Consider the following 137,988-nt stretch of genomic DNA (forward strand, 5'->3'; position numbering starts at 1 on the left):
AGGGTGATCAGTTATCCCTGTTTATCCAGCCCAGCCTGGAGGTCCTGAAAAAGCCCTCCTGAGTCTCCCTAGGACATGAGATGTGTCAGTACTTATATCAAACCAAGGCTTTGGGAACCACCTGCAGGCAGTGCTATGGCAGGACAAATGGGGACACAGGGCTCAGCCCCAGCCTCCCCTGGGATGGGTAGCTTGGTGCTGGCTCCATCCTGGACCAGAGAACCAGGAAGGCTTAAAAAACCCCCACACCTTGCCTTTCTGTGTTTCCCTGGGATCTAAAAGGTGTGAGGTGGGGATTGCATGCTCTCCCGGGGTCTTCTCTGGTGTCTAATAAAAGGCTGAGATGTCCTTGTAGCCTGTCTCAGCAGGGTGGTCACTCGGGCTCTGTCTGTCTCACTGACTGTTCTAGTGGCACATACACGTGCACAGATTGAAACACAGGCTTCTGGCAGCCTCCACCTTTTGAGATATGTGGGTTGAAATTAGCTGACCGATTAAGAAGTTACAGGGGTGGGCTGACACACCAATATGGTGTTCTGTTGCCTTTCTTTAGAAAACTGGGTTAATAACAGTAATAAACTCGGCAGCTTTGTGGCTCTGGTGATGTATCAGCATGCTGTCATGCTCTGATGGTAAAACACTTCAGTTCAAGTGAGCAGAAGGTGATGGGCCTGTGGAGAGACATATGTTCCTGCTCTATTATTTTTATTGTTCTTAATAGCAGTGTTTTTAAAAGCCCTCCATTTCCTGATCACACCTTTAAGCGACAAAAGCCTGTCTCCATGGAGTGAGAAGGCAGGAGGAGAAGACCCAGAGGAGGCGGCGCAGGAACAGCCTCTCAGGCAGTGGCTGTTCCAGCTCCGGGACTGTGGGCAGAGCAGGATGTGCTGTGGGGATTGCAGTGCTCCTGAGAAACCACTTGCTTTGTGTTTCCCCCTCCCTGGCTGCTCTCAGAGGAGGGAGCTCTGCCACTCTTGATCATCCCGGTGCTGTACAAGCTGCCCAGAAGAGGACTCAGCTCTCAGCAGGTTCAGCGATGGCCCATCTGGGCTGATTCACAGAAGCACCTGGGCTGGTTTCTTTGCTGTCCTCCCCAGAACTATCATTGACACCTCTCTCTTGAAGCACCAAGATCTTGGGAGCCAGCTTCAGCTCAACTGGCATCACGGACTAGGAGGGGGAAAGGGTGCATTTAATCCCTGCTGCCCCCAGCTCCTCATCAAAGCTGGAATGGAGGGTGCAGCCCCCCAGCAGTCTGATGGAGTGGGATGCCTATAAAATTGTATCATTTGCTGAGAGTTGACAAATTCCTCCCTGTCAGGGGTGACCAAATAATTCAGCTGAGCCAGGGGCTGGGGTCCCTCACTGTAGTGTCACACCAACTCTGACTGAGACTCAGAAACTGGCCCAGGGGATGTCACCTAGGTAAGGTAGAAACCTGCCCTGTGCTTAGAAATTCTCAGGAACTGCTAAATCAGAGATATTTGAAGAGATCAGAAGGAATCTGTAATGTCAGTGCTGAGACTTTTGGCATGGCAACGTCCACTTCTAAGAAATAAAAAAAAAAAATGTCACCCTGAAGAGGCAGTGGAGAGTGCACCTGGCCCTGGGCTGGTGATGAATTACAAATTACTGGTGTTTTGTAACAGGACGGCTTCTTGCTCTTCTCTCCACCTGCAGGAAGAGACATCTCTCCTACAGATCAAAACAAAACAGATTGAAATACAGTTCAGATGAAGGAGCCTGCCCACCCAGGGTACCCCATAAATTGCTCTGCCATCTCCTCAGGAGAGCAGAGGGATACACATGTATTTGCTCTCCCTTTCCAAAGAAAATGTGACACAGGGAGGTTTGGAGGCAGGGAGACAGAGTTCATAAGAGACCTGCCTGTGTGGGTGGAAGTGCTGACAACCAGGAAACCTCCAGTCTAATATAGAAAATGCAACCTGATGGATCCATTTAATGGCAAGGAAATCTGGGCTTTCGATGCTTGACAATCAAAAGTGTATGTGTGGATGGATGGAGACTGCTGAGTCCTGATCCAGCAGCTCCTGTGTGCCTGTGAGAGCTGGATCCACTGGGGGCGTTTAAAGCTAAGCTGTGCTTAGGTGATGGTTTGAGCAGGACTGTTATATGTGGTGGCAATGGGCCAGCCTCCCCCATCAGTCTTCGCTCTCCCCAATAAATTCAGAGTACTTCCTTTCAGATGCATTAGTACAGTGGGCCCTGCCCATCCCAAATCCATCCTTGGTTGCAGCACAGTCCCAGGGCAGCACTGTGCCTGGGTCAAGCTGCCTGAACCCAAAATGCAGCATCATCTATGTGACCTCTCCAACCTTCATGGCTGACAGCCAGGGTGTTTGACTCTCTTTTTCTTGCTGGTCAATGCAAAAATGACCGTCCTTTGCTCTGCAAAATGCTTGGAGCACCAGCAGGAAAAAAGAAACCAGTTTTGTCTGAATGGAGAGAGGAGGAAAGGGAGAAATGAAAGGACACGTCCCTGGCAGTCTGTGAGCTGGGTTGGTTTCAGTGATCAAAGGTGACATTAGAACAGTGCTGGGAGAGGAGCTGCTTTAAATAAGTGGGTTTCATCTTAATTGCATCTCTCTAAAGCCAGTGTAGCTGTTGTGCAATGAAACCTTTCTGAGCCAGAGCCTGATTGAGAGGAAAGGGCAAAGGAGGAAAGAGAGTGGGGAGAGCGTAGCTGTGTCCCCAGTCTTCAGTGAGGAAGGCTGGAGGAGGCTGAAACTTGCCAAAATGCAGTGGTGGATGTGCCTCTGGCACTCTGCTGTGCTGGGGTCTTGGTTTTGAGATCTCCTTGGGGAGAGCTGTCAGGGAGCTTCCCAAAGGGAAGAGCAATAACTTCTCCAGGGAGTTCCCAGAGACTGCAGGCAGCCCAGGGGGATTTCTGTCCCATGTCACAGCTGTGAGAAAGGAGGAGTTAGATCAGAGGTGACTCTTCTGTCTGCCCAGGGCCTGACTCTTGGAGCTGCCACATCCAGAGAGACTCGGAAAGGAGTTTGAGCCACCTCTGGCTCCAGCACTGAAGGTCCCTGCTACCTCTACCTGAGGGGTCAGCTCTCAGGGTCCAAAATTCCTGAGGCGCAGAGGCACAGCACTGTGGTGATCAATCCATGATCTGAAAGAGGCTCATATCTGCTGGGATGAGATTTGCTTGCCAGATCTCAGCAGTGCCCTGGGTAGCCCCTCTCCATCTGTGAGCAAAACCAGGTGGGTACAGCAACAGAGCTGAAGATCTTTGAAAGCCCCAGAGGTTGTATGGCAGAGGTGGCCATACACCATGGGGCTGGTGTATGATCAGCTGAAGCCAGGCAACACTAATGAGCAGTTGATTAGTATAATCACAGCTTCACCTGTTCATCAGGAACAGAGCATTTTCTAATCAGCTACAGGAGAGGCCCGGAGAGGGGTCCGAGATCGAGGAATTTGACAAATAACTCAGCAGGCAGGAAGTGGACACTGGTCTTTGCAGGTGTTGGACACAGTGAGAGTAGCTCTATTTCTTTTTTTGGTGTGTTTGTTTGTCTGGTTTTGTTTAGGCACCTTTTAAGTTTGGTAGCAGCCTGGGAGCGTTTGGTCAGAGGGTGCTTCCGCTTCTCTGTAACACATTGGTTGGACAGTCACATCCTGTAAGGAAAGGTTGAGAAAATTTGGATTGTTCACACAGAAGAGAACAGAAGGCTTCCCAGTGACCCAATTGCAGCCTTCCAGTACCAGAAGGGAGCCTGCAAGAAAGATGGAGGGCGACTGTTTACAAGAGCCCGTAGTGACTGAACAAGGGGGAATGGGTTTAAACTGAAAGAGGGCAGGTTTACATTACATATTAGGAAGAAGTTCTTAACTGTGAGGGGGGTGAGTCACTAGAACAGGTTGCCCAGAGAAGTCATGGATGTCCCATTCCTGGAAGTGTTCAGGGCTGGTCTGGCTGGGGCTCTAAGTAACCTGGCCCATGGCAGGAGGGTTTGAACTACATGATCTTCAGGGTCCCTTTCAACCCAAACCATTCTATGATTCTATGATTTTTGCTAAAGGTGTGTCTGTAATCATAAATGGGAAATGGTTTGCCTGCTGCAGGAATGCAGCTGTCCCGGGGAGCAGCACCACCACATTTCACATCACTGAGAAGTGCTCAAGAATTGCCTTAAGATTCAAGCCACAGCACAGACTGTGCAGTCTCTCTGTGCCTCGGTTTCCTCAATGGGTTTCATTGTTCCTAGAAGCTGCCCAGGAAGTGGCCCCTCAGTTGAAACCACCAGACCTCCCATCCCTTGTACCTGCTGCCCTGGGGATCCCTAAACTGTGGGACCCCTAAACTGTGCTCTGGCTCTTTCGTGCCAAAGCTCAGCTGGGAGGGGAAGGCTGAGCCTTCTTCCCTAAGAGAAACTTCTGATGCCTTCACACACTCAGACAGAGGTATCTGCTTTGCCCTCTGTTTTTCACTGCCTTTGGCTTTCAAGCCTACTTCTCCCTGCTGCTCCTCAGCCCCCTGTGTGCCTCCTCCAGCCCAGCCCTCTGAGGACGGGGACGGTTGCATAAGCCATACGCTGTCCTCCAGCCCGCTCCCGCATCGGCATTCATGCTGCACAGCCCCTATTATTGGGCTTGCAAATGACACTAATTTCCCTTCCCAAGCCCTCCCCATAATTTAGCAGCAATGTCCTGTACTCAGATATTATTAGCTGTGTCTTACGTGAACAGTTGCCCTCTTTCTGTTGGTGGGGGGAGATAATGAATCTGACGGGGACAGCAGACCCGGACCCAGCGCCTTCGTCTTTATTTTTTAATTGACCTGGATGGCTGGGTTGGAATGGTGTTACACAGGCTCTGCTCCAGCCAGCCTCATTCCTCAGCTGTCACCATCAGCTCAGAGGGGATCCCCGGACCTCTGCACTACAGGAGCAGGATGTCTCAGGAAGCGACCAACAAAGGCAGTGGACACAGGGCTTTCTAACCTGCAGGTAGCTGTGATCTATTTCAAGCCCCATCCCTCCTTGAGAAGCTCAAAGCCACCCAGCTCTTTTGTTATACCCTATTCCTTTAAGGTTTTATTGTGCTGGGCTGAATACAAGGTGACCTTGAACCTTAGACACACCACACATACACCTGAGTGTGTTCTGTCAAGAGTGAAGAGAAGAATGAATTGAAAGGATAAGCTCCAGATACACTGACCTGCCCCAACCCATGGCCGTCCATGCTGTGAGCAGCTCAGCCCACGCTGTGCTGCCTTCCTGACCTTTCCTGCCCGTGCCTTCTCTTCCAGCCAGCACACCCTTTCCAGTCCAATGCAGGTGGCTATGAGGGGAGTTTCTGATGGCTCCAGAATCAAGTAATAGGACATCGTTTGGCCTCCAGTTCCTCCTCCACCGTAGATCAGATATATGTGAACAGACAAATGCAGTCAGTGTCCCCACTTTCCAAGGGACGCTTAGCCCTTGTCCCAGCAGGCAGTGAGAGGTTTCTACATCAGCAGAGCAGTCACTAGGATACTTCTCTAGTCCCCATCATGGAAAATAACCTCCAGCCAGCAGGCAGGAGGAGACAGGATTGTCTTCAGTAGGCACAGGACACCCACGTGAGGGGTCTATATACCAGGCTGCTGTTATACTCTTCCATCTGCTCCTGAACATACTTGGAGACCACAGAATCATATCCTGAGCTGGAAGGGACCCACAAGGATCATTGAAGTCCAGCTCCTGGCCCTGCAGTGGTTTTGCACTTCACGTCATCACTGTTTTTTGAAGGTCTCCTGCATTAGTTCACTGGCCATGGGCAGACTCTGCTGCTGGGTGTGGACAAGGGCAAGACTCAACCCCGGGGGACCCAGGGACGGAACAGCCCAGGAACAGATCAGAGAAGGAGAGCAGCCAGGAATAAGAGGGAAGCGGTGAGGTGCTGGACAGGATTTCTTGGTTAAGAATTGGAGAATGCTTCTTGGAACTCTGCGTTGTTTCCCTGGACACTGGAAAGAGCACATTTTCCTTCCTCCCACGTAGTCACCAGCAGTCTCATCCTGGTGGTAGACGAGGAATTGATGCTCCAGCTTTGCTAATTTTCTGCGCATACTTGTACTCAGCAGTGCCACGAGTTTGTGAAAAGGATTTGCATCTGGCTAAGTAAACATATTAGAGATTCAGTCTATAGAAGAAGACTTACAAGATCATCTTCTGTTGACCCCTCTCCTCCTGATTAGCAGCCTTCCCTTGAGCAGATGCTCTGCTCCACAGCAGGGATCACAGATGCTGGCTTTTTCTCAGCTCAGTTTCTGAAAAAATTGTAATATTCCTGCTGATAATTAAAGATAAAATCCAGGGCTTTGCTACAGGCCATCTCTGCTGGTGACTCAGGAACTTAATCTGAAGCTTAGCAAAGGTTTTACTAATTTAAAACCAGGAAGGGCTATTGGTCTGGGCCCAGTAACAGAGGGAGGGAGAAAGCCCAGACAGACTGAGTCAGATCAGCTTGTGCTGTCATTTCTTCTAGCTTTGATTAAGCTCTCCTGGGAAGATACCCAGCTGGGCCCCGCTCTTTCTCCATGTCACCTGAGGTTGCTCCACCAGCTGGCTTCAAACCTTCAGTGGTGGCAGAGATCTCTTTGAAATATCCTGTGTTTGCCTGAAAATATAAAAAATAAAAGGAAGAAGAGGAAGAAAGCAGGGAGAAGAAAAACTCAGTGGGCTTTTGGAAATATGTGATGGATGTGCCCCCTGCCAGCTGTGTGCTGGATCAGCTGTACAAATCCTGGGGGCTTTGAGAAGATCCACCCACCTGCTCTTGAAAGGATTTAGGCTGGGAGGAGAGAACAGAGTGGGTGGGGAGGATGGTGCCAAGCACCGGTGTCACCAGAGCTCTCACGGGATCTGCCCAGTCCTTGGGGTCGCTCCTGACACTCTGCTGACAGGAGGCGGCTGAGGCATTTTGGTTACGGGGGGGGGAGACCAGGACTGCAGGGAGGAGACTGGTGCCAGGAGCCGCCGTTGGGAGTTTCCCTGCAGTATCACAACAGTTGATCTCTAATGTCTGGGTGGAAGGATGTGGTGGTGATGACAGCTTCTCTTTCCTGGCCAAGGTGCTGCTGTGGGGGGTGAATTAGCACTGGTTTCAATGGCTCTTGGCATATTAAGAAACCTCCAAAATAAACAAGTGAGTGAGCGGAGGAGGTGAGCTCCTGCTGGTGCTTATCACCACTCCCATCAGAGACACTCTAATTGTGTGGTCTTTGTCGGAGATAATGAGGTGATCTTTATCGCTGCTGAAATCAGCTGGGGCTATCCCCCGTGGACTAGAAAAATTTGGCAATCCGTGCTGCCTCCCTCCCGACTCTCCTGCTGGCCAGCAAAAGCAATTTATGCATCGAGTGCGCAGTGTCCGGAGGAGCATCCCTGCTCCCGATATCTCCCTCCTGCTGCCAACGGCTGTGCCTCTCCCTTGGCAGCAGGGTTTTATTTTTGCCTGTTAACTTGTATTTTCCCACCAGCGTGGCGATTACTGATGCCTCTTACCTCCTCGGGGGAAAAGGTGGAAACGCCTTCTCTGAAAGTTTGGAGAAGGGGTATCAGTCACACTGCCACTGTTTGTGCACAGGGTGGAGCAGCGTCATTCCAAAGGGCAGGAGATGTCGTAGGTGTCAATTGGAAGTCCCTAGTTTTTATAATTTCATGACAATGTAGCCCTGACAGAACTTGGAAAAACAGAAAGCAAATCACCCTGACTCTTAACTCTTTCCACCAGGGGTCATGAGGAAAGGAATGTCACTCCAGGCTGGGGCACAGTTCTGCCTGCCCAGAGGGCCCTGCCTGGAGACCTCTGGAGCAGGAGGTGGATGCAGGCTTCCCTTCCTTCTCCTCAGCAGTAAGGTGCTTCCCCTTTGAGAAAGGCTGCTGAGAGAATGAATCCCAAGGAGCAGGGCTGTGAAGAGTCAGCAAAGGGACTAGAGGATGCAGAAAAATGAATCCTGGTGCCTCAAGCAACTGGATTTATGCACTGAGGACATTCCAGGGAAGGGTGGTTAGGTCATCTCTCAGGATGTCTTCCCCCTCTTTCTTTCTTCAGTGGACTGATACAAAGATCCTTCCCCTGTTTTCCTAATGACCAGTGATTAAAAACAATAATCTGATGACATGAATTTTCTCAACAGCTATAAATAGGTTTTAATGTAGCTTCAGCCATTTACAGCAGTCTAGCCTTTTTTATCTGGAGTGGGGAAAAAAAAGAAAAAGACTTAAAAAAAAGAACCAAGGTTGCAAATACCGCTTTTTCTCTTTCTTTCAGTTGGCCACTGGCACCTTTCCCTGCTGAAAGACTCACAGCTGTATAGAGACCTTGCAGGCTGTCTTCTGATCCTCTGGTCTTAACATCTAAGCAAATACATGGAGAGTGAAAAGGAGAGGCAAACAGCATCAGACCATAGGGGTGATGTGTGTGGAAAGGGACCATTGTGCTGATTCCCAAGCCCTGACATTCCATGAGCCTGCCAGGATTTCCTGCAGTCTGGCAGCAGATCACGCCCAGGAATACTGCTAATGAAACAGCTTGGAGAAGTGAGAAAGGCTGGGAGCTGCTGCACCTTCACTGGGGGCTGTCTGGGCTTCTGGAGATTTCAGAAACTCTGGGGAGAAGGTCCTGAAATGTGAGGAGGGAATTTCTGGTGAGGATTGTCCATGAGCTTGGAACTAAATCTCAGTCCCGCTCCACGAGCAGGGACTGAGCAGTTTGCACACGTTTGCAAAGCACTCTTATGACCTCTCCTGTTGCTGCAAGGAGTTATTAGGAAAGGACAAAAGATGAGAGCAGCCTCTGAGCCACTGTATGGCTTCACCCTGAAGATGAATCTTGAAGGCTGTGTTTCATCCCCACACCCAAAGTCCTTAACTCCAAAGGCATGGCAGGACTGGGAGAGGCAGCAAGGATGGCCACCAGTGTTTGAGGTGTCTGTACAAAGGACGAGGGGGACAGGACTGTTTGGAGCATCTTTGCTGACCTTGGCTGACCCTGTGACCACTGGAGTCAGCAGATGTGCAGAGCCCACGGTGTTGTCACTGGACACAAGCAGAAGAAGATTGTCATCGCTGAAGAGAGCAGAAATGGCCACCAGGCAAACAAAACTGGCAGGTGAGATGTGATCATAGATCCTGTTACAGAGAACAAAAATTCCAGCTTGCGGGGAGAATAGCTCTGACTGTGGCAGCCTTTGTGAGCATGTGCTTCTCTGTCAGCAGATAATGCTTTAATACGTGTGGCCTTCAACACTGGATCTTTTTCCAGATGCTCCTAATATGAAATTAAATGTGCCTTGATTGAGCATAACAATGAGAAAATGGAAAATTCATAGCACAGGGCTGATGATAGGACAGCTCTCTCTTGCTCTGTATCTTATGTGACTTATTTCCCCAAGCTTGCCAGGCACTGAGCAACCTCCAGAGAAGCAGTGGACGGTCTCTGCACAAGTCGGACAAGAGCTCTCAATGCCAGGCACACGGGTGCCACATGCACAGCCTTTGAGGTATCTCTGAGTTTGTTCCACTTGGGAGATGGTGCCTGCTCCCTGAGTCTGCAGCCAGAGCGTTTCAGGCAATGGAGGCCAATTACCTTACACGTCGAGCAATTTGGGAGCGATTTCACGCTTCCTGGGCGAACCAAAGCCGTGCCCGGAGAACCCGTCCTTTTGGAGCACGGATGCTAAACATCAAACAGGACTTGAAGTTTCCAGCTTTTAATTTCCCATTTAGCCAAGGCAATTAAAAGCATCACCATGTAAAGTGGCTGATTTTCTCCTGCATTTTTATTTGCCTGTGTCCTTAAAGAGAGTGGCTCAGAAGCAATCACATCCATCCCGCAGCAGTGTCCTACTGCAGCAGGAACAAGCCCAGCTGCTTGCCACTGTCAAGGGCATCTGAATGTCTCCTCCACAGTAACACAGCCCTGAAAAACTGGGCTCCAAGAGGACCCCCTAATCCAGCTGGAGACCCACTGTGCAGGCATGTCTCCATATGAAATGGCTGATCTGCTGTTGGCATAGCCAGCAAGGCAGCAAGGGAAGGAGGATGAAAATTAATTATGAGGACAGGGCCACTGTCCTGGGGTGGGAAGGTCCTGAGAAGATGGATCCAATCTCTTCTTGGAGATGCCAAGAGAAATGAAGAGGGCAATGGATGCGAGTTGTGGCCAGTGAAATTCCAAATAGATGTTCAGAAAGAAATTTACCCTTGGGATGGTCAGACATTGGCACAGGGGCCCAGGGAGGTGGGGAATCCCAGCCCTTAGGGATATTAAAGACTTGACTGGATGAAGCTTTCCCTAGCCAGTACCAGAAAGGTGATGGGTGCTGGCTGGCTGCCTTTGAGCTCTGCTGCCTGGACTGTGGGCAACACTGCCTGCTCTCTTGTCTGGAGGGGGAGCAGGTTGTGCCGCAGCACCAGGGAAGGTTACAGGGACAAATGCCTCAAAACAGTGGTGTGCTCCTGCCTCAGGGCAGGAGTGCCTGAGGGCATCAACTTCTCTCTAAAAAAAAGAGAACAGCACAGATGACTGTAAAACTGGTGAGAGGCATCTGAATGGGATGGTGAAGGTCCTCCTGAAAGCACAGTAGGAATAACCCAGCCCTACAGCTGTGGGAAGTTTGCTGTCAGTGGAGGTCATCCCCGTGGCTGGCCGTTCCTGGGTCACTGACAATTCCTCAAAGCACATCCAGGTTTTTCCTCTCAGTGCTGGCTCTTGGAGGACTTTGAAGTGCATTTCTTTCCATTCAATTATCTCTGGGAGCCTTAAAGTGTAGCAGCAGAGGTGGCTGTATCATTCCATTTGTTTCCCCGGCAGCTGACAGATTTTTAACCAAGTAATTAAAGGTTGTTTTTGCTTGTACCTGAAATCAACCACTGAGGCAGAGATAAGGTAATACCATCGCAGCAGGTGCTCCACTATTATTTCTGGCTATGAATTAATCACAGCCACTACAGCCCTGTGAATAAGTGCATTGATCATTTACTACCACAATAAGAATTTCAACCAGTTATGTTCTCTTCTTCTCTAGAAATACTTTGGAAACTGCAGACTTAATGAGCATGAGTCCAGCCCATTAAAAAAAAAAAAATCCAGCCCTTTATTTTGTGGCTGCTGAAAAGCCTGTCGCTGTTAAGTGCCCATGTCTGGGGTCTGCTGAGGGAGACTGAACTCTCCAATTCACAGGAGGATCCAAGCTGCTCCCTCTGAGAGACTGGGAAAGATTAAAAGCAGCTGAAAGCAAACCATGCTGTCTTAATGAATGGCATTTGGATGTTGTCATGCCGTGGCTGCTGGCACTGTCTTCCCTGAGAGCTGCAGCACAAGCCTCATGAGAACCAGTGCCTGGGGTAAAGTCTTGAGGAGCCACGGGGTGAGCTGAGGATCCCACCTTACCTTTCTGCTTTGGGTTTTAGAGCCCCACAGTGATGGGACGAAGTCTCAAACTGGGAAATGTCGTTGGATGGCCCCAAAAGGCTCGGAGGAAAAAAAAAAATTGTCACTCCTGCTTTCCAGAGAAGCGGCACCGGTGGCGCTGAGCAAACAGCCCGATGTGCATCCCAACAGGCACAACTCCAGCGTGTGCTCAGGACCTCATGAGCACTTGGGATGGGTGGCACAGCTGTGAGCGTGAGTGGCAATGGGGACAGTCTGGCTGGACCAGAATGCTCTCCAGATGGCTGCTGTCACACGCTTGGATCCCCACATGGCTTCCAAGGAATAAGAGTGATTAAACTCAACCTGTGGAAAAACCCCATTTCACAGTGTGTTTTGCTCACCCTTAAGTAGGTAATTGAGGAAAAAGTTAATGATGTTAAGGGATGTTTTTGGGCACGTTTTTCCCTCTTGGAGGAAGAATGATCTACTCAAAAGAAAGATACAGATTCAGAGAACCAAAGGAAAGTTCTGTGCAGACTCTCTAGCCCTTACCGGAATGATCAAATTCCAGTTTTTAAGGCTCTGGGCTTTATTACGGACTTGGTAAAACACAACTAATGGTCTGTGGTCTGTGTATTTGCACTGCAAACTCTTCCACGTCAAGACTACTTCCCAGCTTATCCTGCTGGGAATTGGTGGTCTAATTTTCAGATGGAAACTCGGCACATGCTGTTTTGTAACAAACAGTAAAGTAAATTCCAATATGTCCCTAATGACTTGAATAGGCAGGATTAATCACCCAGGTTTCCCACCCAAACAAACAGAGGAAACAGCTGTCAAAACTGTCATACCTTTCAAGAGCTGAAAAAACTTTCCAAGCATGGGATGGTTTGGAAACCTCAATGTTGACTTTTGTTGCACTACCAAACTACTTAACCCTCAGAATGGGTCAAGTAATATGTTTCTTTTAGATACTCTGATATCTTTTATTTTCTTTTTAGCTGGTTAAACTTTATTTGAACTTTTGTTTGATAAATTAAATTAATTAAATTGAAAAGATTAATAATTTTTAAAAATGCTGCTGTCTGAATTTTTTTTTTTTTTAGCCATATGGAAAAAAAAATGTGGACTGAATCAAAGTGGGTTTCTTTTTTGGTTTTTTTTTTGTGGTTAGGTGTTTGGTTTGGTTTGATTTGGTTTGATTTTTTCATTTGGTTTGGTTTGGTTTGTTGTGGGGGTTTCTGTGAGTTTTATTGTTGTTTCTGTTGTTGTTTTGTTTTGATGTTTCAGAATAAATAGCCACCTTTATCAGGCTTTGGCAAACATTTGGCAGTGTGATCTACTTTTCCCACCTGCATATGGACCCTCATTGCAACAGCTCATAGAGTTAAGGAGAATGAGGATGTCACCTACTCACTAGTAAACATTCATTATTGATAGGGAATTATTTCCTAGACTTAACCAAACTTTAACTGTATACTGAATAAGCTGTCTTATTTGCCAGACAGCACAACACAGGAAATTCCTACACATTCAAGTGGTAAATATTTAAGTACTGTTTTCACCAGTAAATAGCCCCTGGGCCAAAAAGGGCTTGCTTGGTTTATTTGTTAAAAGTTTTTCTTTCTTGAAAAAAAGAAAGAATAAAAGAATAAAGAAAAAAAGGAGAAAAATCAGCAATACTAAAGAGGTAGCTGCCCAGAAATCCCAGGAGGATCCAGGCTTAGAAACCTTCTCTTATCACCAAACAGGAGGGATTCAGATGAGAAACACAGAAATTAGTGCTTAGAAGTTCTTATACTTGAGCTTAGTGTCCATTCTCCAGAGATGCCCAGAGATGTTTGAGTTAGAAATAGGTCAAATTAAAATTAAAAGGTAATAAGTTTCCTGGTCAATCCAAGATAAGTCGTATTTTCTCTCATTCTGTTTGTATATACAAAATGGTGGGAGAGAAGCCTCAACAATCTTGCATAGCACAAAGAAATGGCAATTAGTAAGTATATTGTGCTCCTCCCACCAAAAAAAATAAGGGGTACCAGTGAGAGGATCAGAGGATTTGAAACAAGCAAGAAGCTATACTTTTCCCCGCATTGTGTTATTAAATGATGAATATTGTTCCACCAGGGAAAGTGTAATAGATCCAAAAGTAGCCTGAAAATTTCATGGGAGAAGTATCAGGGCCTGTTAATAGTTGTGTATCAACCTCCACTTCAGGAGTCCATCAGCCACAAATTGTTTGAAACAAGGAAGAAATTGCAAGGAAGACTCACTCCAGACAGTTTTTTTTATTTCAAAGAAACCCCTGCTGGAGTTCCCTATCAGTGCCAAACACAGTTGCAGGATGAGATGGACTTCTGGTAAATCCTTTTTGTTTTATGCTCCTCACTGACAATGCTTTAATTCCTACCCATGCCAGCTTTTCCTTCCACTAGTCTGGAATTTCTCACCAGCATGTGGCCAGTCCATTGCCAAGAAGAACACCAAACAGTCTCAGACCACCAGGCCTTTGGAAGCCCAGGCCCCCAGGATTCAGTTTTGAGTTAGAAATCATGAACACTGAACTGAATTCTTCCTGGTGACTGAACAAGGTTTAGCCCAGAGCCTGCGCTCAAACATTTTTCTGTCCCCACAAGACCAAGGAACTTGGATTTTCTTATTATTAGGAGACAAAGAAGTGCCAGGACACTTTATACATATACCCATGTACCACTGGGTCCTAAATGCCACCTTGGAACCAACCCGGCTCCTCTCTGGCTTAAGCACATTATCCAGCTCCCACTTGAAGGCACCCTGACATACCAAGGCTGGTCTCCTTGAGTTTGCTCTTCCCCTTTATCTCCCCTCTGCTAAAGATACACTCCCTGTGTCTTATTTGCGTTTGTCTGCCTTCATCTCTCAGCCACTGGCTCTTGTTCTGGCTTTCTCTGATAGATTAAAAAGCTCTTTAGAAACTGGTGTTTTCTTCTGCTGACGGCACTTATGCACTGTAATCAAATCACCTCTTGACCCCCTTTCTGATAAGCTAAATAGACTCTTTCAAGGTCTTGTTGAAATTTTTTCTGTTGCTCTCAGATTATTTGCAAGCTCTCTCCTGCAGCACTCAGCCTGTATGCTGCACTCTCTGGGATGAGGAGAGGGCAAATGGGTGTTTTAAAGAAATGGGAAAAGTTGTGGCATAGCTGAGGCTTTGATTTAGGGTCTGGCTTTGCTGCAAGGGCATCTACCTGTCCACAGCCTACCTGGTACCTGTGGTGTGCTCCCCTTTTATCTACACGTGCCAAAACTCACCCTTCATGAAATCAATCATTCTTTGCCCTCCTATTTAGGGCACAACTGGACTCAGCACACAGCCCTGATTTCCAGGAAGGAATCTTTCTCTTCAGGCAATACACCTGGAGCACTTAACACCCACCAAAGAGAAGTGACCTGCTGAAGTGTCTCCTGTGGACTTGGGGCAGAGCTGTGCCCCAACCACCCGGTGCTTGCTGCTCCTTTCTTCGGCTGTCCCCTCCCAGAGCACATCTTCCTCCTCTCACCTCCTCCACTGCTTCACCCCCTTCATGGGCCTGCAGCCCTTCTTGGGACACAACATCCTCGCCCTGCATATGTCCCCTGCAGAGGTGTCTCCCTCCCTCAGAGCCCTTCCTTTGCCGCAGGATGACCAAGCATCTTCTCTGCGGTGTTGTAAGAACTGCAGGATGTGGAAGATCCTCCTTTTCACAGCCAGATGTTGTCAGCCTTTAGTGTCCAGCTCCATTTTTATTAAAGATCCTCCACTGCTCCCACAGCCTCTGTGTTTTTTTGTCGATGAAGCAAGGAGCCCCAGATTTGAAGCCCTTCCTGAGCGTGTCAGACTTGGAATGACTCCACCAGCTTCTCCCACCGCTCAGAGGCATTCAAAAGGTATTTAATTAAACCCACATCAGAGAGCTGTTAGCAAGCTTTCTCCAATTAGCAAGGTGGAGAGGACTACATGTCATGGGGGGAAATGAGCAGACATGAAATGGTTTCGTTGCCTATGCCTTCCTCAGTGTCAGATTAATTGGCACTTTGCTTCCAATTTAAGGCAGAGCTCTGGGCACAGACAGGTCACAGCCTTGCAGTGCAATCCCATTCCATTTTCTAGTTTCCTCTCTCTCTCAATATGATTGAAAATTTCCTTAGACTCTTGAATCACACTGGGCTCTGTCTGCCAGAGAAAAAGAAGAAGGAAAATTAATGGCACTCAGATTGATCCTACATGTAGGTTTTTTTCAGGATCTCTGTTCTCCTCTTCCTTACCCATCCTGTGTGCATGTGCATTGGCTCTTCGTGTTGTTTTAACACATCCCTCAAAGAAACAACTGGTTGAAATCAACCTCAAATGGACTTGCAGCTGCCCAAGCCCTCTCTGTATGGAACAAGTTGAATTAGTCAAATGGTGATCCAGTCTGAAAATCTTCCTTCATGGATGTCACTTTGAGCTTGCAGGGATCAATCAGCTGCAAGGAGAGCTGCCTCTTCAAAAGCATTAACAGGAGACTTGCCCAGCAGAGGTGCTCCCTCTGTGTCCCCCAAAGAGCTGCTGGCTCTCAGGGTGTGTGTGTGTCATACTTACTTAAGTCCTTCACATGCCCTGTCACAGCCTGGTGCTGTGTCCCAGTTGGGACTGGCACAACACTTCTGTCACTGGGGGAACTTCCTAATTGATAGTGGTTGGTCACTTCTGCAAGGGTTGCAGCTATGGCACCAGATGTGGGCTTTTTTCATGCCTGAACATCTCCAGGTAGTTAATGCCCCACTGACAATTCGCAATTCATGACATTGCATGACATGACATGACATTACACTCCACGGCCTTGCATCCCACTTAGGATCCAGCTAGTGGTCCCAGTGCAGAGTGCCAGGATAACTGGTGGTCAGCACAAACTCAGAGCAAGGTGTGGAACTTGAGGCTCAGGGGCTGGAGGGTACCACCTGCCAGGACTGGTTAAATAATCCAAGTGCTGCTCCTTGTGTCAGTGTGTGTGACATGTTGGCACAGCACTGCCAAAGCATGTGCTCCCTTTGGAAGGGGAGGGAACCAGACTCTCACTCCAGACAAATTTAACAGCTCTATTCTTTGACTTGCAAACTCAAATCTAGGCTGTGTTTGCATCCTTGAAAGTCTTTCTAAGGGTGTCCTAAGGGTGTTGACAATCAGCTCCATTTTTCCTCCCACAGTTACAACTCCAGCAACACAACAAATTCTCTTCTATCATATCAGGGTACCAGGTTTTGTTTATTATTTGGAAATTGCAAACCAGCCCTACCTCAACCTGCGAGCCCACGAGGGGGACATGCTGCTATGACAACAACATGAGGCTGAATCATCCAGACAGACAAGACACATAATTGTGTGATCACCTGTTCCCGCTTGTTCAAAGGAAATTTTATTAGTGCTGCTGGAAGTATATTAGCGAACAAAGCATAAAGCATCCACACATCAGTCGGGGCTCAGCTAATCAGTGCAAGCACTGCCTGAGCCTGGTGCCTCACTGTTTGGCCACTCAGCATTTCACATGCTGCAGAACAGGATTTACAGAAACTTGTGTCTACATGTGAAAGATGAGGAAAAAAAAATCAGTTTCTGCTAATATGAAACATTTACGTCTTTTGAGAACACCGAGTTTTGACTGTAGGATATTTGTGGTCAGTGGAGGGACAAGCTGGATCTAGGATGATGGTTAGAGAGTGGACATGTCTGATGGAAAACATGACTTTTTTTAATGTTAACAAACCCCAAACCAACAATAATTAAAAATGGTAGGTGGGAGAAGAGAGCCAGTTTATTGTATTACAGACAAACAGGAATATGCAGGGTTGTAATTCACTCAGTCATACGTGTAAAGTTATATGTGCTTATGCTGTGCAGGTCCATCAACTTGCATTCATTTCCAGCTGCTGAGAGTGCAGTTCCACTTGTTTTCTCACTCCCTTGTTCCTCCTAACATTAGGGTGCCAAAATTACAACTCTAATCATAGGACTGCTTTGTATGTCCTTTTTTAGCCATATAACCCCTGGGCAGCATAAAAATGGCTTAATGGCAGTTCCAGAATATTCCTAAATGCAGGTGTCTGGCATCCTTTTTTATGTTCTGTCCTTTCCAAATATGTTGGTAGTTTTGCTTCCTAAAGTATGTCATACCTTAATCTTGTCCACCCAGAAGACTCCAGCAGGTATAAAGGGCTGCTCAAGTGGAAAAAACCCCATTGTATTTATTAATCACAGTCTTTTTGAAAAGGTGGTCAAAGCATTCAAAAGGAATTTTTTTTTTTCAGGCGTTTTGTCAAGATTTCAACACTCAGTGACAAAAAAAGCAGTTTCAATAGGGTATTTACAGCATTTGAAGATTTTCTAGCAGGAGCATCAGTGGCATTTTTACATGACTTGGGGAATTTTCTGCCAGTGCTCCATTCTGATACTGCCCAAATAAATATCAGTCGAGTTCCCCCAGAAGCTGACAGGTGGCATTGTTGGCAGCAGCAATAAGAGCTGAGATGTGGATGTTTCCTCTGTAGATATTGCACATGCATGAGTGTCTCACTGAGAACATTTCCATCTGCTCCATGGTGAGCAGAAGATGCGGGTATTCCACAAGAGCCATGCTGAGACCACTCAATCAACCAATAATAAAACCAGCCCTGGAGTAATCTGAAAACAAGAGGCTCAGATGCATAGACATGAAACACTGCTGAATGAGCCTGTGCTACAAACCAGGGCTATTCCCTTCAGTGACAGAGCACGTTGTGAAAAGCAGCATCTCTCCCCACTTTCCTCTGTTTGTGGTACCAAGGTTTAGCCAGGTGGAAGGAGAGACTGTTTAAAAGTCAGCTCCAAAAGACAGTGGGGAAGGAAAAAAATCCTGAGAGGGAGCATAGTGAAGCATGACAACAGATTTGCAGACAAAAGCAAGACTTCTGTGATGAACAGAGAGTGAAATGCATTGAAAAGTGTCTGGAGGCCAATGTCCAGAGGGTGGTGATCAGCGGCATGAGGTCTAGTTGGAGTCCAGCAGGTAAGAGTGTACCCCGGGGGTCAATATTGGGCCCAATCTTGTTCAACATCTTTATTAGTGACCTGGATGATGGGGCAAGAGTGTGCCCTCAGCAAGTTTGCTGATGATACAAACCTGGGAGGAGTGGCTATACACCAGAAGGTCATGCTGCCATCCAGAGGGACGTTGACGTGCTGGAGAAATGGGCTGACAGGAACTCTGTGATGTTCAGAAAGTGAAAAGCCCTGCACCTGAGGAATTACCCCACATACCACCACTGTGGTGACTGAGCACAGGAACAGGTTGACCCAAAAGGTTTCAGAGTCTCCACCTGTGGAGATATTCAAAAGCTGACTGGACATGGTCCTGGGCAACCAGCTCCAGGTGGCTCTGCTTGAGCCACTCAGGTCAGATGACCTTCAGAGGTCCCTGTCAGCCTCAAACACTCTGTGATTCTGTGGAGGGTTTAAAGGGCAGGTTGAACAAATATATCTTCAGCCTCCTGTGCAGGTTCCTCCAGTCCCACCTGGATCCTGGCTGGGGCTGAGAGAACTGTCTTCACAGCAGGTCTACACCAGTGTCTCAGACTGCCACTGCACCAGATCTGGCAGCTGTGTTTGCTGAATGACACTGTGCTCGTGCTAAAAGATTTCTGCTTAAGTATGGGGGAAATCTTGATTGCTTTGTTAATATTTAAACTTCAAGCAATGTGAAAAAAAAGAATACTGCACTCTTTCTGGTTTCTGGTTCCCTTTGCAACTCCATCTCCAGTCAGAACATTGTAATGTTGCTGCACAGCTACAGAAGAGCAGGGGCACCGGTGGGCATGGCTGTCACTTCTTTGCATGTTCTTAATGCTACAGCTTCTAGTTAGAGAGACAAATTCTAAAGCAGAAATCTCAAAAAAGACATCAAAAAACAATCCTATGACCTTGCACTGCTTAGAAATCTGGGGATGCCTTTTGATGGGGTCCTCTTGACAAAGGTGAGGCAACCTTGTGCACTAGCCTTTAAACTCAATTTTCTTCCACAGCTTGGCAGATGGATTTCTTGATTTGGAAAGGGCTGACTGAGCTGTAGAGAAGGGATGTGCCTCAGATCTCTTCCTTGAACCCTTCCCCTGGTAAACAGTGCAGGTGATGGACACCGTGTGAAGTGTGTGTAAGGGCTGTCATTCTGCTACATGATGTTATCAGTCATCTCCTCTCCCCATCAGCCTGACTTTGGAAAGATGGGATCCTTTCTACCTGTCTCAGTGAACAGAGCCAAGGGAACACACACACATGCACCAGAGAACAGAAATAATATAACCTGGCAGAAAACAGACACACTGTCACACCTCAAGGGGAAAACTGATACAGCCTCTTGCTTCTGTTTCAAAATCCATTTCAAGCTGGTTCCATGAAAGAAATGGTATAAAGGGCATTAGCTCTGGCAACAGATGCTGACATTCCTGGGATGATGGATGGGAGATGAGTACAATTACCTGGATGCCTAAAGCTGGTACACAGCCTTTTTAGGTTCAGCAGGCTCTGGCTGTCCTTCCCCATCAGCAGGATGATCAAAACAAACTCTGCAGAGCCTCTTATGGGGTTGGGCCTGCCTCTGCTCCAGCTCTCTTGGAGAAGAGAACAAGGAGCAGAAGTGGCAGCTACTCAGAAAGACCATCTGTAATGTTGTATCAAAGGTGATCTGTTGCACAGTGATGCAGGGGAACCTCTCATGCATCAGCAGCACAGCAAGTTGCTGTCCTGCCCTCTGCTCCCCAGGCTGCTGGTATGCTGTCCCATACAGGGTGCTGTGGAGGGACACAGCTGGTAGCACTCTCTGCAGCAGCAGCCTGAGCTCCCTAGGTCAAAGCTGACACCTCCCAAATCCTGCACCCCATGTCAGCCTCAACCTGGGTGTCAATAACATCAGCCACAAATGCCTCACTGGGTGAGCTGAGAAAAGGTCCTTGTCAGTAAAAACACAGGGCTGTGTTTACACTGTTGTAAGAAATGATGTCAGAGTTGTGCCCGCATTAATCAAGCATTGAATCTGATTCCTTCTTCGTGATGTCCTGGACATGTCCTCCTGCTCATCCCCAAGGCTTGATCACACCAGCACTCCCAAAGGGATTTCCAGCATAGGCAGTCTGTTGGCAGCAATCCCACTGTTCCCTATACCTGCCATCCCATCTCTCCCAAACTCACCATCCCCTTCCCTTCTGCACCTGATGAGAGAAGTAAAGCAGAAAACACAGGACCAATTCCTACACTCACCCTCTTGTGCCCTCACCTTCTTTCCTTTGGAGGCCCACCTGGAGCTGGCATGGACAGTGGGACCATCGTGAGCTCGCAGGGAAAGAGATGCTGAGATCCTGGCGCCATCCACTCACCCACCCAGTGCTCAGTGGGATCACAGAATGGGGACACCTGCTCAAGGGTCACGTGATGCTCACAGAGTTGGATGTGCAGCAGGGAGAACACGATAAAACAGCTGAAGCCCCTGGAATTCACTTCTGTGAAAGGAGGAGACATGCAGAGACACAGCAAGCAAGGGGTGATGGTTGCTTCATTCCTCCCTGATTGGAAAGGGCCTTCCACTGGCTTCTTCTCTCTGATTTTTTTGGAGGTCAAATGCAGTTGGCAATGCCAGAAAGTGGTGATTCAGAAGTTGACCCCAACTGCTGGGTGTGGCTTTTTCTCAGGCCAACAAAAGCTCAGAGATCTATAGCCAGTCTAGGAGAGATGGGGATGAAGGCACCTCATGTTATTTGGTGAAATTAATGAAGTCTAGTCTTTTTTTTTCCTCTTGAAAATTGAAATGCTTTGGGAAAACTGTATCCTCTGTCTCATGGCTACAGGCAGCTCTCCTGAATAAGCTTTTGTCAGGCCTCAGAGATGTGAGTCACAGCGACTTTAATCTCTGGGCGGGAGCGTTCTCCATGGCTTTCATGCTTTGGAATAAATCTTCAGAGATGTTCCCAAATTAAGCACGATTCCTTTCTAATCTCCTTGCACTTCTTCCTCCCCCCATTTTATCAGCCGGGCTCAAACACATTTCGCATGGCCTACTTCGAAGCAAACTGATTAATGCGATCGCTTCAGGTTTTAGGAGGGATCAGTGCTTACAGCACGGGAAAGGGCTCCTACTGTTGCCAGCAGTCCCAGCTCCACAGCAGCTTGGGAGGCTTACAGTGATCTGCCTGTGAGCAGAGCTGACAGCAGAGGGTGGCATCAGGGATCACACACTCACACGGGCACCTTGCGAACTCAGCAGGAGCCTGCTCAGTGTCCAGGTGATTCTCTGAGCCCTCGAGCATCAGAAGAAGCATCATGGCTCTATAACGTGGCTGGTGCCTCCCAGGCTTGGGGGAGAAAGGGGAGAAAGAGGGAGAAGCTGGTGCTCTGCAGAAGGGACGTGCTGTGCTGCCCAGTGGCACCCCTTCCCTTCCTGCCCCTTGGCAGCAGCCGGGTGCCACAACCTCTGCCTGCTCCCTCAGCCAGAGGCAGCTGAGAAGGGGATCGCAGCTCACGCTGCTCAGCTGGCACACATCTGGTGCAGAAGAGAGGGTTTGGATCTGCATCTCTGCATCCCAGGCCTGGGATTCAGGCCTGGCTGTGGGGTGTGAAAAGCCTGAGTCGGGAAGCAGTTGTCTGAGTGTCACACTGCTGCGGGACGGGGATAGAGAGGGATGGTTTGAAAGGGGGTGGTGAAATGCTGCGGGAAAAACACTAGCTCTGGATCCATGTGTGTGTATTGATGTTGCCTGCAGAGAGAAAGCTGCTCCTCGTGGCTTTTGCGAATCAATTTTCCTGATAAAAGATGCAATCTCTCACTGCCAACCTCACCTGCAATTCAGCTCATGCAGGTCTTGTGTTGTCTGACAGAGGGGCTCCTCACGCACCGTGTCCTTGGATAGCCCCTAAGAGCTATGTGGACAAAACCTGCACAATGATTAGCTGTGTTTTGCAGACAAGAAGCTAGAGATGGAAGAGTTATGCAGAAGGAGATCTTCTGCATCTGCAGTTTTGAAGCAACAGGATCCTGAATCCAGGGTACCTTTTCCCTTGGCTGGGAGACTCAAAAGCGTTAAGTGCCCTTTGATTTGTCACTTGGCCTCACAGGACTGGAGTGGGACAGGCTATGGCTTCTGAAGGTGAATGAAATAATAACTAAAATGCTGAACTAAAAAAATCAGTGTATTTTGGATGTGTAACAGCAAAATGGAACATTGCCTATGGAAAGGGGAAGCTCATGGAGCTCCATAGAGCTCATGGAACACAGTTAATGTTGATGGTGGAGGGGGTAGGAGAAGTAAAAATAAACAAACATAAAAAGCTTTGACAGATGTAGGCCTCCTGAAGCTGCTTGTTTCCTACCTCACCTGCAGAGTCTCTGCCTTCACCTCCTTGAGCAAGGTGATAAGGGGCCCTAGAGCTCCTGCCTTTGCAGTCTGATCCCTGTGTCTACAGTCTTGTGGGGTTTTTTTCCTTGATTGACAAGAGTGGAGGACCCTCATGCTTTAGTGAGTGTATAATGGCTGCCTTAATGTCATTTATTAAACCTTTGGAATAGCTGTGCTTTCTAATTACTTCTTCCGACCTGCCTGAAGAGCACCTTTTGCTTTCAGATTAACTTCTTGCTGTCTCTTTGAACTTGTGCCTCTGTACTCCAAGCACCCTGGGTTTTGTGAGATCAAGGCAGGCTTGGTTAAGGTAAATGGGAAATAGTGATCAAGGTGGTTTTTTTTTCCTTTCCTGCACACAGACGTGCCAGGTTTGCTGATGAGACTCTGTGTGGCACAATCAGCTGCTTTAGAGTCCTTGTGCCTTCAAAAGAGACCCTCCAAGAAGAACAAGTTAGTAGGTTGCCTTTGAAGGGGAAAAGCCTTTTTCTTAATGTTCAGAGAGGCATCAGTAGTGTCCAGCATGAGCCTCCATGCACACTGCACATATATTCTGGGCATGGGCATGGGCTTCTTTGATCTGGTAAGCAGGGAGATTTTGGGTTTATGTTTTAAGTACTTCCTGTGTGAATGAGGTTTTGCAACTCAACGTGCAAAATGTACAGACAGTCAAATATTCTGGATAGAAATGGCAAAGTCCAGACCCAGACCGAAATTCTCCACTATATAGTGGGATAGTGGTTTGACTGAGTTTAAATCAGGAACAATCCCATTCTTCTTACCAAATACAGATTCGGCAGAGCTTCTAAAATGCTAATTCACTGTAGTTTAGCTGTGGCATGGAGGAAAGCCCTAAGGTTTTCCTGAATACAGACAGGACTTTTAGGCATGAATGATAATCTGGAATTTGTGGCATCCTTATTTTCCAGAGCAATGGGGCAGGAGTTGTCCTTGGGCTTCATGCAGCACTGAGCACACCAGGCAAGCTGACAAACCAGCATCCTCTCTTCTAAGGTTTGTATCCTGCCCATCTATTTCAGGCAGAACATTAAGTTGCTTGTGGTCTCCTGAGTGACAATGGCTTTCTTACGGAAAACTAGAAATTAAGTCAGGAGGGAGGTCTAGGGGTCACCTCCACACAAAGCATAAACCCAGCTGAAGGGTGTATTGCTTGCTCTTGAAAAGTGCAAAGGTAGAATGCCAGCCCTGTCCAGATAAGGTTTTCCCTAATTTCTAACCCATACCCTCTTGAGCTGCAACTGAAGCCTACCACTTCCTTTCCTACTTGCTGTCATCACAGAGAAGACTCCCTACTTCACAAGAACTTCTTGTAAATTTGCAAATTGTTTTTGTATTTCCCTTTTCTGAGACTAAAAGGAGCCTTTTCAGTCTCCTCCTGCCCTTCTTATTTTTCAAGGGCTCTGATACTGCTGGTCATTCTTCTCACCTCCTGACACACAGAGACCGGGTACCCAAAACCTGGCACGGTGTTGCAGCTGTGTTGAGAGAAAGGATGCCGTGTTGCATCTTGTGGCTTATGCCTGATGAAACACTCCAGGATGCAGCAGAAGCACTCTTTAACAGCTGCACACGTGGTGCTCCAGCAGCTCAGGACTAAAGAAGCCCTGAGCACAACCCCCTTCCATGCTGGAAATCACCTCTCTATTGCTGCTTGCACAAAAGCATTGCTCAGGGGAAACTGCAAAACCCTGCTGTAAAGCAGGACAACTTACCTGGGAGACAGATGGGCTGAACCAAGCACAGCCCGTTTCCCATGAAGTTATTCCTGGGGGCCGAGTTCTGCTTGGATTCCACGGTGTTCAGTAAATGAGATGCTCCATGCTCTGGAGTGGCTGTTGATGAGAGGCATTTTGCACTAGCAGAGTTTCTCTCTCCTCTCCTCAGTTGCCTGTTTTCTCCAGACCTGTCAGAACTACATGTCTGTTCTCCCTGTGAAAAATTTGGTGCAAGCAGCCAAAGGATTTAAAAGTTATTAGGGGGAAAAAAAAGAAAAAGAGAGAGAGAGCAGCAGCATAATTCTGCTTCCTTCAAAAATAAAGCTTAAAAAAGATGAAAGGTATTTGCCTTGACTCTCTAACTCAGCAGCCAGCTGGAGAGACTTTGGGAAAGCAATTCCAGAAGCCCGGAGCTCTTAGCGTCAATAAAACCTGCTGCTGGGACAGCCAACCCATTTCACTGCAATCCGCTTTCCTCCACTTCCTGGCAGTTTCAGGTTTTTTATAGTGGCATTTTTTGGAGCTGAAAGTCCCTCAGTAGCTTGATCCGCTTCCTGTGCAAGATAGCAAATGGTTGCTCATGAATGGCAAGCCAATTCCTTGCCTGGGTCCAGGCTGAGGCACTGAGCTTCTTCCTTTTTGATTTATTGCTGCAGAGGCTTATAAACAGTCTCACACAGGTGGAGAAAACAAACAAGGGTGACAAACAAGGTACCACAAGCCCTGGAAGCTGTGGTAGCCAGCTTGAAGGCTGGCTTGTGGTGGGGCTCAGTGTCTACAGCATGGCTGGTTTGGATGAGGCTGGCTGGGAGAGCACCCACACTCAATTACTCCCAGCCCTACTGAAGGATGTGGATAAAGCCTGAAGGCTTCAAAAAGCTCTGGCTCACACATCTTTCTTTTTAAGGCTACTTCCCCTGTGACTGTAGATGCCTCTGCATATCCCAGCCCTCTTGGGATTTCTTCCATGGCAGTCCCAGGGCACTGAGGGACACTAGGACATCTTTTCATCAGGGCACTGAACTGGAAGGCTGAAAACTTGAATCAGTGTGACCGTGATGAAAGTGCTGGAGTGTCCATCCTCGGTGACCTTCAAAGCTCAACCAGAAAAAGCCAAGAGCAAACTGATTCAATCTTTGAAGTTGGTCCTTGGAAGTTGGAACAGGTGATTGGACCAGAAACCTCCAGGGGCCCCTCCTCACCTAAATGAGTCTGTGATTGCAGGTGTGGTTTGGGCTAAGACTTATCTATCTGGTCCTCAGGTCTCCACCTCTGGAAGAAGGAAAAGTCACCTTCCTGATTCTGCATTATCCATCCAGCTGAAATCATAAAGCAGAAAGTCAAAAATAAAATACCCAATCCCTTTTTTCGAGGCTGGGAAGATTGTTGTGCTTGTCAGACATTTCATTTTTTATGACATTCTCACTGAATTTTTTTCCTGAAAATGTTATTGCTTTTTAGCTTGACTGAAAAGCCTGCTTTCAGAGAGGAGAAGTTCTCAATAGCCATCTTGATAACGCTTTCTGTTGTTGTTTTTTAGAAAAACCCAAACGATTAAAAGCACTCATTACAAATGCTGTAAGTCCCTCACAGTCTGCCTGTTTTGAACTCAGCAAAAAGAAAACAACAGATAGTTCTTTATTTTTCACAAGATAGTTTTTCCCCTTTATTTTTTTTTTTTTTTAAGTCTTTCCATTCAGGCTGTAAGCTTTTCAGGGCAAAAAATTGCCTCTTTAACAATGTCATTTTCCAGCTCCCACTTCACCAAGATTTTCAATTTGGATGGGAGCTCTAAGTCAGATAATCATTCAAGACCACAATGTCTCTTGTTCAAAGCAGTGCTGACCATTTGAGGTCACAACTCCAAACTAAGACTTTTATTAAAGCCCTAAGTTTGAAGGTGTCTTTTTTTTTCCTCCAGGAGCTGTGTTCACTGGTGCTCTGTTTTGCAAGCTATTATATAAAAAAGTAATTGGTTTTTTTCAGGGAGATGCTGTAAATTCTTTGCTTTTCAGGAATTGCAACTATCAGAAATTATCTTAGTGCCTAAGAGATCTGTCATGTCTGTCCCTTCCCTTAACACTTATAAACATGTATCATGTTGATGAATTTAGATGGTCATTTAAAGGCAAATTGCTTGTCCTACTTTTTGCTTCTTATTGATTGTCATGTAATTAACTGATTCATTTTGTTAATATTATCCAGAGTGTCTGTAACCCACTTAATCAGCAGAGCCTGATCAGAAGACTTAGGTTTAATTAGGCTGCTCTAATTGCCCCAATGAAATGATGTTTTCTCTGTCCTGAGCCATTACTTATAGAAGCCAGATTTTTTATATATATATTGAGATTTAATCAGGAGCAGAGAGAATAATATTTTGCCTCCTGCCAGAGGAAGGACTTCTCTAAACAAAGACAAAGGGGTGAGGGAGAGCAGTCACACATGGTTAGAGGTAACACATCCCTTATTAGCTGAGCAATATGATGGTCTGCCCACCCAGCAGAGCCAGGTTCATTTAAGGTTGTATGGTCCATGCTGTGAGTTCCCAGGATGGCCCTACAGCTTGCTGGAGCCATACAGGGCAAGTTGGTGCCATCGTGGGAAGGTCCTGGCCCAAACTGTTCCCCAAAGGGAGCCAGTACTTGGTCTCTGCAGGGCACAGGCAGCAGGGAGGGAAGTCAATACTCCTGCCCTGGAGAAAAACACTTTTGCAGGGAAGTCCTTCTTGGTCATTCAAGCTGATAAGCAAATATTTTTAAATGTGGTGGAGGGTCCTTGGTAGATTAACTGCTTAGAAAGTAAGTGGGGTGTGTGTGTATGTATTACATATTCATATATATTCATTCAGCTTTCGCACGCAGGCTGACTGTGGTGGGTGTTTCTGTAGATCATGAAAGTGATGTAATGGCGATAGCTCTTATGGGAAGGTGGTTGCAATCCTATTTATTTCAGTCCTGGTCCTGCAACTTGATTTGCATTAAAGGAGTATTTGTACCCATGGGCAGCACCACTGAACGCAGCCCCGAAAGATCCTGGTGGTGGTGCTGGGTGAGTGGTGAGGACCCAGCTGGATCACAGTCCATAGGGCTGAGATCTGCCCTTGGATTTGTTCTGCAGCTCTCTGAGTGCTCTGTGTCTGAGCTTGGCAAGGAAAATTGCAACTGATTGTAAATGTCTTGCAAAAAATGGACCTTCAGCAGGGCTAAAATAATTTGCAAAACCAAGCTGAATTTGGGAAGGCATTTCAGCCTCCCTTCCTCGCCTTAAGAAATGAGGGAGTGTTTTTTTTAAGTGCCAGTATATCTCGACTCTGACATTTCCTAAATCCAGGCTTTTTCATGTTTGCAGGTTGTGTTGTTGGCTTGCATGTGCTTATAAAGGTACACGAGATACGACTGGCTAATTAGCTTATAAACAAAATAGAACATTTTGCTTTGCGTCAAATGAAATCTTTTGGGTTGCTGAGTCAGACTTATGCATGTTTAAAAACATTTTGGCAAAAAAATTAAATTAGATGCAAAGGTGGTGCAGGGGAAAATACCCTGTGGGGGACAGCCTTCCTCTGGAATGAAGGGCTGGCTCCTGAAAGCAGTCAGCAGTCCCAAGGAGTGGGAAATGCCTGAAGCACTCAAGCTGCTTTTGCAGGTTTTTCTCAGAATGGGGGGAAATTGCTTTGTAGGTGAGTGATGCTAAACTCAGGTTGGTGGATGAGCCTCCATTTACAGGTGCTCTTCAGTCAGCACCATGAGCCTGTGGAGGAATCAGCTGATTAATATAAAATTAGTGACAGAGACTGTGATTAGTGCTGGATGCAGCAACAACGTAGAAGGAGAAACCCAGGGCTTTGCCTCTGGAGGACGTTGCTGCATTACCTGCAGGCCACCCCTCTTCTTGCATCCTCCTTCTGCCCCTTTGCCACAGGTTTCTTCTCCACCTCATGGCTTTCAGGCCATGGCCTGTGGCTCAGCACAGTGTGGAGGTCTCTGCCCTCGAGGGCAGCTTGATTTCCAGCACAGGGACGAGGAGGTATTTGGAGAAGGATGCACCAAACCCATGAGGAAGAGAGTGAGTGTGCAGCATTTCTGGGGCTCAGAGCTCACTGGAGCAGTGGCTGTGCAGATTTTTTTTCCCCTGCTTCTTCTGCCTTTGCTACTTTAAGGAAATAGGATTTTGTGGGTCTTTTTTTTTTTTTTTTTTTGTAAATAAACAAGATTAGCAAAGATTTATTTTTCTCTCTTCTAACAGTAATAAGGATTAGGTACCACTGGAGCCAAAGGGACAGCAGTCATAAACGAATCAAAAGAAAACTGTGAAATCTGGTATGTAATGCATGGTGGCGGAGGGCTCCATGGCCAACACGGGCAGTGGTTACCCAGCTGTGCCACTCTGCTGTGGGACACGAGAGCTGCTGTGCATGTCCAGGTGTGCTCACCTGGGGTTCAGGCTACAGGGGGCCCAGGGTGCACCAGAGAGTCCTGCAGGGATGGCTGGGTGGGATGTGGGTCACCCCCTCAGCCGCAGCCCTTCGCCTCCAGGCACAGCTCTAAGTGCTCGAGCGCTGTAGCAGCTCAGCAGCCAGACGGCCGGGGGTGGGATGTGTCTCAGCCGCCTGACTCGCATCACTCGGGGCTCATGACTCAGTTTTCTTTTGGGTGATAATCATGCAAACATGCCAAAAGCAGCAGCAGCAGCACTGGGATCCTCGCTGCTGAACTTCTGCCTCCTTCCAGCGCGGGGCCTGGCCGCGGGTGGAATGGCATCTGACCTCCAGAAAGGAAAAAGATTTTTCTCCCTGGAGTTAATATTTTTAAAGCACTTAATGTTTCCTCTCTCAGTAAGTGGCTTTGTTGGAAGGGCAGATGAGCTGTCTCTGGTGGTGATGAAACGGGATCACAACTCCAGCCGACAGTAACTTGTTATGATCATACTCAGTTTCCCTCTCGTGGTTTGCAAAGGAATTAACTGGAAGGATATTTAATTACTTTCTCAGCTGAATATGGTCAAACTACGCTGGTGCACCGGGATCTTCATCCTGCAGTCCTGGTCTCTTCAGAGCTTCACCAGAGAAGATGCAGGTGGCACTGCCAGAGTTTGTTAAAGCTGTAGCTCTGCCCTTCTGATCATAATTACAGATGTTCACCTCCTCTTTTCACTGCATAATGGCTGAAGCTGTTAGACAAGGTCTGAGGTGTCCTTCCATTAGGAGATATTTTCTTGCATTATCTCTCCCTCATGCTGTTTTCTGCCTGATGTGAAGGTCAGAAGTTCTCTTGCCTAGGACCTGTCCTTATTCCTGCCTGTGAAGAGCAGGGTAAGAGGCCCCAGTTCCTCCAACATGTTTCTTCAGAGTTTTCATGGGGAACTGGAGAGGGTCTGTGCTCCACAGAAAAGGAAGGAGCCTCAAAAAGAAAAAAAGAAAGGAGGTGAGGAGGGTGTAAAAGAAGGGAGAACCCACAGCTCAGGGAGGTCAGTGAAGAGCTGCTGTGGTCCCACTGAGATGTGGTGGTGGTGGTTGTCACTGAGGGAGTGCCATGAGCTCAGACCATGGTAGTGACTGGAAGACAGGCTCTGTTTGATAATTTTAAAATATTTTTTGACTGTTTTTATTCAGCTAATCCTGTAGAGTCCCTGAGGAAGATGTTTCGCATCCTCCCCTCTCCTTTCTTGTACTGTAGGGACTCAATATCCTACAGAGACAGCAAGGGAAATGACAGGATTATTCCCCATAGTGATTATCCTGCGATCTCTCAGGGCTGTATAAATGGGAGCTGATTACAGTAGAAAAGGAGTAAATTGTGTAATTAGAGAGAGGGGAGAGGGAGGACTTAACCTCTGCCTGATGGTGCTAGTTTGGAGAGAAGAGTGGAAAAGAGAACACTGAGCAGCATCTGTGCTGGGACCCACAGCACTGTAAAGGGCTGACCTGGTCCCTGGCTGCTCCTGAAGCTTTGGGCAACCCCTGTGGTCTTCCCTTCTGGAAAAAGAACAAAATATTTCTTTCTGCTCTAACTCTTAGCAAATTTCTTTGGGAAGAAAGGCGGTGTCCCTCATGCATGTCCACCTTACCCCAGGCTTGTGGTTTGGTTGAGTCTTGAGTGGGCTGGCTGCACTCAGACATTGGCATCACCCCAGATTTCCCTCTGGGACTTGAGAGGAAAAGCTGTTGCAGGACAGAGTCCTCAGCAACACCTCAGCTGAGTCCTCAGCAACACCTGTGTTGGGTGTAAGATGACTAAGATCTTTCCTGCTGCTCTACACAGAGCAGGAATTTTTCGTCCCCTTCCCCTCATTATTGACCCAGCCTGGCCTGGGCCAGGAAATGTGTCTGTTCCCATCGCAGGGACAGAAAGCACAGAGCAGAACTGCTCTCAAAGCCATGGTGAGGGAGGCTATTAATGTGAATATTATTCATGACAGGAAAAATAGCCAATTACTTTCCTATAGAACCACTCTCTGCCCAGTGAGCCAGTAATTGCAGCATCTAACATTCATCACGGAGCTCTGAAAGCACTTCAGGAATAAAATGCTGGCAAATGGTTGGACTTGAAAAAGATGGGGGAAAAAAGTAAAGTTAAGGTACTAGATATTCAGGGGGTGTAAAAATGGCTGCAGGGGATCTATGCCCACTTACACCTCAAGTCCTACGAAGACAAGGATTTGGCTTTGTCTTATATACACCCTATTTTATGTTTTAAAGGTGTATAACTGTATTAATGTAGATGTTTAATAAACTGAATAGTAAAACAGGATGTAACTGAGGTGGGGATACTGCCAAAGGGGTTTTCTTGATATTTAAGAAGGTCAGCTGTGCAACTGCAGGTGACCAAAGTAAGTTTTTGCATTTAATTTATTCCCCAGGTTTACCAGTGAAACAACCAACAAAAGGGAAATCCATCATTCCCTTTCTCCTTTGGAGAAAGGAAGGAAAAACAAAGTCCTTTCAAGAGCTGGAGGGCTTTGCATATGTTTGCTCTGCTGCACTGAAGGCCACCTTTCACTCCCTGCCTGTCTCCAGGTGCTCCACAGACAGTGCCTGGAGATCTGCCAGATTTCCCAGGATCTGTTAACACTGTCAGCTGCTGAGGCCTCCAGCAATCCATAGGCTCCAGAGGATGTGCCCAAAGGCCTTTGAGCAGCACATCTTAGCATCACAGGGTGCGTGGGAATCTCATCTTGAGGATGCCTTCCCTGCCTGACAACAGAAGGGTTAACTGCATGTGTCAGAGGACATGGCTTATTTCATGGAGTTGTTTGGGGTTTTCCCTGTGTAGCCAGAAGGGTAATCTAGCTGTGTGTTTTCAAAATGCTGTGGGTTTGCACCCTGTAAAATGCCTGTCCTTTAAATTGCTTGGTGAGCGCCAGTCCTCATTTATCATGTCAGCTGAGATCCATGGAACAGCAACAGCCTTGATCTTTCCTGAGGACTAGCCTGCCCTTCTCTTTGATGCAAAACAAATCTACGCTGAAATAGCTGCTGCCCTGAGCTTGCTTTTCACCCTGAACCCCCACAAATACCCTTTAGGGTTTACCAAAGGGATTTTCTTTTTGTTCCATGAGTGCAGAAAACGATGCTGGCCCGTCATCAGAGATTTTGCATCAGCCATAATGTCAGAGACAATATATAATGTCAAACCTGTCAGAACAGGTAAGCTTGCAAAATAACCTAAGATTGTGCCAAACTGAGATACAACTGTGAAGGGGCGGCACCTCCCTCTCCTCTTTCCTCAGTGCCAAGGGTCACCTGCCTGTTCCTGTCACAACACCCAGCGCTATAATTCCTGCTGCCAGGAATCACTGCAGCCATGGGGGTCTGCTGGGGGTCTGCCTTCAGATCCAGTGTCCAGCTTGCTTCATTTTACAGCCCAAGTCCGTCTTCACACCTTTGTGTGGAGATGGCAACTAACTCCCTGACAGCACCTGAACCACCATGCCTTCCTCCTTTCCCTTTTCCTCCTCCCTTTCCTTTCCTCCTTCCCCCTTTTCCTTCCCCCCTTTTCCTTCCCCCTTCCTTTTCCCCTTTTCTTTCCTCCTTTCCCCCTTTTCCTTTTCCCCCTTTCCTTTTCCCTTTTCCTTTCCTTTTCCCCTTCTCTTCCTTTTCCCTTTTCCTTTCCTTTTCCCCTTCTCTTCCTTTTCCCTTTTCCTTTCCTTTCCCCCCTTTTTTTTCCCCCTTTCACTTTCCCCCATCCCTTCCCCGTCTCCCTGCGCAGAGCGCCGAGCGGGTCGATGCGGATCGGCGCTCGCTTAGCCACGCCTGTTGCCGTGGGGCGGGGCCGGCCCGGCGGTTTTCCCGCCACCGGCGCGGCGCGCGCGGGCCGGGACCGGGGCCAGGATCGGGATCGGGATCCGTGAGGCGATGGTGGGTAAAAGGGGGGTGGTGGTGGGTATGTGTGTGGGGGCACTGGGCCTGGGGGGGCCGCGCCGGAGTCCCCCGGCCCTTCGCTCTGTGTGAACGTGTGTGTTGTGCCTCTGTCCCAGAGGAGGAGCCTGGCCCCCAGCCAGCTGGCCAAGAGGAAGGCGGGCGATGAAGAGGAGGAAGAGGAGGAGGACTGGCACCCCCCGGCGGTGAGCGAGGGGCCCCGGCGGGGTTCGGGGCGTGCGGGGGGTGTGTGTGTTTCCCCTGCCCCCCGCAGCCGTGGGCAGGGGGATGCGGGGCGGCGGCGGCGGCGCATCCGAGTCCCGCCCCGGTGGCGGATCCTCCCCCTCCTCCTGGGCATCAGCTCCCGCGTTTATGCTGTTTTCACCGCCTGCGCTAAAAGCTTGTGTCTGGGCATCACCCCCCCCGACGTTTATGCTGTTTTCACCACCTGCGCTAAAAGTTTGTGTCTGGGCACGCGGCTGACAGAAGAGTTTCGTTGCGTACCGAGGATGCTCGTGGTTGTGGAAAAACTGGTCCCCGGGAGAGCTTCCCGGTGCTTTGTGAAGGGCCGGGTGACTGGGTAACTGGGAATAGGTCAGTGTTTAAGACAAAACAGAAGGTTAGGTCTTTTGTAACAGGGCACAGGAGCATCAATTTCACCGGTTATCTGTAAGACACAGTTAAGACCTCGTTTAGCCACTCACAATGACACTAGTCCCAGCTCTAATCCTAATTTACAATTATGTTCTATGTCAGATGGGTCAGAGAGTCTCACCTAGTGTTTTCTGTGTCAAATCTATTTTTCTATGTTTTCTATGGTTGAAACCATGCTTCAGGGTGAAGAGGCTGAAGAAGCTGACTTAACTGTGTTGAGTCCGGAAACAGATCAATGACTTGTTTATTTTCATGCCTTTCTAAGTGTTTGAAATGTAGGTTTCAGTGTGAGGCCTTTCACCTGCACAACAACGGGTGCCATGGGGGCCTCTGGGGAGATGTGCATGTAGTTTGTTTTCTGCTACTGACCCTTCCTTTTCTTAATTCTGCTTTTTTGGGGGGGACAGGACTAATCTTAGTGTGGACAAGCCTGCCCTTTTACAGGTTAGCAGGTGGTTCTTGTTTTCTTAGCTAGGAGAATATTTTAAGCTTCAGGTAGAGCTTAAACTTTAGGGCACAGTGACCTTGGTGGTGCTGCTGGCTCCGTTATTGGGCAGTGGGGGTGAGTGGTGGTTGTGTCTGCTCAGAGCTGCTCAGCTGCCTGGCTGATGGTCTGTGTGGTTTGGTGCTCACTGAGTGTGACAGCGATGCATCTTTCTGGTCTCGCCAGATGCCCCTGAGTTGTTTTGTTGCGGTTCCGTTTTCCAGGCTCGGAAGAGGCAGAAGGCCGGCGGTGAGACGGAGAGCGGGGAATGTTACAGGTCACCTTTCCGAAAACCCTTGGCTGCTCTGACCAACAGACCCCACTGCCTGGACAGCGCTCAGCATGTGAGTGGGTGTTGCTGCTGGCACACCATAGCGTGTGCTCATCCATCGGGGAAGTCCAAGTGCTTCCACGGCCCCATTTAATCAGAGGTGTTATGGAAGCGACACAGACACACACACAGAGTCTTTAGGAGAGGTCTTTTGCCAGCTCCAGCCATTTAATATTGAAGGAGATGTGGTGGGGGAGCTTCCTGTAGTGGAAATCCTGAATGAGAGAGTTTTGTGGGGCCCAGCTGAAGGACAGTGCCCAGGGATATGGGTCACTCTCCCCCCAGGTGGGTCAAGTGCTGGCTGCTTGCCTGGTTCTCCCCAAGCTTCCACTGCTGGAGACCAGATGCTGGACTGGCTGGGTGCTTGCTGATCCAGCATGGATGTTCCTGCAATGGTAACCCAGATCCTTTACAGGAAATGAGTTGCTTGACTGAATTACCAAGGCAGGGGGAAGCTATAGCTTTTAAAGAAATGAATAAAGCTGGTGGATTTAGGAAGATGGGAGTTCAATTTCATGCATTAGAAAACCCAAAGGAAAATCATTTTGAAAAGTGGAGTTGGTGGAGGGAATAGTGCTGATTTGTGACTTTCATCCTTTTGGATTTTCTTGAAAATAGTTGGAGTTGAAGCTTGAATAGATTAAATAGAGGAACTCTGAGCACTTGGCAAAATTGAGTTTTTGAAAAATGTCCTGGACTTGCCTTCTTGAGCAATCTCTGATTTCAGGCTTCTTAAATGTGTTTTCTTTCTGAATTCCTAGGAGGCTTTTATCCGCAGCATTTTGTCCAAACCCTTCAAAGTCCCCATTCCAAATTATAAAGGTAAGATGAGGAGGTTTAAGGATTGTCTGTGTTGGCTGACTCGGGTAAAACAGATGATGCTTAGGCCTGTCAAATACATCTGTGGGGATTATTATTATTTTTTTGCACTGATGCATGTGTTCCAGAAATCCTGACTTAATTTTGAAAGAAAAATACTGGCATATTAGCAAAGTCTTCATATTTCTTACTAGTATTTAGTTTGGATAATCCTGCATTTCAGAATTGGATTTTGTAGTCTTACTGCTATGCATTTGATGTAGTGCCAGGAGATTTTACACTGTATCACGAATACAAAAGCAAGATGAATTCCAAGCCACGAAGGTTTACCATTTAAATAATGATACCAACAGACAGAAGGCTGAGGTGAAAGAGATTGTATGTGCCAGTTTTATTTCTGCTTGGCTTGGTGTGTTGAGCCTCAAGGTGATCTTCAAAACAAGATAGTTTTGAAGTTCAAAGCCTCAGCTGGTTTGAATCAGTGAAACACAAGATCTCAGAAACAAACGGGCCTGTTCGTGTCCCCTGTTTCCCCTTCACCCTCCAGCTGAAAAACTCGAATGCAGATCAACCAGTTTCACTCAAACTTTAGTTATAAAAATACACCTGTAAGCAGACACTGAATATGGAATGACAAGCCCCAGAAGAGTTTGGCAGAGTTAGCTTTGTGGAAAAGCGGATTTGTCAGGAGGCAGAAACAAAGCTATAACTGAGAGCTGCTTTCTCTGGCTGTTATCTTCCTCTCTTTATTGAGAAGTGTGGCTGTTCAGCCTGCTCTTTTCTTGGTGTGTGTGTGTGTACTGCTGCCTCAGTTTGTGATACACTCCTGTTTTGCAAGGAATCTTAGCAAGCAGTAGAGAAATAGACCCTGATTGAATCTTTTCCAAGCAAAATCAATCCTGGGAGCACAGTTGCCCGAGTTTTGGTGGGAAAAGGGATTTCTTTTTGTTCTTATGCTCTTTTTGTATTCATCTCCGTTCCAAAACTGTGACATCAAAATACAGTACTAGGAAAAGGGACTCAAGCTTGGTTTCTGTTATTCAAAGAAATTGAATTGGTCATCAGAGAGAAAATAATATTAGAATATTATTCTACTCTAGCAAGTAAGTAGTGGCAGTATGATGCTAACTATGATACTGTAGAACTTCATCACTGCTAAAGGTCAATTCCTGACCTTGCATCAGAGATGCATCTCTGGCTAAATCTGGGTTAGGTGATCCCAAAAGAGGATTTGATCCAGTATATACTGTATGTGGGAGTGTATTTATTGAGCTGCTGAGGTGCACATTCTGGAGCCCTACTTGGCTTTCAAAAAGCCAGAACAACCATCTTCGGGCAGCAGTGCCACTGCTCCATCTTTGCCTCTGTTCCTTGGTTCTGTTCTTCCCTGCCGCAGAGCTTCCCGCTGTGCGCCGGCAGAGCGCTGCCAAACAATGGCCCTGCTTAGTTTGCTGTCTGCACCAGCTGTGCGTGCACCTCCACTCCAGCACCCAATTAATTCACTGTTCCTAAACGTAATCCAACTCTCCTGCAAGGCTCAGCTCTCTTCCAGGAAGATGTTGTTCTTTGAGTTGTGCCTTTGTTTTCGCTTTCAGGGCCCCTGGGCTTGCGCGCGCTGGGGGTCAAACGGGCGGGAGTGAGGAGTCCTCTCCACGACCCCTTTGAGGAAGGAGCTCTGGTTCTGTACGAGCCCCCGGTGCTGAGTGCCCACGACCAGCTGAAAATAGACAAGTGAGTCATCACCTGGCAGAAATGCTGCAGCTCTGACCTCCTCCTAGGTGCAGGTTTATGTGCTTTTCTCCCAAACGTGCTTGAGCTGGGGGCTGAACATCAAGGGGAAGTTTGTTTCCAAGTGTTCTGCCTCTGAATTGGTTCAGGTATGGTAACAATCAAAGAAAGAATGTACCCATGCAGGATTGTTTGTGTTCTTCCATAGGCTGTTTCATCTCCCACACATCAAAAATTTAAATCTGTTGCAGGGAATGAGCCTGCACGCATGGAGAAGCTGTTTAGAAAATCCTATGGCTTAGCTGTCAGTCAGGAAACATCAGCATCTAAGGACAAGCAGAGGGAGATGACTGACAGTCAATGTTAGGCTGCCTAATGGTTTTAATTTTGAAGTAGTTTCTTTTAAGCTAGCTGTTATAACTTAAAAGGGCTGTCAGCTAGATCTTCATGGGCAGAGGAGGGGGTTTCTCTCTCTGGTAATGCAATTACAATATTGTTATCGAAACAAGAAAAACAATAATGGCTTTTTAACTGTGTCTCTGAACCATATTCTGCCCTTGTTTTAACCACAGCCCACCTACATGGTTTCACTGATGGTTTAGACTGTGGATCAGGCCTCTGTGACTTCATTCTCAGAACTGAATTAATTCATTTTTCACTTTCTTGTTGGCAGTTACTTCCCCTGTACCAGAGGGAAGTCCTGAGGATAACAGTGAGATTTAACAAAACCTAAACATATGCTGTGCTGGGTTCATTAATCACAGTCTTCTTCCTCGACTGCCTCCTGCAGGGACAAAGCACCTGTCCATGTTGTGGTGGATCCTGTCCTCAGCCGTGTTCTACGACCCCATCAGAGAGAAGTAAGTTTTCCATCAGGACCTGAGGGTGTGGTGGAAGGGCTTGGTGCACTTCAAAAAGCTGCAGTTCCTCTGCTGGAATTGTTACAGGTCTGCATAGACCTCACAGACTGACAGTCTGTGACAGTCTAAGGGACTCTGGTCTGTTGCAGATGTGAGCTGAACATTGGTTTCAACCATCCTCTTAGATACCTGAATGCTGCCAATATCCTTTGTCCCTTTTTTAAGCAAAGAGTGGGGGTTGAAAGTCCTGCCTTTACTTACCTTGATGTCTGGAGATGGAAATCTGCTGATTGGATATAGTTGCAATAAACTCTGTTGCAGCCCAGTCTTGAGTCAGGCAGGGCAGACTGTCCACCACTGTTTTACTGGTCAGCAGAATTGATTGGATCTGCACTTCGTGGAGCCAGGAAACACTGAAGTTCCTCTTTCTGCTACCATGCTTCCCAACAAAGTGTGGAGTAGGTTCCTACTTCAGTATGCTTTATTTGGAGGCTGCCCTTTACAGGTGTGAGCTGTCTCTGACCTACACATGACAGTGGACAGTGCCAAAAAACATGTTGTAAATATGTGCAACATCACAATATGGCAGCAGTGGGTACAAACCTCCAAATACCTACTGCAGGTATCTGGACAGTTAGAAGTTCATCCCAGATGCAGTATATTATCATTTGAGCCTGGAGGCAGCACAGATGGAAGCTGTGATTGCTGATCTTGCAGGCTAAGCAGGTCAAGCTGGATATGTCCCTGCCTGGCAGATCTTCACATGGCTTTGGGGGTGCTGTAGGCTGCTCATAGCTTGCACTTTTATCTCTGAGCTGGTCCTGAACCTGTGACCCGGTGTAGTGCTCGTCCCTGGCTACATAGCTGGAGGCACTCTGGTTTTGTGTGAGCTACTTCCTGCTGGTGCTTTTGTCAAGTACTCAAAGTTATGTTGATGTCTCTGCTGTTTTTTGGCAGGTAAATATTTTTGATACAACACTTTCTGTTCTAGTCTGACGAGTAAGTCTCTGTCTGCTAAGATTCCTGTGCTGTTTTATGCAGGTGATTCTCCTAGAGAGTTGTACAGCTCTGCTCCAGCTTTGTTGTGACTTTTGCCCAGGTGCTGGATCCACAGCCAAATGCAGGCTTGTGGATAGTAATATAAGTCATAATTGTTCAACTGGCTTAAATACATTCCATTAGCCTGTTGCTAAAGGCCTAAGAAAGAAAGAAAAGGACTTGAGCATGCAAGTGAAGGTGCTCCATCTTCCAGTCCTAAATAGTGGAGTACAGAGGGGTGAATCTGTGCAGGTGTGTTTAGGTTGTATTCCTCGCTCCCTGCTCTGTTGACACAATGCAGGGAGCTTGTACTTTCCCAGCACAATGCCCTGGTTTTCTCTGACTCTCTTATCATCACATGGTAGAGGAATATTTTGCAGAATGTTTCTCCTTTTTTTTTTTTTCACCCCCTTTTATCTGTCTCAGTGATGTGTCAGAGCCTAATGCAGGGCTGAGCTCTTCTCCCACCATGTGACGTGGGTTATAACCTCAGCCCTGTGCCTTCTCTAAAGCTAAATCTGCTTTGGACCTTGAGCCCCCAGGTGAGTCATTGTGCTTCTAGGCAGAAGTGATGAAGGCTACTGAGAGTATTCTGGGAATTAATCGGGCAGCAGAAACAATTCTGCTCACTCTATAATTCTGTGCTTTTAAAATTACCTAATTGGGTGTCGTTAAGATGATTAACCTCTTTGAAGTGATCAATGCATGTTAATTTATGGCCTGGGCCTGCCTAATGCAGTCAAGGGTAGAAATTTCTGGGAATTCATGTCAGGAAGCTGGTTATAACTACAATTAAAATGTAGTATGATTTCCTGCGTGTTATGAGGTACACGTTGGGACCAGCAATGTTGTTCCAAACCAGATGTGGCTGCATTTCAGTTGTGTCTCGGGTGATTTCCCTCTGTCTCATTAGAACACTGCATGTCCCCAGGGATGTGTGTGTGCTGGTTGTTGCAGTATCACTCCTGTGCATTGTGGTAATGAAGTTGTCATTCTGCTGCTGGTGTCCCCCATCCTGCTCTGAGAGAACAATTTTTTGGCAGGGAGTGAAGTTCCTGTGGGACTGTGTGACGAGCCGGCGGATCCCGGGGAGTCATGGCTGTATCATGGCAGATGAAATGGGGCTGGGCAAAACTCTGCAGTGCATCACACTCATGTGGACGCTCCTCCGGCAGAGCCCGGACTGCAAACCTGAAATCGAGAAAGCCGTGGTGGTGTCTCCCTCCAGCCTGGTGAGAAACTGGTACAACGAGGTGGAGAAATGGCTGGGAGGAAGGATCCAGCCACTGGCCATTGATGGAGGCTCCAAAGAAGAGATCGACCGTAAGCTAGGTACAGAAATGTTTGCAAACTGTGCATTTTGGCTGGTTTAGGTCAAAATCTTGCACTGGGAGAAGCCCACGGCAGCTGATGTGAACATCTCTGAGCTGCCACTAGAGCTCTGGAGACTGATTAAAGTCTTTCCACTAACATGTTTAGATCAGACCCTTACATGTTTAGTAACAGTCGATCTTTTGGAATAATCCAGATCCAGTTGTGTGAAGTTAGGGCAGTCCCAGTGCTTCTTACTTTGCTCCAGCCACAAGGCAGGAAAGGAGGTGGGAGGGTAATGGAAATGGGGACAGCGTGGGGAAAGGAGCATGGATATACATGTGTGGAAGGGATGCTGCAGAGCAGTTGAAACAGGCAGGTTTTCCTAGCTTTTTAAGGCAGAAGTTTTGACTATTTGACTCATTTTCTATTAGTTTTCGTCATCCTTCTTTTTTTTCCTTCGCCCCCTTTCCATCTGCAGTTGGCTTTATGAACCAGCGTGGCCTGCGAGTGCCTTCACCCATCCTGATCATCTCCTATGAAACCTTCCGACTCCACGCCGAGGTGTTGCAGAGGGGCAGTGTTGGGCTGGTCATATGTGATGAGGTACTGGGGCATCTTTAAGGAGAATCCATTCCTGGCATTTCCTCAAGATCTGGGTGAAACCTGATCTGCTTTCTTAAAAGGGAAGTGTACGGTGGGAAACAAGGCTCAGCTGTGGACAACACCCATTCTGGTGTTTGAGAGGCTCTGAGTAACCAGATCAACCAGACTCTGTGAGCCTGAACAAGAGAGGGTGTCTTTGTGAGCCAAGATATGAGGAAAATCCAGCTGGTGGTAACTGTGGCTGCTTTGTAGGTCCTGGGCAGGATGGGGGCACCTGCTAAGGCCCTCTCAGTGTGAAATGCATAGCAGAAAGGAGGTCCACTGCCTGCCTGACTGTGTTGTTATCACAGAGATCCTGGCCCTGGCTCATTGATCTGGCTTTCATTTGGTTTTGTCTGTACTCAAGTGGGAAATACTTTCTGTTTGGCCTGGCCTCATGTTCTGCCCAGTAATTTTTAACTTGGCTCTATTTGGAGCAAGGAGTTGGACTGGAGACCCCTAAGGTCTCTCCCAGCCTAAATAATTCTGGGATTCGTCTCGTGTGTGTAGTGTTGGCTGCTGTCAGCCATCTTATCTGGCCATCTTATTCTGTGCCTGTGGGGGAGTTTGAAGAGCACTCCCGTGGCAGGACCCTCTTTCCCCTCTCTGTCGTCTCATGCTTGGGGTAGAGGTACGAGAGCTGGGTAAGGAGTCACCTCATGCTGTTTGTTCAAGAGGAAACAGAGCTGGCATGACTCCCAGCTCACCAACTGCTGGATCAAGCTTTGCCAAGCCTGTGTTGTCAAGCTTTGCTTTCACTTGGCTGAAATCGAGTTGTTTTTTCGTTTATAGTTCCCTATTTATAGGTAGTGAGAGCCAGAGATGCTTTGAAGGACAAAATAAAACAAACGTCCTCTGCCTCCTTGAAATGATCCATCTGGGGCCTCGGTGGCTGTTGAGGTGTCCACAACTGCCTCATAGAGGGGATTTGTTAAATAGTGGTGCCACCCAGTGGTGTGGCTTTGTATTTGCTAGAACAGTGCTGAGAGGAGCTTATAAAGAACAAACGTCCTCATGAGTGTACTTCCCATACACCTTTTATCTGCTCAGTCCGTGACTGCCTGTACTTCTCAGTGCCCCTGGGATGGGGCCAGCAGATAGGGAGGCTGGGAATGCATGTCCTTGGCCTTGTGTCTTCTGTATGCTTTCAATAAATACTCATCTCTGATGTGGTTTGGCACTTGGAAAGAGCATCTTATCACTTGTGCTTTGTCCTGCATACCACTCAGATGCTAATAAAGTTGCTTTTATCAGGCATGAGAAATGGGGCCTGTATTCAGATTACACTGTGAGAGATGCAGAACCTCTTTTTATTAGTGTGCAAAGGTCTGGCAGTCCTGGATATATAGGTGGACTGAATTGCTTGTGATCTTGATTTTTGGGTGAAGCAGTTTTGCTGGTCCAGAGTTCAGTGCCTGGTATAGGTAGCTGAAAACATCCCAGTCCCTGAACAGGAAACAGTTCTTATACCATGTGGTGCTTGTTATTTTCATGGTAGGCCTTCTTGCCTGTGTGTGACTCATATATTCCTGGTCTGGGAAGCTTGTAATATCATGTTTCCTCACATAATGGCTTCAGGTTTTCCACCAGATTCTTGCCTTTGAAAAAAGTCTGTTGCAACACTTACTCCACTACCGGGAATAGGAAAAATGGTGAGATGCCTTGTGGGAGATAGAGCATATCAGTGTTCATGAGGCTCTCCAAGCTGCTTCCCAACAGGGCCACTGGATTTATCGGCTTAATTCCTTTTTTTCTGTTTTTTAAAGGGCCACAGACTGAAGAACTCTGAAAACCAAACTTACCAAGCTCTCAACAGCTTAAACACACCTCGACGAGTCCTGATCTCGGGCACCCCCATTCAGAACGACCTGCTTGAGTATTTCAGCCTGGTGCACTTCGTCAATTCGGGCATCCTTGGTAAGAGGTGAATGTGTGAGACATGGGAGGGAGGGGGAGTTGCTGGCCAGCAACAACTGAGACATTAGTGGGAGGAAAGACCATGGGAGGGAGCTTGGAACTAGATGATCTCCAAGGTCCCTTCCAACCCAAACCATTCTGTGATTCAATGAGACTTATGCTCAGTTTGTATCCAGAAAGTGTAGATCAAGGTCCTCTGTTCTAGAGGCTGTATATCATCAGAGCTCTGTTTCAAGAAGGTTGTAATTTAAAGTACACCAGTGGAAGGGAAATCAATTAAGGTGAAATGAATATATGAACACTACGTGGCTGATCTTGAGTAGCTATAATGGTGAGCTAAAATGTCCACATAGGCCAGGAGATTCTCTGACAGTAAGACCTTGGAGATACCACAGGAATTGATGGGCAGGAAGGTCCAGCCTGTAATGGTACTTGCCACAACACTCCCAGGTTATAGTAAATTCAGAAACCTAAGCCAGGAATGATGTCTTTGTAGGGCAGAGGCTCCATGGTGAGGACGGTTTGATGTGACATTCTGTCTGTGTTGAGAATAGAGGCAGCCTGGGAGACAGCTTTTCCCTGCTCTCATCCCCATCAGGGGGATGAAGTGATTGGTGCAAGGTGGAATGATGTATCTTATGGGAGAGTTAGGCAACAAAGCCCAAATTTCTGGCAGTCTGCCATCCCATTTTCAGATACTCTCAGAGAAAGCTAAGGGTGATGTCTAGCATTTGGAATTAAGACTGCTCTTGTTTTTTAAGGCAAGAAAGGCCTATGAATATGGAGCTAACTTCATCTGAGATAGAAAAGAGTCTGGAGGAGAGATACTGATTAGTGTGAGTTTTCAGGGTCAAACACCTTCTACAACTGCTGGTAGCAGACTGAAATCTTCTGTCTCTGGCTTCTGTGCTCTGCTTATGTCTGCAAGCTCTGTTTTCATTTCAAAAGCAAAGTTGTTTTTGCATCCTCTCCTGTATCACTGGGAGCAGGTCTGCTCCTTTTCAGTGTGGAACAGCTTGTCTTTGTTGAGAGGTCATTTTCATTCTGCCAAGGATTTAAAATAAACAAATGTGTAAATCATTTATTTGTTGCTATAACTCCTCACACATGATTGTCTCAGGTTGTTGAGCATCCAGTCCAAGAGGCTTCTCATTAATTCTAGTGCATGCACAACTTGGATTAAACACAGTTCATTGAATTATTAGTCTTACAAGTAATATTTGGGCTGTATCTTTTTCTGTTCAGCTATTCTGCCCCCAGGAGTTCTCAAGGAAAGGATGGAATGGGATGGTAGATGTTCTACATCTGCTTTTTCCATGTGCTTCAATTTTGGGTAGTTATTACAGGGAGCTGATGTGATTTCACCCACCTCCCCCTTGACCTGTACTCTGGGCAAGATTAGTCTCCCTGTACTTCCAGTTCGTTCTTCCTGAGATGAGTTTCATAGTGGAACTGCTGCAACAAAGCTGCATGCATGCAGTAGTCATTTTTCCCACTTTCAGCCTGTGACCAGTAATAAGCAACTGATTACAGATAATTTTGGAGTAGGCACACATAATGCCTGTGCTGTTTGTTTGCAAGGACAAAATCTGGGAGTAAAAGTACAGCTGGAATGTGAACAAAAACAGTATGTGCCTGATGGTTTAAATGAAATTGTGTGACCTTTGGCTGTGCATTGTTGTTGGAGTACAAAATGATTTTCTGTTGTACTCATTTGCCTGCCTTGTTTGAATCTTTTTTCCTGGCTAGAAAAAAAACAAGTCACATGGATGGGATGAGGGTTTGCTTTATCTGCTGGACTCCGTGCTTGAGGTGTGATAACTGGTGCTGTGGGATACTGATCAAAGGTTATTTGGTAGTAGTTCTCACCTTCTCACTTCTTATTTTGTACAGGTACTGCACAGGAATTTAAAAGACATTTTGAAATGCCCATCTTGAAAGGCAGAGATGCGGATGCAAGTGAAGCTGAGAGACACAAGGGAGAAGAGAGGCTTAAAGAGCTGATCAGTATTGTGAACAGGTGAACTTCATCCCTCTTCTCTTTGCAGAGCTTTTGCATAAGCCCTTTGCATAAGCCCTGCTATCTTTCCAAATTACATTTGTAACTGCAATGAACTCTCTTGCCATTTACGTCTATTCAGCAAGTGATTGTGCAAGTATTTATTGCATAAGAGATCTATATAGCAGGTAGCTTTAGTCTGGAAAACAGTACTGACATGGTACAGTCAGCTGCAGTCACCCCCAAGCAGTACCCTGAGGTACTGAATCGTTATTTGACTCTTATGTTTTTGTTTTCTCCTGGGATCTGAATAATCAGCCAGTATCCTTTTATTTGTGTTAAGATAACTGCAAGTGTAGGCTGGGTCAGACTTGAGATCCATCCAGCCCAGATGTTGAGTAGCAGGTGGAGTATAAGGAATGTCACTCAGTTGTGCTGTTGATTGCCCAAAACCCAAAAGAGTCCAGCTCACACTTTCATAGTTGTGTTGGCTCTCTTGGGCTAAGAGAACAGACTACTGTTGTTAGAGATGGGACTTCTGTTCCCCAAGAAGCACCTCTGTGATGTAAAATGCTGTCTTACTTACCTTTGGTTGATTTTTTTATATTTGTTTAAACCTGTTTTCATGAATACAACCAGTTTATTCACATCTGCTGGCAGCTGCTTGGCTTTAAGAGCTCTTTATAGAAAAGGCTCTTGAATTCTCAACATTGCTGGTGTCTTCATTTTTTAAAATTTTTTGTTTGTTTCTTTTGTTTTGTTTTTAAACTAATCTTTTGCAACCATCACAAATACAATAGTGCATAGTCATGATAAATTGAATTTCACACTAAGTGCAGTCTCTCTCTGTAGAGACAGTCCTGACCTTGACTCAGATCAGCTACAGAAGTGTAAGAAAAAGGAAAGGTTGGGAGAAGAAGAGCTTTTATTCCTTAGGTGCATTAATTTCTTTTTATAGTTGATGGAAAAGGGGTGTAAAAGTGTGTTCAGGAATGCTTGTGGCTGGCTCTGTTGAGGTCTGTGTCCTTTCCTTTATTGTGCAACAGTCATAGTACACAAATAGGGAAGATGGAGCACACAAGTAGTAACAGATGAATCTAATAGATTTGGTAGGAATTGCAAATGGGATAGTGATGCAAAGACATGTGGAATCACAGGTGTAAGGCTGGAAGGGCCTCAGAGAAGGCATCTAATCCATTTTGCTGTCCTAAGGTAGAAGATGTTAGGCCTAAACCATCTCTTACTTAACCCCCACCCAGCACTGAAGACCTTGCAATTCCCTAGGACACCTTTTCCAGGGCATCACTGTCTTTGCAGTTAGAAAATGCTCTTAATGTTTAACATAAATCTCCCTTACTGCAGTTTAAGCCTATTATTTTTCATCCTACTGCTTATGGGTTTGGAGATCAGATTATTCCTTTATTTACCAGCCTTTGACAGATTTTGGGGCTGTCATACATCCCTGCTTTCTTCTATAGGTTTTGTAACACATTTTTGATGTTTCCTGGCAGAACTGGGTTTCTGCACCTCTTATTCTGGTTGCTTAGTTCTGCACTTTTTCTAATTCATCCCTTCTTTTCTTAAGTGTGCTAGAACTGCTCCATGGGGCATTTCCATTGCCCCAAAGGATTTTGCCCTTTGCTGAAACCTTGGGCCAGGCAATGAGCCCATCTTGGCTGAAGATGGCTTCTAAGTTACTAAGTGGGGAGCTGCCTGCTTGTAATTTGGGTTATGCCCACGGTGTGTGATGGTTAATTCCTGTCCTCGTTTGCTGTCCATCCTACTGGTCTTGGTAGCTCAAACTGTGAGTGCTGTTGGTATTTTGAGGAAGAGCAGAGCTTCTCTTGTAAGTGACTGAGCTCTGTTAGGTGGAGTCAAGCCTGAGCCCTCCAAATTTCATGAACCACATTTGTAAGTCTGTCAAAGACAGTGGGTTATCCTGAGCTCTGTAATATGGCTTCGTGTGGATGGTGGGTGTCTGACCTTTGCCATGTGTTAGACTGTCACAGACTTTTGGAGATAAGATGTTAAAGGGACTGTGTTTTGACCACATGAGGAAAACTAGTGATAAAACAGGGGTTCGATATCATCCAAGCATCTGATCTTAATTTCTCTCCCTGCAGATGTTTAATTCGAAGAACTTCAGACATCCTGTCCAAATACCTGCCAGTGAAGATTGAGCAGGTGGTCTGCTGCAGGTACCAAAAAAGCATGTACTGTGCCTGGGAAATGGGATGAGCAACAGGAAAGACTAAAATGTTGCAAAGACCCCTTCAGTTCTTGTGGCTGCTTCCCTCTAGGAATGAAGTTGTAGCCATTGGCAATATGTTGCTTTTCCTCCTGAAGCCGGGATGGACAACCCACAACTGGTGGTTCTGGTGTTCTGGTGGTGTGCAGCAGAGCCCTGGGCCCTGCAGAGCATCTGCAGGCTTCTCTTCCAGCTCTGGGCTGGGATAGCAATGTATCCCAGCTTAAAAAATCCCTGCTTAAAAAATTAAGCTGAAAGGAACACACTGTGCAGGTGGAGCAGGATGGGCTTTGGTTTGGGTGCAGGCTGAGACTGCAGAGCTCTTGTTCTGTTTCAGACTGACACCTCTGCAGGCTGAGCTGTACAAGAACTTCCTGAAGCAAGCCAAGCCAGTGGAGGAGCTGAAGGAGGGCAAAATCAGTGTGTCATCTCTCTCTTCCATCACTTCCTTGAAGAAGCTCTGTAATCGTGAGTTGTTCCAGTCATGTAGTGGCTTTGGGTTTTGCACTGTTGGTGGGGTTTTTTTGGGTCTCCCTCGTGCCCTCCACAGTTTCTGAACTCTGTTTATTCTCCAGACCCTGCTCTTATCCATGATAAGTGTGTGGAAGAGGAAGAAGGATTTATGGGAGCCCTGGACTTGTTCCCTGCTGGCTACAGCACCAAATCTGTGGAGCCCCAGCTTTCAGGTACTGTGGAACTCAACAGTACAGATGTGCTGACTAGCACAGGCAGCCATGAGACTGTATTTAGCACCTTATCAAGTGCCCTTCCAAGGTCTGGAATTTGGGAGCTTCTGCTCTAGCTTTTTCTTTCTTTCATTTTTATCCAGGAAAGATGCTGGTTCTGGATTACATCCTTGCTGTCACCAAAAGCACCAGTAGTGACAAGGTGGTTTTAGTGTCTAACTACACTCAGACACTGGATCTATTTGAAAAGCTCTGCAGGAGCAGAAGGTTTGTCTTTGGGCTTTGCTTCTTTAATCCTGTGAGACTGTACTTGCAGCCTACACTGTAAAAGAACTGTCTATTTCTATACTTTCTATCAGCAGGAACTCATGATCTCTTTTACCTCAAGTGTTCCTGAATTGGAACTACTGTGGCTTGAGCTTCGTCTGCTGGGGTCACTCAGCAGAAAATCTCTGGCCCTCTGCAAAAGTTCCTAAAGCCCATTACGAGGCTGGTTTTGACAGATTTTTCTCTTATAAGTAGGATGCTCTAAAGATGGCAGCAGTCTGATTGTAGTAAATGCTGTTCTAGGTATTTATATGTCCGGCTGGACGGCACCATGTCCATTAAAAAGAGAGCAAAGATTGTGGAGCGATTCAACAGCCCCTCGGTGAGTGGAACCTGCCAGACGCGAGCAGGTCTCCTGCCGGTTCTGAGGGCCGCGAGTAAAAGTGTGGCTGCCTCTGTGGTCTAATCCAAGCCTGCCTTTTTCCAGAGCCCCGAGTTCATCTTCATGTTAAGCAGCAAAGCAGGTGGCTGTGGTTTGAACCTGATTGGGGCCAACAGGCTGGTGATGTTCGACCCCGACTGGAATCCGGCCAACGATGAGCAGGCCATGGCTCGCGTGTGGCGGGACGGCCAGAAGAAGATGTGCTACATCTACCGACTGCTTTCGGTGAGTCAGACTCCTCTCACCTCCCCAGCATGGAGCTCTGGGTGCCAGCCCAGGCTGCAGCTGCTGTGATTTGGGCCAGGAGGGAAAGAACTCTTTTTGTGTTGGTGACCAGAATTGATCGGAACTTAATTACTTCCTACCCTTAGATGTGTTGCCATGGAAAACCATGAAGGCTCTAGCTTGGAGGGTCATTACTGCAGCCCCTGGTTTCTAACAGTGTCTGGCTTCTGGGAAATAGAAACAACTGTGGCTTTGCAGATAAGAGATGCTCCTTTGAAGTCGTTTAGGCATCTGACTTCTTTAATTTCGTGGGATGTCTGATGCCAATGTTGCTGTTTTTCAGGCTGCAGCCTGTTTTAGTTGGGTATACGTGTGCTTAAGAAACAGCAGGTACATTCCTGGAATTACAGCAGCATTTGGGATGGGGCTGCCACTTAGCAGGTGGGGTAGCTGCTCTGTAGTGGAAAACCATGAAGGAAACTAGTATTTTCAGGCTACTGTAACACTTTATCCAGCAATGCCAGTAGTGATTACTGCTCAGAAGTGTCCCTTCTCTCCCCTTGTTCACATTCACCTCCCATTAGTTCAGACTGTGGTTTCTTCTTTTTTATTTTTTATGTAGTGTGTATTTTGAGGTTGTTTTGGGGGTTTTGGAGTTTTTCTTGAGTGTAAGCTTGGGTTCCTTGACCAATAATTATTTTTACTTTAACAAAACAGACATTCTTTGCCCATCTCTTCCTAATGGAGTTACACTGCTTCTCTGACCTGGCTGCACTTGGAAGCACTGCTTGTAGAATTAGGAAACCAGTCTGCAAATCATGACTAATCACCCCCCTCCTTGGTATTTTGTTTGTTTGCAAAACAGACATTTCGCTCTTAGATTTTTGCCTTCAGAATGTAGCACACTGGGCTTTCTGCACATCTGTTTTACAAGCAGTCATCTCCCTCCAGACAGGGTGTGATTGATCTGTGTGTGGGTGAGCCAGCAAATATTTCTGATGCTTGTGTCACCCAGGGCTAGCCCTTGTTGCTGTGTTTTGGCAAGGTTGTCCTTGGAATTTTTTGTCAGGGAGCAGCTGTAGCTGCTCAGCTCTTTCCCCTTCTTTCCTGTCAGCACAACCTGTGGCACAGTGTCTGAACTTTAGCTACGAGTGGCAGCTCCACCTCTTCCTCATCCATATATCCACTGGATCCACTCCTGTAGCCACAGTGAAAGACAAGCAGAGTGGGGTTGGATCAGGAACCAAATAGACGTGGTTGGAGTGCAGCATAGTAAAACTTACCTGTCATCTGTACTGGCTTGGCAAGGCCCTGAGGGTTCCTGACAGCTTAGTGCTGTTTGATCTGTGACACTTCCCCAGTGTAGGGCTCCTGTAACACTGGTGTCCCAGTTGTGCTTCATCTCTGACTCTCTCCCATGTAGACAGGGACCATAGAGGAGAAGATATTCCAGCGCCAGACCCACAAGAAGGCCCTCAGCAGCTGTGTGGTGGATGAAGAGCAGGATGTAGAAAGGCACTTCTCCCTTGGGGAGCTGAAGGAGCTCTTCACACTGAATGAGACCACCACCAGTGACACCCATGACAAGTGAGTAGTCTGAATGATGAGTGGCTGGGATAGCAAAAGAACCACTCCACAGTTTGGTCTTGTGATTCAGGGATTCCTCAGGCTGCAGGGGGAAACTCAGAGAGGGGGCCCCAAGCATCTCTGCTTCTGAAGCTGTTAAGTATCTGGGGATGAGCACTTCCTTGCTGTCCCCCCTTTTTGTTGCTGCCTGTGGTTGGAAACTGTAAAATACTGCAGTTAGTGAAAAGAGAGATATGGATCAGAGCTGCTCAGATTGGTGGAGCCCAACCTGGTCCTTTATTGTTGCTCTCTTCCTGTTGGTCTGTGATTTCCAAATGCTGAACTGCTTCCCACTGCTAGGGCTTCTCTATCTGCTAAGAATTCATGAAGCCAACCCAAGTGCTCTTCTGGGGACTAAAACAATCCTCCATTGTCTGCCCTTCTCCCCCACTCCTGATACCTGTGATATTGTAGCCACCAGAAAGAGAACAGGGAGTGCAGGAAAAATGCTTCACTGTGAAGGTTAAGATTCTTAGTTCAGCCAAGAAGTGAAGAGGATTAGCTTTAAGCTGACTCAAAGCTTAGCTCAGTGTCGGTATCCAGTCTGCATGGCAACAGCCCTTGCTGGCAGGGCTGCTGCTGCTCTTTTGTCTCCTTATGTGACAGCTCAGTAGGGTATCTCCAAAAGAGCCCAAGCACAACCTGGTGGCTGTAGTGGGAGCCAGGATGGAGCATTTTGGAGCATGGTGTGCTCTTTTGAATTCAGGAATCCTGATGCAATACTAAGAAGGAGTTAGCAGCAGTCACTCCAGAGCTGTTCTAAGCAATGTCCCACACCTTTCAGGGGAAACTCCACCTCAACTTCCTTTGGGTCCTGCTGGACTATTCCCACGTGGTTAAACGTGGAGAGGGAGTGCCATTAGAAACAGAACCTCTGGGTTTCCAGAATGTGTGAGTTACTCTGTATTTGTCACGTGCACCAGAAGGTAATGGTGTGTTCAAATGAAAGACAGTAGTAATTCAGAAACTGGAAATCCAGTTGTTGGTGTTACAGGTGGAGGGGAGTTAATCCAAATGTTCCGGGGCTGCATTTTTAAACAACCCACACACTGAAGCAGCAGAGGAGCCTTGCACTGATCTTGCACCGACTGTGTTCCAGGATCAAGTGCCGTCGCTGTGTGAACGGGCACCAGGTACGGCCCCCTCCCGAAGGCTCCGACTGCACCTCGGACCTGTCCCAGTGGCACCACTGTGCGGATAAGCGCGGGCTGCAGGACTCCGTGCTGAGGGCTGCCTGGGACGCCGCCGTCACCTTCACTTTCCATCATCACTCCCATGAGGAGCAGCGAGGGATTCCCTGACCAGGTTACTGTCCCCTGTGGGGGCAAGTTTAATCCCTTTCAAGGAAGGGGGCAGTGGGTAGCTGTGCCTGCTGGACTGTTGTGTGGCTGTGGAATAGCAGAACAGCGTGGCTTCCGAGCGGCTGGAAGGGTCCTTGGCAGTGTTCAGTCTACTGCAACAGCAAGGAGTCCGTGGCTTTTTCTCTGCTGTTGTATTGTGTGCCTGAAAAACATCCCCTTGGGAACTGGGAATAACAGGACCTTGCATGCTTGATCTGACTTAGCACTGGTTCTCCTGCTGTTGGTGTCTGTGCCTTCGACTCAGCCAGGTTTAAGTTAGGCCTGGAGTTTCAGAGTGCTTGATGTGCAGTCATGTGTTTGTTGTTTTTTTTTTCCTTGACAGCTATGGCTTAAAGCTGCTGATCAAAACTTGCAGGATCCATTTCTGCTGTCAAATGTGAACCTGGCTTATTACTTGGGAACAACAGGGAAAAAAATTTTAGCTTGTATGTTGAACATCTGACTGGAAGGATCATGCACGCAGTAAAAAATCAGGCTCTATTATGGTAACTAATTTCTAAAACCACTTGCTTTGTTATGGGCAGGATCCCCTGATCTAGCAGAGTGTTTTAATTGAGATCACCTTACCAGCCAGAAATAAAATTCACACTTTAGTATATTATGGGTCTTAAATATATTTTTATTGTAAAAATGTTACAAAAGACCAAACTATTTAAAACCTCTGTAAAATGACTGCAGACATTGGAAAGGGGCAACAGGATTGCAAATAAACAGCAAGCTACTTGGTACATAAAGCATTTTTTTGGTATAAAGTAAAATTTTCCAAATGGAAAGGGCTGGGGGCTTTGTTTAAGATTATTTTCTACTCCCTTTAAGGGGAGGAAGGAGTTCTTATTTCACAGAATGGTTGAAGTTGGAAGGGACCTCAGGTGATACTGTGCAATAGCCCTCCTCAAAAGCAGGGTCACCTAGAGCTGGCTGCCAAGGACCACAACCAGATGGCTTTTTAGTCTCTCCCACAACAGAGATGGTTATGGATGAGACATTGGCTGAAACAACATGAAATTTGTCACAACACCCAGTGAAATAAATAACTGCTTGCTCAGAAATCTGGAGGAAGTCACAGAAGCCCCTTTGATATATGTCCCACTTAAAGTACTCAAAGGAAAATGGTAGAGTTTAGATCACCTGGAAATACAGCTGTTGACCCACATGAGGTCACTTCACTGTCATACCCCTGCAAATGAAAAGTGACAAGAACAACTCTGTACTGCTTGAAGCAGGGGAAGAAACCCCCACCTGTGCTGTGAAATCAATTGTCCTGGCCTGGGACCAATCTGCTTAGTTCAAGCTGATGGGTTTTCTCTGCTCCTGTGTCCATCACATGACACTGATGTAGTCAGCAAAGGCCTGGGAGGAGTCCCACGAGTCGTTGACCACACTGCACACAGCTTTGAGACGCCGAAGAGCTTCTTGAGCTGTTTCTGCGTCCTGGTCCAGCCAATTTTGGAAGAGGCGGAGGTGTGTGAACTGAATCTGTCCCCCTCTCTGCTGGATGTGGCCTTCCAGCTTCTTTGTGAACTCCAGGAGCCCATCAGGTTTGATGCAATTTGAGCTTTCCAGGGAAAGAAAGATAAAAAATGTCATTAAGAGTCTATAATTTGAGCAGTTTAAATTACTGTTCCCTCTAGTAACTGCCAGTGCAGGTACGTGGGGATGTTTCAAGGCTAAGTGCACCTCGAGCAGTACAAAGTGTGAAAAACAAAACTGAAGCACAGTAATATGAAGGGCTGGACACATCTTAAAACTAAGGTGATAACCACTGACAAGTTAAACTCATTATCCTCCTTACCACTCACTTAAGGAGATCTAGATGTGGCCTTAGAATGCTGCTGGACCCAAGCTGCTGGCTAAGCAGTGCCAGGAGCACTTCAGTCTCACAGTAGCTGTCAACTGCCTGGACCAAGGGGTTTACCCCAACCTACAAGTCCCAGCAGCAGCCTCAGCAGTAAGTGATCATTTATGTCTTCCTTCTGAGAAAATCTGAAGAGCACATGTCAGGTCCTGGTGTTTCTAGGAGATTCAAAGGTCACTTCCCTTGCACAGATGCGTAAATAAATATCAAGTTGCATGCTGGGCTTGAATCTGTCAGAGGTACAGTAACAATCAGGATTCAAGGCTGCTGAAGGAGTAGCCATGGTTAAATAAATTGTCAAGCCTGTGTGTCTGCAACCTGAGCTATCAGGATGTAAGGAAAGGGTGGGGGCAGAATCACGCAATGCAGTTGTTAATATTGCAGAAATGCCACCCCCCACATACTTCATGAAGGTTACTGCCTATCCTTATGGCCACTCAGGCTCAAGAAGAGAGCAGCACTTCAGATGAAAGACCAAAGATGAGGAAAGGAATGTAGAGGCCTCCACAGGATCTGACAGGCAATGACAACATTCCCTCCACAGGGGCAGTGGAAACAGAGCTGTTCATACTGATGGCTAAGAATAAACATAGAGATGTTACTTCTTACCTACAGCTTGGGGAGGGCCTGCAGCAGCCTCCCAAGGGAGCAGCAAACCAAAGCTGCTTTTAAGATGGAGCTTGACTCATAAAGGGAACAGTGAGATGCCTCAGAGATGCTGGAGGTTCCTGAGGCTGTATGTGCCCATTGCAGTACTCAGCTTTTCCTGGGCATACATTCCCTCAAGGAAGGAACAAAACCATGCTCAGGTTCTTGTGATGCCAGAGCCCAGTTCAGCTCTGTCCCTCCCCAGACAAGAAATTCAGTGTTTATTGCAGCAGAATACCTGACATCCAGCTGGCAAAGAGAAGAGGAGGAATCTTCAGAGAAAATGTCTGCAAGGGCAACCAGCCTGTGATTCCCTAAAAGGGGAGAAATGTCACTTAGATGCAAACTGGGAACTGTCTTGAAATTTTAAATGGCCACAGGGCTGGGATAACAGTGCAGAAAGGAGGCTGTAATGATGTGAACACAGCACAAAGGGCCCATCTCTGCACTCTCAGTTTGTCCCCCTAAGTGGCCTAAAGTGAATTCATCCCCCTGAGCACAGTGTTCAAGGCAATGAAGACATCTGCTCATAGGGCAGTTGTTTCACTAGAAAAATTCTGGTTTTGTTTGAGAAGTCCATATGCAGCTTTGTTTTAGAAATTAAGTGTATTCAGGTTATGCCAAGCTTTTCTGTTTTATTTCATTAAAAGAACAGAAAAGAATATTCTGGATTCACCTGAAATTAATTTCTCAAACATTTCTACTTGGCTTCTGATCCAAAAAGCCTACCATTTCTCAAAATTCAGTTCCACTTAGTCACAAACTTTACTTGTTCCCATCCCTCCAGTGGCTGCCAACAGCTGTTAAGACACAAAATGCCCAGACTTGGGCAAAATCTGCGCCTTTGAATGAGAGGCAGAACATGTGCTGCTGGATCTGTTCCTGTTCAAGAGCCTGAGGAAGATCAGTGTTCAGTCAAATCTGGAGACCTGCTGATATTTGCTTTTGCTGCAGAGAAAAGCAACTGTAATGCCCGCAGGGCACTGGGGCCCTTGGTACGTTGCTGATCACAACTGAAATTTTGCCTTTAAAAAATGAACCCAGTGCTCCTTTGTGAGCTAAATGCACTCTGTTCATGGATGTGATAATTTCAGCACTGCAGTGTCCCCAGCTGTCAGTGACTCCAGCCCTGAAGTTACCTCCAAGAGAGCTGGTCTAAGGCCCCACAGCAGTGTTCACAGTACGCACCGAGGCGATTCCCGGGCAGTTTGAGGCTCTTCAGGGATGAATTTCTTTTCACTGTATTGATTATTTCTGACAGAAACTCAGCAGTGGAGCTTTCAAACAGCCGGCAGAAGGAAAATGTGATTTCTGTGGAAGAAATGGATTGACAGTACATGTGAGTACTTCCTGTGCCTCATTACTCCATGATTACATTCTGCAGACAGCTCCAGTCCCTAATCCATATGGAATAACAAAGCTACTCCATCTGTGGATTGCATATAACAGCACTTCTGCTCTGTCAGGAAGACAGCTGAGATCACACCCAGGGAAGTGGCTTTGCCAGCTGACCCAGTTAAAGGCTGATGTGCTCTGCGGGTTAAAAATCTTTGTTTTATTGCTGAGACTACAGACTCTTCTCTGCACCATACATCAGCCTTGCAGCTGCTCTTCTCTGCCCTGCTGGCACAAAGAACCAGGCACGTTCCCACTCTGCCAGCAGCTACAGATCTGCTCCAGGGACTGCTGACATTTGGCTAAACCTTACATGTCCAAAGATCGCCTCTTAAATGTCAGCCGGCTGAAAGCAGCCACTGGCAGCATCTTTCCAAGCAACAGCACCCAGGAGTTTGCTGTACCTTGCAGGACGGGATCCTGAAGCAAAAGCAGAACTTCTTTCTGGTGCTCAGCCAGGTTCACATCATGAAAGCTCAGTTTCTTCAAATTTGGGGTACACTCTAAAAGCAAAACAAATTCTCAGGTAAAGAACTGTACACCCTTGACCCAGCTACCAGCTAACACCCAGAAACTGAGCTGGACTGTAGGTAATTTGTGCTGGATTGTGGGTGATTAAAAAGGAACCATGTCTGACACCCATTTCCTTTTCTCAGGAGACTTCAAGGATGTCCAGACTGAAGAAAGCTACACTGTGTGTGCCCCAGTGACACTGCCCAAGGGGTACCTTTGAGTGCCTCCAAAAGGAGCCCGAGCTCCTGAGAGCAGGGCAGCGTGGCACTGTCAAGGGACAACTGCTGGAGGGACTTCGATGCCTTGAGCACTGGCAGCAGGAACATGGTGTGCAGAGGTTCCCTGGGGAATCGGATCTCCAGCTGCTCCAGGCAGCTTTCTAAGGGAAGAAAAACAAGCAACAATGACACCACTATCATTTAGGTTGGTAGAAATTGCCTATGCAACGTGCCCTGCCCCACAGAGCTCCCTGGCAACTCAGACCTATGGTAATGTCAGTCACTTACGGCCTATTCCAGGACTCCTGCCACACCAAAGGGCTGCTAATTTCTACAGGGCTCTGGCAGTGAAATAAAGCTTGAGAAAAGGTCACTCTTTAGGCACAAACCAGTCAGTGTCTCTCTGGAGCACAGCTCTTTGCTGAGCCCACTGCAGACTCGCTCACACTTTGCTCACTGCTTTTCTGGCCATTCAAGGGCCAATAAGGGTGACGGGGACCTGTGAGCTGAGCACATGCTGCTACAGCTCCCAGGCTGTAACCCAGAGGCTTGGCCACTGCTTTGCTACCTTCTGTGGTACTGAGATGATCAAGGGATGCCTTCCCTCTGCTTAAGGATCTGTCTAAGGCTTAGAACCTCACAGTCGATGGCATGGACAAAAGGGAAGCTCCCAATTAATTTACAGATCTGGGCAGTCACAGCCAGCAGGTTATGACTGGCCCTGTACGAAGCTGATGTTGCAGCAGGCTGGCATACAGCTTTCTCCAAGACTCAGGCTCCACAGAGCACCTCACAGATCGGAAGTGACAAACTGCAACATCTAAATCAGAAAGGCTGTAATTGCCTAATAACACACCACCATAATAGTGTGAAGCGTGTGCCAAGCTTTTACAGCCGGATCTGCCTGCCAAGTCCTGGTCATCACTCAGGAGGATGATTCCTACCTGGAATTTCTACCTCACTGCAACTTGGATTTCCCTCTGGCCTGTTCCCCTCCGGCTGGTTTTTGAGGTCGAAGCTGACCGAGAGCGTGTGGAGCTGTGGGAAGGCGCTCAGGATGCAGCGAACGAGCTCCATGCAAGGCATGTGGGAGAAGACGTCGCTCACGCGCAGCACACGGAGGCGGCAGCCCGGGTGGCGGGAGAGGGCCCGGAGCCCAGAGAGGATGCAGCAGATGTTGGCATCCAGGCCTGGAACAGCATTGGTACAGAGAGGTGTTAGCTGTGTCCGTACAGACACCGAGGCACACGCAGCTGGAGCTGCACCAACAGCCGCGCAACCCGAGTCAAAGGCTAAACTCACTGACTGCTGCATCCGTGTGTTCTAAAGCTACACTGTGCACGTGGGGGATGGAGATCCAGCTCTTCCCTTCACCCTCTCTGAAGGGCGTTTAAGCACAAAGCTGAGGGGGTTCTAGAGCAGAAGGGCCCCATCCTCTCCCTCAAACAATTCCTCACACTGATTAAACATCTCTCCTGGCACCCAGGATGAGGCACCAATACTCTTACAATGCCCCTCCCAGTAAACACAAAACCAGTGTAACACCCGAGCAGTAAGTCAGACCATTAGGGCAGGGCTGGAAGGAACGCCCTGTTCACAGCACTGACCATTGTAAGACAGAACCAAGTTTTCTAAAGACACCCAGGAGCTCAGCAGGTTACTCAGAGTCCGACATGTCTCCCCAGTCAAAGGAATGGAGAACAATTCCAGAGTGGACACGCTTCGGAAGCGGTGAGCAGCTTTCAGAGAAAAGATCCCAGCAGGTCCTCCTCTTTTCTTACAGCCAGCACGGCCAGTGCATGGAGATCCAGGGGAGGAACTAGTCCAGTTCTCTGCATTTTCGTCCTCTGTGGTGCTGGTTTTGTCAAGTAGCCCTGAATTACCCTCTCTAGCAACAGTAAAAACAAAATCATACAGATCTTCTGGGTCAGCATAGGGTCCCCTGCTCCGTCTGAGGCAGCGACGTTTCCTCCCCGCTGCGGGTTTCAGCTGTCTGCGTGTCTTTCGAAGAACAGGGTGACAGGACAGCTGCCCTGAGCCACAGCGAGGGGAAGATCCCCCCTGAATGCTGGTGTGGTCACAGGGCCCCTCGCTGCTGGCCTCCTCACACGGTTGGTTTCGCAGGGGAGGACTTCTTGGGACAGAGAGGACAGAGTTCAGGTGAGCACCAGCCTCCACTGGGGCCCCGGGGAATCCCTTCTGGTTCTCACCACTGCTCCCCTCCCTCTCAGCGTCACAGCCCCTCTCTGCTCGCTCCTGCACCAACTCCTGGCTTGGGGCTCTGTCCTCTCTGCAAAGGCCACACTGATAAGCGAGGGCATTTCCTGAGCGCCAAAACCCAGCGCTCATGCTCAAAATGAGAACAAGAAGAACCGTGTCAGGAACAGGCCAGGAATACATGGACACCTGGCTGACAGAGCCATGGTGAATCAGCCGGTGGAGGAGAAAAACCAGCGAACGCCTGATGGACTGGTCGGAGGAGAGGAGGTGCTGGAACTTCAGGATGCGCAGGGAGCCAGCCAGGTTTTCCAGCACTTTGTGGTTGTGCTCAGCAGCGAGCTCCACGGCACCCTGCAGCATGTTGCAGAGGGTGAGCTGGGACACGTGCGGGGAGCTGTGGAGAAGTGGTGAAAAGTGATGGTCGTTGAGGCGCCAGTCAGAGGAAACGTCCAAGACACCGTGGAGAACATTGGAGAAGAACGTTTCAAGGAACTTCTTCCTCCAACAGGTGATATTCTGCAATTGAACACGGCATAGGAACAAAAAGTTCAGCGTTTTTCTCGTTCTTTTTAAGATAAATTATTGCTGTCTGCTAACCTGGTAAATGCAGTGTCCAAAAACCCCTCCTGCTACCTCCACTGAGACCACCTTTCTACTTCTCAACATCCTTCCTCAGTGTATTCTTTGAAAACCCGAGTTTACTCCCATGGCTCTCTTCATTCTGCTTCTGGCCCAGTTTAAACATATTCAGTGGTTTGAAGCTGAGCCATGATTTTTGCCTATTGAAAACCACGTCATCGGCAATTTTCTTCCTGAGCATCTATTTACAGGCTGTCATTAAGTTGCCTGGTAATGATTCTTTTACGATGATGACTCAATGAAGCTGCTTCAGTTTTCCTACATAAAACCATTCTGCAAACTCACTGTCTTCTGTAAGTATTTTTCTCATGCCTTCTAAGACATCAGCACAGTTTTTACCAGCATAGGTGTAAGCACGACATAAGATACTGGTTTTATCCTTTGTTTCCCTGAGAATCTCTGAAGACAGAATTTATTCTTTTGGCAAACTTGCTGTTGGGAGATGACGGGTGTGGCTGCACACTTCAGTTCCTTTTATGAACCCTGCTTCCCAAAATGTTTGTGCTACCAGGGTCACACTTTGGTCTGGAGCTCTATGAACGCTTATAAACACGTGCCAGCAATCGCTTACAAGTGGCCAGAAACAAAACCTCATGGAAAACGGCACCTGTGTTGTGCCTCTTCTCCCACCTTAGCATTTCCTCACCTCTGAGTTGGGCGGCCTGGTCTTCATCACATCATCCCACAGCTGGCGCCAGATGGGCTGTGTCGAGAGGCCTGGGGGGGAAAAACCATCAACGGGGTGCTTTCACCCCTCTCCCCATCCCAGTGCTCTGCCCTGGAGCTCACCGGGGTGCCGGGAGCACAGACCCAGATCCTGCGGCACAAGGACAGGCAGGGGGAAAACTGCCGCCTTTGACGGGGCACGAGTTAAAAATGTCAGGTTTTGTTCGTCCTCAAAAGGAGCGAAGTTACAGCAGGGCCCGCAGCGGTGCGGGAACCCTGCCGGGGTGTGGGACAGAGCACGAGGGTTTGGATGCAAGGGATTGTCCCAGCCCCGGTGGCAGGGACGGTGCTCTGGGGGTATTCCTCCTGCATAGAGGGTTCACCCCCCTGGGTCGGGGCTCCCCTCTCCAGCGGAGGGTCCCTCTAGTGTGGGACTCGTCCCTCCAGGTTTGGGGGCATCCCCGCAGCCTCCCACCCCATCACTTTGGGGGCCCCATCCCTCCCGCCCCGGGGGTCCCGCCCGCGGTCGCCGCCGTCCCGGGCGGTGTCACCTGCTCTCCGCGCGGCGCCCTCGGCCCGCTCGAGGCGGAAGATGGTGAGGAGCGGCAGGAGCCCCCGCAGGAGGTGCCCGGGCAGCGCTGCGGAGAGGGAGAGGGCGGCAGGGTGCGGGCAGGCCCGGGCCCCGCGCCCCGCCGCCCCGCGCCGCCCGCGCCTTACCCCAGACGTCCCGCTCCAGGGCGCCCATGCTGCGGCTCACGGCGGCCGCGCTCAGCGCGAACAGGCTGCGCGGCCCCTCCGCCGCCATCGCCGCCTCGGGCACCGCCCGCCCACCCCGCGCCGCCATCTTGGGAGGCGGCGGCAGCGGGCGGCCATGTTGGGGAGGTCGCGCCGGGCGGCGGGGCCGGACGGGCGGGCGGCGGCCGGGCCGAGCCGGCTCCAAGGCAGCGGGCCCCGGGGAGAAAGGATAAAGCGGGTAGTGAGTGCAGCAATGGCCGTGCTGGCGCTGTCAGGGGCGCGGCAGCCGGCGGCGGCCATGCTGGGAAGGGCCGCGCCGCGGGGGGAAGCCTCGCCCTGGCGAGTCGGCGCTTCCGCTGCCGGCGCGGGCAGGGGCAGTTCCGGCGGGTGACCCTGCGGAGTCCTTCTGTGCGGCGGCAGCGCGATGGGACGCGGCGGGGAGCCCGAGGTGAGCGGGGGATCCTCCTCCCATCCGCTCGGGGGACGGCGCACACGGGGCGTTTGGGCGGCCGTAACGCTGTGCTCTCTTTTCTTTCCCCAGGAGGAAGAGGAGGAGCTGGTGGTAAGACGGGTGGCCGCGCCGGTGACTCCCGGGCTCGGGGGGCTCGGGCCGGGCTGTGCTGAAGGCCCAGCACCCGGTGGGGAGGGGGGTTGAGCCCGAGCCGCGACGTGGCTCCCTCCTGAAGCCGTGGGGCCCGGGGGGAAGCGGCGTGTGGGGGTGTCCGGGTGCTCAGCGCGGCCCCGTGTGCGCAGGATCCCTTAACCACGGTGCGGGAGCACTGCGAGCAGACGGAGAAATGCGTGAAGGCGCGGGAGCGGCTGGAGCTGTGTGACGCGAGGGTGTCCTCCCGGTCCGAGACGGAGGAGCAGTGCACGGAGGAGCTCTTCGACTTCCTGCACGCCAGGGACCACTGTGTGAGTGCGGCGTCCCTGCTGGGGCTGGGGGCGGAGCTGCCTTCAGCCGCGCTGCTGGCAGTGCTGGCAGGTCGAGTGTGACATGTGATAGCTCTTCAGTCAGAGGGAGCTCTGAAAAACTGTGTTTTCTTATTAAATGCTTGGTTCCTTCCTGTTACATCAGATCCAGCTGGGATTCAGTTAAATAAGTCACACCCGTAGTTTGTGGCCTGCAGATGGCACTTGGCTCTTTCAGTCTTGTATTTGACATTTTAAAGTTTAGCCTTTTTAACCTGAGCTGAAGCTTTGCATCTCGTTAGTTTTCTTGAGTGACTTGTTGCAGAACCACGAGAGGAACTGGGGGGAGGCTGCAGGGCTGTGTGCATTGGTGGTCCAGAAAACCAAGAGGCAGGTGGTAACACTCTGCTGGTTTCCATCCCTAAACCACAAATTACTGAGGTCTCTCTCCCTCTCTCTTTTCCAGGTTGCTCACAAACTTTTTAGTAAACTGAAGTGAAGGTGGGCGTGAACGTCCACCTGCTTCCACAGCCGGTGTCAGCAGTTCCTGGATCACAGTTCTGCTTCCTGCCGTCCATCCTCCATGCTGAGCTTCAACAAAACGGCTTCCTGGCAGCGTGTCACTGCCTCTGTGCTCCTGGAAGATGTGAAGCTGTGCAAAAAAAACGTGTTGATGTTCTGTAATTTTCCATATTAAAATGTTCAGAGTTCCCATGGAAGTGCTTTCTGTTTATTTCCAGGTTCTTGTGCTTCTGATTTGCATTGGGTTAAGGTGAAATCGGTGTCAGAGCCCAGTTTAGCAGAGAGAGTCATCCTCGCTTGTGGGAATGTCCTTTTTTTTCAGCCATGATATGCAGCAGCTGCAGCCCAGTCCCACGGGGAAGAATTTATCTGTTGGAGCCACGAAGATTATTTTCAAGACCCTTTTCTAGGAGAGAAAACTTCCTTCCTCACCCCTGGGAGAAGGCTGTCACCTGTCCCTCACTGTCTCCTGCTGCTGCCAGTGGCTGGAAGAGCCTCCTGGCTGCAGCCAGCTTTACCTCCTTGCCCAGGAAACCAACAATGTGGCTGTGGAGGTGTATGGTGTTGGTTCACCTTCTCAAACCCTGACCGGGTCACCTGGGGGACATAAAGCCTTTCTCTGTGAGTCACCAGCCCCTTCTGGGCACCTGGGACTGTCCTGTCTGTGCTCTTCCTCTTCCTTTTGTGAGCAGGATGTTCAGTAGCAGAAAAACTAGCACATGTCACAGGGCTGAGAAAAATTCTCAGCTGTTCTTCCAAGAGGAATTAAACCTGCCACCTTTTTAACTTGGCTGTTCTCTACCCATGAAGTGGTCCATAGTCTTTTTGCTGGGGGATTTCAATCTTAATCCCTAGAGGACTGAAACAGATTTTTATTGGGGTAAGAGTAATGTTACTTTCAGGAGTTTTTGTTGTGCGAGGTCCAGCTGCACGGCGCGCGTTTCTCCTGCCGCAAAGCCCGTTTGTTGCTGGATCCTTCCCAGCCCCAACCCAGCCGAGTAATCACGGAACCACAGAACGGTTGGGTTGGAAGGCACTTCAAAGGTCATTTAGGTACAGCCCGCTGCCACCAGACCCGGATTCCCAGCGCCCCATCCCTCCTGGCCGGGAGCACTTCCCGGGTCCCGCCCCGGAAGGCGCTGTCGGGGAGCGATGGCGGCGCTGCTTGGGGGGGCGGCGGCCGCGCTGGTGCGGCGGGGACCGGGAGCGGGGAGGGGGGGGGGGGGGGGGGGGGGGGGGGGGTGTCCCTTCGCACCCGCACCCCCACCGCGCTGCTTCGCACCCGCGTCTCTCCCCGCTCACCCTTTTGCACCCCGTTCCCCCCTCTGACCTCCCCACTTCGCCCCTCTCGCTGCACCCTCGTTCCGCTGCTCAGTGCGCGGCCGTTCTCTCCCCGCGAGCCCACCCCGTGCACCCAGCCCCTTTCGGCCATCCATGGAATCGTGGAATCGTTCGGCCATTCATGGAATCGTGGAATATGCCGAGTTGGAAGGGACCCATCAGGGTCGTCCAGTCCAACTCCCGGCCCGGTGCAGGACTCCCCAAGAATCACACCATGTTCCTGAGCGCATTGTCCAAACGCCTCTTGAACTCAGACAGGCTTGGCCACTTCCCTGGGGAGCCTGTGCCAGTGTTCAGTCACCCTCTGGGTGAAAAACCTCCTCCTGATATCTAACCTAAAATTCTCCCAAATCAGCTTCATGCTTTTTCCTCGAGTCCTGTCACATTCGTGCTCCGGGGCACCACCAGCCTGTGGATATAGGGGTTCACCTGTCCCTGCCACCTTCAGGGGCAGTGGAAAGGCCTCGTCGACTTCTGGCAGCACAGAATCCAGCGCTGGATTCTCCCGGAAAAACATAGAGGCTGGATGGAGGTACTGGGATGTTGAACTATTTTGTCTTTTAATGTCTTTGGTATTTTTTTTCCCCCAAGGCTACCACGGCCCCCCGCATCCCACCCACACGGCTGGCCCTGCACCACTTCGACACGAGCTACAGCCTGCACCTGGGGGAGCTGTGGCCCTCTGTCCGTGCTGGCCTGCTCTGTGAGCAGAAGTACGGTGCCCTCCTCAACAACTTCTCTGCTGTCGACCACGTCACCCAAGAGCTGGAGCTGCTGAATGCTACCGATTTCGTTTCTGAAGCCCTCCAAAAGGCACAGCAATCACAGCGGGGTGTGGCTGCGAGGGAAGCAGTGAGAGGCTCCCAGGAGGGCTGTGTTCAGGGCAGGACTGTGATACAGGCAGAGACAATGACACAGGCAGAGACATCGCCACCGTTTCGTGCCTCCATCAGCCCCAAAATCAAGTGTTACACCTTCCCCAGGGGTGACATCACACGCTTTTGCCCTGCACGGTGAGACATCCCTGGACAGACCACCCACTCTTGTTGCCAGCCTTGAGGGCTGCTGCTTCCCTACATCCCAGTCCTCACTTCCAACTGCTCTTTTCTTTTCTTTTCCCCTTGCACATTTTCTTGTGTTATACAAACTGGTGATTTCCAGGCCAGACATTTTGGGGCTCCTTGGTTATTATCTCATGGATGCAGCATCTCTCCTGCCCGTCCTTGCACTCGATGTGCAGCAGGATGACCTTGTCCTTGACCTTTGTGCGGCTCCGGGTGGCAAGACTCTGGCTCTGCTGCAGACTGGGCTTTGTATGAGTGGAGGTGGGTGTTCCCTTGTTCCCCATCCTTAAACAGGGCTGGAAGAGTGTGCTGTGCTCATTAATGTCTGACTGTTAATCATTTCTGAGTATAAGAGTTGAGAATCAGGTGTGGTTTTGCAATTCCCAGTGTTCCTGTTGTGTCCCTGCAGGGCATCTGGCAGCCAACGATGTCTCCATTTCTCGGACAAAGAGGCTGCACCAGATCCTTCATAAGTATGTTCCCAGAGAAGTCAGGGAAACTGTGAGTGTCACGTCCTACGACGGAAGGGACTGGCAGGATGTGGAAGGTGGCACTTTCCATAAGGTAGGTTATTGGGAACTGGTGAAGATAAACCCTCTTTTTGAGGAAGGCAGCAGCTTATCCTACAGTATAACTGTGTAGTTTTCCACAATCTTAAATGCAGAGAAAGAGAGAGGACTAAGACACATAGGGAATAATATTTCCTCCTGCTATCCCTTCCTTCAGGATACGGTGCATATGTGCATTCAGAGTTGTACTTTTATTTGCCTGTGTAATACCGTGTTCTTGTCCATCAGCTGGAAGGGGTTAAGTGTGAAGATTAAATAATTCTGTTTTCTCAGCCATGTCCAGCCTCAGGGGCTGGGTTTGATGCTCTGGGAGGTGTTGCTGTAGGAGCACTGGCCGTGTGTGCTTCTGTGATGTGTTCCAGGCAGACACCCAGAGGAGGAACATTAAACGAGGACATGCGCAAGTGTGAGATGTTTTCCGCCATCTCTGGGACTGTTTGCACATTCCCAAAATGCCAGAGCAGCCAGATGATTACAGTTCACTGTGGTGCACAGCCGTGCTCAGGCACCGGGAGCTGCTTGTGCGTGGTGAGGGTGGAGGAGGTGGGCACGGGGCAGCTGCACAAGGGGACTCACTGAGCTCGACCTGGGCATGGGACTGACAGGGATCTCTGCTGCTGCAGGTGCTGGTGGATGTGCCCTGCACGACGGACAGGCACTCTGCCATGGAGGAGGACAACAACATCTTCCACAAGAGGCGAACCAAGGAGCGTCAGATGCTGCCCATGCTGCAGCTGCAGCTGCTGATGTGAGTGAGCTCGATGCTGTGTGCTCATGCTGTTTGTGTTACAGTCGTAGCTCTCCGTGGCCAGCACTGAAACCTCTTTTTACTTTGTCTGTCCCCAACTGGGAAATGTGGAAACCACGTGTAGTTTTCTGGAAGAGCAATAGTTGGAATGCATCAAAGCATAATATAAGCGTAAGAAGGTGCAAATATTCTTGGTCACATCACAGGTCCTGCCTGTCCCCAGCAGTAGCTGTAGGAGCTAGGGAGAAGGGTCTAAGCAACATGATAGGTATTGTGTTGTCCTTTTGGGTGATGGTCTCCCAGATCCCACTGATCAGCCCTGGAGGATCCCTGAGTGCCCACATCTCCCAGCACATGGGGTGCTTCATCACCCCATTTTGCTGGGAAGTCTGGATGGACTCACCGTGCTGTGATAATAAGGAAACGGATTAGAGAGTCCCATAGCAGTGCTTGTACTGCAAGAGTCTCCTCCCCTCTACATGCTCGTATCCCATTCCCTTGGACATGACTGCAGGGTTATACCTTCCAGCTGCTCTCCAGTAGCATCTCTCCCGTGTTAAATTCATTATCAATCTAAGCATCCATTTGACTCATTGCCCTGGCCTAAAACAGTCCTCATGTTGCAGTGACACGGACTGCTGAGTCTGTGGAGTTCAAGATTTGTCTGTCACTTCCTATGAGTCACCTTTTGGCTTCCCAGTTTTGGTGGGTAGTAGTGCCTGTGCCCCACACTCCTCTTCTTCCTGTGACAATGCAATGTGTGTGTTCATCTTGCCTGCAGGGCTGGGATCCTCGCTGCCAAACCAGGAGGAGATGTGGTGTACTCCACGTGCTCCCTCTCCCCGCTGCAGAACGAGTGTGTGGTCGAGAGAGCGGTAGAAATTGCAGAAACCCAGTTTAACATCAGTGTCCACGTTGAGGACTTGAGCCACTTTAGGACGCTCTTCCAGGACACGTTTTCCTTCTTCTCAGGTTGCCGGCTGGGGGAGCTTGTTCTGCCTCACCTCACAGCCAACTTTGGACCTATGTATTTCTGCAAATTACGTCGGATGTAGAAGGGGCAACAGACTATGTCTGTTTGCTGTCAGGAAATACCCCAAATTTCCAGAGAAACTACAACTGCTTTGTATTTATTTTTCCTTTTAAAATGTCCCAAAGGAAGTCCGCTTTTTTACTGCAGTCATAGAAAATAAATGAGAAAGACCTGCTGTGAAGTCTCCTGAATATTTTATCTGTTTGAGACTGAGGTGTTTAATCTAGGAAAGAGAGGTCTTATCAGAGGGAGCGATTTATCCGTGTGGGGCAGGATAAATGGCCCTGTGTGGGTGCTGCTTTCTCCCTCCTGTCTGACTGCTTTGATCCTACATGAGCAGGTTTGGGTTAACAAACACCATCTGGGGATCTCAGTCTTTGTCCCAGATCTCACCATCTGCATAAATGAGTTGCATCTGTCTCTGCTTATCTCCTGCCTTCAGAAAGAGCAGCCTGAGGTCCTGATATCAGAGGTTCCTAAGAATGCCCCTCCTGTGAGGCTGAAAATATGTTTGTGATGCTGGAGATTTGGTGCTGTGGAAAGGCCAGTGACTGCTGCTATCCCTCACAGACAGGAAGGCTGCGGGAAAGTGTGAATGCTCCCATGCAAGATGCCATTTAATGTTCGAGGGGCAGGTGTTTGTATGATTCTGAATAGTAACTAGTTATAGAACCATAGCCATCAGTGAATGATTACTGGAGTTTATGATAAGAGTTGCTTAATAGCTACATTTTGATTTCTGTGAGGAAAATACAGTGATGGACAGGGTGGACATGGCTGTATCCCTCACAGGGCAGCCCATATGAAGTTACTCCAGTGTCAACAAGAAAGTATTAGAGATTTTGTAACCCTTTTCTCTCAGCACCACCCTGCTTCTGCAAGGGGCAGCATCGATGGAAATGGGGGTGAAGGGGTGAAAACTCACCCATGTCCATCCTTGCAGGAAGGTGCAGTGCATAGATTTATCATCATTTGAACCCAGCTTAAAGCCAGTCCTCCTCTCTGCATGGCATCCTGGTTCATTACAGAATCTGTGCTTATTGGCAAGGAGAGAGGTCAGGAAATGGTGTTTCCTTCCTCCTTCCCTCTTTGTAGTCTCTGCACTGCCAATGGCAGTCGTGCAGTGCTGTCCCTTTGGCCCTGAGGGGACCATGGGGGCTATGCCCCTCTCTTCTCACGGCTGAGGGTCTCCACCTCCTTCATGAACTGCAGGCACAGCTCCTCCTGCCATGGCAAGGCACACAAGCAGTGAGGGGTTACCCCGGGGGCTCAGACTTCCAGCAAGTTCTGGAAACCTGGTTTAGGCACGTGGCTCATCCCAGAGAGTGGGGAGGTTGTGGTTTAAGCCCTGCTCTTCAAGTGAAACTGTTACTTGAATGTCAGTCATCAGTGTGCTCCACCACTTTCCGTACCTCTTTCAGCTTCCTGTCCCAGGGGTCATCTCAGCATCCTTGGAAAAGCTCCAGCTCTTCCTCATCTGCTTCTGTCACTGTGCTGACAGGTACAACCCCAGCAGGGAAGTTCAAGATGTTGTACAGCATCGTGGAGGAGATGGCAGCTGAGAGCAGCAGAAGAGAGAATCCAGCCAGTCACAGCCTCCTGTCTTGTTTCAAGCTTACACATTCCATGTTCACTGAGGCCCCTGAGAAGTGTGTGTCTGTCTCCACCTGCTCATATAGCTTTATGGTTGTTACTTTTCCTTCCTAATTCCCATAAAATGCTTAGGTGGGTGGTGAAGCTCCCTGGTACCGGTTGTTTCTCTCCAGTCTCAACCACTGTGGTCCCTCCTGGGAAGGTCCCAGACTCACTTACTGAAGAGTTTCCCGGGGTATCCCGTGGTGAAGGCAGGCCCCAGGACAGGGCACAGCACAACGTCCAGATGGAGTTCCTTCCACTGGGTGATGAACTCGGAGCAGTACACCTTGGGGAGGAGAAGGGAGATGACATGGAGCCCATGCCCATGCCTGGGGCATCTCAGCTTTTTCAGGGAGTGCACCAGGCTCTGGCACAACTGAGGAGGCAGCAGCAGTGAGCAGTGCTTGAGGGAAGAGGCAGAGGAATGCATGTTTGCCTCTACAGCATGTGGCCAGGAATTGGAAAGGTCCCTCTTTAGCCATTCCTTCTCCCAGGACAGCCTTTGTTGTGCTGGGACTGTTGAACATGGATGTTTGTGCTTGAACCTTGTGGGCAACCGATAAAGTCCTGTCTGGGCTGACCCAAAAGCCCATCTACCCATTCCTGTCTCTTTTGTGCCTTTCTCTCTGTCCTGTCTCCTCCCCAGCACCTCCTCTCCTGCACAACCCCATTCCAAACCGATGACTTTCCAACCTGGCACTTGCCATAAAGCCTCAACTTGTAGCACGATGCCAGAGAGGAAAGTCTTCAAAATACCTGAATTTGATGGTTATGATTCCACATCTCCTTCACTGACCTGCAAGTGGAAATCATAGCAACATATTTAAGCTTTAAGAGGAGGAGGAATTGCTTAAATAGGCCTCTGGGTTGATAGGCCCTGGTGATTTTAGCAGTTACTTAAAACAATACAGCTTTTACAATCTAAAGTTTCCTTTGGCATCTGGCCAAGCAATTAGCAGCAAATGTCTGGAAGTGCTGGAGAGAAGGTTTCTTTGATGAGTACTCTGGATTTAGTACTTGTTCTCTTCCACAGGCTTCCTGTATGACCTTATCTATCCAAATCCCTCAGTCCTGCCAGGATACCACTAAGGGCAGTGCAGCATTAGGGAGCTGTGTGCCTAAAGGCTGAAGCCATGTCCAGGATAGAAGGACAACCCCTGCAGAGAGCAGGTCAGAGCCTGTTGTAAATCCAGTCCACCCCAACTATGGACACTTAGAGGAGAAGGTATTGCCCCCTTTTCCAATGCCTTTGACAGTAATTCTTTAAGTGACCTAAACCACTCACTTGTGACACCCACCCAGCTGGGGGTAGATCTGCCCCCATGCTGACACCCACTGCAGAAGGGGGCAAAAGCTCCAGGTGTTAGGGAGCAACTAATTTTCTGGTTTGCTGCTTACAGTTTCCATACATTCCCCTTCCCAAATGTCTACTCTTGCCTTTCTCTCCAGCCTTCTTCATCTTGCCCTTCAGAGAGAACACAGCCTCTCTACACCAGTAGATTCAATCACTGCTACAAAGGACAGAGGTGAAAAAACCTTCTGAAGTTGGTCTGCAGCAGAGGGAAAGGAAATGCCCTCAGTTATTTGCTGCAGCAGTTTCTGATCCTGTCTCATCTTCCTCTAAAAATCTTCAGCTGTTTCCTCCTTCAGCCCACAGAAGCTGGAGGGCAGGCGGATGCTCCTTCTCTTCCCTGACACAAATGCAACTCCATAGGTGCACTAGCTCAGGATCAAACCCAGTCTCCTGCTGTCCAAGTGAAGCCATCAGTGGATGTTCAGGGAGGGAATATTCATCCCAGATAAACACAGTGTGAGAGCCTTCTTCAGTTAGCCTTGGTATTTGGGGCTTGCTTTGGGTACGCTTTATCTCCAGGTATGTTACCTGTGAAAATATGAGCTGGTTTATCCAGTACATATTCAAAGCAAGTGGAGGAGAAAGAAAAGGTGTTGAGAAATGAGTGTTGCAGTAGGAATTCAGGGCCACTTCCATGCTGGTTGGATGCCTAGCTACCTTGTTCATCCCCATGTCATGTCCCGGTTGCTCCCAGGGGGCACTGAATGCCGTATCTTCATTAGTGTTAAGTTAGACCAGACATCTTCTTGGCAGCTGGATGGGTTGGGAGGTCCCACTTGCTGGGAATGCTAATGAAAGCTCTTTTGAAGATTCTTCAAAAGCCATCCAGAAGCCAGGTTTTAGGGGCAAAGATATAGGGGTATGGACAGATCTGCAAACTTAGAGTTAAGAAGAGGCAAAAGCTTTCTTACTTCTTAGAGGCAAGAGACATTTCCAGATTTTGAAAGAACTGAATTTTGGATCAATGAAGGTCCAGTGCTTCTTCATCTGTGTTCTGCAAAACCTCTTCCTAGTGAGTAATTCACATCCCCCTGGCTGTAGACTCCCACCTCATCTCCTCCAGCCCGAGGAGAGCTGTGATCTCCCCTTCTCTCAAGGCAGACTTTCCTCTTGTTGGGGGCTGCTGGCACAGCTCCTTCTTATAAAAGCTATGGGGGCATGAGCTGGAAGGAGGAGTTGAAGGACAACGTCAGCAGACACCCCAGTGGGACTCAGACCCTGCAGAAGGATTGGTTACCTGCTCCCTGAACTGCTGGACAGCCTTTGCCATTTTCTTCAGACCTTCATGCCGGGTTTTCTGAGCTTCTTCCATTCTCTTCTGGATCATCTTTTTGCCCAGCCATTTCCAGACCACCACAGCTGCCACTGACCGGCCAAGCAGCGTGAGGGCAGCAGAAGTATCCACCTTCCTCTCTGGCAGGAGCTGCCTCAGCTGCTACTGGATCATGATGTGGCCTTCGGGTCTCCAGGGATGGAGTGAGAAAGAAAAGCAAGGCAGGAGCAGAAGACCTTTCCTGCTTCCCCAGACCCGTCCCTCCTCTCAGCACTGCTGTCTTGGGTCAGCAAATAGTTCAAATAGTTCAGTCTGAAGCTGACCCCTGCAAAGCTGCCATCTGTGGAGCGTGCAAGGGAGAATGATTAACCAGGAAACGGAAAAAAGGCAATATTTGGTAAGTGAATCTTGGGGTGTTAGGTTTATAGGGGCTTTCTGGGCTGTGGGAAGCTCTCCACTGGGAATGGATAAGGGATCAACTGAACAAAAGAAACAAGGAAATAGCCGTTCTCCTGTTTCCTGTGTAGCCTGAGAGGACAATGGGAAAAGGGGAAAAAACAGCTTGAAATTGCAAGACTTCCTTGCACAGGGATGGGGAATGTATGCCGAGGGGATGCACAGCTGTGGGGTACCCTCAGCTCACCAAATCCCTTATGCTGCTCCCATGGTGGCCAGAGGCTGTTGCAGGAGGTCCGTGCTCAGCATTGCCGTGATGTCTGCATGCACTGGGAGAGGCTGTTCCACTCCATGACGCTGGTATTGCTTCAGGAGTGGAAAATTCCACAGGCTTGCAGGCCAGAAGCAAACTATTTCCACCAGACGTTGGAATACTGGTGTCTGACATCTTTCCAGCAGAGATGACTCTCACTACAAGCACCAAGAGCCACACACTTAGCTGAAGGAAACAACCCAGCCAACATCAGCCATGGTCTGTCTGCAGTCTTCTCTGTTGGTTTTGGATGGTGGGTGCTCCCTACAGGTTCTCCCTTTGAAAAAGTATTTGGGCAGCTATGGATTGCGCATTACAAAACTTTGCAAGATTCTAGTGGAGTGTGGAACTGGATATGGAAAGGAAGCTGAAGAGCCCTCTCCCTTCAAGGCTGGGTAGTCCTCTAGTGCTCAATTTTTGATTGTCATGTTTGTTCTTAGCAGTTATAAGAGTTCACTGTTGTTTTCCGTCACAATTTGTGTCAGTAGGGAATGTTTTTAGCTTAGTTCTTAACTAGGGAAATTTATGGACTCTGAACAAAATTGTCTTTGGTGTCCTTGCAGAAACAGTCTGGAGCTGACGGGAGTTAGTGGCGTGGTAACAAATTAAGCCAGCCTTTTATTGTGTCCCTTCCAGTGGCACCTTCCTTGGAGGATGCCTCCTCAGCTATGGCACTGCATGGGGACATGCCTGCAGCCCCTCCAGCTCCTGCTCCACGGTTCTGGCTGCAGCAGGTGCCTCTGGAAGGCACACATGAACAGGGTCAGCACTGTGACAGTACCGAGCCCTCTCCAACCTCCAGGAACCCACGCAAGCACTTCCTGAGACAGAGGTGGGCTCTTTGCCTGTGTGACAGCACCAGAACCTCTATGATGGGCTGAGCAGATGTGGGAGGGGTTTTTTCCCTGTGCTGGGAAGTGTCAGGGCATTGGCCTCCCACTTCCACTTGCACATTGGCACTTATGCTCTGATCCTGCCCTTTAGACACTTAGCAAATGTTTAACAGAGGCAGGGTTAGCTGTGTCCAGACTGACTTGGCATTTCAAAGGGCAGATTTTCAGCAGGCAGAGCTGCATTTCCAGATGGCCGGATGCTGCTGAGGAAACCCCTTTTCCTATCAATGTGTGAGCATCTCTGCATCCTTTGTGAACCAGAGGTAGGGCTCCTCCTGCCACCACGAGGCCACACATCCAAGGGAACCTAAAGCAAGGAAGCAAAGGGATATCCAAAGTTAAATCTCAAGTCCATAGCAGGGGAGATAGACCTACCTGACTTACAGGTCAACACTCACTTGTCCACAGTGTTTTTGTCATTTGAATTGATCCAGGTCCAAGGTCAAACCCATCAGTGGTGTTTAGATGAAAGCCATGCATGACCCTTTTCACAAGAAGAGTCAACTCATAACAGCTGGGTCTGGGATTTCATTGTGGCACCCACGACATCTCCTTCGGTGTGGACTATCCCAGAAAAAAGCAGTCAGACAAAGTCAGACAAACTATTCCTGTGCCCAGGAAAGGCTGCACCATCTTTGCTTGCAAGAGCAAAAACTACATTGACTTACTGTCATCACGCTCCATTAACACTTTCAGGTCTTAAGCAGAATGGGTTTTGACAGAAATTGTTTATAACTAAGCTGTCTTCCCTCTAAATTGGTAATAAATATTTTTAAGTCAGCTTTGACTCCATTTTGATTAAAATGATGAAGAATAAATCCTTACTGCTGCATCTTGTGTTCATGTATTTGTAACCAAACACTCTGGTGCTCTTTTTCAAAATGATTTACAAAATGAGGCATGTTAACTATGCTGCTCTGAAAGAATATTAAAGACATTTCACAAAATACTGAAACCACAGTGATTTGGGCTGGTCCCCTCTGGAGAACTTGTTGCAGTTGGCTCAGAGGGCTGAATAAATGTTTTCTGGGGACTCTCCAGTTTCTGACTCATTTCAGCCTGGAATATCTATTTGGAGCATAAGACTCTCCTCAATTTCAGTCCAACTCCACCAGCACTCACAGAACATAACAGCTGGTAAGAAACTTGCCACTACCAAATCTACACCTTTCCAACAATCAAGAACGTCAGTTGAGAGATGAGGGTTTGTCTCTATCAATGCTCTTCCATGTTGCTCAGCCAGGACCCTGTTGGCTTTCCCTGAATAAACTGCAATAGGATGGGAAGAGAGGCCTCCCATACCAAGCATGACACCTCTGACAGCAGGGGCTGCTCTCTCTCCTAATCATCCCTACATCTTTCCCACTTTTGTGAGTATTGCATTATTTTCCTTGAGCCTTTCCATAGCCAAGTGGGTTGTACGAGTCCAACCTACAACTTCTCCAGCAAGGCAGAGACATGATCAGCAAAGATGCTGTAGAGAGCTGTTAGTTCTTCACCAGAAGTCCAGGAGCATTCCTACTTCTTCCATCATGTTTGGTGTCTTGCTCACATCTGTTCCCACTGAGTGACAGCAGAGACTTCAGCACCCTGATGATGAGGGACTGGAATGTTCCCAGCTGCTCCATGACTGGACACAAACCTGACAGCAGGAAGCTGGGCTTTTCACTGGTCTCCTATGGGCAAGCAGGGCAGCAGGGAAGCTGGGTGATTTGAGTGAAAAGGAGAACAGTGGCAGGAAAAAACAAACAAAATGAGACTGAGACTGTGCTTGGTGAGATGAGGATTTGTACAGCAAACAGCTGTTTCAGACTGAAGGACGTACCAATCCTAATTTTGGGGTATTTTTTTGTGTTTCAAGGATGAGCTTTCCTATGTTCAGGTGTTTCACTTCACCTCCCTTTTAAACATGTCCTTTTAGCTACTTCAACTACCATCTTGAAACTTGTTTGAAGTGAATGTTTGGGATCCTGGAATTGTTTGTGTCCCTAATGTCCTCTGTCACTGCCTGCTACATCACAGAGCTCCGTGTGCTTCAGATACTGTAAGGGGACAACTGACCTGTTGTAACAACTCATGTTCTGCTGGTATCAGTTTTCTAGAGAGTCTTATTTCCTCCTGATGCTGTGACTATATAACATTGTGACACGCTAAATAAAGAAAAAATCCTGCAAAGTAAAGTAAAACCAAATAAAAAAGCTGGATTGCCTGATGATTCAGTCTCTCAACCTTGCTTGGTTATTTATCTAGTCATAGAATGAAATATGGGTTGAGGACGGCAGATCTAAATTTTTATCAAAATCAAGAGGGAGGAGAAAAAATAATCAAAGCAAAGACCACAGCCAGACTGTTGTGCTGGAGATGAAAGAAACTAGTAAAAACAAAGCTCTTTTGGCCAAAGCAGCATTTGTACATAATTCTCTGAGACAGACCAAAGCATGGACTTTGGTCAGTGCCAGGCAGCTGAACAATCACTCTGCAAACACACAGTGCAGGTCTGGGAGGGCTGCACAGCCTGAGCCAACAGCTCATGGTGAGGAGCTGCAGAAGGCTTGGAAACACAATAACACTTTGCTGGTAGGTGTGGGAAGGGGCTGACATTCCTTCTCCAGAGCGGAGGAGGTCTGGAAGAAGAACTGTCCTGAAAACCTGAGGTTTTGCCCTACTACAGGCCTCTCTCTCCTTGTGTTTCAACACCTGAGCTCACCAGACTGCTCTCAGCATCACCCTCCCTACTTTTCCCCCACCTTTATGCAGCAGTGACAACTGATATCATGGACCACCTGACTTAAGCAGGGCCCTGAGTTTTACTCAGGAATGTGCTTTGCTCTCTGTCCAGCTGAGGCACTTACCTGCCCTTTAAATTCCTGAACAGACCCCTAAATCAGGTCCAAACTTGTATCTTGTTTCCCTCACACCTTGTCCATCTTCTTCTGGACATGTCTTCTCCACCTCATTCACTTCAGTGCCAGGAGAGCTTTAGCTGAGCTGAGACCAGGGCTGAGAGCATCCAGGCACTCTGCTTCAGTCATCTGCTGGATCACAGTGAGAAATTCCCTTTGGGTGCTGGGTCCTCGGAGCTAGTGCTCCAGGATCCTGAGATCTAGTGACTGGCTGGAGGCAGGAAAAAGGAGAGTGGGAGGAACAGTAAATCCCCTCTAGAGCCATCCACAAGGAGCGGCTGGAATGCAGAGTGCAAGGATGCATGGGGAAATTCCTTTCAGAAATAGGACTCTTTCAGCCTTGCACAAGTACAGAGGGATAGACAAGCAAAGGACATTATCCTTTCCTTCAAAAACAAGGTCTGTGCATGCTCAGATCTATCCAGGAGTACTACCTGGGCAGGTTACCTGTTTAATGGTGAGGTCCCATCCTCCCTATGAGAGGGTAGCTAAAAAACTTTGCTCCTGGCCTGAGACAGGTCATCCAGCAGGATCTCTGTGGGTGGTGCCCCCAGTAGCAGTCCTGCAGAGTCAGGGCATCTCCTTGGAGCAGGGCTGTGCCATGGATCTTCTCCTGGCTGTGTGGGGATCAGAGGATGGTGAGTCAGGCTGCGTGACTGTGTCACGCTCACTGTGTGACTCAGACCTCCTTGTGGCCATGGGAGGTGGCTGGATGACTGCAGCATCCCTGTGCTGCCCCAGGGAGGCAGGTGAATAACAAGGGCACTGTCACCCCTTGGCTCTGTCCTCCTGTTGGGAAAATACTGCCTCCAGCCCTGGTGCCTGGAGAAATATGGAGGCTTAGAGAAGGAATCATTGCTAATGATCATTGCTCATGATCATGCCTTGCTTCAACACACGCCTTGTTTCAACACACACTTGCTTATTCCAGGCATCTGCTTCATCACTCTCACCTTTCCCTCCAGTGTCTTCATTCACCTTGAGAGCAAAAGATGAGTCAAGAAACAGCACACAGTTGTCACGGTGTTCTTGGAAACACCAAACAGTGTGAGTGGCCTAAGTGTAGACACAGAAATGCTTTCTCAGTTTTCCCTGAAGTGTTTATAGGCAATAAAACCACATCTTTTCCCATTATTTAACTGGAAGAAATGATGAGGAACAGGAGTGAAGACAGACCAGTTACCATTTCTCACAGAATATTAAGCTTTCCACTACTCCCTGAACAATTAAACTGCTGGATGATGTGGAGATCAAGGGAGCAAATGATTTCAGGAAGGGGACCAACAAGTTTGTGGAGGAGAGCTCTCCTGGCAGCTATTTAAACCGATGGGCTGACTGCAAGTCTTTGCCAAAAAGTCTCTTAGCCAACCAATGGCACAGCCAGAGAGGGAATTCTGCACTTACCAGGTTATACTCTCCACAATCATCTGCTCCTTTCCACTGCTGGAAGTAAAATATTGCAATAAACAGCTGTTTGGTCTCACACCATACAACGGATATTTTTTTCTCTATTGTCATGGGGTTCCTTTGTTACAGCATTAACTCTCATTGCTTCCTTTTGCTTTTTTGATTCAGTTTAACAATGAAGGATAACTTAGACAGGGGTGAGATTTTTGCTATTTTTAAACAGCATTTTGTGCCAGTTTATTGAAATGTTAGTTCAGAGCCTTGCTATCTACTTTTGTATCAGATAGAAGGTGGCTGGAGTGAAGGGCAGGCAATGAAAAGTCATCACAGTGAAGGCTGGTTCCCAGAAATCACACATTTCTCTTTGTGTTGTGGGCAAGCATCTCCACCTCCTTCATGAAGCGAAGGCACAGCTCCTCCTGCCACGGCAGAGCCACGCACTGGACAGCCACTGGCAGCCCCACAGCTCCTTCCACAGCCTGCAAAAGTTAAGGGCAGTGCTGAGTCAGAGCACCAGAGCACCCGGGCAGGCACAAGACATTATGGGAAGAGAAGGCAGAGGAAGACAAGCAAGGGGACAGCTGTCAGGCTGACGTACACCAGCCTTGCTGCTGCGCCACACACAGGGTAGTAACACAGAGATTGCCAACTGCATGGCTAAAGCAGCTCCGACTCTCATCAGGAGATGTAGACAAGCCTCGGGGCAATGTCCCAGAGGTGTCAGTGTGCCAGTCATAACCTTCTTCTATGATTTAAGCCTTTTCTCCTCTGACCTCTTTCAGCCTCTTATCCCAAGGGTCTCTGTAGTGCCCTTGGTAATGCTTCAGTTCCTCTTCATCGGCTCTCGTGACCGTGCTGACCGGCACCACCCCAGCAGGGAAGTTCAGCACGTTGTATAAATTGGTGTAGGAGGTCGCAGCTGGAAAAGATCACACAGAGCATGCAAAATGGCAAAATTCAGTGTGCGGGGCCAGCAGTGACTTTCAGATGATAATTTGGGCTGCAGGAATTGTAATCTGGAGTGGCTGGACCTGAAGAGACCCTGAAAACATGCTGCCTCAAAGGGACTTTTTTGATGGAGAGGTTTGAGGGCCACGTGGCTGCTGAGACCAGAGAGAGACGCACACCTTCACCTGTCAGTCATGTGGAGATCAGATCTGCTCTGGGAGGGACAGACATGAGTATTTGATCCGATTCACAGTCTGCATCTATGTCTCCTACTCCCTGGGGAAAAGTCTCAGCTATCTTTTCAAGATATTCCTGATGTCCAGTTATGTTAACGTCGTCTTGGGGATTTTGGATCCCAAAAGGTCATTGCTAGGGAGATGGAGGACCCTGACTTTTTGCTGAAAGCTACAGAAAAATGCCTGTTTTCTGCCAGTCACATGCAATGGGCCTTTCTGCTTTTTGCAAAGTCTTGGGAAATGTGAGACAGCTGCATTCAGAAGAGCCTGGCCCTGTACCAAAGTCTGCCACCCCTCTGACAGCCACTCCTCACTGCCACTCTCTGCTGCAAGAGTAGCTCTTGGGTTTTCTACAGGACAGACAACAGAGGGGAAACTCACTGATGTACAGCTGGGGACAGATGTGTCACTAATGGCTGCCCCATAATAATCCAACACCAGCAGCTCAGATGAGGTGGGGGAATGAGAAGACCCACTGAGGTGACCTCTCCCTTGCTTTCTTCCACAGAGGGAAACTGAGCAATGTACAGGGTTTGGGGAATGTCCAAGAGACCAAAATATCTTGTTCCAGCTCTGCCCACAAACACAGCCAGGGATGCACCCAGAGACACCTCAGTGGAGATTTACCAAAGAGCTTCCCAGCATAGCCGTGGTTAAAGGCTGGCCCCAGGGCAGGACAAAGGATCACATCCAGCCTCAGCTTCCTCCATTTGGCAATGAATTCCGTGCGGTAAACCTGGGAGGAAAGATAGAGGAGATGACAAAAGTGTCTGTTGGACAGCAGTGGCAGGTCAGTGCTGACACATAGGAAAAGGAGGGGAAAAAACCTTCCTGGATACAACTAAAAAAATAAGATAAAATCTGAGCTGTGCTTTGAAAGGGCCTTTGTTCTTCCTCCTTTAGGTTTCCTGTCAGAATACCATGTGCTGCCCAGACCTAGACATTAATGCTAGGTGTGCATTTCTCACTTGATTTCGTCAAGCATTAACCCAATCCTTCCCATGAACAGTTTTGTTTTTGAATTGTATTGAATGGAGATCAACAGCAGTTTGAAGAATTAGGTCTGGCTGACTGAAAATCACATTTTCTAAAAGATTTGGTTATTTCGATAGAAGGTTCTGAAAGACACGAATCCAAAATATTTTCACAAATACTTCTCTCATTCTGCGAGGGGATACAGGTAAGGAAAAGAGGCAGCATGAGACAGCAAGGCAAGCCTCAGGACATCCCCCCACAATGCAGGAGGCACAGCTTCAGGATTGTCCTGCAGATCCAAGAGAGACCTAGGTTTGTAGTCTGGTCTACTACGGCTTTGCTGAACATCAGGCAACAAATTAATCCATCCTCAAAGAGCTGTTCCACTTTGTCTTAGCAAACAGACATGGATGGACCACAGTACAGTTGTTTCTGCAGCCATGATCTGGTTACATACAGACACATGTCCCATGGTCCTGTCCCTGTTGTGCACAACTGTCTCACTCCAAGTTTTCTGTACAAGAGTCTTCCACATCTCTCACAAAAGCCCTGGCCTTGGGGCTATTTTTCAGCCTGAACTCAATTTCCACCTGCAGTCTGAGATTCCTCCTGATGAAAGTTCAACAAATGAGATGGGTTTCCAAGAAATACTGGCAGTGTAGCTACCCTATTTTTTTCTTTTTTTCTGAGAAAAAAGCTGGTCACTAGCCAAAAGTTTTGAATTGGCTCTTGTTTGCACTAGATGAAAACATGTGAATATTTTTTCACTGAACAAAAGCAACGGAAAATATCTTTGAAGCCATCAAACCTTCTAAAGAGTTGGTTTTGTTTTTTTTTTTTGGGAGAGGAGGTGTTCCTTTGTTTTGTTTGTTTGTTTGGTGGGGGTTTTTTTTGGTTTCTTTGGGTTTTTCATGTGTATTTTTATGTGTATTTTTGTGTTGGTTTTGGTTTTTTGTGGTTTTTTGTGGGGGGATGGGAGAGGAATCTGTTTTCACCTTAAAAAAAACCCTAATCCATTTCCTTCCAAACACTCCCACCAGCCCAGTGACCAGGCAGCTTTGTAAGAGCTTTTCCTCTGCCCTCTAATTTGTCAGAGCAGCCTGCTCATCCATCAAGTGACTGGCACTGATAGAGCCTGGGTGGTGCAGGCTGGGGGCATGTTTCTCCTCAGGGAGGATTGTGAGGGTGTCCCAGGAAACAGATCCTGCCCTGAGGGTGGACAGTAAAACAGCTCAGCCTCTTCAGCCTTGCAAAACACCAGCTGAGAGAGGATACAATTGCTCTCTATAAATAGACATAGGAGTGAGGCAGAGGAAAATACCAGAGAGGAGAGGTGCTATTTACACTCAAGGACAGAAATAAAATAAGGATAAACTGGAAGGGAATAAAGAGCACGGGAAATATGAAAGTTTCCAACCATCAGAGCAGGGAGGAGAGGAACCAGTCCATAAAATCAAACGCAAGCATAAAACTCAAATGGTTTAAAAGAGGAACCTGATCAGTTTGTGGGCAGCACTGGACACAGCTGCCCAGGAGAAAGCTTCCTGTCCTAGGTTCCACAGAGTTCACAACCACAATTTTTAACTCCTGCTTTGTCTCTGCTTGATCGTTCAAGCATGGCCTTAGCTCGTGACAACATCACCTAATGTCTGAAATTAGGAATTTGCACCGAGAGACAGAAAGAAGAAAAAAAAAATGAAGTCTCATTTTTAATGACTGTTCTTATGCTATTTTTGCTTAGACAATGCAGGGCAAAGGATGATGATTTGTTTCCAACCCCAAATGCTTTGCTGAGTGTGAAGCAATTGCTTAGAAACTTTAAAGATCTCTCACAACATTTAGTAAGGAAAAAGGGAAATAAGAGTCACGCTACCGCCACTGCTCCGTGCTGATCCCAGAGGTTTTTGGCAGATCTGGAAAAGTGACAGAATTAATCAGCTTTGTGACTGTGGCAACAGAAAAGAATTAGGAAAATGCACAGACAGCCCATTTTTATGAAAACTGCATGACCATTCTGGGAAAAAGCTATGGCATCATCCAGCTGATTCAGCTGGGTTCGCATGTGCTTACAGGTGCATCAAAAGAGCTTATGTTAAAGCATGCCAGACCACCTAGACAGAAATCATGGCAGTCTCCTAAATTCACTTGCTCCCAGTTTGATGTGTCTCCTTCTTTTGGAGGTGCAGGTACCTCACACCACACTGCAAGTGCATGCAGGGACCTCTGCATTAACTTGGCACACAATGCTCTGGGCACCAGAATCCACCTGATGGTGGATTCCCTTATCTTCCTGTGCTGATCTCTGTCACTATAAGGATCCTTAAGCTCTTAAAATAACCTCTGGCTGAACAGCCCTGGATAACACAGTGCTGAGACCAGGTGGTGCAGAGGAAGCACATATTCATCGGGCTCAGCCTGTGCCGCACAGCCCTGGTATCTACCTGCACGTATGGGTGGAGACATCCAAGCACAGCAACTTTCTCTAGACCTACTTCAGTGTTTCTTACCCCACTCCACAGAGAGCGCTGAGGTCTCGAGCAATTCGTGGGTACTTTTGGAGAGAAGAGAAAAACTTGGGGTTAGTCAACAACAACACAGCTGGCTACCATGTGACTGCATTTTGGGAACACTTCTCGTCCTAGCAGAATTGGCTCTGAAGAACTGGTAGGCTTTCCAGTGAAGTGGTTTTACTCCCCTACCTCCCTGCACGTGGAAACCTTCCCACCTTGCTGATTTCCTGTAACACAAATGAGACACGTCCACACACTTACTATGGGTTTCAAAATGAAAGCCAAGATCCTTTTCACCAGAGCAGGAAGCCTGTAAGTATTGAACTGGGATTTCAGGTTGGGATCCACGATGTCTCCTTTGCTGGAAGGGCAGAGAGTAAAAAAGGACAATTTACTGTGCCAGAGCTACAGCAATAGCAGTACTGCTTCCAAGGCAGAGTTTGTCTTGGAAGAGACTCGCTAAAAGACAAAATCTGCCTGTTTCTAAGGAAAACACTGAACAATAGATGCTCACAGCAAATGTTACAGATAAATCAGTACTTCACTGCCTATGCCATCAGTGCTCTAAAAGTTCTGGAGAGCTTTGCAGTGGGGCCTGCTTCACCCTGAAGTGAGCAAGTGGCTGGCTGGGTATCTACCATGTTATCCATGCATGTGAACTGGCTGCTGCCCACACTAAATTCATCCTTCCAGAGACTGCTCCTCTGCTGCTCCTGTATCAGTTTGCACCCACAAGAATATAAACACTCTGGATGCAGCCACTGGCTATAGTATATATTGCCAAGTCTCAGAGCTCACACCAAAACAGGGGTTTTACTCACAAGCAGTCCACCAGGTGAGCAGCACCATCCGAGAAAATCCCTCTGGTGAACAGCTCATCTACCATGTAGTCAATCTTGGGTGGTGCAAAGGGAACAAGCTGCAAGGAAACCATCCCTGTCCAAGAGGCAGCAAAGATGAATGATTCACAGAGCCCTCTGTGAACCTCGCTGCCTCACCAGTGAGATGCCTGGAAAGCGAAGTAGTGGGAAACTTAGACCCTCCTTGCTGCTGTAGGACAGCAAGACCCCATTTTCAAAGGGAGCTGGGTTAGCAGTATCTGCCTGCTGTCCTTTCCAAGGCATAAACACTTACTGTGACCTGGCACAGACTCCACTCCTCCACATGTTAGAGAAAAATTATTAGAGGTTTCAAAACACCAATTTTTTAAAATTAATTTGCATCATTGGAACAGCTCCCATAGAGAAATCCCCACTGGTAGAACTGCAGAATAATTTAGGCTAAAAGAAGTCCCTGGGGGTTTAACTGCTCCACCTCGCTTCCCACTTACCCAACAAGAAATCGGTAAGCTGTGTTTAGTAGGTGAGGGATCATGGAAACTGCTGTGAGTTTGATATTTATAGAAACAGCAAACATGACAGAAAAAAAACAGTGCTTGGGGTGACTTGGAGATATCTTAAAATAATTATCATGTCTGCTAGGCCAGAAATATAAACCAGATCACTTCAGTTTGGGAAATAAACCGTTGCCTTTGCCTTCCTCTATTACAGGTAGGAAAAGTGGAGATGGAAAGTGATTTGTCCAAACTTTGTAAGGAGCAGCAGCGTAACAGCTCCAAGCAACCACAGGCATGGAAACCCACCGTGTGCCCTGCATCCTGGAGGAGCTTTCTTGTCTGCTGGATGGCCCGTTTCATGCTGGGTGAGGGCTGGAAGTAACCATCTCCTTCATAATACCCAATGCGAAGAGGATTTGAACTGGTGTAAACCTGTGAGAGGAGGAGCCACGATTTACACACACCACACACGCAGGACTGGACCACTCCCAGGGCTCAGGGAGGCACCAGCTGAGCTCTCCTGGGCTGGGGGAATGATGGGAACATTAGGGCTGGGGAAAAGCAGCGTTGTCCAGAACACAGGTCTGCATCAGTGGTCCTTGGCATGGTCTTTCTGACACCACCTCCTGCCTGCCAACCCTGCCATGTGGCTGCTTCTTTTGGTCACTCATGCTGGGTGTCCTCTGTCCATATGAACACGTATTTCCCTGGATCCTTTGCTATCTTGGGACATGAAACCAGATAGGAACCTCCTGAGGTCTCACTTTGTTGCTGGGAACATAGAGACATGGGATTACCTCCTCATCGAAGGGGATGGGGGGCACGGTGGGGTCCATCTGGAACATCTCCTCACAGAGCAGCGCCCTCATGCACAGGGCCAGGCTGTCCACGTCCCTCGCCATCGGCCCCAGCATCGCTGTCACTGCAAGGACAAAGGTCCTGTCACTGCAGGCAGGTGGGCTGGTGCTGTCCCATGTTACTGGTAGGGGTCCAGCAGGGAAGAGAAATGAGGAATGAGTGTAGCGTACAAGGAAGTCCAACAGGGATAACCTGTCGGTCCCAAAGCAGGGGCAGCCTACTAAGGCTGACCTTCTGGGCCAGGCTTCTGCAGGCACAAGGAGGGAGGGCTGCAGCTTTCTTGCCAACAGCAATGCTGCCCAGCAGCAGGTGAAGCTGGCAGAGTCTCCTGGCACATCTCCAGTGAAATATCCCAGGCCTTTGGGATGTGCATCTCACACCTCTCCTGCTACAGGTTGCATTGCCTGGACAGGTGTTGATTCCTTTCTGCTCAGATTCAGCAAACACCTGCCACCATCCAGAAGAGAGTAAGTGGTGTAAAAAGGTAGTAACACATGGCAGGTCTAATAGGTCACTGGTTTGACTGGCCGTGAGACACATAGTTGAGCAAGCACCCTTGCTGGCCTTTCAGTTGTAGGAGATGTAAGAAGCAAAGGTTTGACAGTAGTGACATGTCATCAGGATGGACTTACCTGATTGCATTCCTATGAGAGGAGAAACGACACCCTGTTTGCTGGGAACATAATGGGAGAAGCAGATTAGCAGCAGGTCACCACACTGAGCTGCAAACTTCCCATTTGCCCTCAGTCAACATCTAGTAGGGCAAAAGGTCCTGCACTTCCTAGGCTAGAAAAACTTCCATGGTCTGTAAGCTGCTAGGGGCTAATCATCTCCTTTCCCTGGTGCATCTAATTCCTCATCTATGGACAAATCACCTCTGGTAAACAGAAAACTCTTACAAGCAAAGCAAGGGCTGGAAAATACCTGAAAAGGAGGTGACCCTGTAGCATTTGCTTTCAGCTTCTTGGTCAGGGCTATTAAAAACTGAATAAGTCTTTGTTGTGCTAACAGGTAGAAGTCATCTTGTGTCATTAATAGAGCCTTTAGCCCAAGCTGGTACGAGGGCACGTTAGCTGCTAACTTAAGCCTGGAGGAAACCATGGACACTATTGCAAAGTTTGATGCACTCTGGGGGACACCTTGCATTCTCCACACTGGGTGGAAGAAGAGGACAGAAGTTGGGATGTACCTGATCCTGTTGCCTGTGGGTTTGAGCCCACAGAGCCCACAGAAGCTGGAGGGCAGGCGGATGCTGCCAGCTACATCCGAGCCGATGCCCAGGATGGAGCCGCCCCCTGCGATCAGAGCTCCCTCCCCTCCTGAGGAGCCCCCGGGGCTCTTCTGGTGGTTTAGAGGGTTCAGTGTCTGGCCAAAGATGAGGTTGCTGCAGTCGTAGCTGGGGAGAAGAAGATCAGCAGGTGAGTGAGGTACTTCTGCCTCTGCAAACCATAAATACAGGGCACAGAGGATCTGTACAGGGATGAGAGTGGAATTAATCCCAGCAGGTAGAATCAGCATGAAGTAGATTTGTTGGCACAGCTGAATTTAAGGAGAAAGAGGCATCAAATATGAGAGAAATCATTTCAGATTGAAATAAGGAGGCAATTAACTCAATGTGCATGATTAGCTTGGACAAGGGGGGAGCTTGCTCACACTCTCTGTGATAGCAAGAGTCATGTATCATAGTGTTTTCATGAAGGCAAACATGCAATTACTTTATCATTGTCTGTGGGATGTTGGTTTTCACAAAGGGGATTGCCCCCTGGTGCTTTAGAACATGGACGATGACACTGTCTTCTTCCTTCACTTGGCCCAGAAACTTCACCATCCCTCCAGAGGAGATGTGGCCCTTGGGGGTGGGAAACAAAGCTCTTTACGTACAGGAGAAATCCTGTTTGCCACAGGAAGCATCATGATTTAACATGTCTGTTATTGTTACAGTTCCAAAGTTCCCACCCAAGTTTTCTCAGAGGCAGAACAGGACCTGACTACCTCAGGGAAAACCCGATCAGAGTGGGTTGGAAATTTCTGAAGAAAACAAGATTTCATTAGAAGAAGGGCAGGTTTGCTAGTCCCACAATATTTGATCCAGATTCTTGTCTCAGAGAACTCTTAGCCAGTCCTGAGGTGAGGATGGGACATCCTGGCCTGTTTCCAGCTCCAAACCAAGAGACAGGAGAATCAGGGGTGTACCTTGCAGTTAATGTGGTCCTTGATGCTGATGGGAATGCCATAGAGCAGCCCCTTCTCCTTCTGCTTCTTCAGTTTCTGAAGCTGATCCTCACAGCCATGAATGAAGTCTGTCACGCAGTTCACCTCCCGATTCACCTCCAAAGCCTCTCCAGAACAGAGAGGAGCAGCAAGACAGAAGAATGGGTGGAAGGAGACATTACTTATATTTAGTTTTCAAGCTGAAAATTCAATCTCAAACCTTCAGCATTTATTTTTAAGATCTTATCTATAAACTTCAGGTGTTTCTTTCTGGGATAATTTTCTGCCCTGGATCTCTGTCCTACTTACTTGCCTGTAAGCCACGCTTCAGACATCCCAGTACTGACAAATTGTAATCCCCAGCATTGCTGCTTCTCTCAGAAAATGAGCTGGTTTTTAATTTGAAAGTCCCACTGTCCTCCATGCTGAAAGCATCACTCACTTTGTCCATGTAGGAGTAGAGGACACTTTCTGGGGACAGGGACCCCTCCTTCAGCTTCTCCACCAGCTCCATCATTGTCAGTGAGAGGATATGTGTGGTCTGGGTGCCTGGGTTCTAAAAAGAGTAGGAAATTGGGTGCAGAGGGAAAAAAACAAAAGAAAAGGCTGCTGTTGAGGCTCCAGATACCCAGTTCTAACATCTGCCCAGCAATCACCTTGAATGGAAGATTTTAGAAGACATGCCCTGTAGAAATGCAGACCTCCCACAGAGCACTGCGTGTGCTGGAGCAGGGAATTTGCTGACAGGGAAATTTGCTGAGTCTTAGTTCAAAAATCAGAATCAAAACAGGGAGAAAACTGCTCCTTCACTGGAGAGTTGTGTGAACCTGTAAGAGCGGTTTGACCTGTCTCTGTTTACTCTCCTACAGGCCTTCAACCCTCTTCTGACTCTAACTCACTGAATAGCAGTTCAACTAGCTAAAGTTTTACAAAATTTATCATTAACATGGGAAAAAAAAGTGTGTGGGCTGTTTGCAACCTCCCCTCCAAGAGAAGAACAGCAGTAGGTGTTTATTATGGGTCTAAGACAAATCCCAAGTACCTGACCTCCTAAAATCCAGGTGCTTCTTTACCTGGGCATGGGCAGGAGGAAATGGCTTTTGGTCACTGATGTGCAGATGTTGGAAGGATGTGAAGCCCCCTTGTACTTTGAGGGTGATGGGGCAGTCAGGTCCCCATGGAGAGGGAGAGGTAAGGAGGATGGGAGAGGAAAGGCTTGGCAGTAGAGAGGGATGAGGAGAAAGGGCATAGGGAGGTCTGGGGTGGTGATCTGACTGAGAAGGTCCCAAGCTCCAATCCGTCTTTGATACTCAGAATTCCCTCAACAGGTCTGTATTAAGAAATACTTCCTTTACACTGTCTGTTATGGGAGGGGTTTTCATGACAGTGGAGGGTGATGACCCTTAAAAAACATCAGATTGGTGACGCTGGAAAACATGCATGTACCCTAAGCACCATTCAGAGAGGGATTGATCAGAGCTCCCCCATTTCTTTGGTTATCCAAAATATAACTCCTTCCTCCTACACACACTTTCCCCCAAATTTACCTCTTGCTTAAACCTGCGAGCTGCCTTCTCCATCCTTTCCAGGGCCAGATCCTGAGACCTCCTTGCCTCATGCATCTTCTGCTGGACCTGCCTGCGTCCCAGCCATTTCAGGAGCAGGACAGCTGCAGCTGAACTGCAGAGCAGAGCTGAGAGGGCACGAGTGTCCCCCCACAATGGGTCCAGGATCTGCCACAGTCGCTCTTGGGTCATGATTTCTCTCCCCGTCCTTTCGGTTCGGGTCCAGCTACAGACACCTGGGTCTCCCACCTTCTCCTCAGGAGGGCAGATAAATGCAGACTCTGTGACTGCCCTGCTGTGCAGGATCAGCTCTGAAGCAGGGTTGCTTTAACAAAGTCCAGGAATGGACTTTCTAGACCATGGACTTTGAAAGGGTCTGCCTGCTGGAGCAGTGCTGTGGGTCGGGCTGCAAAGCCATGTGCTCAGCTTACTCAGTCTGGGGGGGCTTCCCCAAGGCTGGGGTGTCCCCCAACTCTGTGTCCCCCCAAGCCACTGTCTGCTGCTGTCCCTGGCTGCACACAAAGCTGAGTGCCTGCAAAGCCCAGATCTGGGCTATCCCTACCATACCCACATCTATTAATTAATTAACATTTACACTCATTAACTAGAGGTGCTTGGCCATCATCCCTGTCCCTCAGGCAGCATCACCTGCAGCCCTTTGAGCCTGGGAAAACTTAGCTCTGCTTGTTCTGGGGAACCTCATGCAGGGAGTGAAAATGCACCTGTGGAGAGGTGGGAGCTCAGGAGAATGAAGAGAATGCAGGTGACTCTGGAAATGCAGCGTGGAAGGAGCCATCTGAAGATGCTTTCAAGGAGTATGACTCCTCTGTATCATTTTCAAGCCAAGCCCCTTTGAAAAGCCTTTTGGCAACCTGGATCAGAAGGTGAGCACTTCTGGGAAATCCCCTCTGGTGGATGCAGAGTCCTATCTGCTCTCCAGTTTCCAAGCCATCTTCCAGCCAGCAGGGTGCAAAGGAGCTGGACCGTGTAGTCTTACCAACCCCAGGAACTGCCCCTTGCCATGGGTGCTCCCCCTGCCCAGGACTGTCCCATGGCTTAGTGTGGAAAGGAGGGGCTGAAAAAATTAAGCTTCTCTTGATCTATAGGTATCTACAAGCCCACAGGGAAGGAAACAGGGCATGCCTCCAAGAGCTCATTGCCAAGATGCAAGGCAACCCAGCTGTACCTGAGGAGATGCTGGCCCTGCTCCAGGCAGCAGGGTAGCAGAACTTGTTAGGGGACTGCATCCAGGATAACCATTGCTCTCTGGTGGAGAGGTCTGGTTTGGGGACCGAAGCGAGTGATTGTGCTGCTACCCTGTTACCTTCTTGCCTGTTAGAGACACGCCCGGTGGGATTATTCCTGTGGCAGCAGGGGAGGGAGTTTGGGCGAGAAGTGAGACTTTGTAAATTGTTTGCTGACTGGAAAGGTGAGGAGGATCACCCCTGTTCGGACAGGGAAGGCTGAAGAACGAGGCAAACAACTCGGGGTGTATGTCACCAACCTCTCCCCGCTGAGTGCTGGGAGCAGCCTGCAGCTGGCCCTTTTGGCAGCCTTAAATCCCCAGAGCCGCCCAGCAGCTTTGGCCCTGCCTGGTGCACTGTCCCGTGGTTGTGGCTCCCTGGAGGTCTTCACTCAGGGCTTCCAGTGAGGAACAATTATAGGCTCAGGTTCACTGGTGGCTCCGTGGTTTGGACCCCTGCACCCTGCCCACCTCCATGCCAGGGAGAGAGCAGTTAAACCAACAGTGCTTGGCTCTCCGGGAGCAGGAGTGCTGGTGGCATTGCCTTTCCTGGCATGAGCTCCTCCAGGCTTGAATTCTAAAATACAAACAGATAACCCCATCCAGCATCTTCTGTGTGGGCAGAGAGCACCTGTGACTGGTGGAAAACCCCACCCAGACTCTTTTGAGGCTTTGCTTTACATAGCGTTCAGTCATGGAATGCCTGAAGCTCCCTCCCTCCTGTTTTCAAAGCCTGCTGATAAAGAATGGGGGTCCTGGCAGCTGCTTTCTCCTTGGCTGTGATAAACACTCTCCCAGCCCTTGAAAAGACTCCATGCTTTTGCACAGCTCTGGTTTAAACAATAATACACTAAAACCCCAAACAATAATCCTGCCAGAGCTTTGTTACCATCTGCTTTTGACATTCCCACATTGAGGAAACACTTTTGCATTCTGGTATTCCTTTCTGGAACACTCTTAGAAACTTGCTGGGAGCAGCCAGTCCTGCCAATCCCAGTGCCAGTGGCTGCCAGTGGCTGGAAAACCCTGCTGGAAAAGCTGGTATGGGCCAAAGGGGAGGAGAAGGTGTGCAGGGCAGGCTCTCTGCCATCCATCCAACCCTGGCACGCTGCTCGATACAGGCTTCAAACTGGAAAGGGGTGGATTTAGATAAGATGTAAGAAGAAATTCTTTACTGTGAGGGTGATGAGACACTGGAATAGAGCACCCAGATCTGTGAATGTCTCATCCCTTGAAGTGTTCAAGGCAAGGTAGGATGGGGCTCTGAGCAACCTGGTCTAGTGGAAGGTGTCCCTGCCTGTGGAGGGGGGGGTGGAACTACATAATCTCTAAGGTCCCCTCCAACCCAAACCATTCTGTGTTTCTATTGATTTCTCCTTCATGGTGTGCAGGGTGCCAGCAGCACAGTGCTGTGGGAAGTGGGCCAGCTCCCTCCTTGCTTGCCAGAGTCTGCTTTCACTTCAGATTGATGGTGAGTGCTAGGGAAAACACCAGATTTCATCCTCAGGGAGCTGAGAATGGGGGAAAATCCCTGTTCCTACAGCACTCCAAGTAGGAGCCCAAGCATCTCAGACAAAACCACTTCCCATGCCTCAGTTTCTCCATCTGTATGAGAAAGATTGTGTTCTTGTGTTTCCCTGGGGGGTGTTGAGAGGGCTATTAAAATCCACCCCAACCCCACACACAAACAGACCTGAAATAACAGACTCAGATAACAAAAGGTACTGTATTAGGACAATGACTGGAGAACTCCACCACTGCAGAGCTCACCTTGCCTTCCCCTTGTACCCCAAAGCCAGCAGCAATCCCAGTCATCACCACATCCTCACTGAGGGGAACATGAGTCCCGTGGGTCAGACCGAAGGATGACCCATGCTGATGTGAGCTGGGATCCTGCTCCAGGCGAGCACGTGGGTCTCAGAAGAAACTGTTCTTCTTCAGAGCGAGTCTCTCCACCTCCTTCATGAACCGCAGGCACAGCTCCTCCTGCCACGGCAAGGCCACGCACTGCACGGCCACAGGCATCCCCACGCTGCCACCGAAGGCCTGAGGCACAGAGTGTGAAAGGGCATGAGGACGTCCAGGCGAAGGGATGGGGGTTCCCGTGCCCCTGGGGAAGCTGGCACCACTCACCTTTGCCAGGGTCCGGTCCCACCAATCCCGATAGTAGCCCTTGTAGTCCTTCAGCTCCTCCTCATCCTCATCCGTCACCATCGTGACAGGGACCACGCCAGCGGGGAAGTCCAAGGCATTGTAGAGCATGGTGTAGCTGACTGCCACTGGGGGAGAGGGTGAGCTTGCAGTGCCAGCCTATCACAGGGAAAGCCTTCACCCCCCCTTGTGTTCTTGAGCTTCCACCAAACAGGGTACTTGCACTGGGAACTCAAGGGCTGAGGGGCAGAAACTGGCCTCTGGGCTCCTCACATGTACCAGGGGGGTTGTCTCAGGAGTACCCCATGGGCTGGGACTGCAGCTGTCCCAAGGGACGACCTTTTCCCAGTGCTGGCCAGCCAGCGCCCTGGGGATGTGAGGAGAGGAGGAACACTTCTCATGGATACTGGTGGAGTGCCACAGCAGGGCCGTGCTGGAGGCAGTCCTACCTGAGAGCTTCCCAGGGTAGCCGATGCCGAGGGCTGGGCCCAGCATGGGACAGAGCATGACATCCAGATTCAGCTTTTTCCACTGGGCAATGAACTGGTGGCAAAAGTCCTGAGAAGGAAATGTGCTGGTGGTCAGTGGGGTGGATGTGCCATCCCATGGCTGCTGGTCGAGGCTCTCCTTGGGCATCCAGCCACGTTCTCAGCTCTTCTCTGGGACCAGCCAACAGGCTACATCAGGCCTGGTTCTGCTAAAATCCAGCAACCTTTTGCTGCCTGGCCAGCAGCCCGCTCAGCATACAAAGCACCCTCTCCCTGGTAAACTGGAGGTGGGAAATGACTGAGTGCAGGGGCACATGGTGACCTGGGACATGGTCATGGGTCTCGAGGAAACAAAGGCAAGTCTGCTGCAGGTGATGACCTTCAAAGTGTAGGTGTAAAAAATACAGGCCTGATTCAGAATCATGAACTTGTCTATATGTTGTCCTAATCTTTAAATGTGCTGAGGACTCGCATGTCCAAGTGAGATCGGTTGAGGAGTGACATGTTCCTACCTTACATCACTGATCATCTCCTAACCTTGGTGGGCACTGAATCTGCCTCTTCCCAAAGAGAAATCAAATAAAAACTGTCTAACCCCAAAATGCAATACTTTACCTCAATTTCATGATGAAGACTCCAGACTTCATCCACTGTGCTGAAAAAGGAAGCAAAACCAATGAAAGGCATCAAAAGGTGTTGCAAAGAGAATCTTTAGAGGCAGGGAAGAGCAGCAAAAAGCAGATGGGCACAGGTTAGCTCTGCCCCTGGAGCCAAGGGAAGAACGAACTTTAGCATACCCTCTCTGCTACACAATTTGAGTTCTTTTTTATCTCTAGCTGCCCAACACTGACATTGCAGAGCAAGGCTCCTTCCCTGTACATACACCTTTTTTCTGCCTTATGGGGTCCCTACCCTGTGGCATGATGGATGCATTAACCAGCGCTGAAGCAAACACTGCATTTCATTCCCACAGGCTTCATCCACTTCTTAAGAGGCTGTGAGCCCCTGCTCTCATTCCCACCTCAACACTAGAACAGTTTCCCAAACCCAGCAGGGTTATGGCATTGACACACCAACTGTTCTCAGTTTGCTCCCACCCTTGTGTTTTCTGCCTTGCATTCCCTCAGGCACGTGCAGCCGGGGCAGTGTCCCTAATGTAGCAAACACTGCTCCCCAGAAGACAAACTCAAATCTTCACACCCTTGGTTAGGCTCAGATTTACTCACTTTGCTCTCATATTTGCTATGATACTTGAAAATCGAGGTACCTGAGAAGGAGAAAGTAAAAAAAAGGCAAATAACTGATGTGTCCTGAGACAGCTCAGTCAGAAATATAAGGTGTTTATTCAGTGGTCAGGCAGGACTTGTGGATTTTCCCCGAAGTGGGGAGAGAAGGAACAGAAATAGCATCACTCCAGTTTGGAGATGTGTCTGAGCACAGCCAGGAAGCAATGCCTAGAGACTTCTCTATGACAAAGCCTTATTGCAATGGGAGACAAGTTATTCACCACATACTGCTTAATTCTGTCTATGGTAGAAAGAAATGGAGCTTACGAAAGGTTTGGCAATCCAGGAGAGGAGAGTTTTCAGCCAGTGTGGTGACTTTGCCAACCAGAAGAGCAGCTCCGTGCCGACTTTTTCAAGTTCCCCATTGCTGAAAGGGAAAGGAGTGTTTAGCTGAGCAGTGGTAGGAAGCAATCACAGCAGATCAGCTTTCTCAAGCCAACCCCTCTGAACAGCATATCTAAGTGACAGAGGTTTCCTCCATTCCACTGGGCAATTCTGATTCTCACAGTATTTACAGGATGTCAGCTCTCAGTCTTCTTCCGTCTATCAAGGCTAGTAACAATCCAAAGGAGAACCAAGGTTCAGCTGAATTACTTGATGCTAAGCTCCCCAGTAAATCCCAGTGCCTATAAGCTGCTACCTACATCTGATAGATCTGCTACCTGTATCCATGTGATAGCCAGACCCTAGGAAGGATTTTTATAGACAGGCACCAATCCTACCAAACTGCTCCAGGCATTACTTACAATTTCTTGATAAAGGAAGTGCCTCCATCTGCAAACATTCCCCTGACGCAGAAGTTAAAGATCATGTAGTCCACATTTGTGAGTTCGAAGGGCACCAGCTGGAAGGACAAGAGGGGAAGTAATCAGTGGCAGAGGCACAAGGAAATCATGTGGGAGAAGCTATCGAGGGTTTAAAATGAGCCGAGCTGGGTTGAGGAGTTTCTGACAAGCCCTCAGGAAAGCCTCTAGCATGTGAGGTCACCACATCCTCCCCCACCTCATCCGTCCTTCCCTGAAAATTATGTTTTCCCTTTGAGCAACAACTGACGAGTCAAAAGATACAGGATGGGCTTGGCCCCTTGATGTCCAAGCAGCCCACAGCTCCTACCGTGTGGCCAGCCTCCTCCAAGAGCTGCTTCATCTCCCGGACGGCACGTCTCATGGCTGGGCTTGGCATGGTGAAGAAATCGGTCTCATAGTACCCTATGCGGAGGGGCTGCGTGCTGGAATACACCTGCAGAGCAAGGGAGAGCGCCAGCTGGAAGGATACCAGGGCAGCCAGCAGTACACCTGTGACACAGGGTAGGTCTGGAAAGCAGCACTTCTCTCCCCCACGTGCCCACCCACAGGTCAGGTGTTTTCACCCTGAGTGATGGCAGCTCTTCCCAGAGACCTCCGGCCCCTCTGAGGTCCTGTACCTCTTCATTGAAGGGAAGGGGTGGCACTGTGCTGTCCAGGCTGAACATGTCCTCGCACAGCAGCGCCCGCAGGCACAGCGCCAGGCTCTCCACGTCTTTTGCCAATGGCCCCACTGCTGCAGCCACTGGAAGAGACCAGAAGAGAACATTCATGGCTGGGCATCTTTCAGGGGCATGTTCTGCAAAAGCAGGACCTTTTGGAATCATTTTGTCTTTAGCGTAATGTTGGTAACAGTTCCTCTTTAAGAATTGGGCTGGGGATGCCTGCAAGTGTCTTCCCACCACCAGGTCCATCATTATGGACCCAGAGCTGTTATCCATCAATATGTGCCCTGGCGTCTCCATTTCACGATTTACAAAACAAATAAACAAAAAGCTTTGTCAATCATGACACAAGGACAACATTAAACACCCCCTTTGACTGCTAATCCCACCTCCCACAAAGCAGTGGCATACACGGCAGCAACCTGTGTGTGTTGTGGTTTATGTGTTACCCAAACAGCTCCACTGGACTCATGCATATTTCAGTTTCTCAGAAATCATGGTATGTGGAGGTGGCTCTCTGAAAAAAGTCCCTGAAAGGGAACCTGCCTGTATATACAGGTCTTGGAGAAAGTCCCCAATAACCATCTGAGGGTCCTTCTCTTCCCTGCCCTGCTGCCCTCCCTGGGGGACAGCCGTCAATTCCTACCTGCCTTCTGCCCAACGACTCCAGACAGTACTCCTCTTTTACTGCAAAGAGATACACACAGTACAGCAGCTGAGTATTTTTTGTTGAAGGGAAAGGCTTTTAAGTAGTAGCAAATAATAATTAAAATTGCAGATACAAAGGTTGGCAGAAGGAAGAGCCAAGGGGAAATCCAAGAGAGACCTAGCCTAGGCCCAAGTGTCCTGTCAGTCAGGAACAACCACCCCCTTAGCATCTGGATGGAGAAGTTTCCCCATCTCCATTCTGGGAGAACTGATGCTTCCTTTCATATAGCTCCAGAAAATGCCCAGGCAGAAGTGATAAACAAGCCCTTCCTCAGTTCCTCCCAAGTTTCCCCTTGCCCACAGGAGTAGGATCATCCCAGCACAGCAGTTGGTAGGGTCGGCCCCACCTACAGACATCGCTGTATTTCTCACAGTACCTGAGTCTGTTCCCGGTGGGTTTGAGTGCACAGACCCCACAGAAGGCAGCAGGAAAACGTAGGCTCCCTCCTACATCCGTCCCAATGCCCAAGATGGACCCGCCACCTCCTACAAGTGCCCCTTCTCCACCAGAGGAGCCTCCGGGAGTTCTGGTGTAGAGCAGAGGGTTGCGCGTCTGACCAAAGATTATGTTCTTGCAGTCATAGCTAAACAGAGAGAGAGACTGCAAATGAGGAATGCGGGTATCTGCTGCTGTGGAGCCCAGTCACTACAAAAAGACCCCGAGAAGGTAATCAGGTAATTCACTAGTTGTTACATTGACATCACTTAGTCTGATGGAGCTTCTTAAAGATCCCATGAAGACCACCAGGCTTTTCCCGGTAGTCACAGGACCTGGATTCACTGACAGCTAATTTCAGTGTCACTAAGCCTTCCCCAGAGAGAACCTCTGGCAGCACAAATACAGTAAGTCTTCTGGAAAGTCTCCTTGTTCAGCTAGTCCCAAGTGCCACAGGACACCTAAAGCTGAGCCCCTGCTTGAGAACAGGCCAAATGCCAACTGCAGCGATATTTGACATTGGACTTCCCCAGGAACTAGTGCAAAATCTGATAATTCCTGAGGCAACCTGTCTGTGTGGCTTTTTTGAAACATGGTCAGCCATTGCCACATCACCTTAAGGAAGGCATTTCATAGGACTTGGGCAATAGTCACCCACAGAGGAGCTTTGTCAGAGCTCACTTGGCAGGATGCAGGGACACTGTTCAGCAGAGCACACCTGAGCTCACCCCATATCAATGACACCAAGAGTGGTCTTGCCAGATACAACAGGATGTTTGGGGGCAGGATAATTTGAGGTTGTTAGCTAAACTAGCTTCTTGTTCCATGAATATGTGTTTGCACTGTAGGATCATCTCTGAGAGGTTAATTTTAAAAAAGAAAAAAAGTGATTTAAAAACACCCAGCACAGGAAAGAAGAGCGACAATTTCTCTCCTCGTCCTCTTTTGCTTCTTCATTTCATTTGGAACTAATTTTCATCCTCAGTGTAAATGTGTTTGCTTTTTTTAAGAGAAACTTAAAGACATAAGGGATGGGGACCAGGTGTTATATAAAAAGCGGAGGGAAATGAGAATGAGACTGGGTAGAAACCCTCCCTTGAGATGAAGGGAGTACCACCACTATGCTGAGGGAATGGAGCACCCACCTACCTGATGAGGGACTGGGGAACATTTGTTTTGACAAATGGAATTGCTCCCTGTCTCCTGAGCACCTGCACCACCACGCTGTCCTCTGCTGCGGGTTTATTGAGGTTCTTTATAAAACCCATGGTGGAATCGTGACCCTGGGAACACAGGACAACGAGGTTTCCAAATGGAGGAGTGCAATTACCCCTGCCCCTGTATTTTTATCTATATATTTAAGCATATACACACACCTCCAACAACCCATCCACCACATACACATTTCTTAGTGCATTGACAGTAAATCTGACCAGCCTTCTCTGTTGGCTCATACGGGAGACGAGGCAGCAAACCCCCTCACCTGACAGGGCAGGCCATCCCACATCAGCTGCGACAAAGTCAAGCCAGATGCTGAGGCCAAACCTCCCCTTGCCACCAAACTTCAAACCACGTGGATCTCAGGATACACACAAAATCACGCTGGCAGTACCTGGCAGTCGATGGAGTCTTTGATGCTGACTGGCACCCCATAGAGCAAACCTTGCTTCCCCGTCAGCTTCGCCTTCCGGAGCTGGGTCTCGCTCTCCTGCAGATACTCCGTGATGCAGTTGGTTTCTGTGGCGATTTGGAGGGCCTTGGGGAAAGCAGGCAAAGCCCACAGGTGAGACACAGCCTGCAGGACCACACAGTGGCCTTCTGTTCTGCAAAGGAATACCTCCCTCTTCCCCCTTTTCCATCTCCCCATCTGAGCAGTTGGTATCAGGGCAGCCCTTTCTGCTCCTTTTCAAGACATTTTCATGCCAAACTTCAAAATTATTTCTGGACACAGGGTGGGCCATAGCACCAGCTGGTGCATGATGAAGGAGGCACTCAGCCCAGATGAATACCCTGGACTTGACTGAGCTTCTGGGGTGGCAAAAATGATAATCCCAAAGAGAGAACCTAGGAGGTGATCGGGACATTATGGTAAAAGTAGAGAATGAACATGAACACTGACTTTTTGAGGTTTACCAACCCATTTGGAGATGGAGGGAAGACAACAGCAGCACTCTGTGACTTCCCTACACGTATACCTGCCCAGGGAAGGTGTGGACTCACTTAGGAAGGTATGGACTCTCCAGATGCTGAGTTTGCTGTTACTTTTTGTTCCAAACCAAGCTGAGAGCTATGGCAGTCAAAAGCCCAGCTCTCTCCTCACTCACAGAAAAGCACAGAAGGGCTCACTAACCAGTGAGCAGTGGCAGCATTTAAACCAGGTTTGAACCTTGTGCTGGGCTTCTCCAAAAAAAAGCCAGTCCCACTGTGGGTAAGATGCTGCCCCACCACCCCTGCTCCTCACCTTGCCCACGTAGGCATAGAAGACGTGGTCCAGAGGGAGGGAGCCATCACGGAGTTTCTTGGACAGCTCCGGCAAAGGCAGAGAGAGGATGGAGACTACATTCACAGAAGGATTCTATGGGAAAGGTTGAACAGGCAATGTTACACCTCTGCTTCAGCTGGTGGGTTGCTTTCTCCTTGGTCCCCTTTGTAACCCACACAAAAAAATATCTTCAATTTAGTAGCTAAATGTAGAATCTGCCTCAAGACCACATCCTGCTCTACCTGATACCAGTGAGCATGGTGTGAAACCTGCAGGGCCAGTACTAGCCCAGGTTTTCTCAGGCTTGCTTCCTAGCTAGAGCAGCCTCATCAAGCATGTGCTGATTAAAATGCAGCCTTTCACACAGCCTTGTTCTGACAGGTCATGGCCAGGCCTGGGGGAACGTCTTAGTGCAATGCTCTCTGCTGAATTACAGAGCGGGAGCCGGCATCGTGATTATAGACATTGTTACGCCAAGGAACAAACCCGGACCTGGAGCCAGCTCTTCTCCTGGCACCACCAAGAGATCCTAGAGGGAAGCGCAAAAATCAGGGAGCCCCTTGGCTGGCAGCAGTCAGGTCTTTTTTGGGTCAGCAGAAATTTCCTCACCATCTACTAAATACCATGAAAAACGTGTCAAAACTCTCCCCTCAAGTTGGACTCTGAACCCGAATGGCTCTGCTCCAGCCTGAGGCCGGGCTGCCTAACGGGATCGCGGGGCACAAACGCATCTCCCCCTGCAGCTGCGGCTGCACTTTGGCCCCTGCTGATAACACATCGCCTCTCGCCTCTTCCAGCTGCCCCCTCAACCAGCCTGAGCCTCCCACCACGGCGAAGGTGCCGGAAAGCTTTCAGACAGGGATTTTCCTTTCCTCGCAGCCGGTGACTGTTTATCCCGTTATCCCCCGCTGCCCCAGGTAGCGCTTCCTCCTCATCCCCACGACAGCGGCGATCGCTGCGATGCCGACGGGTACATGCACACGTTGGCTCAGAAAGGGAAAATAACAACAATGAATCCCCGTGGGTCCATATGAGGAGCCGGGATACCGCTTGGCAGCCCGGACAGCCCTGCGGGAGCAGCCGCCCCTCCCAGGAAAGGCGGCACGGGGGGGGTTGTGCGACGGGAAAAGCGCCCAGGTGAGGAGCCCCCGCCGGGCAGAGAGGGCTCGGCTCGCCCACCCGCCTGGGTGTGGGAGCGAGGACTGCGGCTCCCGGCGCTCACCTGCTCCCGAAAGCGCTGCGCTGCCGTCTCCATCTGCACCAGGCTGCGCTCCTGCCGCTGCTGCGCCTCCGCCACCTTCCTCCAGAGCCCCCGCCGCCGCCGCCATCGCAGCAGCAGCAGCAGGAGGGCGGCCGAGCCCCCGAGCAGGGCGGGCAGCGGGACCCGCATGGCCGGGGCTGCGGCGGGGACCCCCGGCCCGGCGGGGACCGCCCCGCTCGGCACCACCGCCCGCTCCGCCCGCGCCCGGCGCCGCCCGCACGGCCCGGCCAAGGGCACCCGCCCGCCGGTGCGGAGAGCGAGGCAAAACCTGGGCAGGATTCCGAGCCGGAGAGGGATTTCACCCGTTTGCCGCTGTGCGGGCGCGGCGCGGGCAGGGAGGGGGAGGTTCGGCAGCAAGAAGAGTTCCTGGGTGACAGCTCGCCCCTCCCTGTGCTGGGTGGTCTCTATCTGATGAGGTTTATTCGTTTTTCCGTTCCCGGAGCGAGGCTTTGATCTCCTCGTAATTTTTCCGTCCCTCTGCGGGCAGTCCTGGCTTGGAGCATCAAAGCAGCAGCGAGGGGAGTCCCAAAGATACCTGACTCCTTTGCACTTCTTAGAGCGGAGCAACTCTGTGGGAAAAAGAAACAGTAAATGTCCCAGGAGGTGGCCAGCGGAGTTTACTTGTCACGGGCAGAGCATGGGTGTGCCTGCGCTATGCTGAGTGCCGCGGCTTCCAACAAAAGAACTCTGGCATCCCTGCTCTCCGAGGCCTTGCACTTCGTTTAGAGGGAAAGTCCACAATAATTTCTTTGGCCATCAGCCCGACATGGGGTCTTGTCCTTAAAAAAAACTTCACCACTCCCAAAAGTTAGTCAGCAAATATTTCAAGCTATCCGGTTTAATACTGCCCATAGGGTTGTGAAAAACCTGTTGGGAAGGATCTGGGATATTTTCTCACTTTCTCTGCCTCCCAGCAGGACGAGCTGTGCCCAACCCACCCGCGGGCAGATGCTGAGCTAGAAAATATGATGGAGTTACATGCATCCAGACTTGATTATTTTCCTGGCGTTATTGCTCAGGTCACTGGCTTTTTTTATTTCAGTCTTCAGGATCTCAGGGCTGCTCTGGCAGCACTCGAGCCACTTGTGCCAGCGCCTGGCTGCCTCGGAAGGAACTGCTGCACTGTATGTACACCATGTCCTGGGGCTCTTTGCTGAACAATGTGGAAGCCTCAGAAATACTCAGCCCTCCCTGAACTTGTGGCCTATGGCTTCTTGTTCTGAGGATAAGCAGCTGCCTGTTATCTGGGTCAAGGAAATTACATGCAAGAATGGCGGCTTTCCCTGCTGAGTTGGGGTTTTTTCTTCTTTTTTTTTTTTTTTTCCTTCCCCTTCCCCTCCCTTTTCAGACTGTGGGACTCAGAGGGTTACACAGTAGTGCAAACTCCCAAGGATGCTGCAGTCCCACGCTTGCAGACTCCTCAAAAGGAACTGTGAGGGGATTGACTTGGTGGGAGTGCCCTTGAACTGAGTCGGGAGCATGTAATCAGCTCAAGGTTGGTGAGAGCAGATGTTTGTCATGCCTATCTCAATCTTTCCTTCTTTCTCACCCCTGAGGCTTCAGGCTCCTGCACTGATCTCACCCTCAGCTGCACTGATCTCACCCCGTGGTAGCACAGTGCCAAAACAGGGCTGATCCCTTGCAGGCTGTAAAGCCATGTGCACCTGAGGTGTTTTAACATGAGAACAAGAAAGGTGGGGAGCTTTGGAGAAACAGAAGTTAAAACTAGTTCTCGTGGAAGACAAAATTACTTCTCCAACCCTCTTCCCCCTAGTTTAAACCCAGTTTGAAATCTTTCATGCAGGAACAATTTTCAATTTCTGCAGTTCATCTTGTGAAAAAGAAACAGGAGTGTTATGCCAGGAGCTGCTGCCAGAGACTCTCTTTCTCCCCTTTCCTGGCAAAGTGTATGGGGGTGAATAAGTGGGGTTGAGGCATCAGGCAGGACAATGGTAAAGCTTGGGTCTCTGCTGGGGCTGGCCAGCCCCAGGAAGTTAAATTAGAGCATGGGAAATCCAAAAACCACAGTGGGTCTGTGCTATGACCCAGCTGCCAGCAGAGAAGGCCCAGGGGATGACACAAAGCAGAGGATGGGGGGCTCCAGCATATGCAGGTGGCGGCTGGGAATGCCCTGTCCAGGAGGATGTGCCTGGGAATGTCTAAGAGAGGTTAAAGGAATCTGATCTTGCTCCTTGTGGGCTGGGGTGGGGGCCAGCTGCTGGCTTGTGGGGAAAGTGATACCCTGATGTCCCTCTGGGACACTGGTGTGTCCTTGCCAGATAAGCAAGTGAACTTTTCTGCTGTTATGTCCACAGGGGTGCCCATATGCTGCTGCAAAAAGAGTCTTGAATCTTGGGGTGCTGGAATCGAAGATTGATCCTACCCCTGCTCCTCCTTCGCTGCCTGGCAGGGCTGCAGCCTGTGGCTAAGGGAAGATGAAAGGATCAGCTGGATCCATGAAAACATCTTTCCCCATTGCCCACACACCCCCCTGCGTTCACGGAGCTGTGACTGGGACACCACACCCCAGAGATGCTGTAACCCTGCAGTTACCAAAGGAGGGGCAGAAAGGCGTCATCTTCTATCTGTGACAAATCACACACAGTCAGCCAGACCGGCTCAGGCTGAAGGATCAGCTGGTTCCTGTTCACCTGACACCAGAGCAGTGCCAAGAGCACAGCAAACACACGGCGGTGTTTCCCTTAGCACTGTCTCCTGGTGTCCGGAACGCTGTGGCCTCTCAAGCCAGAGGTTAGGTTAGAGTGACTAATAGCTGTGTGCTCACACACATATTTCTTGTATGATGCAACACAATTCCGACACTCACAGCCTCCTGCAGTAGGGAGATCCGCAGTTTATCTGTGTCCTAGAGGGAAGTAACATCTCCTGTTGGCCTCCCACAGCTAATTTCATTTACTCCCCTTATTTTCAAAGAGAAACTGTTCACCCAGGAATTTTACACTTCTGTTTTTCCATTTCATTTCACCCTACTGCTTTTGGACTGTTTCCCAGAGATTAACAACCTGCTCCTGCCACCAGCTGCCAGTCACCCACTTCCCAGGATCTAGCCCTCTGGAAGAAGATCCAAGCTACACTTACAACAGCCAATAGTCCCTCTTGCTTAATTTCTCCTCTCCTTGTAGGTTCCTGACTCTGGAGTGGGATTAGTCAACATAATCTGCAAAAAGGTGAAGCAACTCCTCTCAGAGCTGGAGTTTAACCCCTGTGAGAAGGTTGCCCAGCAGCTTGGGCAAGAGGTAGCGTCACGTGGCAGTGATTCCTTTTGCCCCTGCAAGAAAATTGCATGTTTCAACCAAGTTGTTCACTCCTTGACACTTCTGTTGCTCACTTTGTAGTCACTTCTGCCTGTGGAAGGTTCTTGTCCTCCTCGCTGCCTGTGCTACAGAGGTCTGTCAGTGGGAGGGCTGACAGCTCCAAATCTGCCTCAAGCTGGAGTGTCTGAGGTACCACAGTCAGTTTGAACACATGGTTTGTGCCAGCTTTGTGGACTCTGTTCTGAAGCAGATTAGGGAGTGCTCACGTGTTTTCCAGCACAGTGGAGGAGGAGTTGACCTAGAAGAGGACCATGACTTGTATGTGCAACTTGCACTTGCACAAACTCTCTTGCTACTTGTGCACCTGGCAGCTGTTGCATGGTAGCTTGATGGAGAGTACAAAAAGCTGAGGAAATCGTAGCAGTGGGGTCCCTAGGATGGAAGGGACCCTTTGGGAGATCCCTAAGATTGCTCAAGACACCTTAAGCAACTAGTTTCAGCTTCTGAAAACCTCCTTTCTATATAAACGGGGGAGTGGGAACTTATTTCTAGTGGTGTCTGTGTTAAAACAATCTGAATCTAAACAGTTTTGCATTAAAAAATAAATTAAAAAAAAAAGGAAATTCTAAGTGAGTAAAATTACTCATGTAGTTGTTTTACACAGCTGAATGAAGATAATTTTATTGGCAATTGTGAGTGATTACAGTATTATCTGCCATCAAAAAAGTTATTTTTTTGAACGCTAAAGGAATTAATGATACATAAAACTGTGCTTAGATTGAGTGCATTCATCAGCAGAAACGCCTTGTGCTGGCACTGCTGCACTGTAATTACTCTGTCTGCTCAGAGGAAGAGAGCAGGAGATGGGGGCTGTTGTGGGTACTGACACAGATTTACATACACACTGAGCAGCTCTGGTGCTCGAGCAGGGGGAAGCAGAGCTAGGACAGCAAAGCAGGGGAATGGGGGCGACAAGTTTCACCCCTTCTTTTCCTTTGTCATGCATCACAGAGAGAAGAACGGGGGTGATTTCTGTGTTTAAAACTTTACAGGTTGAAGCCAGTATGGACAAGATGGTTAAACGCTCCTCAGAATATCAAGGAGTGAGTCCAGTCTTCATAGGATGCTGCCTCACGGTGTGGTGAACCAATAAAAACAACCCTGGGGTTGCAGGCAGTGATTGCCCAGACCTGGGTGACTGATGGTGGTGGTGGGAGTGGTAGAGACGGTGTTCCCAAGGCACATCTGCTCATGCCACGTGCTTTGGGAGAGCCTGTCGTGCTGCCTCATCTGTGGGGCTGGGAGCATGGGTGCATCTCAGCAGGGAAGGGATGAGGAAATGTAGAAGAAATGCTCCCCAGCTTGCTCCCCACCTTGTGGCCCTTCAAGGGACACATAACGCTGGGGGGGATGTTTACAGACTGGGACATGGCAGGAAAGGCTGTTGCAGGGATTGTGAGCGCTCTGTGCAGAGTAGCAGGATGCTTGCCATGATACCAAGGATTTGGAGGGGCTTTTAAAGGAAGGGTGGTGGGTTGCAGCCCCTTTATGGAGCCCATGGGCCCCCTCCAGTGATGGCCCCATGTTCTGCTCAAGCAGGGAACCTAAAACCTTCTGTGATCTCCATCTCCTTGTGCACAGCTGCCTTCTGAGCTGAACCTTGAGCTAAATCAATAAATGAAGACCAAAGAGCCTTTGCAGCCCAAAGGGAGCACCAGGTGAGCGTTTCTTGCTGCACCGAGGAGAGAGGCTGCTGGATGCGTTCCGCCTTTCGACTGTAGCCACCAGAGAGCAGGATTGAGCTGCTGTCCTTACAGGAATCTCTTGCGCGAAAGCTTTTGCATCCTAAAACCCTGCTCTGTATGCTCTGAACTTACAAGGAATGTTGTACGATGCAAAAAGCCCTTTTCGGGCCCTTGGGTGATGGACCAAGCTTTTGTGGGGAGCAGTGCCTTGATTTCAGGTGGGTTTTTTGCTGTCTTAAGATGCTGGGAGTTCTGCTGTTGGTCCATTTGGGCCAGATTGTTTTTGCTAAGGAGGACGTTCCAGCAGGGCTTGATCCTGCAACCTGTCAGCGCTCAAGAGACCTGCACCTCTGCTGCTGCCAGGGTTTGTTGCCATGACCAGGACTGTGCCTCAAGTCTGGCAGGCTGCCTGAGCCTTCGAGTAGAATCATAGAATCATTGGGGTTGGAAAGGACCTCTGATGCCACTGACTCCAAGCCTTAACCCAGCACTACCAAGTGCACCACTGAACTGTGTCCTAAAGTGCCAGATCTACACATCTTTTAAATATCTCCAGGTTTTGTGACTCAGCCACTTCCCTGGGCAGCCTGTTCCAGTGCTTGACATTGGAATAAACTGAATGAGCCAGGGCGTCTCCACCCTCTCTGGATGCACATTCCAGAGAAAGGGAAACAGTTAATATTATTTGTGTTTGGAGCCCCACAGTCCAAGCTTTGAGGCTAACAGGGGCAGCCCCAACTTTAATCCTGACAGTCTTCTCCCAAAGTGATGTTATTCCATAGGGTGGGGTCAAGATTTAAGCAGGGTCCTGAATCATAGCAGGGTCCTGAGCCCTTGTACATCTCTGAGTGTGACTGGGCTGAATCCAAACCTCCTTGGCCACTGGCATTGTGGTTTTCCTTGCCTGGAAAAAAAAAGTACACAAACACTGAGTTCTTTCCTTGCCTTTCCTTGCCTCGCCTTTCCCTTCCCCTTCCTCTTCCCCTTCCTTTTCTCCTTTCCCTTCCCCTTTTTTTTTCTGAGATCTCTGCTTTCTGAACAGGCCAGGAGAGGGAGACAGCCAGCCAGTTACTGCACAGCCCAGATTTCCAGCTAGCCCTGTTTGCTGTGGGATGGAAGCTAACACACTGTAGGCATACATGTTGATTTTCCCAGGGGGAGATTTGATCTGTGCAGCCCCCCGGGTTACCTTCAATTTACATTTACACAAGCAGCGTGGGCATCAAGCAGAAGGGGGAACTGAGGCACGGAGCAGGACCATGCCTTGAGGGATCCGGTGGGTGACATCCTTCTTCTTGGTGACCTCTTGGGCCCTGCTGCAGGCTGTGATTGGTCTGTGTTAATCTGTGTAAACATCCCTGTGTCTCAGGTGGGTCCTCAGGTGGTCTATAGGGATCCATTTCAGCATCACCATAGCTGTCACCTCTATAGGGACACATCATGCCCAACCCTGAGGCATCCCCTGCTCCGTCCATGCTGAGTGTCTCTGCAATGTCCTGTACAACCAGGACCAGCTGGTCCCTGGTTCAGACCTCCATGATGGAAAAGTGGGGACCCACACTCATGCCAAACAGTTATTGGTGAAATCACCGGGCACTGTGGAGGTTCAAGAGGCAAGGACATGCACAGGCAGTGGCAGGAAGATCCTTCCTGACTCCTGCCATGTCGTCTTCCAAGAGTTATTGGAAAGCCACAAAGCACCGTGGCCCGTGCTCACAGAAAACGAATCAATCGATTGATCAGTCCCTCCCACTGCCCACGTCTTCCCTTCCCCTCTCATCCCTCCTGGGCCAGCACCACCAAAGGACTGGTGAGATCACCCCTGTGTTGAAAATAAATAAATAAATAAATAACCAAATAAAAATGCTGACGTGGAGAAGTCAATCAGCTTTGTGTGGCCTTGTAATATCTCATTTTATCCGCGCCACGCTTTATTAAATTCTCATAAACCTGTCAATGAGGACAGATACCATTTCAGTTTACCCCATTAGTTCTACACAATGACATCGGGAGAGAGGAAGACAGGGAGGTGGGAGGGAGGCACTCGGCGTGGAGAAAAGAGGAATGAATTTAAAAGAAAGAAAAAAAGAGAAACCCAGAGCCAAAACTCGGCTTCGTGACAACAATGTAATAACATCTGTGCTCAGGGAAAGTAATTGAATTAAGTGGCTTTTGTTAATGGTTTTAAGATTTAGAAATGTAAATAATAGTTAGGACTCTTTAATGGGACTCTGGTTTAGGTAACTGCATCCCTGAGAATAAGAAATGCTTTGCTGTTTAATATGATGTCAGATAGTTTTGTTACTCCCCCGGTTTCATGCCTGCAAAGCATATTTTGCAGTTTTAAAGCCGGGTGTGTTTATCATCTTTCCTTTCTAACTTCAGACGGAGCTTAATTCAGGAGTATTTGCATGAACCCTTCTTAGCCAGTCCCTATCAGTTATTTGCACCGCCAGGAATAAAGTATTATTTCTCCCGAGCTGCTTTGGAGAACTTCCTGACTGCAGGGTTACTCTGCTCCGAAGCCTCCTGTCTATTTACATGTTCATTAAAGGCAGGCAGCAGCGATGCTCTCTGTGGCAGGGCCAGACTCGGCTCCTGGAGTAACAGCACTGGGAGCAGTGATGTTACACCGGGCTTAGGCCAGTGAGGATGGAGAATCCAGCCGACAGGTAGGATGAGCCGGGTGATTTAGAAATGACTTTCATGGGAAACTCGTTCTGCTTAAAATATTACTGGATTTTCATTTAGGAACCTATCAAAGTGCACGAATAAATTCTGAGCTGCCTAACCCACATAGGTCTAAACAAACAGTCCTCCCTTCTGCTCTGGGATCTGACAGCTCGCGGATTGGAAAAGGTCCTTCGGTAAGGCATGGGCTGAGTCTCAGGGAAACCCACTGTGCCAGGCAGAATAGGGGGCTTTGCATTTATTCAGACTGAAAATCTTCTCCTTTGCAGGATGAAGGCAGTCCTCTGTTTGTGCCAGAGGGATGCTGCCATCCCCACTTGTCCCTTTAACTCTGCCCCCAGCTGTGTGGGCAGAGGCAGCACAGGGACCTGCAGCTCTGCTCCTGCCATGCAGGGAGGCAAAAGCTCTTCCATGGCTTTTGCTCCAGCCCCACAGCAAGTGAGCATCTCTGCCTACACTGGGTCACTCTGACATGTCCTCTGGGGGGGTGCCTTCTGCCTTGCTTCACCTGTGACCTGCAGTGATCTCTGCCAGTCATGGCTTCAGCTCTGCTTCTGTGGCTGGAGACCTTCCTTCTAGCTGCCAGCTGCTTCCCACACCCAGTGGGATCTCAGAACATGCACAGCCTCAAACACCTTTCTCTATCACCTTAATAAACCTTCTCCCATCACCTTCCCAAGTTTTTTGCCATCTCCTTCATAGGCTTGGCTGGAAAGAACCTAAATGCCCCAAGCCTAAGCCAAACCCGACCCAGATCACAAGGCCAGAGAGAGATGTCAGATTCTAACTGCAAAAATAAAGGATTCAAGTAACACATTTCTCCAAGGGTATTTCTTGAGTAGGTTGTTTGCAAAAAAAAGGAATAGTTCAGTTCCTCCTGAGGAATTTGAGAAGATGTTTCTCATTGCCGTCCATTTGTCATACTGGTGTAAAGGGAAGCTGGGGTAGAACAGAGGGGTTTGTTTCTTCCCTCATGGGAAAATAAAATAAGAACAAGAAGAATATTACAATTAAAACAACAAAACCTTCACTAATTTCCCTGCATTAGAAAAGAAAACCCAGCCACTCTATTAATGATCAAATTATTAAAATCAGCCCCTGACATTGCAATTTCCCTCTGATAGATCCCTTTTTCCTGACCATGACACCAGAGCTGCTCATGGCAGAGGGCAAGGCAGTTGAAGGCTGGGATCCTGGTCTGGGCTCTCCTGTGGGTGCTGTGGCTGTGTGCAAGGTGCTGGGATGGGATCAGTGGCTTTCCCTCCTCTGCAAACACATAGAACTCTGTCACCATGCCTAGAAGGAGACAGGACAGCTATGGCTGTAATTTGTGGCTCTGCTCAGCAAGTTGGGGTGCTCAGCAATGCAGCAAGATAACAGCTGGGAAGAGATTTACACAACCTTATAGACAGGAGAAGACTATTTAATGCTTGGAGGGCTATTAAATAATTTGCCATGGTAAGACCCAGGCGATGCTATTTTCAGAAGATAAAAAGCAAGTTATTTTTCATTAGCTACAAAAAGCTTGTTGGTGGTGGTGAAACCTGCCACCAGGTCTGTAGCTAGACACAACATGAGCAGATAGGAGCAATATCCTAAAAATAACTGAAATCCACTGAGGGCTGCGTTGAACTGCCTTTTTAAAGTGCATCAGGTGAAGGAATAAAGGAATAGGATAACCCTAATTCAAGAGATGGTGCTGATGGATTGGGAAGTACATATGCATTGAACAGGAGATGTGAATATGCTGGAGCCACTTCCAATCTGCTGAAACTGCACGTGGATGGGAGCCTGGCTCTGACTGCAGCATTTTGTTCAATCAAGACTGAATTGAAGTTGGTTTTGGTGGGGCTGTCCTGGTATTTTCTTCACCGACAAGGTCCCTGCTCAGCCAGGAGCCTGTTAGAAGCAGACGAGGAAAGAACAGCCCTGTGAGCCAAGGAAATCTGTGACTCCAGATGATTTACATGGAGCATGAGGGGCACCAGAAGGGCAGCCAGCCTAAAAAATGAGATTATAAACTATCATCCCTTGTTACACGCTGGGATGTGGCTACAGGGTGGCCCTCTGGCATCATTCAGGAAGGCAGCCGTGGTCTAGTGTTGAAAGTAGAAGGCTTTTGTCTCCTCAGATTGGAAAAGCCCACATCCTGAGGAGTGTCTGAGAATATATGCCGTTCTTCCTTCCCTCCTGCAGCCTTTCCTGACCCATGTGCAGTGCCTGACATCTTTAGAGGCCACAAGAACATCCTAAATGGTCACTGCCACACTTTGCTGTCCCCATGGTGTGGTCTGGAGATGTTTGTGGAGTCAATACAGGAGTGGTAGTCTGGTGGACTGAGATGGTGGAAAAGAAGCCCTTCCTCCAGGTGGCCAGGTCCCACAGAGTGTAGCACTCAAGGTGGACCCATTCCTGCAGTCAAACTACCTGCTCTGGGACCTGCAGGGCATCGCCCTGAAGTTGTTTAAACATTGCTCCTCTTGGGGAAAGGAGAGGAGAAAAGAACCTGGAAAGGGGATACAGGAGCCCTAATGTGGATGCACCAAGCTCCCTAAACTGATGTAGGGTTCAAGCCAGGTCAGCGTCACATCTGAGCCAAGAAAAAATGAGCAAAACAGTCCATCTGCTCGTGCAAGTGTGAAACCCGCTGGTAGAGGCTTGGGTGTTTAATGATCTTCACCTCTGCGATGTGAGCCCACGGGAAGGGAAAAGCTGCACAGAAAGGAGCCCTCAGAAGAGGCAGAGCCTGGTGTTTAATCTGTTCTGGCACGGAGGTGGTTAATAAGATAATCTCCGGACCCTCTAACACAAAGAGAAAGTGAGTTTTCTGATCCATAAAGGATCAGTCTGCAGGAAGCCCCATCAGACTCCTCAGCGTGAAATTACACCACAGCAGGGGGGTACAGTCCTGCTACTGTACAACATTAGAGAGATGAATTAGGACTTGACATTCATGTGCTTAATATGCCTATTCCTGGCATTATCCCACAAGGACCAGTCACCGCCAAGGACTTACGGTCACCGGGTCTAGGAAGGTATTTAGGGTTGCTCATTTGCTCGCTTCCAGAGCCAGGCTATCAGGCTTCCTCATCTAATCTCTCTGCATCAGGAGCAGGGGGGAGCACAGCCTGGCTCTTCTGTCTCGCATCAATCTGGTCCGGTGAATAACCATGGGGTGCACCCTTGTTGCTTGAATAAATCACAGCGATCCTCCGGACTGGTGAGTGTGGGACGAGGGGAAAAAAAAGCATGATGTACATAAAATCATGACTTAGTCCTCAAGAAGCTGAGAAAGGGGAAGAGAGCCAACCCCAAAAGTATGTCTCTCGCATAGTTGCTGCTAACAAAAATAAATATTTGCTGGCAAGGAGAGCCTCAGCAGATCTATATTAGAAATTATTCAAACTGGGTTTGCCTCCCCGGTGTTAAACTGGTTGGAGGTGTGCCTTGGACAAACACGGGCACTCTGAGCTACTTTACTAAATGGGCTTTGTCAAGAAGCCAGAGTATTTCCAAGCCCCAGGTCTGGGCTGTGTGAAAATTCCCGCCTGTTTGAACTCCAAGCCAGTACAGAGTACTTTTGGTTTGCTTTTTATCCATGAAATATTTTGTTGAGAACAAAATTTTAGGGGGAGGGGGAGAATATACTCCAAATTCTGGAAGAAATAAAAAGAAAAATGTTGGCTACAGGGCCAAATAGTTTTTGAACTGATCATTTTCCAAGAAAAAAATCCAAATATTTTTTTTTTCAGAAAGTAGCTGTCCTGCAGGAAATTCCTGATTTCATGGACGTCCCGCACTTCTGGCAGGAACACTTGTGATCAAACTGATTGAAAAGCCATTTAATTGGAACTGTTTTCAGAATGAGCTAAAATTTGGCAAAGCTAAAGGGGGAAAGCATGGACAGACCCAGGAGAAATAAATGAGAAGCAGAATCCTCCCAGAAGATGATTTTGCAATGATCTGGTATGGAGGAAGAGCGAGAGCCTCCCTGGCACGAGGACATCCTTGTGGCTGTGATCACATTGTTTGGCACGTGGGAGCTTTGCAGCCCACAAATCCTGCTCCTCCAGCTCTCCTCTTCAACTGTTTACCCTGGGAAAGGGGAGTGGGAATATGGTAGAATCCTGGGACTCATCTGGCCTGAACATACTGAGTGTGAACATGCAGGATCAGTCCTGAGCTTGGCCGTACAAAAGCATCTCTTTTGTTGGACATCAGGAAAGCCCAAATTTGTAACCCAGCACTTTGAACATGGACACATTCTTGCTTGCCTCATTTAAGTAGAGATGTCACTAGGCAAATTCAAGGAAAAGAAGTGAATTGGGACTCTAAAACTCAAAGCTGCAGTATCAATATGGGGCAGCACCACCATTCCCCTTCACTGTTTTCTCCTGCTCTCTGTCAAAATTCTAGCAACCCATTGGGGTGGAGATGAGGATTTCTATGGGCTCTTTTTATCTTAGGCACAGGTTTTGTGGGAATATTTTCCTACTTAAATGTAAGTCAGAGCTAACATTGTCATGAGTGAAATCAAATAACAGTGGATGCCCAGATATCTTTACTTTTTTCCATGTGATGGAAGTTTTGGTTCTGGGCTCATACATCCTGACATCAAGCCAGGCGTGGACATGCATCTTGGACATACAGAGCACACTCTGGTGAATGCAGTTGCCAACAGACAAACAATACATGGACTTAATGGTTGGGGTGGCTGAATACCCCATCCCTATGGATAGGATGAGCTTCCCCCTCTTTTTTTTCTCTGCCTAGTGGAACCATATAGATGAGTGATATGTAGTCACCACTCCATTTTCCAAATCTTCAACAAACTAGCCCTCAAGTCCAAATAAACACTTTCAGGATGATACAATAAAGGTGTCTTGGATGCTGAAAACCTCCCAATGTTTTGGTTGTCCTGTTGTCCAGATGTGGCAGACACAAAGTATTCCCAAACTCATTCTGTTGATTTAAAATAAATCCCAAGAAAAACATCCCTAAGTAAACCAGTGGAGGCTGATGGAGCACTTTGCACCTGAATGATAAATTCTCATTCTCCAACAGTGACAATTTTTTTAGTGTGCTTGGCTTTGTCTCCTATGAAACCAGAAGTCTCCCACTGAGGGTTGGGTTTCATGTCTGGGTCACAGTTTCGACAGAAAGGAATTTTCATTATGGTCTTGGAAACACTTAAGCCTCCCTGTGCAACTGATCTCACTGAGCTTTTCATAACCATCAGGACCAAGGATGCCATCAGCAATCAGGGGTGAAATCTCAAGCAACCCGAGAAGGAGGTAGGAGCCTTAGGATGAGACAGGATCTCATAGTGAGATTAACATGGGCTGTGAGGGTAATTAACCACAGTAATTATTTGCTGAAGGTGAGGTGGGGGGTACCTCCTTGTTGGCAGGCTTTAGACTGGAGGATGGATTCCCTGCTTCAAGGGGGAGTCAATTCACCAAAGTCCTTTGGCTTGTGATGTGTGGAGTGACAGACTAGATTATGAAGCTGAAAGAGAGATTTTGGGACCAGTCTAGCAGTAGCTGAGTCCTCAGGCCACACATACTGTGAGAAGTGAATAACTATGCCCAACATATCGAATGATGTTGGAGAGAGAGAGTCCCAAAGAGATATGAGACCTAGGAAGTCTAAAAGGGCAGAAAGCCCTAAATATACTCTGATTAGCAAAATTCGAAGATTGTATTTCTAAGCCTGGGTCTTGCCCTGTTTTTGAGGACATAGTGAAAGGACTAGTCCCTGCTCTATAACAGCCCTTTACATAATTACAGCACACATGTGTCTGAAACTCCTTTTGCTTTCTCTCTTCAGGTTAAAAAACATCAATAGGCCTAATTTTTCTTTATAAATGCTGTTTTCCAGTTATTGTTTTTCTCTGGACTCTCTCCAGCTAACACACATCTTTCTTGAACTGGTTCTCAAAACCAGACATGTTTTTCTATCTCAGGTGTAACCAGAGATGAGTAGAGAGAAGATGCATCTTATGGCCTCTGTCAGGGTTGTCCACAGTTGTAAAAGTACCTCATGGGTGTTGCATGGCTTTAATCAAGAGGTTACACCAAAAATCTGTGACAGCAGTTGTGTAGGTTGAAAATGGAACACTCTTTTGTGATTTTTCTTTCTTGTTGAATGTGATGGAAAGGTGGAATGTGTCTCATCCCACCCCATCCCCCCCCAGTTTTCTCTGCATGGGTTAGATGCTAAAACTAAAAAATGAGGTAAAAGAAAGAAAAATAACTGTTGTAAGGTTAACCTCTGCATCAGTGTGCTATATTCAAAGGTTTTCTGCATCAAATGAAACAAGTTTGGATGCATAATTGCAAGAGAAAAGAGCTGAAAGGGCTCCACCATAGCTTATACCCTGATAACAGGTGATGATCCTTGTGGATTCAGCTGGGTCCTGGAGTATTATTTGGGGTAAATCTGATGACCTGTGAAACTAGAGCATCAATGAATGCTCAAGGATATTCAGGCTCCTTTGACAAACAGGAAAACCAGAAACAAGAATGTGAAGCTCTTTCTCCAAACCACAAGTAATGGTGCAGCAGAGACAGTGGCAGTGAGACAGGCATCTTTGACTTGCTCAAGGTCAAGGCTGTCCTGTTTCCCAAATGAAAGTTAATCATTCAGCGTGGGTGGTGGGAGCTCTATTTTTAGGCCTCTGTATTCTTTTTTAGCTGATCAGATTTTTACCTCCTGGAAGCTGCTACACAGGCTCATAGTGCTTGTCTTGCAACAGCTTTTTTTTTTTTTTTTTTCAGAATAAACCTGCTTTTTAAACATTTGGGAACTGAGGAGCATGCTTGGGTGGTATTAGGGCACCTCTGAGCTCTTCAGACCCACCTCCTGTCTGGATCAAGGCTGTTGCCAGCACCAAGTCAAGCTATGTTTACTCAAGCTTCCCAGCTAGAAAGGGCTGGGAAAGAAGTGCTGATGGAGTTACTGTGAACACATCTGTGAACTAAGGCAAGCAGGAAAGATGGTGATCGTAGGAGAATTAGTAGGGGGAAACTTTTGCAGTACTGGGGCTAACTTAGGTCTCTCAATTTTCTGCACTCTCTTTAATGACCTGATTTTTCTGTGCCTTGTTGTAAGTCAGTTCCTCTTGAATCACAGTGTTTACAGCAGTTATTTGGGTTAGAAGGGGCCTTTGGAGGATCTCTGGTCCATATGTCATCTTGGTAATGTTGGACACCACGTGAACTTGGGGTTGGTAGGAGCTCATCCTTCTCCATCAGCTGCACATTAAGCAGAAAGTAGGTTACTGGTTTCTAGAAGACTGTAGTGAGACAAGATAGAAAGACTGGCATTGTCCTCAGAATCCCACCGTTTCCTTAGTGCTGGAGGGGTAGCTTATTGGTTCTGTTTTAATTACACTTCAGAGGAGACTCACAGTTTTGTAGACATGAATGTTTTTCATGGGCTCAGATGGAGGCTCCTTCCAGGCTGGAGATGACAACCTGTGTTGGAAGCTCCTCAGGGAAAGACCATGGGACTGTGTCTCTGAGCGCTGAAGGTTCCTGCTTCTGATGGGAATTACTGGGAACTCCCAAATGATGTTCACTCATTTCATTTCTACAGCAGCCTTCTCACGTGCTGATGGGCAAATCCCTTGGTGTCTCCCAATTTCTGCCTCCTACCAGGAAAATGTCCTCTCCTTCTCCCATCTCCATCTTCTCCATATAGGTGATGCACCTCTCTGGGGAAAGGTTATGGGTTTTTTTTACACACAATGGCTCTGTACGGAGCTTTGCATTGCCAGGCTCTCATACTCCCAAGGGAAAAAAAAAAAGCCTCAAGCAGGATAAAAAAATAAATCCTAAAAATAGCACTCTGCTGAGCAGGTTGGGGGGGGGGGGGGTGCTGCTCTGCAGAGAGCCAGCGAGGCAGCCCTGAGGAATGCAACCAGGGCAAGGGCAGAGACAGCCCTCTCCACCGGCCCCCACCTGCCCCTCTTTCCCCCACTGTGTGAACCTACTGTAGATTTCTTGAATTTCCCTTTGATGTTTATCTCCCCCCAGTAATTCTCTTTGGGGGGATTTGCTAAAGCGGCGGTTGGAAGAATACAGCCTGGAATAGGGCGGCCGAAGGGCGAAAGAATGTTAGAAACAGGATTAAGATCATATTCTACAAGCGGTTGTCAGTCGCTGAATAGGGCTAAAGTTTCTTATCGGGCCGGGGTGCCAGAATGCCTTTGGATTCTTCTCCCCTCTTTTCCCTCCCCTCTGCACAGGGCTTTCAGCGCGGTGGGGAAAGCATAATCGTGGCCCTGAATGGGGAGGTGGGCTCTTGAGAGCTTCTCCACATGGCTCAGAAGCCAGGAGAGGGGATCAGGGGATTGCTGAGGGTGTCGTGGGCAGGCAGCACGGTTAGCTTGGGAAAAATAATAATAATTACAATAAAAGCGGTGCTGAAATGGCTGGAAGAGTTTTAGGTGCAAATCTCTATATTAAGGGAAGAGTATTCCCTTTTGAAAGTCTCAAGCTCAGTTTCTTTTCTTTTATTTTTTTTTTCCCCATGGGATTTCATGGCTTTCACTGGGCATATGAGTTGCTGTTTTTTCTTTTTTTCTCTCTTTTCTTAAGGTGAGATTGGAATCCTGGTGGGAATTTAATTGGAAATATTTGAGGCTTGCTTCTGAACGTTCCAGATGATAGGAAAGAGAAGTTCCAGAAAAGCAGAAGACTTTTGAAATAAGGAATATTGAAATAAACAGAGAGTGTATTTTGAAAACCAAAAGTGTGTTTTGAAAACCAAGAGGCAAAAACAGTTGCGAAAGAGAAAAAATTTTGGAAACTTCTGAAGCTACTTTCATATAAAACAAAAACACAAACACACTGAGCTTGTCTGGGCAGTGGAATCAAGTAGTATTAAATTCCCCTGTGTGCTCATTTCAGAAAGCTAAGGTCATGCAGGCTTTTGATGTTTCCACCTGTAAGATGCTTTTGTCTTTTTACAGATTAGCACCTTATGAGTGAGATTTTGAAGGGGCCAGTGTCCTCACCTTTCCCAGCCTGAAACACGACAGATGGACCCATGTGAGACCTCTTGGATGTGTATGTTTCACCAGAAAAGAAGTGTTTCTGGTAAAATATTCAGATTCCTTTAGGAAAATCTGGGTTTCGTTTGACTATGTGGGTGTGGAATGTTTTTCACTTGTTCTGCACAAAGCAAACAGAAACCTTGCCATCATTTCTGGTTTGTGTTGGAAAAGGAAGTCCTGCAGGTAATGTCATTTCTGGGCTGCTCAAAATAGCTGGGGAAAGGAACAAATTAGCTTTTCTGGATCATGTCTACCTGTAGCTATTCTACAGTGAGGGGTTGCATTTTTCTCTAGCCCTTGCCTGATTTAAAGCACTGGGAAAACTTTGTCAAGAGATCCATTGATGAATAAGACCTTTGCAGAAGCTGCAGAAATCCAGCAAGAGGAACTGTTTGCCCAGAATTTGCACTGTTTTGGGACTGAGGGTGGTGAAAGCCAGAGGGGTTAAAATCCATCTCCCAGAGATCTGGGAGTATGAAAGCATCTCTGCTTTTAAATTGGTTTCTCCCTTGTGGTTTACAAACTTTGACAGCCAACTACCGAAGTCAAGTTGTCCTTTATCTACATGACAAAATCTCATTAATTATTTTAGAAACTCGAGAGAAACTTTCTTTATGCTAATGGTTGGCAATACTATGAAACTTGAGTGAAACAGGGACTGAGTGCCATTACCATGTCCAAAAGCAACGAGGTTCAGGAAAGTTAAATAGCCCACAAAAAAATTAATGTAAAATAAATTAGATTTTTAAAATTCCTCCGTTTTTCACAGTCCTTAACAAATAATGCTTTCAAGCGAAATTACAAGGCTACATTCTGTAGTTCTTATTGATTTCAATTGTAACTTTGCCTAAATAAAATGTACCCGCTTTTTTTTTTGACTCTTTAAATCCATCATTCCTTGCTATTACTCCTAGACTTTGTCAGCTCACTCGCTGCTACAATCAGCCCTTGTTGTGTGAGGGCAATCTACTTGCATGCTGTAAGAGCTCCTGCCCCAAGGACCTGACAAGCTGCTGTGTTTTTGCACTTAAAACTTATGCTTCCAATAATCTTTAGTCATTCAAAGTACCGGAATATGAGCAACCACTCCTCATTCATGGCAAATGGAAGGAGACGGGGTTATGGGAAGGGACCATCACAAGGGCTGTTGAGGCAAAAAAGGTGCTCTGTGGTCAATGTCCATTTTTATCACTTACATATTCCTCCTCCCATTCTGCTCCTGGGTCAGTGTTTTTTATGTAACTCAAAGATTTATACCATGAATAGATTAGGCCACTTAAAAACAGTGTTATTAGCTTCTTCTCACAGCTGAGGAACTCAGAACACCATCAAATGAATGTCAAGAAATTGCAGTAGTTCCACCGAGGTGATCCAGGAATGCTCCTTCCTCAGCAAACTGCTCCCCAGGCACATTCCAAGAGCAGCGAGCCTGCTCCTTCCATCCATTTTGTCTGTGGTTGTACCAGCTTCTCCTGAATATCCTCTTCTGAGTGCAAGTGGGAGACATCAGGGTCAGCTTTCTGAGGAGTTTTCCAAACTTTGGAAACTTTTTCCAACTTTTGGAAGTCAACTGAATATAAACCAGGGCTAGACTTGATAATATTAGGTTAACGGTTGGACTCAATGATCTTAGAGGTCTTTTCCAGCCTAAATGATTCTATGATTCTAGATCTGGCTCCTTAATACTCATCATTCCAGTTTTACTGTAGTGCCTCCACCCCGTGCAAAGGCACCTTCATGTCCAGTCCTACCTTGTGACACAAGCAGGTAAAGCAAAATCAAGAATTTCATGTAACATTTAATAACCTGTATCATCTGTTTGGCCCTTCTAATCTCCTTTCTTTTTTTTTCAGTCAAGCTTGAGACATTGTAAAACAAGAGATGGCACCCTTGAAAGGGGAGGAACATTTACAGGAATCGCTGGGAAATGGACTGTTACCCCAAATCCATAAAAGAGAAGAAGGTTGGTGGACGATTTGCTTCTACCTCATAAATTTATGATGCAGCTGTGTGCCCTTAGCCCCTGTCTGTTTTGCCACTGCCAGCACGGTGCAAAGTGCTCCTCATCACGTCACTCAGTGTCACCACCAGACTCCTCCAAGCGGAAACCCAAATACTGAGCTTCTTTCCCCACGACGCCGGCCTGTACCACGGCCACCTAAAGCCACGCTGAGGCTGTCGAGCTTGGTGGTGGCAGTCAGCAGCTGCAAACGGCTCACTGGCACTGGGTGACAGCCGGGGGGACAGCTGGGAGCCCACGGGGGGGACGGGCGACTCTAAACACATGCTTAAACACGGCGCTATCTGCCCGATAATCAGTAACGTCGAGAGGGCGACATTAAACAAAATAATAAATCGTGTGCTGGCCTTCAAATTGGATCCCCTTTTTTTTTTTTTTATTTGATTTTGCTAGGATTTATTCCATTTGACAAACCACGCTGTTTAGAATACAATAGTGGCATAATCACAGCCTGGGGCCCTCATTCTTCAAGATAATGGGATACTTATTCATCTAAGGCAGGTACAAGTCTGTCCTTGGCTTTCATTTTACAAGATTACTTGTATTTCTGTCTCATTTGCAATAGGTGATATCTGTCAGAAAGCAATTTTCACCCAATTTGGGGTTCTTAATATTTTGTCTTTAAACTCCTTTGTTGCTGATTTTTCCTTCCCCCACCACTTGACACGCATTTGGCAAGCAACCTATGGACAAGCTGCTTTTTTCCCCCTCCCTTTTAAACAAATAAATAAATAAAGAGCATCCCCAGCCCTGTTTACATAGCTCAACGATTTATTAGTTAAGCGTGACAGCACAGGAATTTTTCAATGTACCAGGAATCCTGGCTGGTGTGTGTTCCACTTCATCCCCAAGAAAAAGAGAGCCCCACTCACTTTTGTTTGGCCTGACAGTCTGAAAGTTCAGACATGGGAGCCCCTCGTGCCCCCAGAGATGTGCCAAAAAAAGGTGTTTTAAAGGCCAATTGGAAGGGCCAAGCTGAGGTCCCGATTCAAGCTTTGAGGTCTTAACGTCAACAGTTTTTCAAGTAAAGATGAGTGAAAAGCAATTTTTTTTGTTTTGTTTTTGTTTTTTGTTTCTTTTTGTTTGTTTGTTTGTTTGTTTTGTTGTTGTTGGTTTTTTTCCCTCAGCGATTTTTTTCAGGTATTTGTGGGAAATGAAAAGAAAAAAGATTGGTCTATTAGCAATGTTCTGTTTAGTGCCAAGAAGAAATATATGCTTTTTCAGTTAAAAATGAAGTGAAATGAGGAAAAATATGTGATCATCTGCTTGGACCTAAAGAGCACTTAAATAAAATTCTATTTGGAATTTCAGCCCTTTCAGACTCCCTACGTGAAAAACTCTTCTTTCCTTGCTTTCCTGTTTTCTACCCTGCAGCCACCTCTGCTTCTTTTGGGTGCCCCAGGTCAATTTGTCCTTAAATTTTTGATTTGGAAAACACAACAGTTCTATCTCAGCTGATGCTTTCCTTTCCCTCCCTTCCCATTATCCTTGTGGAAAGCTTCAGGAACACGGGCAGATGTGAAGCCCCCTCCCATCCCTGACTGGTGCTGAGACCTGGGGGAGACATGACACATTCCTGCAGGTAACACAGCCCTGCAAACGTCCTGGGAGGTGGAGGGACTTAAAAACGCAGATGGAAGCAAAGCAAACAAACAAAATTGGGGAAATGGGGCTGAACTCAAAAGCCCATCTCTTGTCTCTCTTTGTTTAAGCTGTTTAGAGGAGCTCTGTGCAAAGAGGAATTACTTTGAGGCAACTCAGACACCTTCCTTTTCTCCGTGGGTGTCTCCAAAGGCAAAACTAATCCACTTCTTCTGCTCCATCAGGTCTCCCCTCGATTGTTCCCCACTAATGTAATTTTTTTTTGTCTTACTTGAGAAACATTCCTGCCTGAGTAATTGTCTCTAGCACAGAAAGCAAGGAAATTAAGATGTTATTGAGGGTTTGAGAGATATCTCATGTTTCAGACTGGATCAGAAGGCCTATTTTTTTCTCCTTTAAGGTGCCTCTTGTGGGGAGGTGAGGGAAATATGTTGGATAGCTTAGCTGGGGTGGGAGGGCTGGGGTGGAGCAGGGCTGATCTTCAGGAAGCTGTGATGCTTCTCTCTTCTCTTGACACAGTAATACATATGTCCTTAATTCCACATGCAGGTCTCTCTGCTGCAGATAATCTTCTGGGGGCAGAGTTTCATCTTTGGTGGTCTCCACTGGGCAACCACAAGAAGTTTTTACTAGATGGTTCCCAGTTCTACCTGGAGAAGAGGGGAGGCTGGACTCCATAAGATATCAGATGAGATTTTCTTTTGGTGATGTGAAGAAAAACTGAAGCTGGCACAGCTTTGGAGTATTTTTTTCCTTTCAACAAGCCCAAGCTGAAGGGAGCTGAGCTGCTTCCACCAGGCGAGTGATTTATCTTGTTACAGGAAAGTTCATTTTTTAACCAAAGAACGAGACTGTATACATGAAAATCCATCAGCAAAGGTTTTTCCAGGGTAGCACAGTGGATTTCAGTTTTTCTCATATGTTTCCCAGGGCAGCTGTGGGGACCTTCATGGAGATTTTAAGCCGGCTTTGAAACTGCTTTGTGTTTCTCTGCTTCTTTTTGTGGTGTCATTGGAGAGATGGTGTCCTGTCCCCACCAGCCATCCCGGCCATGGCCACCAAAACACTGAGATGGACACTTGGCTTAACTCACAGAGCCTTTGTGATGTTTGTGACCTATTAATTGACTCCATAAGAAAGAAATAGTGAGGAAATTAACAGAAATATTGCACGTCAGATTAAACTGTGCTTGCAGCTGCCTTTGCAGTAAGGGATGGTGTAGTTTACTGTACAACAATGACAGCTGAAAAGTCAGTCTGGAAATAGCAGGTGTCTCAACCGAGCTTCTTGATGGTGGTGTGACCCCTTGGGTCACCTCATGGGCATCTTCCCATGTGGAAGAGCTCCACCTCCATCAGATTCCATCCCCATGCCCAATACCATGTAACTTCCAGCCTCCCAGTGTCCTGTAGCAAGGAGTTCTCCCACCTAAAGATGCCTTCTGTAAATGAGACCTCCCTGGTTTGTTTTGCAGGTGGTGGTGTGACCTTGGGTTTGTTCACTCAGTGCCCTTGTTCTCCCCATTGCAAGAGGAACAGCCCCGTGGTTTGGGGGGCTTTGCAAACCTCACATGGGCAGTGCTGGGAGCTGGACAGTCACAGTGCGTGTTGGAGTGGAAAACAGTGCTGCACAGACAGTGTCACCGACACGGAGCACTTTAGGTCAGTTTGCACCATTTTAGGCTGGCTCTTATAACCCTACCCAGGTTCCTCAGTCCAGTCCTACAGTGGACCCGTCATTATGAGATGTGTTTTTCCACTGCAAAGCCTATAAAAAAAAACATAAGCAGGAAGTTTGATCTCCAGGGAGATGAAAAGTCCTACCAACACCACCTTTTATTGGAGCTTTAGTTATGTTGAAATAACCTCACAGTGCTGTGTATCAGTTTGTCCATGTGTTTTCTTGTGGATACGGTGCAGTCCAACGCTGATATTTTGCCTTACTAATGCAGAGAGAATGTGTTTGAAAGAAAGCCAAGCTGAAGGAAATCTGTACCTTGCTGGTGAACTGGATATGCTTTTTGCCTCTGTGTGTGAGCGAACTAACCTCGCTTTAGGCCACTGCATTCCCTGCTCGGCACTTGTCAGGAAAGTGATTTGGAAAACCGTGGGGAGTGGATGCTGCTGGAAGCTCAAAGTCAGTGAGCATGGTCTCTGGCCTTGTGGCTTCCAGGAAAAGCACAGATGAAATGGACTTGGCTTGTCCCAGCACTGCCCTGCTCCCAGGAGGAAAACAATTGGGATGCAGGTTTGTGAAACAGAAGCAGGATTAGAGCTGCAAGGTGCAATACAGTCACCCTGCTCCTAGTCCTGCAACATGGATGTGAGTCTGGCACTAACTGGTCTTGGCTGAGCTGCCTGGATGAGTCTTTGGTAAATCAGGGCTTGAAGAAAACTGCTTCCCTGACATCTGTTGATTTCAGTAGAAGTCAGACAATCAAACACCTTGCAGGCTCTGTGTCTAATCCGGTGAGCCTAGTGCAAGTGAGATGCAATCCTACCATTTCTATCCTGCCACCACAGGAATGAAAATATTCTCCTTCATCATCTGCAAAAGACAAAGGACAGACTGCAGTCTGATGGTGGGGAGGCTGGGATTCATCCCACTGGGAATCACACTCACCTGGAGATGCTGGTCTGACAGTCCCTGGCAGTGGGAGAGAATAGAGGAAGGGTGCTGAAGAATTTCCCAGGGCTGAGATAAAAGCCAGCTTTTAGCTGGCTACAAAATCATGAAAGGGGCTACAAATCATGAAGACACCAAGTAAAATGTATGCAAAAGCCACGAGTGACACACAGGCAGAAGCTGCAGGTATTTAAGTCACTTAGGCATTATTAACAGATAGGTTTCTTTGACATGTGCCTTGCAGCAGGTTAAAATAAAAGACCAGCGTGGTCCCTGCTGGACTTGCAGCTCCTGAAAACAGAGGCAGCCCCAGTGTATAATAGGATCTTCACCGCTGCTGTGGGGCTTGAATAACATTATGGTGACTTTGCATAGATTTTTGCCCTTAATGCAAATAGGGAAATGATTTTCTAATCAGGTAAGATAAGGCTGAAACATGATAGATAGAGTTCGGCTTGTTAATGAGATACAAAGAAGTAGCCTGTAGCTTCATAAACTATTCTTAAAAATAATGCAATGTTAAGAAAAAATTGGTTTCTTTGGCTACCAGTCGTGTGAGAGAGCCTTGATGCAAATCTTTGTAATGAGTGCACTTTGATGAGCGTTTGAAAAATATATATGTATTTATTTGCATTGATATGTTTATATGGCTTTACATATCAACTTAGTCAGGAAAAATTGAATAAAATGTCTCAGGTCTGGGAAATGAGAAGAGATTATGAAAAGCAGATTTAATATAGCACCGTTTTTTGATGTTTGTGGCACATTTCATCATATTGCCAGAGACACCCAATTACACAGCTTGCAGAGTAATCAGCAAATGGGGAATCCGAAGGAGAATATTAACTGTGGCCTTTTTTTTCCCCTTCCTCCTCCTCCTTCTTTAGCAAATATTATGTTATGCTTTATGGAAATGGATCAAAATGCCACATGTGCAGTTAATACTGAGCTCTGGAGCTCTTTCAAATCTTATTTTTCCCCTCACATTGTATTTTTCTGGAACAAACCTCCTGATAACTTTAGGACATGGTCTTCAGGGCCAAAACACCACCTTAAACTTCCTGCAGGTTTGGGTTCCAGTTTTAGCAGGTGGCTGACTTTACCTCATCAACCTTGTGTAAGGGGAAAATCGACTTATTAATTGAAAATAAGAACATGCAGGGACATGATCACAGCTCATCCATTTGTTTCCCTCTTTGTGAAGGCAGGAATTTACTGAGCTGTTTGGTGGCCTTGAAGGTCACAGACACTCCTTACCCACATGGTTTTTTATATTCAAAGCAGACCTGTAGCTGCAGTGAAACAGGAGATCTAATGATTAATATTCCCCTTATTGTGGAAAGAAAACAGCAGTGGTTGCAGTCTAGGACAAATGGCTGGATGATATTTTGGGTGCATGTGATCAAACAGTCTTCAAAGACACTGATGGAACTGGGTCAAACACATTAGCACCAAAATTCTTGCAGGCAGGGGTGTTCCCAGTCTCTGCCCACGTTCCCACTGTTCTGGTTCTCTGCCTGGTTTAGGAAAAAGTCACTTTTATTGAGAATGCCTGAAAAGTTATTAATCATTGTTACAAATGCACTTGCATTTCCTTCCAGATGATTTTTTTCCCTTCTGTTTTTTCCTCTATGATGTTTCTACAGTTGGGAAAAGAAATTAGGGAATCATATTGATGTGGGATTATATTCTGAAATTGAATAATTTGACTTTTTTTTTTTTTTTCAAGAGCTTCATTATCCTTTGACTTCAGGAAAATATTGATAAACTCAGAAATTTTTTTTCCATCAGCTTCATCAGGCATCAGATTGGGCCTGTAGCCAAGATGAAAAGCCCTTGACATTGCTAGAAACTTCTTGCCCAAGCAGCAGTTTCACCTTCCAGGAGACGTTCAAACTAACTCTGAGGGAGCAGCAAGGTAGAGGAACAAGTTTTGTAGAAGCTTCTCTGCCGTCTTCTGCAGCACAGCCCACCATGGCTAGACCTACAAAAGGGGACAGATCTTCCATCTAAAGAACAGAAACATCCTCAAAATCACAGGGAAGTCCCAGTCATTTGTGAATGGTCAAATTTATCCTGCACCAGTGTTTAAAGATGCACTCTCTGGTCAGGTCTTTCCCATCATCACCTCATCAAGCATGAATTTTTTTCCTGGCTTGTGCTGGAAGGTGATGAGAGAGCAGAGCCCCTGTGCTTGCCTTGCACAAGGTGCTGCAGCCACTGCTTTAGTGTCCTGTGGCCAAGGGGGACTTTTCAGCTGCCACTGCAGCTGGAGACATCGACCCCAGCAGCAAGAAGCTGTTACTCTGCACCTTTCCATGCAGCCTTTTCCATGAGGTCCCAGCCTCGGGTGGTGTTTAATGACTGATTCGCAAAATAAATTTTCCTTGATTTTTTTTTTCTTTTTTATTAGTGGAGTATGAAAACAGGCAATAATTTTACAGAAAGCAGGACTGGCACAATTGGTACATAGCATCATGCTGCAGCTTTTCAGAAATGAATATAAACTCTTTTTTTTTTCCTTCTTCTTCTTTTTTTACCTACCAGAATAAATAAATATGATACACATTTGAGTTTCTCAGTAGTGAATTCTAAAGCACAAGGTCTTACACTACAGCTCAATTTTACAGCGATCTGTACAGTATATTACTTTGATTTCCTTTGTGTTCTTTAAAAGCCTTTGTTCCTTTGCAAGATGGGTTTGACACACAAACACGGATACACTTTGGAGCTAACTGTATGCCTTGGGTCAGAACCTGGGAAAAAAGAATAAATTGGTTGCCTCCTGGCATGAGAAAATAAAACAAAAACTTATTTTCCATCGCACAGACACATCTGAAGTTCTGCTGTATGGAGACGGACCCTCTGAATTGCCAGAGCAGCTAGAAAGGGCTTTGGCCTTTCATAGGGCACCATGTGCACCATTTAACTTGCTTTGGGTTTAATATGTTTAATATGTTAATATGGGTTTAATTTTAGAGAGATTTTGCAGAGGACTTCCAGCTTGAAACCCAGACTATTAAAAATATAACTGTATGTTTTTGTTAGTTTATGATTAATCGTATATTCTTCACAACTCTGTTTGGGAGTTAAATGTTGTCCTTTGCTCCTCTGAAGTTGGTGCAGTTATCCCACTCTGGCATCACGGCAGTGATGAGGGTCTTACTTTATGCAGTGTCTGGGTCTTACTCTACAAATCACACAGACTGCATGACCTGGGACACGCCCTGGACTTTGCACAAGGTGCTGAGGCCGTGCTCAGCATTGGCACTAACGGGAGCCTCCGCTGGTGGGGACACCCACAGGCAGAGGAGGCACCTCAGCTTTCACATCTCTTCCCCAGGCAGCCCGAGGGAGCCGGGGACAATGAGGATGCTGTCATCTGTGCAGCTGGGAACCAAGCTGAGTGTCTGCAAAGCCTGTGGAAAGCAGGGAACGTTAATCATTACTGGGCTGTTTTGTAACGTGGTGGGAAAGTCGCAGCCGCGCACCAGAGCGGGGGATTTTTTTTTGGTTTGTTTGTTCCTGCACCACTGAAAATTTGTTTGGGTTTGTCCTTTTCTTATCTTTCCACTGTGGATTTGGGCTGAGAGCAGATCTATGCAGAAAAATAGCTGTTTTTCAGTCAATTGAAAAAAAAAATGGAGACGTATTACGCTGCTCTAGAACAGATCATAAAAAATCCGCAAGGGGCACATGGAGGAATAAGGAGGGAGGAAAAGAAAAATCAACACAGCCTATAAAAACCAGCAGGAAAGTTCTGTAATTGACTTTTTTTCAAGCTTAATTGAGTTATGTCTCATAGCTACTGTAATTAAACTAATAGAATATGGTGGATTTGAATTTGCATTTCTTTTCTACAGAGGTTTATTTAATCCTTTATGTATGAACTCTTCAGAAATGTCCTGATGTAATTCAAAATTGTCATGTCAATGGAATTACCACACGTGGCACACAGAGACAGAAATAACTACAGTTCCCTCCTCTATGTCCACCCACTTTGGTGTCTCTTCAGCAAAGATGAGCATCTCTTTGGCTGGCTGCAGTGACAACACACACCTAGAGCTGGTTAAAATTCTTCACATGGTGAAATATCTAAATGAGAAACGAGACATGGGGGGGATCTGCTTGCTGACTGTTATTTTCATATCTGGGGGCATTTTTTTGTGTTTCCTACACAGCAAATGGTGATTTTTCATGGAGGAAATATCAGAAAAAAATATCTCTCTCTTTATTCCCATGTTCACCATCATGGACATTTCCTTTTGTTAGCCAAGAAGTAAAAAAGACAAGAAAAGGGAAAAAAGATGTCTCCATTCAGCCTCCCAGCATCATTACTAGATATTTTCTCACTGGTAGCATTTAGCATTTCTCCTGCACTGTTTAAATGCCTTTTAAAATTTGTTTTATTTTTTTATTTTTTTTTTATTATTATTATTATTAATACCTATCAGACTTCTCTTGCAGAGTGGAAGAAATTTAACTGCAAACTCTTACCCTGAATATTATAAATGGTTTTCTCCTGGGCCTTGATCCTACAAGGACCGTATATAAAACCTTTAAAAATTCAGTAAGCAGGGTTTGGAGCTGTAGCTGGTTCACCAAGGAGAGGCAAAGTAAGAAAAGCCATAGGAAGGGGAAAAGACCAGCAGAGGAAATCTCCAGATACATAACCTGTTTGCAAATAGGACTTACGGAGAATTTTTCCAGTCTCTCCACTGTTTTTAAAGGACTGGGCATATTATTTTTCCAGCTTCTCTGCTATGCTGTGCATTTGTTTGGCATTCTTTTCATGTATTAAAAAATCAACTTGATCATCTGTATTATGGAACACAGAATGCTGCTTCTCTTTTCACATTTACCTCCCTGTGGCTGAAACTGTCACAGGGGTGCCCTGCCCTGGCACCAGGTTGGCACAGCATCCAGAGAAGAGAGATATCTCTTTTTCTTCCCTATAATAGTTCTTCTGTCTGGTGATGCTCCAAGAATTTTATGCCTTTGATGGAAGAAACTGCATTATATCCAACTGCAACGTTTGTTAAAATGTGTCAGACCTCTGCCTGGAGGGAGGTGGTGAGGGGAGTGGAACCTCAATCCATTTTGGTTCCGAGACTCCATCACTGACCTCATTTTCCTAAGTAGCTGGGGCTGGTGGAGGGACAGGGAACAAGCAGACCTCACACTGCAAACTGGGAGATTCACAGGAGTTCTTCCCACCTGAAGAAACCTTCAGGTTTGCAAAGTTCAAAGAGGAATGATGCAGAATCACTCCCTTCAGTCTTTCCACCACATATACAGGATTAAATTGGATGGGAAGTTTCTCTCTAGGGTTTTATTTTTTTTTGTCCAAAATAGCCCAAAAGCTCAGAGGCACTAAAACAATATGCAAGACAAAGTCAGTTTTGACAAATAATTATTAAACTTTAGCAAGATGGAAGCCTAAATTCTTGCTTTTTCTCCATTTGCAAATTAATTTTGGCTTTAAATATCAGCACACTCCCCTCACTGCCATGCAAGTTTGACTATAAGAAGATAAAACCCAACCTTTGCATAAAATACCTCAGGGGCTCATATATATTTGAGGCAATAATTTTTTTTCTTTTGTTTATTTTTAAATTTTAGATATTTTCATCCTGATTCAGAATGGGAGAAAAGCTCTCCAGGTGAGAAATATTCACGTGCCCTGGTTCAGGACCAGCTGTACCTCAGTGAGCTGCTGCATCTCACAAGGCAAATGAGGATGGCACTGAAGAGATATCCCTACGGACTGGTGGAGATTCATGTGTCTCCTCTCCCAGTTTGCTTTCTGAGCTGATGTCCATGGTTTTTTTGGTGTGACAGATGCTCCATGAGGGAAGATCCCAGCAGCTGATCCAAGCCTCTGTGAGGATATCAGCAGTAACACAGGGGACGAAGAGGGTCAGGCACCAGGGTCGGTCGAGATGTGTGAAGATGGTGAATGTTTAAGTGAATTTTTGCACTGTGGCATGGGAAATTTTCCCTCAGTGGGGAAGGTCTTGTCTCCCTCCAGGGGATCATGGCAAATCTAATGCTGGATCAAGCGAGCTTATCTCCTGTGCTCCCTGTCCTCACCTTGGAGAAGCAGGCCATAAATCCACGTGTTTTGACCTTCCTATGGCAGATTCTGTGGTATCCATCGTGAGCCTATGGTGAGGCTGTATCTGCCCTGGTCTGAGCTGACATCATCCTTTCCATCCCCATGGGCAGAGAAGAGATGCCTGTCTTACCTGGAGTGGTACAAGAGCAACTACCACCCTCTGTTGTCTGCCTGAAATATTCCCTGACATGAGCTGCAGTTTCATGGGCATCTTTTATTACTTTCATGAGAGCTGAAATCCACATTTGGTCTCACACCCAATTACCCCGTTTGTTCACTGGCACCACTGATCAACATCAGAAAGGGTGTTAAATTAAATTTGTATTTGCTCTGCTCTGGTAAAGCAACTGCACAGAGGTGCAGGAGTTAGCAGGGGACAGAAAAAATATAGGTAAATAGAGCCTTTTGAGGAAGGAGGAGAAAAATTAAAGCTTTGTTCGGGTGCCCCTGGTTTGGGTGACAGGCTACAAAAAATGAAAGCTGGGACTTTCAAAGGATGTTTTTGGACAGAGCAAATGTGCTTTGGTGGTTTTAATTTATTCAGGCTCCTTTGAAAGCGGCAGCCAAAAATCTGCTTCCTACAAATACATTTGGTTTTGGCAAAGTGGAGAATTCTGCCGGTCACAGGGGCTGATTTGACACAGCCAGGAAAACTGAAGCATGAGAGAAAAGCCCCAAACTGAAGTGTCTGGCACAACAGAAATATTTAAGGAAGATGCTCCACTTTCCTTGGGAGTTGATGCAGCTGATGAGCTGCCCCCTCCTGAGGTCTGCTCTTGCTACAACTTTATGAGGGATAAAAAAATATTTCCCATCAAACTTGGCTTTTCTTACACCTCTATTTGCAGGAGTTAAATGCTTTTTCAAGAGGCATTAGTGTAGCTGAAAACATTCTTTCCCTCCATGTTTTAAAGAGGTAATTTGACCCCTGGCTGCTGCCCGGGTATGAAGCAAGGTGGGAGCAAGAGGAGCCAGAGGCTATGGGTCTACACTTCAGGTTAAATCATTTGCATGGACAGCACAGCTCTGCCCAGTCTGTCAGTGACAGACCCAGTCGACACTCTTGGGATACAAACTTATCACCTACCCTGGAGTCTGTCTGGATTTTTTGGTCCTAGGCAATATTGGAGATTAGATCTGGATATCATCCCTCCCTAATGCTCAGGACAATAGCAGTGGGTCCAAAAGATTTATTTGGTTTGGAAAAAAAAAAAAAAAAAAAGGTGATTTAAGGTAAAAAAAACCAGGAAAATCACCAAAGGGTGAATGATGGGCCATTTCAGTAAGATCGAAACTGTTCAATGCAGTAATTTTGAAGCTGGTGAATTTTGGTTACTTGCAAACCCTGCATTTTTGGCAAGTTCATCTATCCCCCCTCAGGTCCAGAGAGAATATAATACCCCTGCTTACACCTGCTCTGCCTCCAGCAGTTCAGCATTTTTCACTTGTTACATTCTCACTTGATAACCAGTTTTGAACTGAGGGCTTGAGGTTAGAACTTGGTGATCAGAGATTTTTTTTCTAGACGCAGCTTGTGTTAATCAAGTTTTTGTCAAAGATCCATGTAATTCATGGCGTATGAACACACCAGGAGTTCATACAAAGTTTTTATTATTCTCTATTGTCAAAGTTAGACCTAAATGCTCTCCAAAAAGAAAACCCCGAAATTTGTGAATAGAGTTTACACTTCACTGCAGATCAGTGAGGAAACAATATAGATCAAAAATAATCCTGTGAATTTGGCCTTTATTTTCTCCCAGCCAGCAGCATTTAGCCAACATGTTGTCCTCTTTAAACAAGTGCTATTAAAAAGTAAATGAAAAATGCTTGCCTTATAGGAAGTGCTTAAACAGGAAATTCACCTTCAGATCATTTCCCAGCTGTTATAAAATTAGCTTTAGCAGAGAAGGGAGAAGTGGAGTGGTGAAGTGCACAATCATTTCTCTTCCTCAGAAACACCTTTAGGATGCTGACCCAAGAAGAGCAACTAGCTACCAGCTGAGGCTGGGAGGGTGGCTGATTGTAACTTTGATACTAGCTACTAAAATTGAGAAGGAAGGGGAAATAAAAGCAAAAGAGGTCACAGTTCTGTAACACTGACAGTAACACACGAGTGATGGGTGCTGTCAACATTATAAACTATATACAAGACAAAGCAGGGCTCTTTCTTTCCCCAAAGAATGCAACAACAACAAAAAAAAGGTGAATATAACACAGTTGGCACCTTATCTTGGGGATGAGGAGAGGGGGCTCCTCCTGAACGTTTCAGGCTTAACTCATGGCAGTCCAGAGGACAGCTCATCTGTCTGAACATAAATCCTCTCCCCCTTCCTCCTTAAACAGTTAGCGAAGACCAGGCCGGTAGCAATGTCTGATGCAATCGTGGTGCTAATAAGACGTTAATAAATGCAAAGTCTTCCCTGAAAGGGAGCACCTTACTCCAGGAAGAGATGGGAGTCCGTGGGGATTCAAGGAGTGACATGTCTAGTGCCAACCTCTGGTGCATCTTCTCGTGGGCAATGGTAGCTCCTCTGGCAGTCAGTTGGGCAGGGTGTCGAGCCCGAGGGACGCGGCGTGCTGCTTTGCCCGGAGCCTTAGGTTCTCAATACTCGTCGTTTTACTGTTCAGGCTTGGAAGGGAGCTGGAGGCCTGCAGGATGGGTGAGGACCAGACCTGCTGAGCGTGGGAGAGCGACTGGTAATAGGACTGACAGTGCAGAGAGCTCAGTGGCGCCATGTTGACGTTCATGCCCAAGTAGGGCATGGCAGACGGTGTCCCCATTTCAAAGGAGGAGTAATGGACCAGGTTGTTGGTGGCTGCCATGTGCTGGCGGAATTGCTCCTGCAGGCGGAAGAGGCTCAGGGGTGAGGAGGAGTAGGAGTGAGTCTGAGCCAGGCCACTGCTGGATGAAGGCGTCACAGTCGCGCTGATAGGGGACTCTGTAGCAGGAGACAGAGGGGATGGGGGTTATTCCTACAGGCTGGATGCAGGTGCTGATTTGCACCCCATTACAGCTGGGACAGCAGCATGGGCTTCCCTCTTGCACTGGTGGGCAAGCGAGAGGGGTTGTGACAGCTCATGACAGCCAAACGTGTGTCTGTTCCATACTTGGCACCTTACAGTATAGAAATGGGGCTGAGCTCTTTGCTCTGGCTTTCCTGATGCTGCTGGACATTGTTCTCCCCAAGATCTCACCTAAGCAGAAGGTCTTTGCTCTTTCTGCAATAGACATCATACCCTCTGTGGGTTCTGTTTAGTGCTGAGGACAAGAAGACAAATGTGGGCAGCCTACCTGTGAGCACCCACACCACAGGGAATGTGGGACTATACCCAACCACCAACACCCCCTTGGAAACACCAGGTCCTGACACCAACCCACAGGAAGATGCTGCCCCTCACCTGCTTTTGGGCTCGCTCTCTTGCAGTTCAAAGCCTTGCTGTCCACACCAGGGCTCTTGTCCACTTTAGCCTCATCCAAGGTGCTCTTAAACTCCTCCTCTCTGTCGGTCTGGTCCTCTGGTGCCGACTCGCTGGCCGACTGCTCTGACAGGGTCAGGTTGAGGTCTGTGCCAACCTCGCTGGGGAGGCTCTGGACCTTCTCGGTGTCTGGGGTGGTGGCCTGGGTCTCCAGCACAGGCGGCTCCGTCTTGCCCTCACTGTGGTTCCCTTCACAGTCCTTCTGCTTCTGCAGCTGCTCTTTCTGCAGGCTCCGCTGCTTCTTCCGGAACTTGGCTCTCCGGTTCTTGAACCACACCTTCAGTGCCACAGACAGCAAGTGAGAAAAACCAGTGAGAATCCTGCTTAGTGCCAAATTCAGCATCATTCAGCCTGGGAGCTCGGGAACCCCAAGTAATGAGGTACTGCAAGCCCGCTGTGCCCGAAGGTCATTCCACTTTGCTGGACCTTAGAGCTCTACTGTTTTCAGTGCATCTACCAGTAACACATCAAACGTATTTAAAAAAAAAAATCCAGCCTCTATGTTGATTCTTTAAGACACTCCATTGCTGGTGGGTTTTTTGGTTTTGTTTTTTTTTCTTCCTAAATTTGTTAGGCAGTTGCACCCAAACAGAAGCTGTAATGTTTGATGACATTGCATTGGCTTACACTCTGTTAGTTTCTAAAAACATTTGGTTATGAGTGGTGCCAACACTTAAAGTAAGTCACAGGTGTAGGCTGTTATCTGGGAACTGAATTTAGGGAAGGAGGAGAGAATCCTTACATTTTTCAGCCTAAATCGGTAGACATGGATTAGAAGAAATATATTTGCAGATCTTGTTAGTGTTGTTTGGTTAGTTAGATAAGGAAATAAACATTTTTTAGATCAAAATATCTTGATACTTATGTAAAAGAACTATTTTTTTTTTAATTCTTTTTCTCTTTACAGTGAAGAACTTGCTATTTGTCTTTTAAAGCCCAGCAATGCAAGAACCTCCCCACCAGCAGGTTATGAACTAGCACATTGCACTAGTTGAAACTAAAAAAAAATAAAACCAAACAAAAACCGAAAACCAAACCCAAACCTTGGCCTGAGATGTTACAAATATTGACACTGGTGGAAAAGAGCAGCTGGAATTACTTGGGTCTCTACTCTTCTGAGAAAGCCAGAAAAGCCTTGCAAATAAATTAGTAGACTTCTATTGCTGTTTCTAAAATTTCCCCCAAAGAAATGTGAAAGAACAAATGAAAACCAGTGTACACTTCAGACAACCCTAAATTTAAAAAATGTGTATGTGGATTAAAAGTTTCTTTAACAGACGTATGAATTTGGATTATTTTAGCCTCCCTGCCCCCACCTTCGACAGCTTTACTGCCCAAAATCTTTGGTTGCACTGGAAGAACCCTGAAAGGTCAAGGGAGCTGTCAACCCTCTGGGAAACCCACTATATTCTTTTAAACATCCCCACTCACAAACCCACGAAATAGCAGTACCTGGACTCTGGCTTCAGGTAGGTTTGTGCACATAGCCAGCCGCTCTCTCATCACCACATCTGGGTAGTGAGTCTTCTGGAAGGTCTTCTCCAGTGCCTCCAGCTGCTGGGCAGTGAAAGCCGTGCGACTTCGCCTTTGTTTGCGGTGCTGGGATCCATAACGTGCCTCCAAAATGATGTCTTGAAATGTACAGCCGTTGGAAGACAAGAAAAGTGGCCGATTTAATTATTGGAATTTGTATGCTGACAGTTGAATAAAGCACTGGCTAACATCAGACGAAACTACAAAATGGTTTTTTTCTTGCTTTAGAGCTAAAAAGACACATACACACGCTTTGCTGGATAATTGAGGTGTCTGAGGAGGCAAAACCATGGCAGGGGGGTTGGAACTAGATGGTGTTTGAGGTCCCTTCCGACCCAAACCATTTTATGAGTCTGTGATTCTGGAAGTCTGTTCTGGAGAGGGAACCTCTTTCTATGACAGCTGTGGAAAGTGCTGAGACTCTGGTGCTAAATTTGGTTGAAATAAGTCAATCTGCTCCAACATCAGTGGGCCAGGACATGCAGATGCTCCCACCCTACCATGGTCTAAGCATCTTTCATTAAGAAACACAATTAAAAACAATGTGGGAAGATCCCCCATTGTACTTCTTTAGTGACTCACATGTAGCTCACTGTAGTATTCAAGGCATGATACTGGACAGCTGTTCTGGTCTCCAGTTCAGCAAAGCATTTAAGCTCATGTGCTTATGTTCATTTAGCTTGAGAGCTTTGCTGAGCACAGACACTCTCCAGCATCTGGGGTGGAAACAACAGCCAGAACCACGTCCAGCCCCACTGACTGCAAGCCCAGAGCTCATGTGCTGAGCTCTTCTCAGTAGAGCATCTACTCACAAGGCCTGACTTTGCAAACTGTGCTTGGAAAATTGAGGGCAGAGAAGAAATTCAGACTGGGGAAAATCTGAGGCCAAGAGTAAAGGGCTTATTATTTTACCAGAGGCGTTATTATTGCACAACAGTTAGTGGGAGTAGAAAGATCTTAAATCAATGAAAATAAGTTACTTGAAAATGAAAAAAACCCACCCTTTATTATGCAAGTTGGGACATGCTGTGTTACAGCCTTGGAATGAAACAGTCTGGCGAGAGGTTTGCTCTCAAAAAGGAAATGCACAAAGAGCAGTGTCTGGTATCATTTTTAATTCAGTTAAGAATGTGACTTCCAGTAGAAGAGAGGAATGAGCACACAAGAAAACAACCAAACAGGGAGAAAAGTTGGCATTATCACACGCAGGGCCAGATGAAGGCTCTGGCTGCTGTTTACTTGTGCTTTTGTCACGAGCATCGTGACATGAATCTAAACAATAAAACAAAACCTGCTGTCAGGCCAGCCCCAGCACCACACAGCCAGGTTCCAGATATGCTGGCTAACGAGCGTAGCAAATCAGCTTTGCACCACTCAAACATTCCTCTTCCAAAATTTCCAGCTGTTTCATTCTAGGTCAGCATTTGCAGTGCCTTTCTGGGGGATTGCCAAAGCCGTGTGGTTTTGGCAACCTGGCAAAGATGTGATCAGGCTAAAGGTCTTCAACAATACAGTGTTGGTTGCATACAAGGGACTTTTGTGCTCGAGGTATCAGAGCAGCTCGGGGAGTTCAAACGCCGGTGGTAGCTGCCCCTTTTGGAGGCAAAGGGACCATCCTTGATGCATCCAGGCACAGCTCACAGTGCAGCCAGGCAAGGAGAGGGGATGTTGCAAGACAAGAAACGAAATTGAAGCTGCCCCAAAACATTTTGAAAAGCTAACATTTGTGTTTCAAGTGCATGAAAACAGGAGAAAGGGCACTGGTTAAACACCCTACCTGCAGGCTGGAATATTCCCGAATTTCTAGAGTAGAGGTTAGACTTACCAGCTCCCCAGAGGCAGCAGCTCATGCATTAAGTTTGGCCACTCCAACGAGAGCCAACCAGCAATTATTTAAATGTTTTAACTATGTTTTCAGGCTTTGTGCGAGAAGGAGAATATAAATTGCAGGTGAGGCTCTGCAGTTACAATCAGAAACCTCTGTTTTCTGACTTAAGGTCATTTGCTTTTATGCTGCTTTATTCTGACTGTCCCTAGAAGGCAAATGAGATCTATAACCTGCACTGAAAGATATTCAGAAGTAACAGAATGTGAGGCAACTGCAAAGGAAACAGCTCATAGGTATATAATGCCTACCCTGCCTATGATAAGCAGACAAGGGGACTGTGGGATTTAATTTGGAAAGTCTTCCAGATGGGTTATTAATTTTAAAGATAAGAGGTCAGGAAACCAATTGAATCTCCCAGTCAAGAATATGAGAATAGATTTTTTTATTCATTTTTTTATCTTCCTGTGCTTTATCCTAGTTAGGGTCAAAGACATTAAGTCCTCCATGCTCTACCCTAAAAGGTACAGGTGATCACAAAATTCTTTCAAGGGATCCTTGCAGCAGGAAAGGGGCACCTTGAGACCCGTGGTCTGCAAGGCACATTGCAGAGTTCAGGGCCTTCTGCTCCCATCTGACCACCTACATACTGAAAAAGTGAGTGAACAAAGGGATGGACGACCAGGACAAGGAAAGTGCCCACCCGTCATCATTCTGCAGCCCAGCAGTAGAGCCAGCATTAGAGTCCAGGCCTCCTTAATTCCTCTTTGGTTGTTTATTGATGAGGACAGTGACTCCCTTCCCTCCCCTATGCTGCCCCAGAGATCCCACAGCCATGGAGTGGTCTGCAGAATCAGTGGTCTCAGGAGGTCACTACTGACAGCTGGATAAGGGAACACTGCTGACATGAAGATTTGACAGTCAGCTGTCAGACATACTGATCCGAAGAGTCTGAGACCTTTATCATCATGCCTTTGTGGACTACTCACCTGGGAGGACTTTCCTGAAACTTGTGCATCCTTATTTTGGCTTAGGCCCTTATATGTTAAATTTAGGCCACAAGTTTTGTGGATAGATAATTTTTTTCACCTACTCTAGGCTAGGATTCACTCTACATCTTTTTTTTTTTTCCTACATTTTTCTTTTCCGTTTGATATCAGACAACTAGAAAGCTATCTTGGAACAGAGGCATATTTTCAGTCAGACAGGGAAGATTATTCCATTCTGAGGTGGTTTCTAGAATCACATCTATACTAACTTTTTGCTCTGGCTTCCGTGTCCTGGTTGTCAGGTCTGCTCTACCTCACTGCATCCAAGTCCTGACCAAAACAGTGATGTTGCAGCTGCTGCTCACTTGCACTGCAGGAGCCTCTGATGATCTCAGCCAGGTCTGGATGTTTTGTGACAGGTTGAAATTTAGAGCAGATACATGTGCCCTACCATACCAAATATTCTCGGGTCTCCATCTATTATTTTTGAACAATTCCCCCTTCCAAATCATAAAATACTACTTGGACTTTGCACTTCCTTCTAAAGAAAGCATTGATGCAGTGCAGTTACAATTATGGCTGAACACAGAAAACCAGCTCAGATGCTCTGGACCAGCAGCTTCTGTCCCACTGTCCCACCATCGACAGTGCTGTGTAAATAACACAGTGTGGGCAAAGTCACACAGATTTGATTGGAGCCTAAAAAGGCTCTTTTATGGAAGGCAGCAGGACCTGCATGAAAATGTCACCCTAGCCAAGGTCTAGGATTCCCCAGGAAAAAATAGATCAAGGTTAAACCCAAAGAAGATCCAAATGAAGACTGTCAGAGAGAAAGAGTGGTTTGTAGGACAGAAGTGAAAAATACCTGCTTGAAGGGACAACATGGAAAAACAAGCTATGGCCTGGGATGGCAGGAGATGGCTGTCAGGGGATGCAAGATCTGGACCCCTTGGTGGGGGAGTCCAATTCACTGCTTGGTCATGTTTGTTGTGCTCTTATTTGCTAACAAGAAAGTAAAATTCTCTGCTATTTTCTGTCCCCTTTTTTAAAACATATTTCAGTGTCTTTTTAATTCTCTCTTTTCGGTCCCATATAGTGGGGCTGCACCCACCTCACCCCTGAGCCTCCCAGCCGCCGGAGGCCGGTCTGCAGCAAGGTGCAGTGGCCCTCTGACAGCCAGCACTGCAGGGCAAGTGTCCCCTGCAGAGCTTGGCCACATGGCCAGTGCAGAGGAGCACACAGTACCGGCTGTCTGTCACACGCCAACTCACAAAGAAGAGTTTCCCTCAATGCAAGCAACAAGGGTTTTGTGGCTCTGGTTTGTTTCTTTTTTTTTTTCCCCCCCCCAGGGAGCAGCAAAAGCCATGAGTTGTTCTTACCAGCCAGTCTCTCTGCCAGGGTGAGGGCGTGCACCGAGGGCCGGTAGTCGGGGGCGTGCTGGGCTTGCTGAGCTGCCTGCTGGTGCAGGTTGTACATGGCACTCAGCGAGTTCATGGCGTGCAGGGAGTAGCCGTTCACTCCATAGTGCTGCATGGTGACATAAACCTGAAAAACATCAGCCAGAGGAGAAAGGGACTTAGGGATGTGCTGTCCCAGCATCCCGGTGTCTCAGCAGAGCCTTGGAAATGCTGAGCTCAAAATTAAGCTGCTGCATGCAAAGCTCATGTCCAAGCTCTTAACTCCAACAGGTTCTGGAACGGGAATCAATTCCTATACCAACACTAGTCTGGCTTCCGAGCTTAAAGCCCGGCACCAAACTAAATCTCACTCAAGATATGCTTATCAAAAGATGGGAAAGTTTTTTCACACACCACAATAAAATTCAGCATGTTACTGTGACTTCTAATGAATTGACCTAGCTCTATCCCAGGACTGGCTGGGATTTTGTGCCTATAATTGCTTACAGTGGACTGTTTCATAATCCCATTGCTGTAATATCAAATAATCTTTCCTATCTGAACCCACTCATGCGTAATTTGTTCCCATTCATTTTTCTTAAGGTTCTTCTTAAGAAAACACAAATGATACAGAAAAGAAAAAGAAAAAAAAAAGCATGTGGAGTAAAAGAAAATAAATC

At 47.8% G+C, this 137,988-nt stretch overlaps 8 protein-coding genes and 1 long non-coding RNA gene across 14 annotated transcripts in view; 4 read left to right on the plus strand and 5 right to left on the minus strand.

Annotated features, from left to right (window-relative positions):
* The first annotated feature begins 32,808 nt into the window (after positions 1 to 32,808).
* Positions 32,809 to 52,132, plus strand: RAD54L (RAD54 like). Its single transcript, XM_027648840.1, has 18 exons — positions 32,809 to 32,895; positions 33,015 to 33,101; positions 34,258 to 34,377; positions 35,126 to 35,186; positions 36,779 to 36,914; positions 37,702 to 37,771; positions 39,853 to 40,141; positions 40,602 to 40,726; positions 42,532 to 42,682; positions 44,576 to 44,702; positions 46,805 to 46,879; positions 47,267 to 47,397; positions 47,505 to 47,615; positions 47,759 to 47,882; positions 48,186 to 48,264; positions 48,370 to 48,549; positions 49,973 to 50,136; positions 51,275 to 52,132. Exons 1-18 carry the CDS (start codon positions 32,893 to 32,895, stop codon positions 51,474 to 51,476), a joined length of 2,235 nt encoding a protein of 744 aa, XP_027504641.1. The 5' UTR covers positions 32,809 to 32,892; the 3' UTR covers positions 51,477 to 52,132.
* A 253-nt stretch (positions 52,133 to 52,385) lies between these two features.
* Positions 52,386 to 60,758, minus strand: LRRC41 (leucine rich repeat containing 41). 3 transcript variants are annotated; one of them, XM_027648837.1, is made up of 10 exons: positions 60,408 to 60,755; positions 60,242 to 60,328; positions 59,671 to 59,741; positions 57,773 to 58,901; positions 57,110 to 57,355; positions 56,162 to 56,326; positions 55,839 to 55,937; positions 55,228 to 55,350; positions 54,278 to 54,353; positions 52,386 to 53,091 (listed from the first exon to the last, which is right to left on the minus strand). In XM_027648837.1, the coding sequence occupies exons 1-10, from the start codon at positions 60,532 to 60,534 to the stop codon at positions 52,857 to 52,859; spliced, it is 2,358 nt and encodes a 785-aa protein (XP_027504638.1). In that variant the 5' UTR covers positions 60,535 to 60,755; the 3' UTR covers positions 52,386 to 52,856. The 3 variants fall into 3 exon arrangements, with proteins under 3 accessions (XP_027504638.1, XP_027504640.1, XP_027504639.1); XM_027648838.1 differs by having other exon boundaries at positions 52,979 to 53,091; positions 55,179 to 55,350; positions 60,408 to 60,758; XM_027648839.1 differs by lacking the exons at positions 60,242 to 60,328; positions 60,408 to 60,755 and adding an exon at positions 59,814 to 60,142.
* Positions 60,143 to 71,878, minus strand: LOC113949813 (fatty-acid amide hydrolase 1-like). 3 transcript variants are annotated; one of them, XM_027648845.1, is made up of 4 exons: positions 71,520 to 71,878; positions 68,427 to 68,535; positions 67,822 to 68,172; positions 60,143 to 60,158 (listed from the first exon to the last, which is right to left on the minus strand). In XM_027648845.1, exons 1-3 carry the CDS (start codon positions 71,718 to 71,720, stop codon positions 68,057 to 68,059), a joined length of 426 nt encoding a protein of 141 aa, XP_027504646.1. In that variant the 5' UTR covers positions 71,721 to 71,878; the 3' UTR covers positions 60,143 to 60,158; positions 67,822 to 68,056. The 3 variants fall into 3 exon arrangements, 2 of the variants coding, with proteins under 2 accessions (XP_027504646.1, XP_027504647.1); XM_027648846.1 differs by having other exon boundaries at positions 70,841 to 71,878; XR_003528580.1 differs by lacking the exon at positions 60,143 to 60,158 and adding an exon at positions 69,006 to 69,045 and having other exon boundaries at positions 67,833 to 68,535; positions 70,841 to 71,878.
* Positions 60,764 to 62,056, plus strand: LOC113949814 (cytochrome b-c1 complex subunit 6, mitochondrial). Its single transcript, XM_027648847.1, has 4 exons — positions 60,764 to 60,873; positions 60,967 to 60,987; positions 61,179 to 61,340; positions 61,804 to 62,056. Exons 1-4 carry the CDS (start codon positions 60,850 to 60,852, stop codon positions 61,834 to 61,836), a joined length of 240 nt encoding a protein of 79 aa, XP_027504648.1. The 5' UTR covers positions 60,764 to 60,849; the 3' UTR covers positions 61,837 to 62,056.
* Positions 64,711 to 66,789, plus strand: NSUN4 (NOP2/Sun RNA methyltransferase family member 4). Its single transcript, XM_027648843.1, has 4 exons — positions 64,711 to 64,828; positions 65,196 to 65,361; positions 65,457 to 65,581; positions 66,363 to 66,789. The coding sequence occupies exons 1-4, from the start codon at positions 64,803 to 64,805 to the stop codon at positions 66,634 to 66,636; spliced, it is 591 nt and encodes a 196-aa protein (XP_027504644.1). The 5' UTR covers positions 64,711 to 64,802; the 3' UTR covers positions 66,637 to 66,789.
* A 5,113-nt stretch (positions 71,879 to 76,991) lies between the features above and the next one.
* On the minus strand, positions 76,992 to 87,619 carry LOC113949811 (vitamin D3 hydroxylase-associated protein). 2 transcript variants are annotated; one of them, XM_027648841.1, is made up of 15 exons: positions 87,410 to 87,619; positions 86,305 to 86,418; positions 85,845 to 85,988; positions 85,367 to 85,500; positions 84,841 to 85,047; positions 84,284 to 84,324; positions 83,591 to 83,715; positions 83,100 to 83,225; positions 82,279 to 82,376; positions 81,719 to 81,818; positions 81,455 to 81,498; positions 80,821 to 80,860; positions 78,600 to 78,708; positions 77,562 to 77,707; positions 76,992 to 77,267 (listed from the first exon to the last, which is right to left on the minus strand). In XM_027648841.1, the coding sequence occupies exons 1-15, from the start codon at positions 87,617 to 87,619 to the stop codon at positions 77,139 to 77,141; spliced, it is 1,767 nt and encodes a 588-aa protein (XP_027504642.1). In that variant the 3' UTR covers positions 76,992 to 77,138. The 2 variants fall into 2 exon arrangements, with proteins under 2 accessions (XP_027504642.1, XP_027504643.1); XM_027648842.1 differs by lacking the exon at positions 77,562 to 77,707.
* A 2,758-nt stretch (positions 87,620 to 90,377) lies between these two features.
* Positions 90,378 to 99,159, minus strand: LOC113949980 (fatty-acid amide hydrolase 1-like). The gene is made up of 15 exons (XM_027649204.1): positions 98,912 to 99,159; positions 97,669 to 97,782; positions 96,820 to 96,963; positions 96,357 to 96,490; positions 95,149 to 95,355; positions 94,710 to 94,750; positions 94,019 to 94,143; positions 93,709 to 93,834; positions 93,342 to 93,439; positions 92,863 to 92,962; positions 92,536 to 92,576; positions 91,925 to 91,964; positions 91,271 to 91,379; positions 90,804 to 90,949; positions 90,378 to 90,716 (listed from the first exon to the last, which is right to left on the minus strand). The coding sequence occupies exons 1-15, from the start codon at positions 99,077 to 99,079 to the stop codon at positions 90,588 to 90,590; spliced, it is 1,722 nt and encodes a 573-aa protein (XP_027505005.1). The 5' UTR covers positions 99,080 to 99,159; the 3' UTR covers positions 90,378 to 90,587.
* A 142-nt stretch (positions 99,160 to 99,301) lies between these two features.
* Positions 99,302 to 102,804, plus strand: LOC113949981. The gene is made up of 3 exons (XR_003528627.1): positions 99,302 to 100,074; positions 102,094 to 102,207; positions 102,307 to 102,804. It is a non-coding gene; the product is annotated as an uncharacterized LOC113949981 (long non-coding RNA).
* A 26,936-nt stretch (positions 102,805 to 129,740) lies between these two features.
* DMBX1 (diencephalon/mesencephalon homeobox 1) overlaps positions 129,741 to 137,988 on the minus strand; it is a 12,064-nt gene continuing 3,816 nt past the window's right edge. Inside the window, exons 2-5 of the mRNA XM_027649194.1 lie at positions 137,291 to 137,456; positions 133,017 to 133,195; positions 131,487 to 131,841; positions 129,741 to 131,026 (exon numbers count right to left, since the gene is read on the minus strand). Coding sequence (XP_027504995.1) covers positions 130,626 to 131,026; positions 131,487 to 131,841; positions 133,017 to 133,195; positions 137,291 to 137,444 — 1,089 coding nt within the window. The 5' untranslated portion in view covers positions 137,445 to 137,456 and the 3' untranslated portion in view covers positions 129,741 to 130,625. The remainder of the gene's footprint in view (positions 131,027 to 131,486; positions 131,842 to 133,016; positions 133,196 to 137,290; positions 137,457 to 137,988) is intronic.

The sequence above is a fragment of the Corapipo altera genome, unplaced genomic scaffold (genome assembly GCF_003945725.1).
Source record: "Corapipo altera isolate COAL_440 unplaced genomic scaffold, ASM394572v1 112, whole genome shotgun sequence".
Classification (NCBI taxonomy): domain Eukaryota; kingdom Metazoa; phylum Chordata; class Aves; order Passeriformes; family Pipridae; genus Corapipo; species Corapipo altera.

Bases quoted from the DNA above. Each gene is read 5' to 3' on its own strand.
- LOC113949813 (XM_027648845.1), bottom strand. From the start codon at position 71,720: ATGTCAGACACCAGTATTCCAACGTCTGGTGGAAATAGTTTGCTTCTG. The intron at 68,536-71,519 runs GTGAGCTGAGGG...CTCCTCCCCAAG, and splicing joins GGAGCAGCATAAGGGATTTG to GTGTACTGCTCCGAGTTCAT. The intron at 68,173-68,426 runs GTAAGTGAGTCT...TGCTGCTCTCAG, and splicing joins ATACCCCGGGAAACTCTTCA to CTGCCATCTCCTCCACGATG.
- NSUN4 (XM_027648843.1), top strand. From the start codon at position 64,803: ATGTGGAAGGTGGCACTTTCCATAAG. The intron at 64,829-65,195 runs GTAGGTTATTGG...GATGTGTTCCAG, and splicing joins AAGGTGGCACTTTCCATAAG to GCAGACACCCAGAGGAGGAA. The intron at 65,362-65,456 runs GTGAGGGTGGAG...CTGCTGCTGCAG, and splicing joins CCGGGAGCTGCTTGTGCGTG to GTGCTGGTGGATGTGCCCTG.
- LOC113949980 (XM_027649204.1), bottom strand. From the start codon at position 99,079: ATGCGGGTCCCGCTGCCCGCCCTGCTCGGGGGCTCGGCCGCCCTCCTG. The intron at 93,835-94,018 runs GTACAGGACCTC...CTTGCTCTGCAG, and splicing joins CCCTTCCCTTCAATGAAGAG to GTGTATTCCAGCACGCAGCC. The intron at 91,380-91,924 runs GTAAAGTATTGC...TTTCCTTCTCAG, and splicing joins GTCTTCATCATGAAATTGAG to GACTTTTGCCACCAGTTCAT.
- LRRC41 (XM_027648837.1), bottom strand. From the start codon at position 60,534: ATGGCGGCGCGGGGTGGGCGGGCGGTGCCCGAGGCGGCGATGGCGGCG. The intron at 58,902-59,670 runs GTGAGGAAATGC...GTTCAATTGCAG, and splicing joins CCAGGCCGCCCAACTCAGAG to AATATCACCTGTTGGAGGAA. The intron at 54,354-55,227 runs GTGCGTACTGTG...CTCCCCTTTTAG, and splicing joins ACTGCCCGGGAATCGCCTCG to GGAATCACAGGCTGGTTGCC.
- LOC113949814 (XM_027648847.1), top strand. From the start codon at position 60,850: ATGGGACGCGGCGGGGAGCCCGAG. The intron at 60,874-60,966 runs GTGAGCGGGGGA...TTCTTTCCCCAG, and splicing joins GACGCGGCGGGGAGCCCGAG to GAGGAAGAGGAGGAGCTGGT. The intron at 61,341-61,803 runs GTGAGTGCGGCG...TCTCTTTTCCAG, and splicing joins TGCACGCCAGGGACCACTGT to GTTGCTCACAAACTTTTTAG.
- RAD54L (XM_027648840.1), top strand. The intron at 34,378-35,125 runs GTGAGTGGGTGT...CTGAATTCCTAG, and splicing joins GCCTGGACAGCGCTCAGCAT to GAGGCTTTTATCCGCAGCAT. The intron at 47,883-48,185 runs GTTTGTCTTTGG...ATGCTGTTCTAG, and splicing joins AAGCTCTGCAGGAGCAGAAG to GTATTTATATGTCCGGCTGG.
- LOC113949811 (XM_027648841.1), bottom strand. From the start codon at position 87,619: ATGACCCAAGAGCGACTGTGGCAGATCCTGGACCCATTGTGGGGGGAC. The intron at 83,226-83,590 runs GTAATCCCATGT...CTCCTCTCACAG, and splicing joins CCATCCCCTTCGATGAGGAG to GTTTACACCAGTTCAAATCC. The intron at 81,819-82,278 runs GTGAGTAAAACC...CTGCCCTTCCAG, and splicing joins GCTCACCTGGTGGACTGCTT to CAAAGGAGACATCGTGGATC.